Raw genomic sequence first — 141,222 nt, forward strand, 5'->3', positions numbered from 1 at the left:
GGTGTATATGGGAGTGGTTTTCAACCAGTGTGCCGTGGCACCCTGGGGTGCCTTGAATGATGGTCAGGGTTGCTGCAGGCAACACTGGCTTCTGTTCCTTCTCTTCCTCCTCTGATGCCCTCTTGTGTCTCTGCATCTGAAAGGCTTGCACAGCTGTTTGTTGCAGCAGCCCTGGCTACAAGCTCTGCAGGCGAATGGTGCGTCTGGGGCTGATGAGGGGTGTGCTTCCCAGGCCCCTCTGGTGCACTGTAAGGAGGCACTTCTCTTTGGGGTGTGTGGGGGCAGCTCTGAGACCGGGGGGGGGGGCGGCAGCGGTTGTCCAGAGAACTCCTGAGGAGAGGGGAGCGGAAAGGAGGCTGGGGAAAGACTCTGCAATGGTTCAAAAAAGGGTGAGAGGCTGCTGGCTCTGCAGGTGTAACTGGGCTCCTGAGCCCCACGGGGGTGCTGCAGAAAGAATGTCAATCAATCAATCTTTATTACGGTCCAGAGACCCAACAAATCGTTACAAAGCAATGCACAATTCAGACAGCCTACCTCCAGGTTAAACAAGCATTTTGTTCAGACTTAAAAGATAGGGATCATTGGTTCTTGCAACCGCTGATAAAAACTTTGCCACTGCTAATGTTCTAGCGTTTGTCCAGTCTTCCAATAGGAACCTGGCATAGTAAGCCTCTGATTTGCCCGGGAAAGGTACCACAAGCGTAATATCAGTTCAGCCCTGACTTGCTCATATTTCGCACAGTGCAGCAAATTATGTTTTATAGAATTGATGCCTTGAGCACACAAGCAAAGTCTGTCCTGGTAGGGAACTCCTCTCAACCTGCCATTCAACATTGGTTTAGTTTGGCTTTAGTGAATAACCTTTGATAATTTGGTACTGTCAGGTTTTTAATGTAAGGTGTTAACTTAAAAGACATGCCCAAATTGTACTCCTACTGCCAGCGGACTACAGATTGCGTGTGATCGAGATCGCAAGTCACTGTGTGTATTATCCCATAGTCTTTGCTTTAACGTCTTTAGGGCGCCTTCATAACCCAGATAATAAAGTTGGGGGGGGGGCGTGACAGACCAACAGAGGTGGCTTTTCTAGCCATGGTTTGCAGAAAGAATGTAGTCGGTCAAGGGAGCTGTAGACCGAAGGTTGAAAACCTCTAGTGTGTGGTATGAGAAGAATGCCACATACATGTCTGGTTCTTTGGAGAACTTTGTAAATAAAATAATGTATGCCTACCCTCTTAAGTGTCTAAATGCCTTGGCAAAGAGGTGGCACAGTATTTGCACCACACCCTTTAGAAGTGCTGTCAAGACTGGAACAGTACACTGCAGGAATGCCCTCCCACGAGGTCTTTATGCCCTTTTTCTCAGGCATATTTTTATCTGCAGGGATTGCCCACACGGCACGCCAGTGGCACCCACAAAATGTCTTGGTGAACATCCCTCAAAGTTCCACAGTGGGCAAGGAAAGGTTTGCTTTTCCTTCTCAGTGTACACTGACTCTGTCCCACTCCTGAATTGGACACACCATGTTAAATATGTCTGCATTTCAGCGTGTGCCAGGATCGGATGCCCACCTTCCCGTTAAGTTTTGAAGACGGGAGAACAAGCAAAGAGCATCTCCTTGGAAACATTTGTGGTGGTACCTGATGCAAGTTCCCCATTGATAGGACAGCTGATATTTGGAGGTGGACAGTTTGCCCACACCATCGAGCGACTGAAAGCCCAGTTCCATCAGGCACCTCCTATCCTTGGACTGGGTTAAGGTAAAGGTAAAGGTATCCCTGACCATTAGGTCGAGTCGTGGCCGACTCTGGGGTTCCAGCACTCATCTCGCTTTATTGGCCGAGGGAGCCGGCGTACAGATTCCGGGTCATGTGGCCAGCAGGACTAAGCCACTTCTGGCAAACCAGAGCAGTGCACGGAAACACTGATTACCTTCCCGCCGGAGCGGTACCTATTTATCTACATGCACTTTGATGTGCTTTCGAACTGCTAGGTTGGCAGGAGGAGTGACCAAGCAACGGGAGCTCACCTCGTTGCGGGGATTCGAACCGCCAACCTTCTGATCAGCAAGTCCTAGGCTCTGTGGCTGAACCCACAGTGCCACCCGCGTCCCTGAACTGCGTTAACTGGCCATTATGAGAACAAACAGTTTAAGAATTGGTGCAAGAGTATAATTTCCCCCTCTCTTCCTTCCCTATCCCCTTGCATTTTGTGCTTGTGTGGATTGTTGTTATTGTAAGCCTGTGGACAGGGACAGTCTCTTAATGGAGGGATCCACTCTGGGAGCCTTTTTAGCTAAACAGTGGGACACAAATGCTCTTAATACCACCATGATTCCCTGCTCTTGCATGTGGCAGGTGTTTTGTGTTATGCCACATGACCCTCCCCAAATTGCACACACCGCTGCAGGAAACCTTGGGCCATCCAGATGTTGCTGAACTACAACTCCCATAATCCCTGATCACTGGCCACGCTTGCTGGGGTTGATGGGAGCTGTATTTCATTGACATCTGGTTCCCCAACGGTTCCTCGCATTTCCGTTGAGGAGTTGCATCCATTGATCCACCCACTTTATACCACCAATAGCACGTGGTCCTCATAAGGTTCACTGCACCCCTGCCTATAGGACTTGGAAGTTAGTATAGTGGTACCTCAGTTTTCAAACAGCTTAGTTCTTGAACTACTTGGAACCCGAACGCTGCAAACCTGGAAATAGGTGTTCCGGTTTTCAAACTTTTTTTTTTGGAAGCCAAACACGCTCCGTTTTGAGTCCCTACGCTGTTCCGCTTCCTTTCTGAATGTGTTCAGTTTGTAAATTGACACCCCCCCCCGCTAATTGGAGACTTCCTCTTCCTTTCTGAGGGTTCCATTCTGTCAGCTGTTGAGTCCCAAGCACCCACGAAACACGGAGGTGATATCTGTAGCTTATATTTGGTGCTTTTGTTTTCCCCTTTTTCTTCTTTTGCATTTGTGCTTGTGTGGCTTTTTCATTTTCGTGACTGTGGCTTGTGACTTGTTTTTGTGACTGTGTGGAACCCGGTTCAGCTACTGATTGATTGATTGTGTGATTGCTTAAATGGATAAAAGCAGCAAAGGCAAGAAAACCATTAAGAGAACAACTGTAAGGTAAAGGGACCCCTGACCGTTAGGTCCAGTTGCGGACGACTCTGGGGTTGCAGCGCTCATCTCGTTTCACTGGCCGATGGAGCCAGCGTGCATGTGGCCAGCATGACTAAGCCGCTTCTGGCGAACCAGAGCAGTGCACGGAAATGCCATTTACCTTCCCGCCAGAGCGGTACCTATTTATCTACTCGCACTGCGTGCTTTCAAATTGCTAGGTTGGCAGGAGCTGGGACTGAGCAACAGGAGCTCACCCCGTCGCAGGGATTCGAACCGCCGAACTTCTGATCGGCAAGTCCTAGGCTCTGTGGTTTAACCCACAGCGCCACCCAGGTCCCCTAACAACTGTAGAGGTAGTAAAATTCATGTTAAATTTCTGTTTTAGGGGTTGTTTTTAAAAGTCTGGAACGGATTAATCCCTTTTGCATTACTTTCTATGGGAAAGTGCGTCGTGGTTTTGGAACAGACTTCCGGAACGGATTAAGTTTGAGAATCAATGTACCACTGTACCTGAAGAGCCATCTCTTCCCCCTCCTGGTAATTACTCCTCGCATTAATATCAACAATTAACAAGGCCCTTGTGAAATACAAGAAGAAAATTGCAACAGTGGAGGGAATGCTTCTGTTTATTATTTCCCAAAAAAATCAGACAATAAAAGACAAGGTTTTTTTAGTATCAAAATACTTGATATGGTTCCTCATTTTTTCTACACTGGCCGCTTTAAAAAAAAAAAAAAAGACCGCCACACCATGAACACTTTTTCCTCTCTCCTTCCCCTCCTTTTTTTTTACACAAAGGCAAAAATAAACCCCACACACCTTGATAAATCAAGTCTCCAAACAGCAAAGGGCCTTGTGGCGGCTGGTATCCAGTTTTTTTTTTTTGTTTTAAGACAGTACAGTAAGATCCTGCGGCTCAAGAAGGGGAGGGAACCAACCCCTTGCGTCCGGAAGAGCACTAGGATAGAGAGAGAGCTCCTCTCCTCATGCTCACACACCCATACACAGAAGCTACAAAAGCTTTTACTCAAAAAAGCACACAGCAAGCTAAGCCTAGCTGGGGAAGAGAGATTTCTTGGTTACAGGAGACTGGGGAGTAGCCTGCTCTTAGTAACCAGGTGTAAGAAGCTTGAAGGGGGAGAGAAGGCCAAGGCGCTCGAGGAAAAGAGTTAGGTGCATGTTTAGAGAGCGAAATGGATCATGAAACCTGATATATTTTGATATAGTTGTGTTCCCCAAACTAGAAATAGCTATAAAGCACAAGAGAGTGTGTTAAGACTGCACCATTTTGGCAAAACACACACACACACATACACGGACACCTCTGCCAGAAGCAAGGAAGTTCTAGGTACTTCCCCACCCCCATAAAAAAAAATTTTAAAGAGGGATTTCTTTGTACAGAGGCCACGTTTCCGTCCCCCTCAATAAATTTCATGAGGCTTTTTCATTTATCTGGCTCAGGCGGGACATTTGCAACCTTTCCACAGGCTGCAGACCTGTCCCATTCCAACCAAACCCTGCCCCCCCAAAAAAAAACCCAGCAAGAAAAAAATAAAAGCAGGTCAAGGAGGTGAAACCGCAAACCTCTAAAAGCCCACAAGCATGTGAACCATAGGAATTACACTCGATGTTCCTCGCAAGGGGCGTTTTTACTTCCCTGCTCCAAAAGAATTATCCTCTCCCCCCACGACTGCAAAGGAATGTACACCTCACACACACACACACACCCCGAATATTGTGTTGCGTGACGGGTTTTTGTTTCGTGATGCCGCTGGCAACTGCCCAGTCTGATGACCCCATAATCATTGGGGGGGGGGTGCAGAGGGACTGGAGAGAAGATATAGAGGGGAGGTGAATTGGCAGAGGCTTTTGGTTAAGTTGGCAACGAGAGCTGGAAGGTTAACCTTTGAACCTTCAAGGGTTAGAGGTCAACTTTTCTTTCGTTCTTTTTTTAAGACAAGAGCTGGGCCCAACAGGAAGCTGCCCGCTGGACTGGCTAAAAAAAGGCAGTGGGGTGGGTGGGGGAGCCAGGGTGAGGCCGGTGGGCGGGCGGGCGGGCAGGGTCTTTTACATGTCGTTCAGGTCAAGCAGAGTCTGGTCCAACATCCGTTGCGTGCAAAGGTGCTCTTCTTTGGTGCATTTCAGCTTATCTGGAAAGGAAGAGCAGAGATCGTGAGCGGCCGGGTCAGGAGGGAGCGCCTAGAGGGAGCTCGCACCCTCCCAGAAAGGTGCATCCCCCCCCCAGCAACGCAGTGCCCTTCACAGCAAACGCAGCCACGCAAAAGCTTTTGATTCTGTTTGCCCCCCAACCAAGCCGGAACGCTAGGTCTCCCCACCCCATCCACACTCATGCTTCCATTTTATGCTTTCGCCATCCACATGCAGAGGTGCTTGGTTGTCATCCAGCCGGGCCTGCGGATTTTCAGAGCTGTTGTGTGCCCCGTGCCGGAAAAAATGCAGCCAGTTTGACACACCCACCCCACCCAAACTTTGGCTTAAAGGTAAAGGGACTCCTGACCATTAGGTCCAGTCGTGACCAACTCTGAGGTTGCGGTGCTCATCTCGCTTTATTGGCCGAGGGAGCCGGCGTACATGTGGCCAGCATAAATAAGCCGCTTCTGGCGAACCAGAGCAGCACACGGAAACACCGTTTACCTTCCCGCCGGAGCGGTACCTATTTATCTACTTGCACTTTGACGTGCTTTCGAACTGCTAGGTTGGCAGGAGCAGGGACCGAGCAACGGAAGCTCACCCTGTCGCAGGGATTCAAACTGCCGACCTTCTGATCGGCAAGTCCTGCACTCTGTGGTTTAACCCTTAGCGCCACCCGCGGCTTAGCTGCTCGTTTTTGTGACCCCTTTTGATCCAGACTGAGTTAACAGCAGGGAGAACAGGGTATGCCAAAGCCTTGCTGCTTAAATGCTAGGAACGCAAGGAGTCCAACATCTTGTTCTCACAGCAGCCAATCAGATTCCTCCAGGAAGCCTGCAGAGGCTGGGCATGAAGGCAAGGGACCCCCCCTACCTCCCCACGACTGCTGCTTGTAAGAACAGCTCCGCTGGATCAGGCCAAAGGCATTTCTAGCCCATCACCCTCTTCTCACAGTGGCCGACCAGATGCGTCTTCCGGGAGGACCAGAAGCAGGACTCTAGTCTAGTTCAACCACATTTCCACCACCTGCAGTTCCAAGTAAACAGCATTCGGGGGCTTCCTGCCTCTGGCTGTGGTGGGACAGCGCAGGGACTGGAGGTGTAAACTGAACCTCGCTCACCCAGGGTGTAAGCAGGGTGGTGAGGCTATCTCCCAAATGAACATGCAGAGTATCGTCTTGTGTGCCAGCCCCTCCTGAGATTTACAGCACCAAACTTTCAAATGCATCTTGGTAGTGCTGCACCAAGGATGAGCAGCTCAGGGGTTTATTTATTTAAAGCCAAGATGCTCCCAAAATCGGATGGTGAACCCAGTGCTCCACCCTGCGGCTTTTTCCGTACCTGTGCAACTTTGGAATCCTGATCATAACGTGGGCTTTTTTTTTACTTGACGGGAAAATGAGTATTCAACTCACACATAGAGACAGACATATGAAATTCCAACCAAGCTCAAGCAATTGCCTCGTTTGTCATGCCTTGGGCTGCAAAGCTAAAAAAGACCTTTTGGAAACAAGACGCAGCCATGGACGACATGCAGAGGCGACACTGCGGAGCCTCGTGACTTTTTGAAAGCTCCCCCGTGCCCATTTCAAGGAGGAACGTGAATGCTTCCCTAGATACCGCCCCGCCCGCAAGGAAGCCACGACCCCTTTTGCGTAGGGGCAGCGGGATCGAGACGCCGGCAAGCAGAGTGAGTGGCAATGGCGGGCGCGGCATCTCGAAAAACCGAACAACGGGCAGAAGGCAGACCTATCGCCACAGTGCAACCTGTACATGAAAGTGTGCAATTCTGAGATGAGTCAAGTTTAGTTCTGCTCTTCTGGCAGTTTTGGAAGGAGAGTGGGCAGCTGCCGTGCATTCCCAAGCTTCAGAACGGTGGGTTGGGAAGAGCCAAAAGAATAAATAAAGTAGGCGATTGCCTTTTGAGGCTGGCTGCTTGAGTCCCGAGATGGCAGAGGCAGGTGTTCCGTTTGACCACGCATCAAAGGGTTCCCCCTGAACGGTGGAACAGGGTCCCAATCGCTTCCGGCGCGGTTACACCATTCTGGTCACTGTTCCCGTAGCGACAGGGTGCCCCCTTCTGTCCAGGCGTCGCTCCAGAGGTTGATACCTACCCAATCTCCTCCGTGGAACAAAACGTACGTACATACACACACACACACACCTTTTTAAAAAAAATACCTGCCAGACAGCAACATTTATCCAACAAAATAAACAGCACAGGCAGGGAAAGTACACGCCAGGCACGAAACCAAGTGGGCCAGTGGTTTTATTGGTACAAGAAAATGATAACTTTTTGGAAATAACCAAGTCAGCCAATCCATGCAAGAGGGGTCTAAAAGGGAGCAGGGAGAGAAGGAGGAAAGAACGTCGAGCTACAGAAGACCCGCGTCATAGAAAGGGGCGTCAACAGAAGTAGCTACAGGAGCATTGCCTGGTGGGGAGGGAAATCTAGAGCCGCCCCACGCCAAGAAAACGCCCCACTGCTATGCTAGTCTTCTACAGCAGGGCTAGGGAAGCTGTGGGCCTCCAGGTGATGTGGAGCACCCCCAATTCACACCAGCTTCAATCAACGATCTGGGATGTCTTGGGAGCGAGAAGCTTGGAGTCCCAGAGGGCTGCAGATTCCCCAGCCTGCATCTACAGGAAGAAGCTACTACTCTCAACCTTGGGTTCCCGCATGTGGCTGGACTACAAGGCCCATCAACCTCCGCCATGGGCTAAGCTGGCTGTGGATGATGGGTTTTGTAGTCCAAGCTTTGGGGACACCCAAGGCTGATGAACACTCCACCAGGCCTGTGCTAGCAACCTACTGCGCCAAGAAAGGAGGCGGTGAGTAATACCCAGCTTTTGTAGAAAAACAAAAGCTTAGAAAAATAAGTACATTAGGAAGGCTAAGCATCAAGTGCTCCAATTAAACTGCAATAAGTGTCCTAAGTCAGCCAGTCTTTAAAAAGAAAAAAAGGAGGGGAGGGGAAGAGTGTGCGCTCCGGTTTCAAGTCTGCGTCCGGCAGGCTCCCCCCCCCAGCGCCTCGCCAAATAAAGCTGGCTTTAAACAGGATCAGAGGAGAGACCCCCTTCTCAGTCACACAGATCATGCAGGGTTAACTTCAGCTCATTAGCCAGCAGCCGGTTTTTCTCAAGCTGGCTGTATAGACGCTCTGTGCAGAGGCAAGAGGAAGGAGGAGGAAGAGGAGGAGATTAGGAGAAGGAAAAACAAAATGAGAGAGGGAGAGAGAGAAGAGAAAGAGAAGAGGACAAAAAAAAGAAAAAGGAAGGTTAGTTGAGTACCAAAAGATGGGGCACGTCCCCCGCCTCAGTTAATGCCATGCCAACCCAGATGGTTTCAAGCAAAATTAAAAAAAGGGGGTCAGGGAGAGGTTTGCCAGAACAACGCTGGCTGAGGGTGGGGGGAGAGAAATAAATTAAGAAGAGGCTTCATGTTTTAGAACAGCCTAAGAAATGAGAGTGGGATCGGCTCCCAGGATCATAATTTAGTCAGTGCATGCTGCAAAGGAGCAGGAACGGCTCCCCATCGCACACTACTTTAAGGGGGAAAAAAGGAAGTTTCCTGCTTCTGTTTTAAAGAGAGGTGCCTATGGTGCGTGGTCCCATCTCGGAGCAATGTTGGTGCACGTGGGGGTATCGGGCTCAGCAGAAGGGCGGTGAGAGAGGAAGACTGCTGGCAAAGCAATCACAGGCCAAGGGGGAATGAGCGCAAGACATACCGCAGCACGGCAGATACGGCGCTGCCTTTCAGAGCCGGACCAGAACTCCACCTAGCTCAGTATTGCGTACACAGAAGGGGGGGGGAATTGGTGGCCGCCTAGAAGTTGCTGGACTCCCCCCAGCCCCCAGCCAGAATAGCCAATGGTCAGGGATGATGAGAGTTGTAGTTCAACCATGTTCTTGCTCTCCCAGCATGGCCAATGGATGACGGCAAACAACATCCGACGGGCTGCAGACATGTCCTTGTCTGCAAGCAGTAGTGACAGGTCTCCACAAAGGCATCTCTCAGCCCCGCTGCCTCTTTTACCTTGGGATTAAACCAGTTACCTTCTGCATGCAAGCTGCGTCACTCAGCTACGGCCCTGCTCCCAAAGGATAGGCAAAGATGGGTTCTCGGCTGCAGCCACGACCTCCTCCCTTGCACCGACTTACGAGGACCACACGGCAACCTATCCTGTGCCAGCGGCAGGGGGAAGCCATATGGAAGGATGCTTTTTCTACCTGTAGCGGGCAGAATGCCCTCCAAACAGGTAAACAGACTAGCTGAGCACAGCTCCAACTTTATGCAGATCCCGGCTGTGCATGGAAAGGGGCTTTTGTGTGGGTTGAAGCCACAACACCTGCAGCAAGAGCACAGAAACCCTAGAAGTTGGAGATCCCACAATGGTACCCGCCCCCAGTGCTCAGCAAGGCACCCTGCCCCTCGCTACTTATTTTTTTAAAAAATAAATGTGTGTGTGTGGGTCTTTGTTTACCAGTTTTATTTGTTTTGGGTGTCGAGTGCTTTGCATGCTCAGAGGGGTCAGCATTCTGAGCCCTGTCCGTTTTTCATTCTGTGAAATGGGTTGTTTTGTTGTTCCTACATTTCCAAATGTGCCCTCTGGTCCAAAAAGGTCGTGGACCACCTGCCCTAGAGAGTCACTGGTAGTTTTTGGAGGCTTCTGGATTCCAGCTGTTGCAAACAGCGGGTTGGGAAGAGGGTTTCTTGTGCTCAAATCTTGCTTTCAGGCACCTGGTCGGCCCCTATCAGAACAGGATACTGGACTAGAGGAGTCTCTGGCCTGATCCAGCGGGGCTCTTATGTTCCTTGGAGGCTGCCTCACACTGGGCGGGTGCACCACCTGCCCACCTAGCCCAGAACTCTGGCTGGCAGCAGCTCCCCCATGTTCTCAGGCACAGAGATCGTTGACAAGGACGTGCCAGAGAATTAAACCTGCAATGCTTCCTGTGCAAGAAGCCAGAGCCGCTGAGACTCAGCCAGAGCCGCTGCCCTGAGCTCCAGCCATTTGGGGGCCACCCACTCCCTTTCCATATGCAAGCTCCGTGGCCAGGAAGAGGGGGAAACAGCTGGGCGGCCTGAGATAACACCTCTGAAGATGCGATCTGGCAAGCTGAGCGGCATCATGACCAAGCAGCTTTTGGGTATGCTAAACAGCCCCACGCAAATGAAACCCTTAAAAAAAAAAGCACCCACAGGAGGAAGGCCTGATGTCCCCATCTCATAGCTGTCAACTTTCAGATTTGAAAATAAGGGACCAGCAGCCTCACCTGTCCCAGGGACAGTCTACGGGATATCTAACAATCCGGGATAGCAGCGGGAAACGGCGCTGGAATAAGGGAATTTCCCACAAAAAAAGGGACGGTTGACAGCTATGCCCCATCTTCCCCTTGGGCCAGATCCCTTGATGCTGCCCGCCTCGTTCAAAATGCACCAGACTCCCAATCCCCTGGATGCTCCTAGATGCAGAGGGGCAGGTGGGGTTGGGGTTCAGAAAGGACAGGATGGCGGTTGTCCAATCCTGGCATCCAATAAAACATGGGCATGTCTTAAGGTGGGCAGGGGTTGTGGAAGAGGTGGAGCAAGTGAAACTGAGCCAGAAGAGCAGTGTGCTTCTGATGAGCAGCCAGCCCTTTCCAGAGACGCGGGGGATCGAACCTGGGACCTTCAGCATGCAAAGCAGGGGCTCTGGCACAGAGCTGCATCCTTTCCCCAGAGGCACACCTGCTGCAGCACAAACATGGGTTTGTCGCAGCATTTAGCAGCTGCGGTCCTGATGAGAATGTCATGACAACATTACTTGGAGATAGTTGCGCCTTGTTGGATCGGACCAGAGGGGCATCTTATATAGCAGTCCCATTAGGGGGGGGGGACAGCAGCCTGTCTGCCCCGGGTCTCCAGGAAGCCTGCAAGCCAGGCACTGGGTCTCCCCTGGCAACTGGGAGTCAGAGGTATGCAGCCTCTGAACACGCAGACCCAATACAGACAAAATGAAAGAGTCTCTGGCCTGATCCAGCGGGGCTCTTATGTTCCTTGGAGGCTGCCTCACACTGGGCGGGTGCACCACCTGCCCATCTAGCCCAGAACTCTGGCTGGCAGCAGCTCCCCCATGTTCTCAGGCACAGAGATCGTTAACAAGGACGTGCCAGGGAATTAAACCTGCAATGCTTCCTGTGCACTTGGGGGGAACAGCAGCTTGTCTGCCCTGGGTCTCCAGGGAGCCTGCAAGCCAGGCACTGGGTCTCCCCTGGCAACTGGGAGTCAGAGGTATGCAGCCTCTGAACACGCAGACCCAATACAAACAAAATGAAAGGACTTCCCTGCACAATAGTTACAACCCTGGAATTCGCTCCCACAAGAAGGGGTGATGGCCAGCATCTCGGATGCGTTGAAAAGGGGATTAGGCAAATTCATGGGGGGATAAGGCTACTTGTGGGCTTCCCAGAGCAATGCTGAGAAAACAGGATGCTGGCCTACATGCGCCCTTGGCCTGATCCAGCAGAGCTGTACTTATGTTCATGTACTGGTTGCACTGCCTGGAAGTTTTTATTCTTTTTAATGGTTTTAAAAGTATTTGGCCACTGCAAGAACAGGATCCTGGACTATGTGGGCCTTTAGACTGACCCAGAGAGGTTTCCCCAATGTGCATTTAAGAAAAGGTGAATTGTGTAGTAAGACGCCACCGACATCACATTCTCGCAGCGGCGAATTACCAGTTTTGCTTTGCACTGTGTGAAACATTTCCTATTGCGGGGACCCACACTGACTGCTCAGCTTATGAAGCGGGGAGAGAGAAAAGGGCTTAAACCATTTGGCTTGCAGTTTTACGATCCTTTCATCCCCGCCCAAGATCGTTTCCTCCCCAACTCCCCAAATATAAAATGGTGTCGAGGGTGTCGCTGTGTGGACAATGCCAAGCCTCATGCAGCGGTTCTCGTGTGAGTGTGTGTCACACCCTTTGCAAAATGTGTTTAGCGAACCCAGAGTAACCATTCACAGTGCAGCAGCCACAGGACTTTTTTTGTTTCGTGGAAAGGTGGTGCAGAAATCAGACCCGGCCCAGCGTCTAGCGCATCATGTCTATATTACATTCTGCCGACGGTTACACAAATCTGTTTCGTAAAAGCCAGCAGTGTGACAAGTCGCTACAGCAGCACGGTCTCCAGGAGCACACAAACACACACACACACCCCAGAAGTGTCACCCTGCTTGCTTGCAAGCCAGCCAGGCTCCAATTAGCTCTGCGGCCAAGAATCCCGGACCCCGCCCCTGGCTCCCCCGCCCCCGGCTCCCCCACGCCCGGGCAGAGTCCGGCACGTCAGGCGTCACAAAGACTGCTTTGTTTTCCAGACCAAGGGTGCAGCGGAGTGGCCCAGCTGGGGAGGGGGAGAGGCAGCAGTCCGACAGCTCGTGAGGTCACGCACATCCCAGCGTAGGGAAGAGGCTTGTTCCCACGGATGCCCCAAGGTGCCAGTGTAGGATGAGGCGACGTCGCAGGGGGGGAAAGATCAGCTGACAGGAGCAAACGGAGGGAGAGGAAACGAGACCAAAAAAGAAATCCGGAAGGGAAAAAAAGAGAAGAAGCTGCGGGAAGAAGCCACTAAGTGGAGCTTTGGAATCACAGATTTTATCTGCAGGCGAGAGAGAAAGGAAGGAAAGAAGGCCGTTGCAACATGGTGCATGGAAAGAGAGTAAGAGAGAGGGCACGGCACACTTGAGGAACGCATTCCGTGGTTAGGGGAAAGGAAAGGACAGGGAGCAGCGTCCCGTCAAATCCGCAAACCAAGCCCACGCACACACAAGAGGCCCAAAAGCAGACGGTTATATCAAACCAAACTTTTGTTTTTTAAAAAGGGAAGTAAGATGCAAGTGGTTCGCCCTGCAAACACACGCCCAGCCGTTGCCAAGCAACTTCTGGTTAATACGCGCCACGCCTCTGACCTGATACAGCCCCCTGAACACCCCCCCCCACCCAGGATGCAAAGAGGTATCAGGAAGATGGAAGTGGGAAGGGCAAAGGCTCATGCTGTCAGTGAAGCAAGGTAGCCACACACAAATGCTCCTTGCAACCCCTCCCCAACCCAATGCAAAAAATGGGGGGCGTGCGGGTATTTTTTTTGGGGGGGTGTTAATTCATCCACCAAAGCCTCAATATTTTTTATTTATTAAATCAAGCTCTGTCCCTCCTTTCCTCCCAAAGGGGACCAGGGTGTGGAACCCTTCTTCCGGGGCAGCCAGCTGTAGTTACCTGGAAAGAGGAATTGAAAGGCCTTGCCCTTCACGGGGGCAGGAAACAGGGTCCACCCTGATTCGACCAAAAGGCAGATCGAGGGAGGGGGAGGGAGAGGGGTGGAGTGGTTCACTTTGGTAGGGCTTAATGTTCTCCAGTCCAATTTATAGGAAGGCAGATACAACAAAACCCCAATGAGAAGGGAGACTGCCTTTGTGCAGTCTATCCTTGCATGCGCTTTTCCACTGTGGTTTCTATCAAGGGGCTGGAAAGACCTAATATATCCTATTACACAGTCCATCCCTGGCCACTTTTCTGAGTTTCCCTTTGCTCCAGGGCTCCAATGTTAGCTGCAGAGAAAGTGGCGAAGTTTGTAAATATGGATATCTGTTTCAGATCACTTCAATATATATATATATATATATAGATGAAAACCTCTAGCATTAAAACCTGTGTTTTTCTGTCACATCAACATGCATTTTTAAAGGCTATTGTCCATTGTTATAAAATTGCTATTAATCGTTTAAAGGGTCTGTCGATTGCAAATAAAAGTGAGGGTTCGAACGAGCAGCTCAGTAGCAGCTGGTGAACCTGTGGCCTTCCAGATTTGGTGGATTCCTAACTCCTCACTGACCCTGACGATGGGAGCTGGATTCCAAAATTATCTGAGTCACCATGCTGGCTAGACACACTGTGCCAAAAACACACACAGGAGTTGCTGCTTTCACCATGGGAGGCGAGTTATCCTTGCTGTAGTTAAGCAAATTTGCAAATCATGCACACTGCCTTATACGAAGTCAGCTGGCTGGACTGTCTAATTTGGCATAGCCTGTTGCAACTCTAGGGCCAGGCGTGGGGAAGCTTGTGGCGCTACAGATGCCGGCTGGTCCCCCAACTCCACATCAGCCCCAAAAAGCATGGCCAGTGGCGAGGGATGATGGGAGCTGTCATTCAGCAACTCCTGGAGAGCCAGGGTCCCTGGCCTCCTGTCTTGCACACATGTCCCAGACAATCAGGGACCACATAATAATAAATGCACTTACAGAGGCGTGAAGCGAGGAGTGGGGAAGCTGTAGGGCCACGTCAGATGTTGGCCGGACTCGCAACACCCGCCAGCCCGGGCCAGCATGCACAGTGGTCGGCGGTGGCAGGAGTCGCGAGTCCAGCGACATCTGAACAGCCTAACCCAACCGCTGGAGCAGCATTAGTACCGCGCTTGCCACAGCACACAAGGCACGCTGAAGCGGAGGCGAACACAATAGCCCCCACCCCGCGCACCCGACAGGCCCAAGCGCCGGTATTTACATGGAAGTCATGTCATTGAGGGCGTGGTCCAGTTCCTCGCTAATGGCTTTGTACTTCAGTTTCTGGGCATACAGCTCGTCTATTTAAAGAAAAGGGGGGTGAGGAGAAGTGAGGGAAGGCAGGTCGTCCAGGCCGTCAGGAGGAGGAAGAGGAAGAGGAGCCAGTGATGGATTTACAGAGGGAAGGAGGAAAGAGTGAGGTCAGATATACACATAGCAGAGGATGGATCCCCAACGGCGGCCAAGGCGAACGGACAAACCGATCACAGAGAAACCTCTGACAGCTATGGGCCTGTTCCTGCACTAGGAAAACCTAGCCGGAGTAGCTCATGCACAGGTTACTGCAAGACTGGATTACTGCGATGTGCTATACAGTCGTATCTTGGGAGCTGAACGGAATCCGTTCGGGAAGTCCGCTTGACTTCCAAAACGTTCGGAAACCAAAGTGTGGCTTCTGATTGGCTGCAGGAAGTTCCTGCAGCCAATCGGAAGCCCCGCCGGACGTCCGGCTTCCAAAAGAACGTTCGAAAAACAGAACAGTCACTTTGGTGTTTCAATTTGTTTGGGAGCCAAGGCGTTTGAGATCCAAGGTATGAGTGTCTCTCTCTCTCTCTCTCTCTCTCTGTGTGTGTGTGTATAGTGCTTGATCCAGAAGCTGCAGTTAGTGCAAAATCTTTCAGCAAGACTGCTGATGGGAAGCCTTGCTAGCCTATAATACCTGCTGTGCTCAGAGATCCGCACTGGGGGCCAATTTGCTACTGGGCCAAGTTCAAGGTGTTACTATTTAACAGCTTGGGATCTGTGAAAACACCTTTGCCCCCCACACCCAATGCATGTCCACCACTTTGATCTGCGGAATTAGCACTGTTACAGGTGCCAACGAATACCTGTTCCGCATCTGTCAGAAATTGGTATTTTAACGTGGCAGCCCCTACACTTTGGATCTCCCTGCCAATTGATATCAGGCAGGCGCCTACAGTCTACTCTTTTCGGTGCTTGCTAAAAACAATGGTAAGACCTAGATGTAAGAAGCAAGAAATATATATATTTTAAATAAAACAAAAGAACACAATAGTAGGAGATGCATCTTTTGAAGATGGTGGCTTTCTTTGCGGGGAGAAGGCACCAATTAAGGGTTATTAATATGAGCTGCTTCTTCATTTAGAAGTGTCACCAGACTGAAAGTGAGAGAAAGCGAAAACGCTAGCGGCATTACGGTAAATGCAACGGTATAATATATAATAAAGGAAGAATAAGCGGAGAAAGTGATCTAAATGGATGTATAATAATATGCAGGAATGGGGGGAATATTAAAGGAACCAGGGAAGGGGGGGAAAGGGAAGTCGCTGAATGTTTTTATTAAAAGAAAGATATTAACGGTGGAAATGTGTATTTGAAAGTGAATGTGATTTTGGAAATGGTAATAATGAAAATTATTAAAAAAAATATTGAAAAAGCCTTTATGTCAGGAATGGGGAAGCTGTGGGTAAGGTCCTATTTGACAAACTTCCTCAGAAAGTTTGAAACGCTTCCCTGCAAAAGCGTTTCAAGGCCCTGACTGCTGTTTTCAGGGCTGTTTGCAGCCTGCAGCTCTGTTGCAGGGCTGTTTTTCTCTCCAGAGAAGTTACTCTATTCCAAGAAGATAACAGGGTCCAGAGTTATGGGCAGCCTGTCATCAGCTGCTTAGACTGAGTATCCTTCAGCACAACAGTAACAATTTTGTGCTGTGTGGGTTTGTTGTTGTAAATAAAATTATTATTATTATTATTATTATTATTATTATTATTATTATTAATGCCCCACCCATCCAGGTTTCCCCAGCCACTCATATTTTGCAAGGGGAGAAGTGATGCCACAGAAGAGGGGCCACAGCAGAATGCGCCCTGGTTGCCCCATTTTGGGGTCACTGCCCTATGGCATTATGTAGGGTGTAGTGCCATGAGTTGAGATTCCCCAGAAATTGAGCTCTGCCAGAGACGGCTTGCTAATCTTAAGTGAGCAGTCAATAAATACTGGGGAAGTATCACTTATTGAGCTTTTAAGAAAGAACCGACACTGAAACATCCAGTCAACTGCTAGAGTTTCCTGAGTCGCTATTTGGCGTTTCCCGAAAGTTGACTCTTATGGCCTATGGGTCACGCCACAAACTACTGCAATTGCGTCTTGACTTGGGCTTAGAGTGCCAGCTGCATTTCAGTTTCTTTACATCGGGGCCATGAGTTCACAAACAGCTCGACGAACAAAGAAGTGAAAGCATTTTTAAAAAAAAATAGTAAGAGGGGAAAAACACTCTATGATACAGTACTGGATTTAGGGTGGAGCTGCTTCACTGAACAGGATGCAGAGTTGAGAAGGGTGCAAAATAATATTTTTTTAAAAATGGAAAATTTGAAAATAATGTATGGGGCAAGGTGCCAAATTCTGTCCTCACTCGGGGTACCATATTACCAAAGTCCGCCCCTCTGACGATAGGCAAGAACGACAAGGCAAAGCAATACACCTGAGCCATATCTTGCAATTCAGATTTCAAATCTGGGCAGAGGAGTGATTTTACAGACTTTTTGTGAAATGGAACGGGAAAAGAAATGGATACTCTTGGAATTCCGCTGGGGATACAGGCTTGGCTTGCTAAATTATCCCGAGTTAATGGAAGGAACACTTTCCGTCCTTGAAAACACACACCCTGGGACACACACCCCCCCATATCCTTCAGGAAGTCCCTCACATCTTCCATAGAGGCTTGGGGGAAGTCACAGAGGGCTGCAGAGGGGACAGGGGCTAGTCAAGTTCCCTTCCAGTTAACATCCTCAGCTCTTGGGCATTGTCGGCCAATTGGTGTCAAAAGGGGATAGAACTTTTTTTATGTATGCTACAACAGCAGCAAGAATACTTATCGCGAAATATTGGAAGACACAAGATCTACCCACGCTGGAAGAATGGCAGATGAAAGTGATGGACTATATGACATTGGCTGAGATGACAGGCAGAATCCGTGACCAACGAAAGGAGACGGTGGAAGAAGAATGGAGAAAATTTAAAAGCTACCTTAAGGACTATTATAAACTTAATGAATGTTAAAGTGTTGTGGTTTTCAGAGACAAAGGGATACAGTGATATAAGGCCAGAAAATAGAGAAGACTAAGATGACAGAGGTTGGAAGTAACAATTGGGAGTTGCTAAAAATTATGGACATTGGGATGCAGAAAGGGGGGGGAGGGGAAGTCCAAGAAAAGAGGTTTATGAAAATATGGTATGAAACTATACGTGTATGTTTGTCTTTTTAAGTGTTTGTTTGTTATTTAAAAACTTTGTAAAACCAATAAAAATTTTATATAAAAAAAAAACATCCTCAGCTTTTATTTTGTTTTTAAGTTGTGCTTGGGTTGTTTATACAGTGATCCCCTGCTAAATTTGCCCGTTTGCCCTCTGATGAAGAAATGAACAGTCCATAATTTTAATAGTAGGTTTATTGTAGCTGTGAGTGACAGAATAACAACAGGAAAAACCCCAGAAACCCGGAAGACAAAAATTAACTTAAAAGTTACCCTAAATTAACTTTATTCTGTTATTCTGTCTCTCACAGCTACAATAAACCTACCATTTAAAATTAGGGACTGGTCATTTCTTCGTCAGAGGGCAAACGGGCAAATTTCACAGGGGATCAAATACTTCCCCCCCCCTCACTGTATATACTTACAAGCTGCCCAGAAAACTTTGTTTCAGGACAGCACATGAAACATCATTGTAAAATTAAAAGAAACCTAAACACACTCATTTGCATTCGAATCATAAATTCCACATTTGGGAGTTTAAAACACATAAGAACCTATTCTTTTTTTTATAAAAAAAAAAAAGATGTTTCAAATGTTAAGAAAGAGTTGGAAAAGTGGACCACCCTCTGCCAGCCAGATCCAGAACTGGCCTACTGCCCGTGGGCCATGTTTGGCAGGGAGGTGGAGTCACCCAACCGGTCAATCACCTTCAGTCATGTCTTAGAATCAGGAGCGCACAAAAGCACATCCTGGACTCCCTTCCTTTCTAGCAAAGCAAGGGCTACAAAGGAAGAATCCGGCATCCCTTTCCCTGCCGAAAGCGGGGCTTGCAGCAGGATTCGGAAGCAACCTGGGGAAAAAAGCTTGCATTTGCCACCGCTTTTGAAATGCAGATCCTGTTTCCACAGGAACAACTGCAAATGCATTTGACATCTGGTGTGCAGGACTGGGGGGGGGGGTGGCGGAGAGAAATGGCCTCGCAGGTCAAAATAGGGCCCCCGCAGGTTTAGTTTCACCCATGGAGGTTTTTCACCTGCATGCTTTTCCCTGACCAACACCCACTGGGTTTTTTTGAGAGCATAATTGAAATAAAGGAGGGCTCTTTGTTTCTCCCCAAGGTCTAAAGGATGACGCCCCTGGGCAGGAAAGAGCTCTTGGAAACACGGCCGCACCTGTTCCCTCCTAGCAGATTAAACAGTGAGAGTGGGCAGGTGAACACCCTATGGTTCTCCAGAGCTGCAGAGATGGGGCCGGGCCTGTGGCGAACAAACATAGTTCCACTTCCCTTATCAGCAGCCACCGGCACAGAGCCCAGTTAACTTTCGCCTGATCTTTTAACAGTGATTCAGCTACAGGTAATTCCAGGAGACATTTCAGACACAGCTGGTTTTCTGTGAGGGCTTCCAAGGAGTGGAATGGAGGGGGGGGCAACCCTCACCCCACCCCCCAATAAATGCTGTCCAAAGTGCATTGCTTCTAGGTTGGCGGTAGTGGACAACTCCTCCACCAGGGAGGGGAAGGCTAGACAAGGCCCCAGGGGCTTCTAGTTGCTAACCTCTACTGCAGGCATAGGCAAACTCCGGCCCTCCAGATGTTTGGGACTACAATTCCCATCATCCTTAGCTAACAGGACCAGTGGTCAGGGATGATGGGAATTGCAGTCCCAAACATCTGGAGTTTGCCTATGCCTGCTCTACTGCAAGGAGGGCCGCCTAGGTGTTACTTAAGCCGCAGCTCAGCCGCAATCCCTCAAACTGTAAAATCAAGGCAATTCAGAAAGGACTGCTTTTCAAGATAGGAAGTGAGCGATGCATAACTGCCTGACATCCTGGGAGCTTTGCCTTAGGAGACACAGGCCTGTTGCGGAGGAAACCTTTAAATCTCAGCTGGCTTTGGCCCTTTCAGCACAGAGGGTTCGGTCATCTGGTTTGTGAAATGACCCCTGTATTTATTTATTTGTTTGAAAGGTGGTGGTCAATATATAGCATCACCTCTCTTTAAAATCAGAGAGTTTCCTATGGCATTTGCACAAACTGGAGCACAGAAACGCAGGAAAGTTGCCTTACATTGCCAGACCCTTGGGTCCATCTTGCTCAGAGCTGTCTACACGGGCTGGCAGCAGCAGCAGCAGCTCTCCAGGATTTCAGACAGGACTCTCCCCCAGCCCTACCATCTGCATGCAATGCAGAAGCTCTACTACTGAGCTATGGCCTAGAATTAGGACGACTTGCACAGAAAGTGGCTATGAGGGTTTGTATTTGCTTGCTGAAATATGGGCCTTTGGTGTTAACCACGAGAAGGGACCTAGGATGTGGTCAGCACAACTCTCGCGCACAAAAACCGATTTTTAAGCAGCCATTCCCTTTCCGAGCGACAAGCTCAAGGGCAGAGGAGGTGGGAGAGAGAGGAAAGGGCGCCAGGAATGTGATTAGGATTCCCAAGGTTAATCTCAGGAAGAAGTCGTGATTCTTTTTTATGCACAATGCTATTTATCTATCACCTTTCCTCCAAGGAGCTCCAGATGATGTGAAAGCTTCTCCGCCTCCTGCCCCCTTTTATCGTCACAACAACCTTGCAGGGTCGGCCGGGCCAAAAGAGGCAGCAGCTAGCCCAAAGTCACTGCAAGGAACTTTGCTGTTGAGTGGCAATCTGAACCCAGGTCTCCCATGCCCTAGTCCCAACTCTAACTGGCTTTAACACATTCTAAAGCATCTTACCAAACTGGTAAGATAGTGACCCACGTCAATGGTTGATGGGACCATGCAGGAGGTGAGTAGAGCCCTGGGGGGCCAAAAGGGGCCCAAGGTGGAAAAGGGAATTACAAGGTATAATGCAAAAAAATTAATTAGGGACCAAGGGCCTCAGCAATAAAGAGCCCGGGGGCATGTACAGAGTGCAACTCCCTTTGCCAATGAAGAACCTCTGCACTAAAATTCTTACTTTTTTAATATATATTTTATGATTCCTAGTAATGGCGATGGATGATTACTAAGTGATGATTATATACTGATGTTCCTTGACTTCCTTTCATTTACATTCCTAAGGATTTGGAGTCACAGTCGATGGCAATTTTAGAAGCTGGCAAAGGGGGTCAACGAGTCCGTAAGTTTGGAAAAGCCTCGTCTCAAGCTAGGTGCAAAATGCACCAGGAAAGAGACACTTAAGGTCAATTTCATGCATCTACCTTGGAGTGGGGAACAAGGCTTCAAAAACAATGAAGTTGCCAGAATGGAAAAATGGGGGGGGGCAGAGGGGGAACGGTAAATGATGGCTTAAGGTTGCTTGGACTACATCTCCCATCATCCAACCACTGGGACAATGCCAGCTGGGGCTGATGGGAGTTGTAGTCCGACATCATATTGGGGACCCGAGGTTGGAGAATGCTGGGCTTAGGCTCCCTCCGGCCTTCAAGAAGCAGAGACCACTGGAGGGCAAACAAAACAAAAAGCAGGGTCGAATGGGGTCTTTAAATCCCCCTAGCCTCACCCCAAGCAGTTTTCAAAGTCCACACTGCACTGCAGACAGACAGACAGGCCACATAGTCTACTGACACACAACGTATTCTGTTTCTAGGGCTCCTAGACACAGGACCAGAATAATCAGGTACAAAACACCAGACCTGACGTCAAGGTAAAAGAGAGAGAAATAAAGGCAGAGGGTTGCTAACCCTGCTGCTGATACGATGTCACTGTCCTACAACTCCCAACATCCCCTTGACCAGCACCAGCAGGGGCTGATGGGAGTTAAGAATCTGCAACAACCAGTCACCAGGGTAGCGAAATAAAATCACGGCAAGCTATGTGCCGTTATCAAGGAAGAAGCTCCCGTTTAGCTGGATTCTCCCTATCCAACTGCACCACCTACCTTCCAAGTCATCAATGGTCTTCTCCAGCTTGGCTACTGACCGCTCAGCAAACTCGGCACGGGTCTCAGCCTGGGAAAGGGAGAAAGAGTTGCGGTCAGTCAAGAAATGGGAGGTCTGATCTATTCGATCTCCCACCTCCGTTGGTCTGTCCCCTGGCAGGGGGGAGCGGGGTTTACATTACAAGCAGGGCTGCCTATTGATTATGTCCAAACTCTTCCCAATGTGCCATGCCTCCGGGGATACTAGTCAAGTCTATTACAAGGGCAGACAGTGTGGTGTTGTTGGGACTACAATTCCCATCAGCCCCGGCCAGCAAGGCTGATGCCAAGGATGATGGGAGTTGTAGTTCAGCAACATCTTGCCCCATGTTGCCAAGGAGCGGCCCAAGGAAGGACAGCCACCCACCTTGATCCTTCACACAAGGCATAGCTCACCTCCTTGAGTTTGTCGGTCAAGATCTTGATCTCCTCTTCATATTTATCCTCTTTTTGAGAGTACTGCGGGGAGAGAAGACACAACTCAGGGTCCAGACATAGCAAGGCGACTCACTACCAGCACCCCACTGCAAAGGCAAGATCCCACTCTCAACAGTTTTCTTTAAGTTTAATGGAAAACTTAAAGAAACAGACCTTCCCCTGCCATAGAGAGGGCGAAGGCAGAATGGAAACGACAGCCAACGTGGTGCAGTTGTTATAAGAGTGTTGCGTTCATTCTGGGAGAGAAACCAGGTCTTCAATCCCAGCTTGGCCACTAAGCTTACTGGGAGAGCTTGGGTCAGTCTCTGGCTCTCAGCCTGCCCTACCCCACAAGGTTGTTGTGAGGATAAGTAGGGGTAAGGATAAGAAGATGCCTCCAGCTCTTAGACGGAGGGGAGGAGAGCAGTCCTGAGACAGGGTTTTTATTCTACTTCCACTCCCAAGGGCTTCCAGGGACCCACATCTTGCATTTATCGTTAGCCAAGACATGCCTAGATATAATACTAATGCCGAAAGGGTTGTGTTCTTTAAAGCAGAGGTTTTTAACCAAGTCTATTTCTCTTTACGCATGAAACTGCTTTGTTAAATATTAACAAGTATATTTTACAGGAAGCGATTCGTTCGTTCCATTTATAAGAGGTGAGGCTAGAAAAAGCAAGTTGTGCCAGGGCTAAGTGAAAAATTTGTGCGCCCTTCCAGACACTGCTACACTACAATTCCCATCAGGCAGAGGTCCTTCTCGGTAGTGGCACCCACACTGTGGAACGCCCTCCCATCAGATGTGAAGGAAATAAGCAGCTATCTTATCTTTAAAAGACAACTGAAGGCAGCCCTGCTTAGGGAAGTTTTTAATATTTAATGCTGTACTGTTTTTAACATTTGATTGGGAGCCACCCAGAGTGGCTGGGGAAACTTGGCCAGATGGGCGGGGTATAAATAAATTTATTATTATTATTATTATTATTATTATTATTATTATTATTATTTTGATTGATTGAATTTATACACACCGCTCTATACCCGGAGGTCTAAGGGCAGTTCACATAAAAAGATCACAGTATATACATACAGTGGTGCCTCGCAAGACGAATGCCTCGCAAGACGGAAAACTCGCTACACGAAAGAGTTTTCCGTTTTGGAGGTGCTTCGCAAAACGAATTTCCTATGGGCTTGCTTCGCAAGACGACAATGTCTTGCGAGTTCCTGCGGGTTTTTCCCCCTCCCCCCTTTTTCTAAGCCGCTAAGCCGCTTATCAGCTGATCCGATCAGCAGAAAAGCCGCTAAAAGCCGCTAATAGCGCTAATCCGTCAATGGGCTTGCTTCGCAAGACGAAAAAAACGCTAGACGAAGAGAATCACAGAACGGATTCTTTTCGTCTTGCGAGGCACCACTGTAAAATAATAATACACCCCCCCTCCCCAAAAGAAGAGCCACAGGCCTTGATTCCAGAACACAGGGAGTTGCCTTATAGCCAGAACTCTTGCCCCCACCAACCCAGTATCATCTCTACTGAACTGGCAGCAGCTCCCTAGGGTCACCACCCCACCGCCACCTGATCCTTTAACTGGAGGAGCCAAGGATCGAACCCAAGACCCTTCCTGCAAGCAACGCCTTCCACTGATCTGACCCTTCTTTGCCTCCTGGCCCCCGAAGGAGCTGCTCTGCACATCCTGCCCTAGGCTTGGGCAGACGGGTTACTCGGACAAGCCTTTCTCAGGAGGAGCCCCCAGAGACATTTTAATGGGGTGCCTGCTTGCCTTTTGTTCCAGCAGCAAGCATGCAACAGGAATATTGCCAACCACGACTTCCTGCCGCCGTTTGTGAGTGTTTTAGTTTTAGTTTTGTTTTTTCAGGGCTTCAAGCCATTTTAATTTTAAAGTTGTGTCTTTGTACAAAGTTATTTTAAACACCACCATGGAAAAGTGACCGTTGCAGGGACCTTATCCCTGTAGGAGGGACCTTGAGACACTTGATGCAGCTTTGTTTATCTAATATTATTCCAGCAGGAGAGCCGATCACTGCTCTTGAGTCAGAAAAGGAGAGACTCTGCCCTGTTGGATACCTACGTGGCTACAGATGACCATCTGGGTACCCCACAGATCGCTGCCCAGTTTGAACCACCAGCTCTCCCTACGAAGTAAATACAGTGGTACCTCAGGTTACATCCGCTTCAGGTTACAGACTCCGCTAACCCAGAAATAGCGCTTCAGGTTAAGAACTTTGCTTCAGGATGAGAACAGAAATTGTGCTCCGGCGGCAGCAGGAGGTCCCATTAGCTAAAGTGGTGCTTCAGGTTAAGAACAGTTTCAGGTTAAGTACAGACCTCCAGAACGAATTAAGTACTTAACCCGAGGTACCACTGTGTATTATTCCTCACAAGAGATAGCTGGTGTTACTAGCGAATTCAGGAGACTTTGAACTGTAAATGGGCTTATCTTTAAAAGTAAAGAATTGCCATAAAGTGAGTGTTTTAGTTTTTAACTGGCCCCTGCTGGATTAGGCCAATGGCTCATGTACAAGCCCAGATGGTGATCTGTCAGGGATGCTTCAGGTGTGATTGCAGGGGGTTTGACTTAGATGACCCTTGGGGTCCCCCCTTTTCATTCTACGATTCTATATGGGGCCTCTTGACGTCTTCATTGTATACTTTCCAGGTTTCGACTGAGTAAACACGGAAGGATTATTAGGGGGTGGGTGGGAGGCAAAGGCTATTCCTCCGGCCACAGTGGGGAGGAGAATAGCCAGCCCTACCTTCTCAGCCTGAGCCTCAAGGGACTTGAGGTTGTTGGTGACATTCTTCAGCTCCTCTTCCAGCTCCGAACATTTGCTGCAGTGCGTTTGCCGAGGAGGGCGGGGAAGGGAGTAAGAGAGGAAGCCAGAGAGAGAGAGAGAGAGAGAGAGAGAAATAATGGATGGGAAAGGGAGAAAAAGGAGGACAGGAGAGAAAGAGAAGAGAGTGAATCCATGGGTCGAAGAGATTTCAGGAAAGGGGCCTACAGTGGCTCCCCGTCCACGGGAGACAAAAGGTTTTGAGGACCCAGGCACCGGCCAAACACAACACCTTGCAGGCTCTGTAAATCGGGTCATGTAGGAATTCTGTGTGTGTGTGTGTATTATAGGCTTGAAGTCTGGCGGCTGCACTTTGTACCGTCTGAACTGCTCCTGTGTTTTGTTTGCAACATCCGTGCCAGTTTCCAGTTCATATTTGGGCACATTTTAATGGGTTGTCTCTGACCAATACAGTCATACCTCAGGTTCAAGACGCTTCAGGTTGCGCATTTTTGGGTTACGGATGCGCCGAAACCCGGAAGTACCGGAACGGGTTACTTCCGGGGCGCTCGCGCATGAGAGCGCCAAATCACAACCCACGCATGCACAGACACGGCGCTGCGGGTTGCGAACGTGCCTCCCGCATGGATCATGTTCACAACCTGAGCGTCCACTGTAAAGCCTTTTTTTTTAAAAAAAGAGTGGCCAGTCATTGGGACTACAATACTTATCGTCCATGATGTCCAGAAGTCATTGACTGATGATTTGTTAATTATTCTACAACTCTGACATTCTATTGTTGTTATTTTTTGTTTGTCAGCCACTTTGTGACTCGTGTGAGTGAAAATTGGCACAGAAACATAACAAATTATTGAATGGAATGAACTGGCACTATAACACCCATTGTCCACAACCCCCGGGGCCACCTAAGGCCCTTTTCCATGCTCTCACCCCCCCCCCACAGGAGGTCCAGAGGGCGGCAACACAAGAACAGGGACTTTTCAGTGGTGGCTCCCTGTTTGCCGAATGCTCGACTGGCACCATCAACTGAACAGCTTTGGGCACCTTCCAAAATGTTTGTTTTCTACCAGGCCTTTGGCTTTTAACTATCTGTGGATTCCTTGAGCATGTGGGGTACAGTGGTACCTCAGGTTACAGACGCTTCAGGTTACAGACTCCACTAACCTAGAAACAGTACCTCAGGTTAAGAACTTTGCTTCAGGATGAGAACAGAAATCGCACAGCAGCGGCAGCAGGAGGCCCCATTAGCTAAAGTGGTACCTCAGGTTAAAAACCGACCTCCAGAACGAATTAAGTTCTTAACCCGAAGTACCACTGGATTTTAAATCTTGCCTTTAAAAAAGACCCACCATGAATATGTTTTAGATTTTTCTACAGATGGTTTTATGCTGGTTTTCATGCGTTCATTCTAAGATACTTTGAGTTACTTTTTCTTTTTTTAAGCAACTAATAAGTTCCGTAAAAGATTATTACTGACTAATAAGTTCAGTAAATAAAACGTCAGGAGCATTAGCACAACGGGGATTTTTGCATACACACACACACACACAAGCACGACTACACAGCCCGCAAGCTGCAGCGAAAAGCTGCCTGGTATAGGCTCTGGGTCCAGGGTGGAAACCTTGCCTGGAATCCATTAGGCCTCACTGCCATCCTGAAGGAAGCCGCTGTGCCACGGAGCAGGGCCCCAGCAGCCGCAACCTGCTCGGCAGGAAAAGCAAAATGAAACCAGTTGAAGTCAGAGACAGAGAGAAAAAATACAGAGAGAGCAAGCAAAGCGTATTGAGGAAGCGAGAGGAGAAATGCGCTCGAAGGAGCTTTCTTCTTTTCTTTTCTTTTCTTTTCAGGGGGGAAGAAATGGGGAGCAGCACGGGCGTTCGATGGAGCCGGAGGTTGTGGGAGGGGGCGGGCAGGAAGGGTTAGTACCTTTTCTTCAGCCTGAGCAAGGAACTTCAAGTTTTGGTCCATCAACCGGATCTGCTCATCCAAGTCCCGGCAACGGCTGTTTAGAAAGGCAGGACCGCGTCGGCAGGCACAAGTTCGGACGGGGTGTTGGGTTGGGGGGCAAAAGGAGCAGCAACGGAAAGGACACACACACACAAAGCAGAGCCATAAAAAGGGTGGGGGGAGAAGAAAAAAAAAGTCTGTCACAACATGCATGCTTAGCGGGGTAAGGAAAGAGGTTTTACAAAGGGGGAGAGAGAGATGGCACAATTCTACAGGTCTCATGCCAGGCAGGGAATGTTTCCTGAGAAGACCTGTTAGACCAGGCCCAGAAGTGTGATGGTGAAGAGAGGTTATAAAGCGGTAGCCTGGCCACCTCCGCAGACAGCCCTCCGAGCGTCGGTTGAGGTTCCTGCGCATAGCTGTCAACTTTCAGATTTGAAAATAAGGGATCAGCAGCCTCACCTGTCCCAGGGACGGTCTACGGGATATCTAGCAATCTGGGATAACAGCAGAAAGCAGCACTGGAATAAGGGAATTTCCTACAAAACGGCACTGGAATAAGGGAATTTCCCACAGAAAAGGGAAGGTTGTCAGCTATGCTCCTGTGCAAGGAGTGGTTCTGTGTGAGGGGACTGCGAACAAGATAGCTGCCAGCTGAAAAGGGAGGAGGACCACTGGCTCAAACACGGCCAGATGGGTGGGTATAAATATAAATATAAGGCAGGCCCCATAGAAGGGCCCCAAATGGGCCTCTCTTCCCTTCCCACAACAGGGACTGTGCATGCCAAGGGAGTCTGCGAGAGCGCAGGCCAGTTCTTACCAGGCCACAACAGGGGCAAAAACAACTTAAATATCAAAACCTATTGCCCTTAAGGCTGAAGAGAAGCTCAGGTGTAAGAGGGGGAACTGATGATGCTTGGGGTGTCACAAGAGCACCCAAAATAATATTCCGTTGAGTTCCAGACAAGGCTGCATGGAGCCTGCACAGCTGGCAAAATGCAGACATTTTGCACAAGAAAAAAACACACACTACCTTGGTGTGGGGTTTTTTTTTGGGGGGGGGGTTGCATGTGGTTTTGAATTCAGATAGTTTTGCATTTTGCAGTTTTAGGTGGTTGGTTTTGTTTTTTTAAGGTGGGATACACACAGTCCCAACTGAGAGGGGATTACTTCCAGCCAGGAATTGCACAGGAGTTAATGAAAAGCTCACAATGTAGAGCACGTTTTTTTTTGCAGGGGGCAGGGATAGAATTGTAGGCCTCCGGGTGTTGCTGGACTACAACTCCCATCAGCACCCAGCCAGCATGGCCCAATGGCTTGGGATGATGGAAGGCGGAGGAGCCCACTAACATCTGGGCCACAGGGCCCCCCCCAACCTTGATGCAGAAGCCCATTTCAGCTCCGTGGGGAGGCTGTTTCCATGCGTCTCCAGCCCATCTGCTTCTCATGCGCCACAGCTGGAGAAGGGCAATGGGGATGGGCTCAACCATAAAGATGAGGCACTCTCCCAGAGAACATCCTCCCCACCCCTGCTACCAGGAACCACGTGGGGAAGCTGTGTAAGATCTTCTGCATAACTGTAGTCGGTGAAGGAGAGAAAGGAAGACTGGCTGGCGCACAGTGAGAGGGTGGGCCGGGGGTGGCGGTGAGGAAAAGGAGGAGAGGGCTGGTGTGCAGGCCCTGTGCAAGAGATTTACACACAACAAGAGCAAGCGTGCAACACTTAGTGAGTGTAGCCCTGAGTGCATGTCTATATTGCAAAACTAGCGTCAGTTTTTACAGCAACGCCACTGGTAACAGTTCGGCCCAATAAAAGGATCCTGGGAATTCTGGTTCAGCAAAAGGTGCCAGGAATTGGGAGAGGATTCTGGGAGCTGTAGTTTTGTTAAGGGTGCTGAGAGCTGTTAAGAGACACCCCTCCCCAATTCCCCGAGTTACAATTCCCAGAGAGGTTTAGCGTTCAATCCCTCTTCTTCCCAGGGAATTCTGGGAATTGCGAGGGGCAACAACGCTTGGCACCCTTAACCAACTACAGTTCCCAGAATTCTTTGAGGGAAGCCAGGGCTGCTTCAAGAGCTTTAAATGTGTGGTGCAAATGGGGACGTAGAAACACACAGCTTTCCGTGAGAAGAAGCAACGGAAACTGGTTGCAGATACCATCTTACGGCATTAGATGTGCACCCAGTGTGTTTATATTTTAGAGGGGGAAACCTACTGGTGGGAACTTCACCTCACAGAAAGGCAGAGCACAAGTTCTGAAGTAAATGGTTTCCAGTTACCCCAACAACATTCTCTCCGAAGCTAACTTGTGAAGTGGGATATCAGACTCCCAATTAATTTTTTTTAAAGGACCGTGGGACAAAGGAAAACAACATATGGCATTAATTGCGCTTGCAGGGAACATATTTCAGCCGTCTTGCAAAAACGACAGGCCTGCCCTTATCAGGCAGTTGCGGAAGATTCGCTCGTTTTTCGCAAGGGGCAAAACTCTTGTTGGAGGCAGGGAGTATCACAATGTGTGTCCCCCCCCCAAAAAAAATGTGGCCTTGCCAGGACCTAGAAGCATGCTTGGCATTTTTTGCAGGCTGTCTCGTTTCCTCCTCTTAGCCCCCCCCCCACTCCATCCATCACATCAGCACCCCAGATGTGAAGCAGATGAGACGGAGCCCCAGACACACATCTGGAAGACTGCAACAGGGTGGCCCAGCCATGTTCGAATACAATGAATGAACCCCAAATGATCTTAAACAAGTGGACCAGGGGGTGGGCTCATCACAAGTCTTGCCTGTTTCAGAGATATGTGCAGTGGGGGGGGGGGGGGAAGGAACAAGGCCTGTTATTGTGACCCGACACTGGAATGTCCTGCTGCGGGAGATCTGTCTGGCGTTCTGTATTTGCCGCTGAATTTTTGGTGGTTCTGTGCTGATCTTGGGTATGGCGCCTGACATGACTGACACCAAGGTGCTTTTAAATTATTGTTATTCCCTTTTTCAATTTCACTGTGAACCAGAATGTGCATCTCACACCAATATGATGAAATCACCTTTGTCCCACTTTTTCCTAACACGGGCCACAATCGCGCTACACACTGAAAGTGCTACGATACCACTTTGAACACTCAGGGCTTCCCCCAAAGGATTCTGAGAGCTGTCATTTGATAAGGTATACCTGAAGGAGCGTCTCTACCCCCATTGTTCCACCCGGACACTGAGATCCAGCGCCGACGGCCTTCTGGCGGTTCCCTCACTGTGAGAAGCCAAGTTACAGGGAACCAGGCGTAGGGCCTTCTCGGTAGTGGCACCCGCCCTGTGGAACGCCCTCCCATCAGATGTCAAAGAGAAAAACAACTACCTGATGTTTAGAAGACATCTGGAGGCAGCCCTGTTTAGGGATGTTTTTAATGACTGGTGTTTTAATGTATTTTTAATCTCTGTTGGAAGTTGCCCAGAGTGGCTGAGGAAACCCAGCCAGATGGGCAGGGTACAAATAATAAATTATTATTATTATTATAAGGGTGCTAAGAATTCTTAGGAGATCCCTATGGCCCACCCAGAGCTATTATTTCCCAGAGTTCCCTGGGAAGAGGGATTGACTGCTAAACCACTTTGGGAATTGTAGCTCAGGGGAAGGGGGAACTCTCCTAACAGCCCTTCGTACACTTAACATACAATGGTTCCCAGGGTTTTGCAGAGGAAAGCCATGACTGCTAAGGGTCCTGGGAGTTGTTAGGAGAATAACCCCCCTCCCCATTCCCCTCACAGAGCTACAATTTCCAGAGTGGTTAAACAATCAATCCCTCTTCTCAGGGAACTCTGGGAACTGTAAAGGTAAAGGGACCCCTGACCATTAGGTCCAGTCGTGACCGACTCTGGGGTTGCGGCGCTCATCTCGCTTTATTGGCCGAGGAAGCCGGCGTACAGCTTCCGGGTCATGTGGCCAGCATGACTAAGCCGCCTCTGGCGAACCAGAGCAACACACGGAAACGCTGTTTACCTTCCCGCCGGAGTGGTACCTATTTATCTACTTGCACTTTGACGTGCTTTCGAACTGCTAAGTTGGCAGGAGCAGGGATCGAGCAACGGGAGCTCACCCCGTCGCGGGGATTCGAACCACCGACCTTCTGATTGGCAAGTCCTAAGCTCTGTGGTTTAACCCACAGCGCCACCTGCGTCCCATCTGGGAACTGTAGCTCTCCACAAAGAATACAGAGGTCTCCTAACAACTCAGCTCCGGTAATTCTTTTGGAGGAAGCCATGACTGCTTAAAGAGGTATGGGACTGCTTTCAATGTATGGTGTGAATGTGGCCACAATGAAGGCCTAACTCCGTCAACCTACGTACCGCCCTGCAGAGGGACTAACAGATGCTCACCTCTCTACACAGGAAAGAATCTACAGGTGTGTTTTTTAAAAAGCCACTGGTCTGTACACCATATTCCCCTGCCAAAAAACCCAGTTAAGATTTCCCACTAAAAAGAAAGTGAGAATGGGAAAGTGGAGAGCCACAATTCCTTCTAGCCAGCAGAGGCTGCCTCTAACCTTCGCCCCACACTCTGGGCCTTGCCTAACAGGGAGTTTTAAGGTGAGCTCGCTCGTGTTAAAAGCTTCCATGCAGCAGGGTGCCTCATGCAAAGAGAGAGAGAGAGAGAGAGAGAGAGAGAGAAGAAGAAGAAGAAAACACTCACGACTCTGCCAGCTCAGCTCTCTCCTCTGTACGCTCCAGATCACCTTCTATGATGACCAATTTCCGGGCAACCTGGGAGGAAAAGGAGGAAGAAGAAATTATTGTCAATTGGATTTGTTACCTGCCCTTCGCCATGAATTGGTGGATTTCCTCTCCCCAAAGAGGTGCGCCTGGTACCTTCACTGCACAGCTTATCACCGTACACTGAAGTTACGCCTCTGTAAATTGGCCTCTGGCCTATGGACTCACTCTAGCTGTTCTATACAGTTTTTAATGCTGTATTTCATATTACTGCAACCTGCCCTGGGACCTTCTGATGGAGGGCAGCTGACGAACCTAATAGCGTTAACCGTGATCCCAGGGCAGGTTCCCAACCATTTAAAAGCACAAGATTAAAATCATTTATACGTCTCAGGACACCAATACCTCAATGGCCGCCTCTTCCCATATAAACCGACCCACACCCTGCGATTGTTCTTTTGTGCCAGGCCTTTGGTTCTGAATCATTGGTGGTCTCCTTGAGTGAGTGAGATGTCTTAAACATGCTGTCAGGGGTTCAGGAGCAGAGGCACAGGAAAGGGAGGAAACAGAGAGCGAGGGGGAGGAATCAGAAGGAAATATGAGCGAGGACAGCGGCCCGAGATCTCCGAGTCTTTCCAGTGAGTCGGAAGACTCACAGAAAGGAGCGCCAGTGCTCAGAGCAAGGGGGGGACCCAGGGGGACACCCCAGGAAGAAGGGACCAGAGGGGACTCAGAGAGCAGCAGTTGGAAATCGGGGCCAGCTTCCCCAATAGAGGGCAGTAGGGAGGAAGGGTGCCAGGTATCGGGATCCGGCGGCTCGCCGCAGGAGGGAGAGCATGAGTCAGGACTGGCCACACCTCCGTCGGGGAGTGAGGAAACGGTCAAGAGGAAGGTGGAAGGTTGGGCGCGCACGCCAAGTTCAAATACACAGGAAGGCGGCACAGTAAGCAGCCCGGAAAGGGAGCCGGGTCCCAAAGCCCGCCGCAAGGAGGGAGAACGGTCCGGGGGGTCAGTGTCAGAAGAGTCCAGGAAGGAAGAGACCCAGGGGGGCAGAGGGACCCAGAGAAGAAGGGAAAGACGGAAGAGGTGGAGTAAGGCGAGGGTATTAAGTTGGTGTGCAGGAGGCGGAGACTCAGACAGAGCTTCGCCGGTCTAGCTTCTAAGACGTAGAGCTGCACGCTGCGGCTTGAAAATGGAAACTGTAACGCAATAAAGACTTTTATATAGTATTGCCGGCTAGCGTGGTCCTCTGTGAGCTGGGATCTGAGAGCAGCCCTGACACATGCCTTTTTAAAAGTAGGGTTGTCTCATTCACATATATATATATATATATATATATATATATATATATATATACACACACACACACACACACACACACTTCTTTTATGCCATTTTTACTCGATGTGTCTGTTTATATAGTGCTTTTTACATAGTGTTAGTTACTTCATGTTACCTTGCTTAAAAAAAAAGCAATGAATTTAATAAATAATAGCAGTAATTTGAAACCAATAAAAAGAAGGTGGGGAACCCTCCGACCTAGTCAGACCCCCCAGGCTTCCACATTTGGCCCACAAAGCAGTTTCCCCCCCCCCAAACCACCTGCCCCACACATGACATCATAGAGGCAACTCCTCAATTAGGTGGGAGTTATGTTTCGAAGCACTGCATGTTTAAGTGAAACTGAGTATACAGTGGTACCTCTGGTTACAAACTTAATTCATTCTGGAGGTCCGTTCTTAACCTGAAACGATTCTTAACCTGAGGTACCACTTTAGCTAATGGGGGGTCTCCTGCTGCGGCTGACGCACAATTTGTTCTCATCCTGAGGTAAAGTTATTAAACTGATGTACTACTTCGGAGTTAGTGGAGTCTGTAACCTGAAGTGTTTGTAACCCGAGGTACCCCTGTATTTAAAACACCATTGAAAACGCCTGCGCACATACTGAACATACGTAAATAAAATAATACAGTGGTGCCCCGCAAGACGAATGCCTCGCAAGACGGAAAACTCGCTAGACGAAAGAGTTTTCCGTTTTGGAGGTGCTTCGCAAAATGAATCTCCTGTGGGCTTGCTTCGCAAGACGACAATGTCTTGCAAGTTCCTGCTGGATTTTTTCCCCTTTCCCCCCCTTTTTCTAAGCCGCTAAGCTGCTTATCAGTTGATCCGATCAGCAGATAAGCCTCTAAAAGCCTCTAAAGCGCTAATAGCGCTAATCCGCTAATCCGTCAATGGGCTTGCTTCGCAAGACGAAAAAACCGCTAGACGAACAGAATCACAGAACGGATTCTTTTCGTCTTGCGAGGCACCACTGTAATTATTTTTATTTATACCCCGCCCATCTGGCTGGGCTTCCCCAGCCACTCTGGGCGGCTTCCAACAAAATATTAAAATGGCGGGGTTGCCTGCATATGACATCAAATGTGCATCAGGGAATGGCGCAGCCGCAGAAAGCAGGACTGAGCTCCCTGTGTGTCATGAGGGAGGAGTTCAACCCTGCTTGGTCAAGGCGCATCCGCTGTGGCTTCTCACCTCCTCGTACTTCCTGTCAGCCTCCTCAGCGATGTGCTTGGCCTCCTTCAGCTGGATCTCCTGCAGCTCCATCTTCTCTTCATCTTTCAGGGCTCTGTTCTCAATTACCTTCATGCCTCTGAGGGAGAACGGGGGGGAAGAAGGGATCGTCAGCATCCATTCCTCTGCTCTCCCGGTCCGCAGAAAGGCCTTTGGGACACAGGTGGCCTCTCCAAAACAAGAACCTCTCTGGCACACAGAAGGCTAGCAATGCCAGAGAAAGGCCTAACCTTCTACCCAGTTACACACACCAGGGGGTGTGATTCAGTTACCGTATTTTTCGCTCCATAAGGTGCACCGGACCATAAGGTGCACCTAGTTTTTAGAGGGGGAAATCAAGAAAAAAAATCTTCTCCCAGAGCTTCTTGGGGCTGCCGGGGGGAAGCCCGGGTTCCCCCACCCCCAGCCCCAAAGAGCAAAGAAGCCAAGGCTGCATGCGGGATGGATCCCGCTCGCTGTCTTAGCTTCCTCTTTAGCTGCATGCAGCTATGGCAATATCCCCACCTCCCGCAAAAGCCCACAGGAGCAGCGCACCCTTTAAGGAGTACGCGGCTCCTGCGGGCTTTTCTACGAGGAGGGAGAAGGGACTGACTGGCCGCATCAGTCCCTTCTCCCTCCTGGGGAAAAGCCCGCAAGAGCCGCGTGAAGCTTGTGTGCGGTTCTTGGGAGCTTTTCCTGCCTGCCTTCCCCCGCCTTTGCTCCATTAGACACACACACTTACTTTTTAGGAGGGAAAAAGTGCGTCTTATGGAGCGAAAAATACGGTACCACCTGAACATCCACCCACCCACACAGAATTTATACATAGCTTTGCTCAGTGCGAACAAGCTCTAAGGCAGGCATCCCCAAACTCAGCCCTCCAAATGTTTTGGGACTACAATTCCCATCATCCCTGACCACTAGTCCTGTTAGCTAGGGATGATGGGAGTTGTAGTCCCAAAAAACATCTGGAGGGCCAGGTTTGGGAATGCCTGCTCTAAGGAGCCCCTTCCTCTTGCAAATGCACCCACCTACCTTTCACTCTCATCGGCAGCTTTCTCAGCTTCCTCCAACTTCTGCAAGGCTGTCGCAAGGCGCTCCTGTGCCCGGTCCAGCTCCTCTTCCACGAGCTGAATGCGGCGGTTCAAGGATGCTACTTCTGCCTCGGCCTGGAGAGGAAGGGGGAAAACACTGGTGTGGGCACTGGAATACACTGGAACGGACTCGTTTGTTCCCCACCCCATTTAAGCAAACACAAGTTTCTAGCCCTTAAGAATGCTGTGCCGGCTGGAAGCTCATTCAAATCATCTCTGGCTTTCTTAAGATGCAGTGTTTAGCGATGGGGCTTAAGACAAGGGTTGGGAGAACCAATGTCAGCCTGAGGGTTAGTATTTCCTTGAAGGCAAGCTTCCAATAGCAGCAGGCAAGGCCATGTGCAAAAGTGGGCACGGTAGGGATGGAGACCGCTATTTTTTGCACTGCCGTGGTCAGAACTGTCTACATCCAACTCGCAGCATCTCTCCAGGCAGAGAAACATCTCCCCACCCCAATTTCACTTGCAATCCTTTTTAAAAAATAGAATTGTTAATGGAACAAAATAACACAGGCCAAATATATATATATAAAAGGATTTCCAGAAGTGAACATAGAAGTGAACACAGCAGGACAAGTTTCCATACCAAGACTGTGTACAACAGATTGCTATTACATGCTTCCAAGTAGCAGAAATGGGCTTACGTGTTCCTGTACCACATTATAAGAAAAAGACTCCCATTTCTCCATGAATACATTCTCTTGCTGTCTACCTTCTCCAGTTCTAACCAAATGTGTGCGAGCTTAAAACTTGCATTTTATGTCCCAGGTCTTAGTTACCCATTCCCTCATGCATAGTGCTCTAATCTCCCCCCCAAACACACACAGACAGAGAGTGATGTGGTGTTATTAATTCCCTGTCCTCTGTTAGTACAGTTTCTTTAACACATCCAGAAAGTAAAGTAGGCAAAGTTTAGCCTGTTACTAATATAATTTCCCTTGCTGCATGTTCCCAAAATTTTCTGATTTTTTGCATGCGTCCAAAATATATGTCATATTGCAACCTATTATTTATTTTTTTCTATGACAGGTGTGGGGGAACATCTGGCCACCCAGATGCTGCTGGACTATGACTCCCATTGTCCTTGTCCAAAAATCCAGTAGGCTCTTATTTTTGCTGTGAAACAGCTTGCTGTTGCTTAAGGATATCACTGCTCTTGCAGACTGAGAGTCTCAGCGCCACTGACAGTCCCAGAACAGGCAAGCTTTCCGGCAGGAAGTGACTTGCAGCAGAATTTTTCCATAATAGGATATTTTCTGCTGCTCCTTAAAAAGCAAAGACATAATCGTTACCTATTTTTATTAAATCAACAACGAAGCCAGCCCAAGTAGCGATTCCACAAAGTTGTTGCTTGTAACTTTTTTTAAAAAAATGTTTTTATTTTCTGTACCAAACTGCATTACAAAAATAATACTGATTAGGGTATGCATTTAAGCATAAACATAGATTTCTCCCCAAAAAAGAGTATTTCAGGATTCAGATTACATTTCTATTAAAACACAATACATTTCACAAGTAGGATTACTGGTAATAATCTCATATTTAACAAGACACTGGATCTACTATAATATCTAACATTAGTTTTTCCTGTACATTGTTTTCTATAAATGCATCTCTGGGTTATTTGTGGGGCCTGCCTGGTGTTTTTACATGAGTAGAATGTGTGCTTTTATTTAAAATGCATCTCTGGGTTATTTGTGGGGCATAGGAATTCGTGCATATTTTCCCCCCTTCAAAATATAGTCCGGCCCCCCACAAGGTCTGAGGGACAGTGGACCGGCCCCCTGCTGAAAAAGTTTGCTGACCCCTGCAGTATAACCTATAATCAAAACAAATGACTCCATTAATTAGATCCAAATTTCATTTTTCTCAATTCATCTAATCCTTCTTCGGTTCAACTAACACTTCAAGTTGCAGTTAGCTTTCTTTAGTGACTGACGCAAGGAAGAATTAATGTGTACGAGATACACAGTAAGATATAGATTTCCTCAAGGATCACCTACAGACTCAGACGACTTCCACCAGCGGCGAAATTCTGAGTAAGTGTTATAAAATGACCCACATTTCCTGCCTTGGTAGAATACCTTGCCAAATTCAATCACTTACTACTCAGCCAAAACAAATAAAAGGAAGGATACAAATGCACGTATTTGTATTCACGCCTCTATCCCCACCTGTGACTCATCAAGCTGCGACCTGGGAGACCACAGCTCAGCGGCAAAGCTCACTGGGTGTGAACCTGGAAGCCAGTCAATGCCTTTGCAGCCTAGCCTACCTCACAGGGTTGTTGTGGGGTTACATGAGGGGGGAGAAGAGTGCATGCCACCTTGAGCTTCCTTGGAGAGAAAAAGGTGGGATAAAAATGCAATAAGGGAGCCAGCGTGGTATAGTGGTTAAGAGCGGTACAGTGGTGCCTCGCAAGACGAAAAGAATCTGTTCTGTGATTCTTTTCGTCTAGCGGTTTTTTCGTCTTGCGAAGCAAGCCCATTGACGGATTAGAGGATTAGCGCTATTAGCGGCTTTTAGCGGCTTATCAGTTTATTGGATCAGCTGATAAGCGGCTTAGAAAAAGGGGGGGGAAACCCGCAGGAACTCGCAAGACATTTTCGTCTTGCGAAGCAAGCCCATAGGAGATTCGCTTTGCGAAGCACCTCCAAAACGGAAAACTCTTTCGTCTAGTGAGTTTTCTGTCTTGCGAGGCATTCATCTTGCGGGGCACCACTGTAGTCTCGTAATCTGGTGAACCAGGTTCGCGTCTCCGCTCCTCCACATGCAGCTGCTGGGTGACCTTGGGCCAGTCACATTTCTCTGAAGTCTCTCAGCCCCACTCACCTCACAGAGTGTTTGTTGTGGGGGAGGAAGGGAAAGGAGAATGTTAGCCGCTTTGAGACTCCTTAAAGGGAGTGAAAGGCGGGATATCAAATCCAAACTCTTTAATAAGTAAATAGACAGGACATCCCCAGAAAAAAGTTTACTGCTGCCTCTCCATACCCCCCGTAAAAAAAAAAGCCATGTACAGAAGGGTGTTTTTATTTAACGAAATCTGTATACCGCTCGGCTGTGAAACGAACCTCTAAGTACTTTACAAAAAACCCAAAGCAAACGTTTAAATTGCTATTGAGCTGTCCTGCCTTCTTACCGAAGAGCAGACCTGTTGAATTTAATGGGACGAAGCAGACTAAAAGTCTTGTTAATTTACATGGGTGTACTCTTGAGTACAACTTAGTACTTTAAACCTAAGCCCATAATTTCCTCTGAATGAATGCGATGTTTAAACCACACTTTCAGGTTCCCGCCTCTCCCCCAAAACGCCATGCTTCAATCAAACTGCTTTTAGCTCCTGGAAAAAGCAAGTCAATTTGATGCACAGATGTCAACCCAATTTAGAGAGGGGGTTTCCATGGAGGAAAAAAAAATCTCTGTTGAGAGGTCATTTTCAAGCAGGGGGATGTAGCTAGGCAAGGTAACGCTGAGTCCATTTCTGCCTGCCAAGCAGCAGTTAAGAAAGCCACAGTCTTTCTCCATGAAAGAGGCAGCAACCGCAAAACACTGGAAAGCCCCCAAGACACTGGGAAACACGGATTCGCCACCACCCAGATCTCCTTCGTATTTTGGATCCTGTCCCTGCAAGGAGTGTCCGGGTTTAGTTCAGGATGCTGAACTCGATGGGCCCTGAACTAACCAGCTCTTATGCTCCTGACCCAGTTCAGCCTGTTGCCCACACAGTTGCGGTCCCTCCTTCTTTGTGTAGCCTGACCCGCCACCCACCCACCGCAGCCCACCAGAACGGGTCAGCAGCTCCTAGACCAGCCACTGCAAAACGCAGGGTCGGTAGCAGTGGGACGAAAGGAGGAAGCAAGACCCAAAATTATAAGGTAGGAAAAGCTTGGAAAGCACGGTGCTTGCCAGGGTTTAAGAGGACCGGCGAAGAAAGCAGCACACTCCACCCTGGTCAGAAGTCAGCCTCCAGAGAGAGATGGGGAGAGCCACTGACTCACCCTGCCTTGGACACAGCTGCATCAGAGGGAGTGTCACAGCAAAAACCAAAAGCTTCTGGAATATAGTACAGTGGTGCCCCGCAAGACGAATGCCTCGCAAGACGGAAAACCCGCTAGACGAAAGGGCTTTCCGTTTTTCGATGCGCTTCGCAAGACGAATTTCCCTATGGGCTTGCTTCGCAAGACAAAAACGTCTTGCGAGTCTTGCGATTTTTTTCGCTTTCCCCCCTTTTTCTAAGCCGCTAAGCTGCTAATAGCCTTTTAGCCGCTAAGCCTTTAATAGCCGCTAAACCGCTAATAGCGCTAATCCGCTAAGCCACTAATAGGGTTGCTTCGCAAGACGAAAAAACCGCTAGACGAAGAGACTCGCGGAACGGATTATTTTCGTCTTGCGAGGCACCACTGTATATGAAGAGCTTAAAAAAATGTTTAAGTTTAACTTTATGAAAAATACCGAAGCTTTTCTACTAGGGATAACGGACACAGGTATAGCAAGAGAAGATCAGAAAATATTCCTCTATGCCACAGGAGCGGCAAGGATCCGAATTGCTAAAAATTGGAAAAAAGTAATTGTGCCAACCAAAAGGGAATGGCAAGACAAACTGTTAGAGTATATTGAACTGGCTGGATTAGCAGAGGCAATTAGAGATCACACTAGGCAAGAGTTTCAAAAAGCATGGGGGAAATGCAGAGAATACTTCACAAAACAGTGCCCTAAAATACATACTTGGACTTGTTTCGATTAATGTCTGCAGGAGACTTTGTGGATGTTTAAGTTATAATTAGAAAAATCTTAATAATTATTCATAAAGGAAACAGCTTATAAAAAGTAAATAAGGAGGCCAGATACAGGATAAAGGAAGTTTTTAATTTGGTTGTTTGTATTGTTGTATGTTATGCTTATTGTATGTTATGTTCACTTTTAATGAGGGTGGATTTCTGTATTGGGGTTTTTTTTTGTTACCGTATTTTTCGCCCTATAGGACGCACCGTCCCATAAGACGCACCTAGTTTTTTGGGGGGGAAATAAAGGGAAAAAATTATTTCCCCCCCAGGCGCGGGGATGGGGCAGCCCGAGCTTCCCCCGACCCCAGCCCCCAAACAGGCAGCTCTCTGCAAGCCGTGGAAGCCCAGCGGTGGTTCCCACTGCTTGAGGAGAGGTCCGCGAAGCCTGGACGCGCTGAGATCAGCGCGCGCAGGCTTCGGGATGCCGGCAACTCTCCCCAAGCAGCGGGAACGTTCCCGCTGCTTGGGGAGAGATCCGCGAAGCCTGGACGCGCTGAGGTCAGCGCGCGCAGGCTTCGGGATGCCGGCAACTCTCCCGAAGCAGCGGGAACGTTCCCGCTGCTTGGGGAGAGATCCGCGAAGCCTGGACGCGCTGAGGTCAGCGCGCGCAGGCTTCGGGATGCCGGCAACTCTCCCCAAGCAGTGGGAACGTTCCCGCTGCTTGCGGAGAGATCCGCGAAGCCTGGAGAACGAGAGGGGTCTACGCGCACCGACCGCTCTCGCTCTCCAGGCTTCAGCGAAAGCCTGCATTCGCCCCATAAGACGCACCCACATTTCCCCTTCATTTTTGGAGGGGAAAAAGTGCGTCTTATAGGGCGAAAAATACGGTATGTTGTAAATATAACTTCCAAGAAAAAAAACAACCAGAGGGAGTGTCACAGCAAGGGCAATGAGAGGCAAGAAGCCTGGAGGAGCCAGGGCTGGCCAGCATAGACCAGAGGGAGCCAGTATATGTGTGGGCCTCCAAAGGCTGTAGTGTAGACTATGACTCCAAGCATCCCTGACCGCTGGCTATCTGTTGGGGCTGACGGGAGTTGGAGCCCGACAGCCGGGTGCCACACTGGCTGTCCCTGGCATTGCGCTAGATGGGCTCTCTATCAGCCAGCTCCCTCTTCCCGTTCTTTTGCTGTTTGTCCCTGGAGCCTGGAACTCTGGGGCAGACTGCTTCCGGACATGGAAGTTCGAGTCTCAGGAGAGAGAGGTCAAATCAGCCTCTTTCGTGAACTGGCTTAATCCCTCTGCGACAATACAAGATTAACGTCTCGTCACCGCGGTAGGGAGCCCCACAGGGAATGCTGACCCGAGGGACGCACACTGCTGGCTCTCTGCAAGCCTTGCCCAGAATAGATCCCAAGGAGTCGTGCAGAGGTGAGAAGCAAAGGGGAAATGGAAAAAGATTGCCTTCCCCTCCTCTTCCGTTAGCATAGGGGGTCTCCAACCATTTTAGGACCATAGGTGAAGTTGGAGGCTTGCGCAAGTGCCGCTGACGCCCAACACTCACTTTCCTCCCCATTACCTGGATTAGCATCGCCCCATACCCCAAAGGAGGGATGCGGGTGGCGCTGTGGGTTAAACCACAGAGCCCAGGGCTTGCCAATCAGAAGGTCGGCAGTTCGAATCCCCGCGACGGGGTGAGCTCCCGTTGCTCGGTCCCAGCTCCTGCCAACCTAGCAGTTTGAAAGCACCTCAAAGTGCAAGTAGATAAATAGGTACCACTCTGGCGGGAAGGTAAACGGCGTTTCCGTGCGCTGCTCTGGTTCGCCAGAAGTGGCTTAGTCATGCTGGCCACATGACCCGGAAGCTGTATGCTGGCTCCCTCGGCCAGTAAAGCGAGATGAGTGCCGCAACCCCAGAGTCGACCACAACTGGACCTAATAGTCAGGGGTCCCTTTACCTTTACTATACCCCAAAGACAGAAAGAAAGCCCCCACACACAGACACAAGTCACTTATCCAAGGGATCTGGGCAAAGCCTGCTTTTTTCAAGGAACTCGAGTCAAAGTCAGATCTGAGCCTCAAAAAAACAACACAGACCTGAGATAGGAAGTGGGGAAATTATGCCGCTCTTTCCAACTTCCTGCTTCAGCTCTATGTCCTTTTTAGAGGTAACTGTCCACATCGCTTCATGGCCAAGGGGGTAGTGAATGCGTTGGGGCTTTGTAAGCACCCAGCAAAGACCTCAAGGGACGCCGCTGGACAGAAAAAGTCCTTCCACAAATGCAAGGGAGCCCAGGGGAACCCCGCCCGTTCCTCACACAGCTCCATCTCAACAGAAAGCAGAAAGCATCACCCCTTCTTCCAAGCTGCAGGACGACGCATCATGCCATGCCATATGGAGCTTTAAAAAGAACATGCCGCCGCAGCTTACATGACAATCTGTCACCACAGGTGTGACATTAATCCAAGAAAGGCTTGGAATCACCTTTCCAATGGGGTGTAAGTTAGGGTTACCAGACGTCCCCATTTCCCAGGGACAGTCCCTGGATTTGCGAATAAGTCCCCGGACAAATTCCGTCCCTGGATTTCATCTAATGTCCCTGGGAAACGCAGCAGCGGCAGTCCCAGCAGCCCAGAGCAGTTGGCTCTGGCTGGCTTCAGGAGCTACTCGGAAGTCCCCATATGAAGGTAGTGCAGGGGCTCTAAGATGCAGCTTCCGGGCTGCCTCCCCTTCCCTGAGCCTAGCAACTAAGCTGTGAAGGGAGGCTTCATGCTGCCTATCGGAGCAGCCTCCCAACTCCTACTTGTGTGCAAGCAGGATGGGGTGGGGATCTCTCAGCTGTGAAGGGAGGCTTCACACTGCCTATCAGAGCTTGCTTGCAAGCAGGAGGGGGCAGGGATCTCTCTTCCCAGCTGAGGGATCCCCGCCCCCTCCTGCTTGCAAGCAAGTAGGAATGGGATTGGGGCTGCTCCGATGGGAAGGGAGGCATCGCGCTGCCCAAGCCTCACCGCAGCCACCGCTCTCGGCCCTCCTTCTCCGCCTTCCATGCCTGACCCACCGCGCACCGCTTCCCCACCACCACCGAAGAACCAACAACTCAGGGGCTGCCCAGGCTCATGGAGAAATGAGATAGAAGCCACAGAGGAAGGGGAAACGTGGTGGTTGAGGTCAAGGCGGCAGCCGCCCCTCTACCACCACCATCGCTCCAGCATCAAGATCCCAAACGTGTAGTATGTATGTATGTATGTACAGTGGCACCTCTGGATGCAAACGGGATCCGTTCCGGAGCCCCGTTCGCATCCTGAAGTGAATGCAACCCGCGCATGCGCGGGTCGCGATTCGCTGCTTCCGCACATGCACGTGACGTCATTTTGAGAGCCTGCGCGAGCGGCAGAACCCGGAAGTAACGCGCTCCGTTACTTCCGGGTCACCGCGGAGCGTAACCTGAAAATGCTCAACCTGAAGCACATTTAACCCGAGGTATGACTCTATGTATATATTTTAAGTCTCCCCGGATTCAATTGGTCACCTTAGTGTAAGTGTAAGTGTATCAGTGGCAAGGGTTAAAGCAGAGCTTTCCAAACCGTGTGTCACGACACGCTAGTGTTTCAGCTACGGTGTGTTGTGTGAATACCCCTCCCGGGGCTGCAAAGGGGTAGTTTAACCCCCGGTTTTCTAGTAAAACTGAATGACTGTGTCACAAAATGATGAATGTCTAAATAGTGGGTCACCAACATGAAAAGTTTGGAAATCTCCATGTTAAGGCCACCAAGATGGCAGGAGCTTATCTGGGCAGCCGCTGCCTTTCCTGGCTGCTCTGGGGAAAGGGCACAGAAAGCCCTGGTTCGATCCCCAACATCTCCAGGACAGGTAGAGTTGGGAATGTCCTGGGGTATAGTAAAAGTGAGCTAATATAGTCTGACTCAAAACAAGGCAGTTTCCCAAGTTCTTATACGTCTCATCCAAGGGGCGGTGGCGGAACAGGCAAGATGGCCAGGGAGATCCAGCGATGTCGCTGTGGGCTGCAAATTAAGACCGTATCTGCAAGCAAAGGATATCTGGCATTCTTGTTATCTCAGCCAAAATTATCAAAGTTTGCATCGTTGACAACTTATTCCAGAACTTAAGAATTCTAGGCATCTGGCAGCAAGAACGCACATGCCTGACTTTGCAAAAATACATAAACGAAGAGACTCTTTGCTTTTTCTCACTTGCCAGGTCCGTCGGGATTTGGGATGCGGGGCACAAAAGGAAAAGGGGGTCCATTCACCAGCTCAGCCAAGCAAATGTACAGTCTGAAATAGTGGTCCTCATAACTAAACAGGCTGCCACTTATTCAAGTATCACATTTATATCACACCTTTTCTCCAAGAAGATCACAGTTGGATGACCATCTGTTATGAATGCTTTATAGTCGAGATTCCTGAATGGTGGCGGGCAGGCAGGGTTGGACCAGACAGCCCTCAGGGTCCCTTCCAGCCCTACAATTCTATGAAATGCTTTTCTTCCTCCTCATTTTATCCTTGTAACAACCCCGTTGAGGTAGATCAGGCTGCAAGTGAGTGAATGGACCAAGGTCACCCAGAAAGTTTCATGGCCAGGCGGGGATTTGAACCCTGGTCTCTCCCAGCTCCTAACCCATGGGTAGGCAGACTAAGGCCTGGGGGCCGGATGCGGCCCAATCGCCTTCTAAATCCGGTCCGGGAATCAGCGTGTTTTTACATGAGTAGACTGTGTGCTTTTATTTAAAATGCATCTCTGGGTTATTTGTGGGGCATAGGAATTCATTCATTCCCCCCCCAAAAAAGTATAGTCCGGCCCCCCACAAGGTCTGAGGCACAGTGGACTGGCCCCCTGCTGAAAAAGTTTGCTGACCCCTATCCTAACCCCTGCACCACCGCTGGTCCCCCAATGGACCTGAGCCTATGCGCAACGTCACAAGTGCCGTTCTACTGATGCCACAAGCACATAAGAGGAGCCTTGCTGGTTCAGACCATTGTCCCACCTAGTCATAGAATCATAGAATTGTAGAGTTGGAAGGGGCCCGGAAGGGTCATCTAGCCCAAACCCCTTGCCAGCATCCTGTTCTCACCGTGGCCAACCTGCCATCTGTAGGAAGGAAGCCTCCCCAAAACCAGACCTGAGAACAGCAGCGACTTCCCTGCCTGCGATTCCCAGCTACTGGTATTCAGAGGAATGGAAGGAGAACGCGGCCATCATGGCAGCCATGAATTTCATCTAAGCCTCTTTCAAAAGCCGTCCAAGTTGGCAGCGATTGCTACCTCTTGCGCGAGGGAATCCCATAGCATGCTGCAAATAAATGCTTCCTTTTTGTCTGTCCCCAAATCTTCCAGAGTTCGGCTTCTTTGAATGACCTCAAGTTCTAGCGCAGGCAACGACCAATTTACGCACCTTCCCATTGAAACGCAACCATGCGCCAAACCCTAAGTGACTTTAAAAATAGCAAAAAGAGCACAGGGAGGGCAAAAAGGCAATCCTGCGAGCCTTTGCAAGTGCAATCCCAGAAGCCCTTGCACCAACCATTGAGGCCTGTGGAAAGCTGGAGTCTGAGGAAGGGGGTTGAGAGGGGAAGACTCTGTTGGAGTTTGGTGTCTGGTAAGTGCTGCTGGTTTTTTAATGGGGGTTTTCAAGGATTTCCGGAGGTTTAAGAGGGTATTTGCAGGCTTCTCCAACAGTGTTTCAAATACAGTCATACCTCACATTACGTTTGCTTCAGGTTGCACGTTTTTAGGTTGCAACCCGGAAGTACTGGAAAGGGTTACTTCTGGGTATCACTGCTCGCACATGCGCAGACGCACAAAATGACGCCGTGCGCAGACGCAGAAGCGGCGAATCGTGACCCGTGCATGTGGGTTGCATTCTTTTCAGGTTGCGAACGGGCCTCTGGAACGGATCCCGTTCGCAACCAGAGGTACCACTGCATACGCAATTTCGTTTAAATGCACAAGGTCTCAGTACATAACCCCCATATAAATTGGGAGTTGCCTGCATTACTATTTATCTTATTATTTATTAAATTTATTGACAGAGAGGGAGGAAAGCTTCTCTTTTGCATTACCCTACCATGCTCTCCCAGCGCTTCTTCACAAAACTAAAGAGCCCCGTCTCTCTGGCGTCAAGCCCCATGCAACAGGCATCGGGCAGCCACAATCAATGCTGTACTGGCAGCCTTTAGGACCACTCCTTGCGGGCTGGATGGGAAACCTAGGAATTCTCCACGGAGCTCCCCCACTGCCAGCAACTGCGATGTCACTTCCTGCAGACCCGTCCAGGCCCCCTTTCTCAAATGTGCCCCCCCCCCCCCGGATCCCAGGGACAAGAGCCAGACAGAAGATTAAGAAGCTGATGGGAAGAGAAGTGTCCTGGGCAGCCAGGCAGGCGTGGGAACAGGGCCAGGGCTGCCCTGGAGCCAAACAAGAAAGGGGGAGGAGAGCTTAAGGCACTCAAGGAGGCCCAGCGCCAAGAGATCAGGAAAAGCTAACTTCTTCTGCCAAACAAGCCCTTGTCAGCACAAAGGAAAGCAGGCTCATGCCCTGCGGCCTTCTGTTTGCGGAGCCAGGGAGGGGAATGCTTGACTCAATGCCTTGCTCTTCTCCACCCCTCCTCCCGCTGCATCACCATGCAATCCTCATTCCCCCAGGTTATGAACGGACAAGGTGGTCTTGTCCAGTGCCTGAGGGCAAGAGGACCCTTCTCCAATTATCCTCTCCAACCTCCCTTGCATTGTGGAGCATTTTTTTTAAAAGTGTCAAACCTAAAGGTAAAGGGACCCCTGACCATTAGGTCCAGTCGTGACCGACTCTGGTGTTGCAGCGCTCATCTCGCTTTACTGGCCGAGGGAGCCGGCGTACAGCTTCCTGGTCATACAGCCAGCATGACTAAGCCGCTTCTGGCGAACCAGAGCAGCGCATGGAAACGCCGTTTACCTTCCCGCCAGAGTGGTACCTATTTATCTGCTTGCACTCTGACATGCTTTCGAACTGCTAGGTTGGCAGGAGAAGTGACCGAGCAACGGAAGCTCACCCCGTTGCGGGGATTCGAACCACCAACCTTCTGATCAGCAAGTCCTAGGCTGTGTGGTTTAACCCACAGCGCCGCCCGCGTCCCGTGTCAAACCTAGGAGGGATTAAAATCCAAACTCTACTACAAACCTCTCACTGGGGGAGCTGATCTCTCTCAGCCTGGCTTACACCACAGGGCCGCTGTGAAGATAAAATGGCAAGGGAAGACCGTGTACACCGCCCCCAAGCAACTCACAAAAGTAAGGTTATCACTGGAAGACATACGGCGAGAGGGAGACAGCTCTCCGAACACTGCTTGTGGGTCACTCCAGGTCAGCCTTCCCGCAACCTTGTGTTCTCCAAATGATGTTGGAAAAGGCCCATCAGACCCGGCTGAGGGTGAGAGGCGATGGGGAGTTGGGAGTCAAGAAATACCTGGAAGGGATCAAGTTGGGGGATCCATTTACAGCGCAGTGACAGCTAAGCTGTATTGCGCCATGTGTTAGTGGAGGCATTAGGATGGGTGGGGAACCATTTTTGAGACCGAGGGCCACATTCTGTCCTAGGCCACCTTCCAGGGGCCATGTGAACCAGGCCAGAGGCCAACATGGGCAGTGGAACCAAGGCTTTACCTTTCTACAGCTGGCTGGCTTCTACGCACACCCCTTTCTCATTCTCCATCCAGGAAAGGAAGAGGCATTATCAGCACTCAGGGACACATTCCAGGCAGGTAAAAATACTCAAGGACTGTGCATAGTGGAGCTGGCAAGGGGTGTGGCCTGAGAGAGAGTCCTACGGGACAGAGATCTGGAGTAGGGCTGGGCGATATATTCATATATTGTCCAAAACTGCTTTGAAGTCCATATCGTGATATTGGTCACATAGTTTTTGACCTGGCAACATTGCGTGAATCAGGATGTGAGCTATGCAAAAATCACAATGTGGGAAAATCTGCAAAGCCAGCCAACGCCTCTACATAGATCCATCCTTATTTCAGACATTGTTATGTATCAGTGTAATGTTTAGCTGGCAATATATCGTGATGCTGAAAACCAGATATTGCCCAGTCCTAGTCTGGAGGGGAAGATTTGGTCTCCAGGCCCCTAAATTCCCCACCGCCTGCATTCCCTAATAGACCTGAAAGAGAAGCGCCCCCAATTTCAGGAATCGGGGGGGACTCCCTTAGGTAGTCGCCTAGAGATTTTGCAGGAGTGCCCCAAGCGACCATCCAAACAGCCCTTGCCAAGCTTGGATTAGAATGCCTGCTTTGTTTCGGAGCGTTAATTTGCCATCAATCGGATCGCTCCCTATTTTGGAACGGCAGATGGTGTTCTATTTATACACGCCTGGACTCTTGGTACCAAAGTTAAAACTTCTCTTCCCCCGCCCCGCCCCCCAAAATGCAACCCAAACAGCAAAGTCAACGAAAGAAATCCCCCCACCCACAATCCACACAGCAAATTTGCTATATGTTCACTCGGCATATCTGTGCATAGGATTGCTCCTCTCCCCAAGCTTTCATCTTCAGAGTATCCTTAGATGGAGTAGCCTGGAGGAGTTTTGAGAGATTAACATGGCCGGGCTGTGTCCACAAAAACCACAAACGTCACAGACCAAGGAGAGAGAGGGAGAGGGAGAGCAGTGGGAGAGAGGGTGTGCAAACCACATCTCAATCCTAGACGAGGAGACTCCATTTTGGTGCACATAGCTTTGAGCTGAGGTCATGGAGGAACTTAAAGTGGCACAGATGTTCGAACAGGGCCCCACAGTCCGCCCGAGCGCTTCTGTACCAGGGTGCCAGTCACAGACACAGGGCTGTGTCACCCGGGGGCTCTCTTTCGATGCCGCCCTCCTCCCTGGGATCCGCTTTGACTTTCTCACCCTCCACCGCTCAGGCCCTCTTCCACCACATGTCTGCACTGCACTCAGTTTCGCTCACCGCACAAGGCAGAAAGCGAGCTCAGCCTGCCTCTGGGTGCTCAATAGCAGTGTGGTTATCAAACCAAGAAAAAGACTCCCCCTTCCCCACTATCCCCAGCCCCAAAAGGCAAGCGACCAGGACAAGATCCCGAGGTATAAAGAAAGACTTGCCGATTGCCTCTTTGTTGGTGGTCAATTAAAAGGGCCCTCCAGTCACCAAGGATCGCAGTGCACAACATTATTTGGGAAAAGTTTCTTTCAGGTCTTCCTTTATGGACTCTGGAGGATTAGGGTACCCCGGGCTTCACACTCCATGGGAACCTTCAACTCATCTCAACCAGAATGGCCAATTGTCAGGGATGCTGAGGGTCCTCAATCCCATCCTAGACATATGTGGCTGCCATATCATCAGTGTTAGAACTTAAGTTAGCGGCGGCTGTTTTCAGCAATTGAGCTTCTAGCCCTCAGCACCACAGATACATTCTGGGGGGGAAATATTCAAGGAGCAAGTGCTCAGTTCAAGAGGGAGGTTGAATAAAAGCAACTAACACAGCGGTTCTCAACCTGTGGGTCCCCAGTTGTTGTTGGACTACAACTCCCATCATCCCTGAGCTCTGGCCTTGCTAGCTAGGGGTGATGGGAGTTGTAGTTCAACAACATCTGGTGACCCACAGGTTGAGAAAGGCTGCACTAACGGGTTATGGGAGAGGCCTTGCAAAAACTTGATCGTTCAGGAAAGGCAGCCTAGGTTTAATCAGGGCTGCATACACATCAAATGTTTAGGGCACGGGGTGCCTCTGAAGAATCTTGGGAAGTGTAGTTTACTCCTCACAGAGTTGCAATTCCTAGAATCCTGCAAGAACTACAGTTCCCAGGATTCTATGGGAGAAGGCTAGTGTATGGAGTGTATACAGCCTAAGTTGTGGAATTTAGATTGTTTAATAAAAAAGAAAAGTTCAGCATTTGGGCAACAGCCCCAGTTATTGAGTTTCCAGCACACAACATCTGTGCAACACCCTGCGCTTGCTTCAAGCGGCCAGAACGGAGACGCAGGACAATTCTGCCTTGGGGCTCTTCAGATTATTATCACAACAAGCCTGCATGCAGCCACAGGTCAGTGCAATGCCCACGAGCCTCAGTGACGCAGGAGGGGGGGAGAAGGCAGAACTCAGGACCTGATTGCTTGAGAACAGGACTGCCTGCGATCAGATTCAGCAGAGCTTTCAAGTGCCGCAAGACCAGATGCCTCTCTGACGCCCAGCTGAGTCTGAAGGCCAGAAACTCCGAGGAACGACAACGTGGGTGATCTGGGTGGGTCAAAGAAAATTCTTGAGAGCTTCCCACCCACATCGATGTGCTGTCCCCCTCTACTCCACGGTCCCCCCCCAAAAAAATCCATCAGCTTCCATCTGGGATCCACCACGAAGCCGGGTCACCTAGCAGCCCCCTCTGCTCACTCGCCCACCTCAAAGGATTCCTCTTCGTTGGCGGTCAATTAAAAGGGGTGTGCGCAGCGTTATTTGGCAAGCGTTTCTTTGAGATCTTTATCGACACTCTGGAGGATTAGGGAACCCCGTACTTTTCACTCAGAGAAAATATAAAGCAGTATAGAAACGAAAAATAATATTACATTCCATTTAAAAATAAAATGGCGCCAGGGACATTCCTTTGCAGTGCCTGTAACCCAAGTTTAAGGTGCCATTTGGAGATTATCTTATATATCTGAGTTTCTTTTTCCAAGCAATTTCTGCTCTGCATAAAATTCAAAGCATCTGGCTATAAGCACATTTGCAGACCTAAGTTACCGGTTCGCTGTCGCAAGATATGGAGAGAGATGCTGCCTCTCCAAGGAGGGAATCAGGCCAGCTCATGAATGCTTGACAACTTGCCTGCCACGACAGCAAAACAAAACCTCCACAGAAGGAGGAAGTGTACCACTGAATGCTAGGAAGCTATTGGGTCTGTTTGTGGCCTTTCTAAAAGCATGAATGGAAGGCCTGCAACTCAGATATATAAGCTAGGTGCCAAATGGCTCCTTAAACCAGGGTTACAATCACCAAAAACGGAGTGTCTAGTTGCCATTTTGGGGGTAAGATGGCTCTGAAGTCTTGTTTTTCAAATGATGGACTGACTGGGATTGATTCTCAGTTAAACACCTGGCTAGTTCATATGACAACCATAATCTAGGTTAAGAGTTTAGAGAACTTGAAGAAGAAAAGCCCCTTGATCCAGGGACAGTCCACATACATATGGGCCTATTCCGACCTCTTTTTCTTAATGGTGACACGGACCATTCATAACGTAGGGATATTCTTCACAACTGTGAGCAGGGCAGAGGGGTGAAGACAAGCGACAACCATTAGCTATAAGGTTGTTCACTCCTCCTGCTTAGGCTGCACAGAAAAAGCATTTTGGTTCCTGAAATTCATTCTGATTGTGCAAATAAAATATAACTGATAGAATTCTGCAGGATGTGTTGCTAGTCAAGATCCAGTGATCCCCAGGCATGCACCTCCAGATGGGGCGACGTCCGGCGTCATCCTGGTGCCCAGGCATCTTCACTTGGTCACAAGTTGCCGATAGATAGGTGCAAAATGTGCCTAATTTTGAACACTGATGGCCTGGGAACAGAGGATGTGAGACTAGAAGGACCTGTGGCTTTGATTCATCAGGGCTCTTGCCACATTCCGTCAGGGATGCCCCACTCACTCCGCAGCTCTGGAGTGCTATCATCATCAAATTTATTACCTGCCCTTCACCAGGATGCCCCACGGCATTTTACAACAATTAAAAAATCACATTTTTAAAAAGTTAAAAAACTGAATTAAAAGCATAGTACAGTCACAGGAAGGCCCTGAAAACATATCTCAGACATGAGGATAAAGAGGCACGTCTTCAGCATTCACCAAAAGTTGGTTCCACAGTGAAGAGGGAATTCCACAACTTAGGGGCCACTACAGTGAAGCCTCTCTACTGTACCACCACCACCCAATCGTCTGAGGTTCACGGAACCACCAAGAGGGTTCCCTTTGCAGAGCTTAGCATGTGTGGGGGGGTCTGTAGGTAAAAAGGCAGTCTTTCAGATATTTGGGGCCCCAAACACTAATATTGGGCACCTTGAATTGGGCCTGCAAACAGAACTGGCAGCCACAAACAAGGGGAGACTCATAAACAAGGCCGTATCGTACCCCGCGGGAGATTTATGTGCTCTTCTGCCAAACCTTGGCTCTCCCCTGCGGTCGTTTCGCCAAAGTTAGGCATCTCCCAGTGACCAGGCTGCTCTACAACTGGGCTGCTCTCAGCTAGCTTGAAAGGCTGGCTGGTGGGGTGCAAATGGCCAGATAGCTGCCTCCTTCCCCAGACTAGCTGTCTCCCTTGTTCAGATGCCATAAATCTTCACTCTTGGCTACAGACCTGCTGACAAGTTACTTTTCCAGCAAGGCGACTCATCCCAGACCAGGAAGCCAGTGGGAGGTGAGGGGGAAAGAGAAAAAGAGATGGATTATATGCATTTACTACCTAGTTTTTTTGGAGGGTGCCAAGTGGTTTAAAAGCTACCTTTTGGGGGGGGGGATTTCACACTTTTATCCGCTAAGAGGGAAGTCAACTTGAGAACAGAAAGGCCTCTGTGCCAGCTTCAGCAAGTTAAGAACTTGGAGTTAAAAAAACTTATAGGGAGGATTTTTTCTTAAGGGTATTAAAGCCTCGGATGTTAATCCAGACCAGTTAGCTCAGCAATCCTTGCAATGAATTAGCCAGCAAGCCAAGGATCAAGAGTCGATTAACGAGGCATCGCATGGACACAAGCAGATGGTGAGATGGAGATTTTAGGGCGGAAGCTCAGCCTTGGCCAGCCAGGTGCCACCCCCACCCAAAAAATAAGATGTTATGGACTGCAAGTCCTATAAGCCCCAGCTGACACAAGCTGCAGTTACAGCAACTGAAGCAGGAGCTTGAAACTTGAGAGTCCTGTTCCAAACTGGAAGGGGGACTTGCAATTCCAAAACAACAACAGCCCTACCACAGCAGTTTTTAAGGTAGCCCCGGGTGAAAAGCCAAGCACCAGCATCCATTTGCCAGGTATTTGGTTTCTAGCTGGCACCTACCCCACACTCAGAAACACTAAAAATATACAGAAGGGCAGAATATGCCAAATGAGCTCAGCCTCTATTTAAACAATTTTTTTTAGGTTTCTAGTCCCTATGGGCACTTGGAAGAGTTTTCACGAGAGGCTCAGAAAGGCGACTGGAGAAGCGAAGGGCTTCTGAATGTCAACGGGAGCCTCCACCTAACAGCCCAGTTTTTATTTCAAAAGTGGCTACTCGTCCACATCCCAGGAATTTGTCCAAGGCGCCAACGCAAGACTCGAGATGTTTGCTGAGCTTGCTGACGTAGGCTCCATCTGCCCCGGTAAAGTGATGCGATACTGCTTTAAAACGGCCGTGGCTTTGCTCCCAAAATCCTGGGAACCGTAGTTTTAGTGTGCTGAGAGTTGTTCGGGGATCCCCCCCCCCCGCTCACGTCACAGAACTACATTTCCCATAGTCCCTGGGAAGAGGGTTTGGCTGTTAAACCACTCTGGGAATTGCAGCTCTGGGATGGGAATAAGGAGCCTTTCCTAGCAGCTCTTGGCATCCTTAAACGACAAAACTCCCTGCATTCTTTGGGGAAAGCAATGACTGCTCAAAGTGGTATCATCCTGCTTTAAATGTACATTTCGTGTGTGTTTTTTACAATCAAGTGGTATATAGATTTTGCAAAATAAATTAAATGTACAGTGCAGATGGGACCATGTTCTACTACCTTAAAAAATGGACCAAGCCTGAGAACCTCGTGCTACCTTCTTTCTGTTCCAAGGGGCATAAGAATGTGAAGTACATAGGAAGGGGCCCTTCGGAATGAGGCAGGAAGCCCATCTATTCCAGCATCCTGGCTCCCCCAGAGTGGCCTGATTTATTCAGGAAGTCCACAAAGCAGGATATAAAGCCAATAACCCCCCTCCTGCCTTCGTTTCCCAGCAACTGGTATTTGGAGTCATGCTGCCTTTAATCCTGGAAGCAGCAAACATTCATCGTGACTAGTAGCTATTGATAGTCTTTTAAAAAACACAAAAAACCTGATTTTTATTTGCACGTCAATATACACTAGACAGTTATCTCCGAAAAGGGGCTGAGATGTTAATATCACAAATCGGAAATTGATTCTTTTATCAATTCTAATCTGAAAAGCATTTGTGTCACCCAATTTAGGGATATTAAAATATTTAAAATACAACCCAAGCATGGGATAAAGGAGCCACTTCCTGGCAACATAAATACAGTCGATTCCTTTCGGAGATCCTAAACTCTTTCTTGGCGTCTTGAGTTACTAAGTTCCAGCTGTTTATAAACATCTGCATATCCTTCTGTAGCTACAGTCAGCAGAGTTGGTTTTATTATAGACATGGTTGCACGTCCAGCATTACACTCCAAGCAGATCCATTGAAATTGGTGGACGCGACTAACCTGGGTCTGTTCATTTCAATGGCAGCACTTAACAGATCGCCCGATCTCCCATGCCAACAAATGTCCGACCTTGCCAGACTTTCGACATTCTCAAAACGGAGGACATCCTCTTGTCACAAGTGTCAGCTAGAGAGAGATTTCTTCACACTAAGCATACACTGACGGAATTCCATCAGCTACCAAGATTTGTACTTTTTAAACTCAAGGCTCCTTGCCCTCAGTGTTTTGAAGCCAGACCAGCGATGCCTCAGAAGGAGTTTGTTGTTGTTTTTTACAGTAGAGGGATAAAGATTCAGTTCCCTATCTGTTTCCTTATTGCTCCCAGGCAGGCGGAAACTGGGTTCTGCAAAATACATTTGCACTTATCTGAGCTTATAAAAAAAAGGGAAGTGAGCATGCAAGCAAGCAGCAAGAACGAATAAATTCAACGGGGAAGTGGCCAGCATGAAGAAAAATTATTGCCTGTGATAAAGGGGATGGGCAGGCAATTAAGGAGAGTCTCATGCTGCAAGACAGATGCACTTTAGATCCAATACCTAAGCACCCTTGAAGATAATCTGGTGTTAGAAACCAGCTGTGAGCAGTATCTGGTTTCCTGAACAGCAGCCCTGACAAAGAGACAAGGCAGGCCTTGGTACCAGCCAGCACAGCCATTTGCTGCCCTATCAGCCAACAAAAGCAGCCAGCTGTGGCCCAGAGAAAAACCAAGGCTCCCAGGCCTGTGGTGCAAAACTACACAGATCACCCAATGATTTATATCTAGTTCATCCCGACAAGCCAATATCTGTGTCTTTGGGTGAGCTACATTCTCAAGAAAAAGGGGGAGAGGGAAGGAAGGCTCACCAGAAGCTCCCACAGAGCCTTCTTTCGCTCCTCAAGTCAAGTTAAGTTAGGGTCGGGTTTGCAGCCCCTCTGCTCCAAATGAAATATCTAGGGGCCTTTCAATACTCTTTTGCATGCGCAAAAATTCAGGGGCAGACACACTGCTTCCTTTCCAATCGGGACACGTCCAGTGGCTTCCTGCTGAAAACCCTTTTCATGCCACAGCTAAGTTTCCTGCTTGGCAGGGGGTTGGACTCGATGGCCCTTGTGGTCTCTTCCAACTCTATGATTCTAAGACTGGGATAGCTCTGTTGGTATGGCTCATGGGTTCGAGCCTACATTGTGCTAAAGATTCCTGCATTGCAAAGAATTGGATGATCGTCATGATCCGTTCAATTCTAAATTCTAACTGCTCCAGGGATTTTGGAGCGTTGGACTAGACACCCAACTCTACAATTCTATTACTTTTGGGGGGGGAGATTCCCACCTTTTTTCTTGCACCCCTCCAGATGACAAGAACACGGCAACATTGGGGAAGCATTGAATGATTTCCAAGGAGGTTCGGTGTAAATCCACCACTATTGCACTACTGCAGCATCGACGACAAGTTGCACAATACACACACCCCTGAGTGTGAAGGGACCCCCTAGAGAATACTCACCCATTGCAGCCTCCACCCACCATCATGGAGGCAAAGCAGAGATTGCCAGGGGAAGATGACCCCTTGCTTTTGGATTCAAGGGACACAAAGCTGGTGAGCCTTGATATTGTGTTGTAGAAGCACCCCACTCCAGAAAAGCAACCAGATTCTTCAGCCACCTATCATGGCAGCTTTCACCAACCTGACGCTCCTTGACATGTTTTGGACTACAAGTCCCATCAGCCCCAGCGAGCACAACCATGCTGGCCAGGGCAAAGTCCAAAACATCTAGAGGGGCAGCAGGCTGCACCCACTGAACCTAGCAGGGTTTGCATCCAAGCCAGGGGTCAGCAAACTTTTCCAGCAGGGGGCCGGTCCACTGTCCCTCCGACCTTGTGGGGGCCGGACTATATTTTGAAAAAAATAATAATGAACAAATTCCTATACTCCACAAATAACCCAAAGATGCATTTTAAATAAAAGGACACATTCTACTCATGTAAAAACACGCCGATTCCCGGATTGTCCGCAGGCCAGATTTAGAAGGCAACTGGGCCAGATCCAGCCCCCAGGCCTTAGTTTGCCTACCCATGGTCCAAGCAAACTGATGAAAAGAATCGGCCATGGCTCTGGCCATCGCTGCCCATAATGGCTGCTGCTGGGGCTGCTGGGAGTCCACAATGTCTGGAGGGGTGCCAGGCTGGGTGAAGGGCTGAACTACACACCACGGGGGAGTTCTGTGACTGGATCAATCCATGTCAGAGCGGGGGGGGGGGAGCACGGCGCAGGTCTGGATAAGCTATCTCTGCAAGATCCAGTGCACTGTCCAGCTTTTACCAGCGATCACAATTCCCTCCAGCAGGGCGGGCCGTGGGCAAAGCCTGCCTCTCTCCCCACCAGCCTAAACTGCCTCATTTCCTGAGCAGGAAGCAGAAGGGCCACCCCACTGCATCCAGGAGATCCCTCTTGGAGGCGGCTTTCCGGGAAACACCTTTCAAAGGAGTTCTATGGTGGAGAGACCCCTTGGCCTCACTCTCAGAGGCCCTTTATCCAAGACTCATGAAGCCGAAGCACAAAAGGGGAGCAGCCCTGAAGGATTACAGCCCACCCTCCCATATCATGCCATCAGGAAGCCTTGCCCTAGGCCAGCCCTGATATTTCCCCCTGCCTCCCCGCCCCCAAACTGGCTACTGATGTTCTGCCCTGCAGGCAAACTCAGGAATGGGGAAGGAAAGCAAATATTGATACAGAACTTAACAAAGACTATCCCTCGGCATTGCTGTGTAAGCTCTAAGCAACGGCTTGTCTCTTTCCATTCTGTATTTTCATATCCATTTATGGGTAGTGTGAGTTGCTTGATTAAAAAAACCCCGACTTAAAATCAAATGTCTGCATAAACAGGAGGAGGCGTTTAAAGAAGGAAAAAAGACGGGAGGCCTTTTATCTGCCCCACGTGTCCATGGATTGTATTACATGCCAACCCTACTAAGCGTATCAAGTGAATGAATATGACTACCCAGAGCTCATTCTTTCCAATAGGTCTACAGCCCTCTGATAATAATTGAGGGTTTTTTGGGGGGGTGTACTTTCTTGTATTCTATTATTGATAGCTACCTTGAGTAATGCATTTAGGCACTCAAAAAGAAAGATCACACACACACTATGGAAAGTAACACAGACACACCCCAGCATCTACCCAGAATTCCTCACTGGTTTGCACCACACATTATTCCCCACCAAACCTATGCCCCACTAAGGATAGGACTTGCGGTCTCTTCTGGTTCCTATTTGCGGTGGGGGGGGGCATTTCTGAGCCCAAGGGCCACATTCCCACATGGGCAATCTTCCAGGGACCACACCCCAGTAGTGGCCAGGGCAACGGGTCAAAATGGGCAGCTTTGCACACAAAATTCAGAGGTTTCTAAACACACACCTATACATCTTTCTCCAACCAAGCCAACAAGGACAATCACCATTTAAGGATCATCTCAGCTATCTGCCAATCTCCCATTCCCACCACCCTTCTGAGTAATACCCCTCCCCACCTTCTCACAATATAGAAGGATCTGGCAACTTCTGTTTCAGTGTATCTGAAGAAGTGTGCATGCACACGAAAGCTCATACCAAGAACTAACTTAGTTGGTCTTTAAGGTGCTACTGGAAGGAATTTTTTTTATTTTGACCATTTAAGGACACATTTCCAGCAGGGTAAAGCAGCCAGCGAGGGTCAACAGATGAGAGTGGACAGGGGCGTGGCACTGGAGCACCAAGAGGACAGGCCTGAGGTTCCTCATCCATAATCTGCTGCCCATTCAAGGCTCCCAGAATAAGGAAGGAAGGGTGACTTTATGCTCTTGTTTCAAAGTCTCTGCCTTATATAGAACCAGGCGCCTTGCAAGAGCGCTCTGGGGTTTCCCCGCACTCAACGTCTTCCCCAGCCTCTGCTACCTAGTGCTTTTCAACTGGAAACGCCAGGATTCCAACCACATCAGAGCCTGCTGGATCAGGGCCAAAGCCCCATTTAGTTCAGCATCCTGTTCTTGCAGACGCTGCCTAGATGCCTGTGGGGAAACCTGCAGCCAAGACCAGAGCACAAACCCACTCCTGTGGTTTCCAGAAACTGGCATTCAGGTACCACGGAGGAAGAACAAAGCAAGAGCTCTGCTGCCAAGTTGTGGGCCCACCCTTACGCTCAGCAAGGTTGACGCTGGGCACCATTGGCCTCGATTCACCCACAATTCTCTCCTGGAGCTGCTCTGTCCATCTGGCCGAGAGCACTCAACTCCTCCGCTGCAAACCTAGGCATTTTGCAGCCTCTGATCTTCACGCACGATATAATTAAAAGGCACGGGGTTCGCAACAAGATGTAATATCGCAAGCTTTTTAATAAAAGAGCGCTCATTGTTCCTTGCTTGGGAGAATGAGAGGGGGCTGTTGTTGCCACGCCCTGCTTCGGGGCTTCCTAGGATACCTTTGCACTATACATCAGAGCGACAGAGAGGAAGAGAGGGAAGAGTTGCCCTACAGCAAAACAGAACCTCCAGGCGCAGAGGCAGTCTACCCCTGAGTATCAGGCACCAGGAACAAAACAAAAGGAAGGCAGTGGCCTTCTCTGGATTGCCTGGAGGGATCTATCCAGCGTCCATCGCAGGAAACAAGACGCTGGGCAGGACGGAGCCTCGGCCTAACCCAGTATGGTTCTTCTGGAAGAAAGAGGCAGGACAGCTCCATACAGAACCGCCAAGCTCAAAAGCAGTTTATTTCCAAACACCAAAAGGCTGAAAATGAGCAATGTGGGGGGGGGGGGCGGGCGGTTGCCATCACCTTCACCATTCATTTGTGACCTTTCCAGTTGGGACTGTGCTCTGATGAGACACAACAGTCCTTATGTTCTTGAGAAAGACGATGACCAAGAATGTAAACACCATGGCGGTGCCTAGTTAAAACTATGGCGCCCGCTCCCACAGGAGGCAGTGCCGGCCACCAACCCAGACTGCTTTAAAAGAGGATTAGGCACATTCACAGAGGACAGGGCCGTTGATGGCTGCTAAACACAACGGCTATGCTCTGCCTGCACACTTGGAAGGCAATAATGCTTCTGAAAACCACTTGATGGAAACCACAGGAGGGGAGAGTGGCTGTTGTGCTCAGGGGCTGTTTGCGGGCGTCCCACAGGCATCTGGTTGACCACTGAGAAGACAAGATACTGGAGCAGATGGGCCCCTGGCTGGATCCAGCAGGCTGTATGTTCTGATAGTCACAGGCTGCCTAGTGTTCAGGGAGCAGCAAACATGCATCACCTTCCTCCTTGGTAAGGGGCTTCTAGAAGCAGCTAATTAGAGACCAAGAGGGAAGAAGACAGGGGACCATAACACTATATGGATGCTAGACTTTCTACCCAATCCAGTGGGAATCTTATGCTGCACAGCTTACAGCCGCAATGGTTCAATAGGAGCCTCCCACGTTTCAAGGCAGAATACCACCAAGAGATTTTCAAAAACACCAGTCGCTAGGGGGTTAAAAACAAACAAACAGGAAAGGAACTCTTGCCTTCATCAACCCCTCACTTAAGGGCTCCCCAGAGGCAACCTGCAAGGGCCACAGCTGGATGATGGGATCTCTCTGGAGTGGCCCAACAAAAGCGCTTCTCAGGCTTTCGTACGTGTGATGGCTCCATTTTAGTTCCCTGGCAAGACCACTGAGCTACTTCCCTATGTGAGGAAAGACTAAAACATCTGGGGCTTTTAAAGGAGGGGTGTATGGCAGAGGTGCATAAGACTACATACGTGGTGTGGAGAACATGGATAGGGAAGAAAACTAATCCTAGAATCTGGGGAGTGAGTATCAGTCAATGAAGCTGGAGAGATTCAGGACAGCCCAAATGAAAGAGTTCCTCCGCTCAGTAGGAAATCTGCTGCTACAAGATGAAGCGACGCCCACCAACTTGGAAACAAAAATAGATGAGTTCATGAAGAATAAGGCTAGCAATAGCCACTAGCCATACTGACTACGTGCCAGCTCCAGGATCAGACGCAGTAGGCTTGTTCATAAGGCTTTTTGTGGTTCACATGTAGGAGCTTGGGAGCTTCCTGCAAAGCATCTGATGAGGAGCTGCAGCGGCAAGATGGGCGGGCAGGAAGGATGTAGAGTTAAATGGATCCTTGGCCCAATCCAGAACAGATCTTCTTACGAGCAGAGCCATGGCTCAGTGGCAGAGCGTCCGCCTTGCGTGCGTAAGATCCCAGGTTCAATCCCCAACAGGCACCTCCAGGTAAGGTCACAAAAGACTCCCTGCCTGAAATCTGCCGCCCTTCTGTGTAGACAACACTGAGCTAGATGGACCAATGACTCAGTAGGAGGCAGCTTCCAATGTTCCCCAAGCTGAGCACCCATGTGTAGGAGCAGCCTACCCCCAGAGGATGAGGCCCGACAGACAACTGGTACTCAAGCCCAACCTTTACAGGGTCTCCAGCTGCACCACCGTGGGAAACCTGTAACCCAAGCCTGATGCCTTAAAGGTAAAGGTACCCCTGACCATTATGTCCAGTCGTGGCCGACTCTGGGGTTGTGGCGCTCATCTCGCTCTATGGGCTGAGGGAGCCGGTGTACAGCTTCTGGGTCATGTGGCCAGCATGACTAAGTCGCTTCTGGCGAACCAGAGCAGCTCACGGAAATGCCATTTACCTTCCCGCCGGAGTGGTACCTATTTATCTACTTGCGCTTTGACGTGCTTTCGAACTGCTAGGTTGGCAGGAGCAGGGATTGAGCAATGGCGGCAAGCCCTAGGCTCTGTGGTTTAGACCACAGCGCCACCTGTGTCCCTCTTACCTCCAGTAAAGGTAAAGGGACCGCTGACCATTAGGTCCAGTCGTGACCGACTCTGGGGTTGCGGCGCTCATCTCGCTTTACTGGCCGAGGGAGCCAGCGTACAGCTTCCGGGTCATGTGGCCAGCAGGACTAAGCCGCTTCTGGCGAACCAGAGCAGCGCACGGAAACACCGTTTTCCTTACCGCCGGATCGGTACCTATTTATCTACTTGAGCTTTGACGTGCTTTCGAACTGCTAGGTTGGCAGGATCTGGGACCAAGCAAGGGGTGCTCACCCCGTCGCAAGGATTCAAACCGCAGACCTTCTGATCGGCAAGTCCTAGGCTCTGTGGTTTAACCCACAACGCCACCCGCGTCTCTTACTCGAAGAAGAACCATTGATGGAGAAGGACCATGGCTAAATTTCAGTGGGGTCCTCTCTGAGGAGAACTCAGTTGGGCCGAGACGGGCCTCCGAATTCATCCTGCTGGTGGCCTCAAGGGCAGGGCAAGGCTTGAGAGCCACTTTGGCCAAGCGCAAAGGCTTCTGGGAGAGTGGCCAAGCGCAGAGGGTTCTGGGTAGCAGCTGCTGCTCTCCGTGGCCCCGGCCCGCCCGTCCCCCCGGGGCGCCCCCTCGTCCTACCTGCTCCCGGGCGCGGCGCTCGGCCTCCGCCTCCCTCTGCAGCCTCTCGGCTCGCTCGTCGGCCTCGTCGGCGTGCTGCTGCAGCACCTGGATCTTGCGCTTCACCGCCTCGATGGTGGTCGCCCCGGCCATGGCCACAGACTTGCCTGCTTCTCCTGCCCCGGCCCGCCCCTGCTCTCCACTCCGTCCGCGCCGCCGCCGCCGCTCCCGACAGCCCCCGCGCCCCGCCCTGAAATACCCGGGAGGCGGCGCCCCCCCTCCCGCCTTCTCGGTGACGTCACGCGCCCGCCGAGGGCCCCGGATGAAGGCGGGGCCGCCGCCTCCCTCGAGCTCCAGCTGCAGGGTTGCCATGGCAACGGGAGCAGGCCGCCAAGTCAGTCTCGGTTAAAAAAAGAGAGAATAACCTCAGCATCCTCCTCCATTCGCTCCGCCTCACCCACCGCCAGCCCCGCCAACAAAGGGGAAAAGCAGTGGGGGCTCCTCCAGTGGGGCTGGCCCCTTTGCAAGGGAGGGTGGGAGGCCAGAGAACCCTCCCAGCCCCCTTTGTAGGCCTGTTGAAAAACAGTGGGGGTCGCCTGCCCATCCCAGTGAAGCCTGCATGCTGCAGATGCACCTCAAAAGTGTCTAGCTGCCGGATCAGGCCAGCGGTCCATCCTGTCCTCACACTGGCCAGCCCTTATGGAGGCTTGCCGCTGAAATCCATGGGGTTTTGCTTCCAAGGAGAAATAGGGGCCGGAGCAAGTTGGAAGCCCATCTGGGCGGCCCCGCAGGATCCCCCAGCCGTGTCGTAGACCTCAAAGCATCCCTATGATTACCATTCACGAGCTGCAGCAGCCTGGAAAGCCCAGTGGCGTAGCGTGGGTTCTCAGCACCCGGGGCAAGGCAAGTAATTTGCGCCCCCTAACCCGTGGATTTTAGCACTCGAGTCTCTTCCGCGCCCCCCCCCAGATGTTGCGCCAGGTGCAGCAGGCCCCCCTGCACCCCCCACGTTGCGCCACTGCTCCCACCACAAGTCTTCAGGACAGCCTTCCGAAGGCTGGCGCGGGGAGAAGGTCTCTCCGCCCCACCGCCAGCCTTCGGAGGAGGTCCGAGGACAGTGGGGTTCCTGCTTCCTCGAGGAGGGCCGGCCAAACGCGCCCCCCCCAAAATGTTGCGCCCGGGGCGGCCAGCACCCCTGGCACCCCCCACGCTACGCCACTGGGAAAGCCTAAGAACATAAGAAGGGCCTGCTGGGTCCAGCCAGGGACCCACTGAGTCCTGCATCCTGTTCGCAGATTGGCTGAAGAGTTGCTGTGGCAAACCAAAAGCACAAAAGCATTCTCCCCTGCGGCAGTTTGCAGCCACCATGGAGGCAGAGCTGAGCCATTGTGGCTGGTAGCCACTGGCATGGATTTGTCCAATCCCCTTTTAAAGCCGTCCAAGTTGGTAGCCATCACTGCCTCCTGCGAAAGCAAATCCCAGTGCCATTTCAAAAAGCCCCTTCCTTTTATCTGTCCCTAATCTCCCAGCATTTAGCTTCGTTGAACACCCACGAGTTATAGTGTTTAAACGCGAACTGAATTGCATTTATTCCCCATCTCTAACAGGCTTCAGCCCAAACACTCTCCCAAAGCATGATGTGCTAACCATCACACACACACAGTTTTTAAAAAAAGCTTTTTGGCCCTATTAATTCCTCTGACCTTTCCCATCCACTCCTGCATGTTGGCAGATCTGCTACCATAAAAGAGGGAGTGGGGGGGGGGGAGAGTTAGGAGCCTAGGCCTGAAGACTGCAAGGACAACTAGGTACATATATGGGCACAATAGATCCAAACTCAACCTTTGCAAAACAGCATCTGGGGTTTTTACTGGGAGATGAAGCAAGGCTGGGAAACATTCCATTCCAGTGAGGTCTTTCTTCTCACTCACTCACGCACGCATGCACACACATACATCGCCCTCTTACAAGCCTGCTCCCCCTTTCCCTGATCAATGGAAGATCTGAGACTCTAGTTTCCAGATGGCTTTGCTGCCAGTTATGGCTGTGGGTTCACATATTTGACCAAGTGGCATTTGCCTGGTGCGTCAAGGCACCGCGGGAACATCCAGCTCTAATTTCTATGCCGTTTCCCTTAGAACAAGGCGATGCAGCCGCTTTTAGAGCACGCTGTCCGCCCTGCTAGTCAGAAAGAGTTGTGTAGAAGCGCCCTTATCAAACTCTGCAGGCCTTTCCTGGCTGAGAACTAATAAGGAGAGTTTTCGGTTCAGCAGACAAGAACGGCGCATGTGCAAGACTAAAATGAAACACGAAATAACTTAAACAGCCGGGTGACACTCCCGTTTCAAAATCCGGATTCAGTATCTTGAGGGTGGGAATGGAATTGTGAATAAGAACCTGAGAAGGTAAAAAGTTCTGTTGGATCAGACCAAACGTCTGTCTAGGCCTCCAGCCTTGGAATCATAAGAACCTACTGGATTGGGCCAGTGTTCCACATAGTCCATCATCCATCACAATGGCCATCCAGATAGTCTCAATGGGTAACCCACAGGCAAGACCCACACACAGGAGCCAGCCCCCCTCTGACTGGCAGTCAGAAGCCTTACTGCCTCTGAGTGCAGAGGAATGGCACGGCCATCAGAGCTAGCAGCCATTGAAGCAACGTAGGAAGCTATGTTACACTCATTGTAATGCCTAGCAGCAGTTTTCTGGGATCTTCCCCACCCCTACCATGAGATGCTAGAGATTGAACCCGGGGTTTTTGACATGCCACTGAATTATGGTCTTTCCCTCTATAAATAAAGCAAGAGTCCTTATTGTTCCGAGAAAAAGGCTGATTTAAATAGGAGCACACAAAGTGCTAGATGGACTAGTCAAGCCACTGGTACCATCTAACAGATTGAGGCTGAATCCCGACAAGACAGAAACACTGTTTCCAGGGGACAGGGGAGAGACAAGGGGGGGATTCCTTGGTTCTGAATGGGTTAACACTACCCCTAAATGACCAGATGTGCAGCCCAGGAGTACCGTAATTTTGGAGGCGTAGGTCATTTCTGAGTCCAGGGCAGCTGTCTAGCCACTCCATCTGGTACACCGGCAGAGACTGTTTCATCAGAGGTACATGCTCTGGTTATGTTCCACTTGGACTACTGCAATGTGCTCTACATGGGGCTACCTTTGAAGGTGACTTGGCAACTACAAATAATACCCTCCTTCTGTTTCCAACACCTGGTATCCAGAAGCCCACTGCCTCTGACAATGAAGGAGCAAGATTCACCTTCCTTGGAACTTTTTTTTTAAGTTTTAAAGTTTTGAAAAGTTACTAGTCCTTATTGTTCTGTGAAGATATGCTTGGGGAAATGGTGGGTTTGAACCTGAAGAGTCCCAGATGTCAGAGGGCAGCGCTTCATATAGCTCCTTGCAACTTCTTCTCTATACTAGAAAATGGGAGGGGGGTAATTATGCAATAGTAGCTTTGAAAAAAATCAGAATAAGTTATGCAAAACAGATTAAATTGTGCAAATCACATTTGCATAACATACCCAGGGGGCAGAATTCAACTATTGTTGCTGAGCATGCATTAGTGATGCAGAATTTTGATTTCATTTCATTTTCTAAAAGGTCGGCCCATAGCTAACCAAGCCTTCAGGGGTATATGTGTGGGGGGCACATTGCATTCCTTCCTTGAGGTATCTGCCTCTCTCCACCTCCCCCCCCCCCAGCGTCTCAATTTAGCCCTTCAGCCGTAAATCGGCCTGGGGGATGAGCAGCCATCTGGAGTCGGTCTGAGGAAGTCTTGGGAATCTCTCCCGCAAAGCCTTTTTGGCACGTCACTCCTTCCTCCTTCCAGCGGGGTCAGCATACCGATCCTGACTTTGCAATTAGCACCCAAGGAGTGCTGAGCATTCCTTGGCACCGAGGGCGGGCTTCTGAGGTTACTCTCACCCTCCTGGAGCCCCCCTATGGGGCGTCTAAGTGGTTAGGCCGCTCAAGAAACTCGCAGCTAATGTTTCTACTTGGGCCTTCTTCCCATGTGTTGACAGCCGGCCAGTACTGCGCAGCAGATCTCAGAGAACGAAACCCCACCAGCCCAAGCACTCCATATTTCAATTCCTGGGCTGCTTAATGGGATTGAAGGACCTTTTCCTCAGTAACTGTGGAGAAAGGGATGTGTTCTCTGGCCCCCTCTGCTGGGCACATGTGAGGAGGCAGGAACTAGCCGAAACAAGGTGGAGGGGGAATCAATAATCTGAGACCCTTCCATGTCCTGTTCATTGTGCATTCTTGAGTGTTTGTGCTCATGATGCTATCGCAGCAGTCATGCGCGATCCCGCTTTCAAAACTATTTGTCCCCTGCAAGAGTTTTGGTACGGACACACTGCTTTGTTTCCAATGGGTCCCATACCATCGTGCTGAAATCCTCTAAATTTTTATACTGTACCACAAATATTCTGGCTACAGCAAAAGAACCCCCAACCCCAAGATAATGTGGAAGCATCTCAGAACAACTAATAAAGCAGAACAATGTGGAGATTATCCCATACCCTCCAACATTTCTCCGATGAAAATAGGGACATCTTATTCCACAATGATGATGATGATGATAATACTTTTGTTATTTATACTCTGCCCATTCAACTGGGTTGCCCCAGCCACTCTGGGTGGCTTCCAACATATGTAAAAATATTTTTTAAATTAAAAAAAAAAATCCCTATACGGCCTTAAGATGTTTCCTAAAGGCTCAGGGGTTGCATAGCTCCATACCCTCCAACATTTCTCCGATGAAAATAGGGCCATCCTAAGGAAAGGCGGGACATTCTGGGATCAAATAAAAAACTGGGACAGCGTCTGTAAATCTGGGACTGTCCTTGGAAAATGGAGGCACTTGGAGGATCTGTGAGCCAGAATAAATCGGCTACAGATGCACTGCTGTTGCGTCGTCAGTAATGAGCCATGCCATGGGTAGGCAAACTAAGGCCCGGGGGGCGGATGTGGCCCAATCGCCTTCTCAATCCGGCCCGCAGAAGGTCCAGGAATCAGCATGTTTTTACATTAGAATGTGTCCTTTTATTTAAGATGCCTCTCTGAGTTATTTGTGGGGTCTGCCTGGTGTTTTTGCATGAGTAGAATGTGTGCTTTTATTTAAAATGCATCTCTGGGTTACTTGTGGGGCATAGGAATTTGGGACTAGGCCCTGGGAGAGACCAGGGTTTAAATCCCTGCTCAGTCATGAAACTCACTGGGTGACCTTGGGCCAGTAGAAGGGCACCCATGCAGAGATGCAGCCCCGAGGCACAAACTACCCCCTAAAATTTGCCCAGTGCTGCAGCATACACTTTCTCATGCCCCAATCCACTGGCGGCCACCAATTTGAATGGCTTTCAACGAGGATTAGACAAATCCATTGAGAATAGTGAGACTATCAGTGGCCACAAAGCCTGATGGCTATGTTCTGCCTCTAAAGTCAGAGGCAAAATACCGGAAGGGAGACTTGCTCTTGTGCTCAAGTCCTGCTTTTGGGCTTCTCATTGGGGCATCTGACTGGCTGCTGTGAGAACAAGATTCAAGACTAGATGGGCCATTGACCTGTTTCACCAGCCAGGCTCTTTTATGATTAAAGGTAAAGGGACCATTAGGTCCAGTCGTGGCCAACTCTGGGGTTGCAGCGCTCATCTCGCTTTACTGGCCAAGGGAGCCAGCGTACAGCTTCCGGGTCATGTGGCCAGCATGACTACGCCGCTTCTGGCGAACCAGAGCAGCGCATGGAAACGCCGTTTACCTTCCCGCCGGAGCGGTACCTATTGATCTACTTGCACTGGTGTGCTTTCAAACTGCTATGTTGGCAGGAGCAGGGACTGAGCAACGGGAGCTCATCCTGTTGCAGGGATTCGAACCGCCAACCTTCTGATCGGCAAGCCCTAGGCTCTGTGGTTTAACCCATAGCACCACCTGCGTCCCCTTCTTACGTTAGATGTGTCCAAATTTAATTTGGAGAAAGGGCCATCCCTCCACTCTCTAATTCCCTAACTTCTTATAGAGAACATAAAAAGTCACCCTAGTCAAACCATTGGTTCATCTAGCTTAGTACTGTCTCCACTGACTGGTGGTGGCTTTCTGGGGTGTCAGGGCAGGGTCCAATCCTTATCTTTGTATGTTTATAGGAACATAGGTTACCGTGAGGGAGTGCTCTTGCCTTCATGCTACCTTTGAAGGTGACTCGGAAATTAAACTAATCCAGAATGCGGCTGTCAGACTGGTGGCTGGGAGCGGCCACCGGGACTTTATAACAATGGTCCTAAAGGATCTACATTAGCTCCCAGTTTCTGAGCCCAATTCAAGGTGTTGGTGCTGACCTTTAAAGCCCTGAACGGCCTCAGTCCAGTATACCTGAAGGAGCGCCTCCACCCCCTTTGTTCTGCCCGGACGCTGTGATCCAGCGCCAAGAGCCTTCTGGCGGTTCCCTCCCTATGAGAAGTGAGGCTACAGGGAACCAGACAGAGGGCCTTCTCGGTAGTGGCGCCCTTCCTGTGGAACGTCCTCCAATCAGATGTCAAGGAGATAAGCAACTATCTGACTTTTAGAAGACATCTGAAGGCAGTTCTGTTTAGGGAAGTTTTTAATGTTAGATTTTTGGGTGTGTTTTAATGTTTTGTTGGAAGCCGCCAGGAGCGGCAACCCAGTCAGATGAGCAGCGTATATTAGTAGTCCCGTGGGCTACCTGAAAGAATCTGGCCACAGGATGCTGACCAGTGTCACGCTCTAGCAGGATCCTCTTATGTTCCTCCCAGTGCTATTTTTCTAGAAAAAGAGGTGCCGGAGCTCACCACGAACTTCTCCCTTGTTCTCTTAGAATGGCAACGGCACCCACCTGAGAGGTGCCATACCTGAGCTGGGGGGGGGGAAAGCCCTGGTTCTTACTCTGCTCCACCAAGCAGCATCCAGAAAAGGAAGCGATAGGTGGCAGGAGGTGGCAAAAGCTCAAATGTCCGTCAATCCCCCCCACCCATAGGCGATAAATCTGTACAGATAATCCCCTCCGAATGCCAAGTGGCAGCTGCTCCGGGCGCTGACAGCCCTTAGCCGCTTGACGGATGGGGCCAACCTTCACTCGGGGAGAAACTCGACGCCATTGTTTTCCTAGAGACTGCCACCAACAATGCAAGGAATAGGGAGTGTGGGGCAGGCTGGCGGGGGACTGCATAACTTTCCCAGCTCTTCCCCAGCCATTAGCGGGAGAGGGCTGGTTGGGTTTCCACTTATCCCAAAGTCCCGCCTGTCAATCTTGGGGCAGATTTGAGGCAGAACCCTTTCCTAAGTGACTCAGAGTTTCCAGTTGCATCCCGTGCATGAGATAATCCACTTTTAAGGAGAATTTCTCGATGACCTGGGCAAGCAACGTTCTCCGTCCATCTCCCCATTTACAGGAATGGTCTGATGCCAACTCGGGCCATCAGTTCACCCAGCTCAATATTGTCAGCAGCAGGCATGCTGGTTCTCAAGGGCCGCATTCCCCTTATGGGGAACTTTCCAAGGGCCACATGCCGGCAGAGGGCAGGGCCAGAGGCAGAAGTAGGCCGGTTTGTACACATAGTCACACACCCTTCTCTGTCCTCTGTGTGGAAAAGCAGGATCGGAGTTCAAGGACATGCCCCAGCCAGGCAAAAATGCTCAGGACAGGCGGGTGAAACATGGCCAGTGAAGGGCCAGATAGAGAGGCCTGGAGGGTTCCTCACCCCTGGTCTACAAACTGGCACTGGCTGATCGATGGATATGAGTTTGTACAACAGACTCCATATGTTTCAACCAGGCAAAACTCAGAGGTTCATATACGCCTGCATGTCTCTGTCCAACCGGGCAATCAGGAGCGCTACCAGAGTTCAAGGACACGCTCCACCCAGGCCAAAACACTAAGGGAGGCTGCAGAGCTGGGCTCATGAGGGCGCTATGGCCTGGGGAGTTTCCCGAGGGCCAGATGGAGTAGCCTGAAGGGCCACAGATGAGATTCCCCACCCCCTGCTCTAAAAGAAAGCAAAGGAGACTCTCTTTGGCAAACACCTGCCTGCTTGTTCACCTGAATTCTCTCGTTGGTCGCCACAGGCGAGCAGCTGTTGATGATACTAATAGCGTTCCCGGTGTTAGATGGTAAGTTAAGCACTGTGGGCAACAGTGGAGCTGTGTTTGAGTTTTTAAGCATAGAAATTGCTGGGGAAAGACCCAGCTGGGGACAGTTGGTTCTCCGGGTAGCTCCTGGCGTTGTGCAAAAGTCAGCAGCGGTTTGGTGAGCCTAACCGCAACGTTTGCTGGAAAAGATAAGGTTATTTTCAGAACCCGAGTGTTTCCTTTTCCCTCGCTTTCCGCTCCCCACACTTTCTGCCTTTCCTGTCAAGAGGCCGGGAAATGGGGGGGGGGTCATCAATCTCCTTGCCAGCTCATTTCACACCCTGGCACTGTGTGGCTTCCGGGTCGATTTGTCCTCAGGGTGGAGATGGGCAAACCTATCTATTTTGGTTCTTCTCCATTTCTCATTTTGCATATCTTATGTCTGTTTCTCCACATTTCCACGTCAGTTAGCAATTTTTTAAAAAGAAAAACCAGCATTTTAATGCGCATTTCTCTTAAAATATACATTTTTGTGAGCAATTTCCTATAATACAGACAGTTTCTCCAAATCAATTTCCCCCTAACATAATGGACATAAGAAGGGTCTCCCCTGCCCTCCTTTCTTAAGGCCCTTTAGCGTTCATCCCGATTTGGGGCCAGGCATCTCTTCAAAATCAAGAACAGGCAAAGTCGGTGCCCATTGGAGCTGGTACGGTAGAAGTCGGGGAGCCTGACAGTAGGTGGCGCCAGAGCCAATGACAGGCAGAGCCCACTAATTCTAACTTTGCCCCCATCCTTCTCCTCCCTGTGGAGCTCTGGAAGGAGCAACCCTGAGACTAAGAAAAAGGAGAAAAATGTCAGACAGGACCACCTCCCACTCACCCTTGCAAGTAAGAAAGGGGCAGGTGGAGAGGGGCAGGCCAGGGGCAGAGCGAGGTTTATGGGGCAGTGCCCCATTCGCCCCAGTGGCTCAGCCTCTGTTGAAACTATAGCTATCAGCTTACAGATTTGAAAATAAGGGACCAGCAGCCTCGAAAATAAGGGATCAGCTGCCAAAATAAGGGACTTTCAGAGCACAGGTATGTTCAACTTCTGAGCCGCTCCGAGCCAAAGGCAGACGAAGCAGCCAAACGAAGCCTCAAGCGGTGGTTCCCATAGCGCAGCAACCCGGCAAAGGGGATGCAGCAAGGAAAACCGCCGTCACCTCTTTGCTGGGAAGCGCTGAGCAAAGGCGAGTCCCCAGGCAACGCGGCCGATTTGATCGGCACAAGGCATGCAAGCTCCACCCCCCAATCGTTCTTAGACTCCTTATTGGGTGAGCAACGCAGCCAAGCAACACAGTTGGAGCCTCCCTCCTCCCTGGCCGGCAGGGAGGGAGGGAGAGGAGCTGCTTCCTTTGAAACCCGGGAAATTTAAGAGACATCATAAATAAGGGACAGCAGCGGGACATGGCGCTGGGATAAGGGACTTTCCCGCCAAATAAGGGACGGTTGACTGCTATGGTTGAAACAGGGGGCTGCCCTTTGCCCAGCAGGGCCCACAGCCATTCCAGCCACGTGGTTTGGCCCTGCGAAAGTGCTGGGTGAATAAACAGTCTTGCTTAGGGAGCACAAATTCAGAGAGGGGCGTCCCTCCACCCCAGACCCATACATACGTCAGCAGCCTTCTTCTCCGCCAGCTCCAGCTTCTCCTGCGCATCTTTGAGAGCCTCTGAATATTTGTCCAGCTCGTCCTCCGTCCCCTTCAGCTTCTTCTGCATGGCGGCTAATTCATCTTCCAGCTGCAAAAGGAAAGGGGAGGGAGCGTTTACCAGGCGTCCGCAGTCCTTCTTGAGGCCTAGAACCTTGAACGCTGAGGAAGAAGGGTCAAATCTGTCCCGTTTGGTTTCTCGTTTCTCCCCAGAATTAAGTTTATCCGCATTTCCGTGTCGGCCACAACAGCAGAAGCTTCGCTAACTGATTTAGCTGTGATTATTGCATTGCGAGGGGTTGGACAAGATGTCCCTTGGGGGGTCCCTTCCAGCCCTACAGTTCTATGATTCTATGATTTCTGCAGATCAGGACTCCTGTAGAGGCGCAGCAGCCGGCCAGGCCAATTCTTTCTGATCAGCTGGCAACCTTCGGAAGACATCTAAGCTAGATTCAGAGAAAGTGGGTGTAGGATGTGTTTTATTGTGTTTAGGGATGACCTAAGCTGAGTTTTAAAATGGCAAATGTGTACATATCCCAATGCAAGGGTCCTGGGTTGAGTCGGCACTTACTGAGAAGGCTTCTTGCCTGAAGCCCTTGCTCTTTCAACTTTGTGGCAGGTGATTTGCATTCCAGAGTTTGACCCATTTATAGTCTTTGATCTTTTAACCACCAGCCTGTATCCCTGTTGGGATGTTTTGTTTTTTAAAACAACAACAACAGGTGAAGTGATCAGCTCTTCTTAGGAACAACAAGGAAAACCTAGATCAACCTTCCATATCCAGATCCATATTTACCTGGAAATGTCATTCTTTGCTCAACAACACTTAATTATATGAAGAGGATTGTAGGCTTTATAGTACAACTGTATACCTGGAAGGAAGTCTCCGTATGTTAATGTTGCTTACTCCCAGGTAATAAGGCTGCAAGCTTACTGTACTGCAATACTGCTTTGCTTACCAGTTATTTACTTACCTGTTGATTCACCTCATTTCTGCCCCACCTTTCCCTACAAGGAGCTTGAGGGGGCACACGTCGTGCTGCTCCTTATTGGCCAACCCCCACAACAACCCTGCAAAGTAAGTCAGGATGCAAGCGAGTGACTAGGCCCGAGCTCATAACCAGCGTGCTCCACGGCTAATAATAATAATAATAATTTATTATTATTATTATTTATAGTTGTTCTCTTTGACATCTGGTGGGAGGGCGTTCCACAGGGCAGGTGCCACCACCGAGAAGGCCCTCTGCCTGGTTCCCTGTAACTTGGTTTCTTGCAGCGAGGGAACCGCCAGAAGGCCCTCGGCGCTGGACCTCAGTGTCCGGGCAGAACAATGGGGGTGGAGACACTCCTTCAGGTCTACTGGCCAAATGGGGTATTCGAACCCTGGTCTCTCGCAGGTTCCGGTCCGACCCTCTAAACACTACACCACACTTTAAATGTCCAGCACTGTGTTCCTTTCAGAGGGTTCTGCGGCCAAACAGAGTGGAAGGGACTTTATACAATAATTTCCAGTTTCTGCAACTGGTTCGGGTGTTCCTCTCTCCCTCTCTACCCCCGCCTCCCTGCCATAGTTCCTCATCGCCTTACATGGATACCAAGAGAGGCTTCTCAAAGCGCAGATAGAGAGATTCTCCCCATCTCTAAATTCCCTTTGCTCTTCCAGCCTGAATAGACATGAAACATAACTTGATCTCTTCTGCCCTGCCTCCAGGCAAGGTCAAAACAACACGCAATCTCCGGCGTCCTAGACATTCCTCCTCCCGACCAAACCCTTTTCTTCCCCCCCATTTCGTCTTCAGTCTAACCTGGGCATGTAGGAACACAAGTCCGTATTTTAACAGACGTTTGCTCTGGATGGGACTGCCCGATAGCAGAGCCGGCTGCATCGTAAACCGGCTTGAGCAACCTAGTCGCATACGCAGCACACATTGAAAGAGCTCGTATTCTGCTTTAAAGTTCAATGGTTTCCTTCAAAGAATCCTGGGAACCGTAGATGGTAAGGGTCTCCTAATCCCTCTCCGCTCCCTTAACAAATTACAGTTCCCAGGATTCTTGGTGGGGGGGGGGGAGCCACAGCTCGTCAAGTACATAGCTGTCAACTTTCAGATTTGAAAATACAGTGGTACCTCGGGTTACATACCCTTCAGGTTACATACGCTTCAGGTTACAGACTCCGCTAACCCATAAATAGTGCTTCAGGTTAAGAACTTTGCTTCAGGATGAGAACAGAAATCGTGCTCCGGTGGCAGCGGGAGGCCCCATTAGCTAAAGTGGTGCTTCAGGTTAAGAACAGTTTCAGGTTAAGAACAGACCTCCGGAACAAATTAAGTACTTATCCCGAGGTACCGCTGTATTTGTCTTTCTGTATTTTCTAAGCTCAGCACCACGTTATTCCCTTCCCTTCCAAGGGGTTAGCTTGCACACCTTAGAGAATGAAGCCTGGATGAAAATACGTAAAATGACTCAGGGAGATGCAGGGATCTTTTGCCCAATGCAGGTCTCGAACCCACAGAACCCTGAGATTAAGAGCCCCGTGCTCTGCCGACTGAGCTATGAGCTGTGAGAGAGAGATGGTTTCGCAGAGAGAGAGAGAGAGAGAGGGCAGTGGCAGAGTGGAAGGAAAGAACCATTAACTTCAATGGTTCTAACCTGAGCTGGAGTAGTCAGGAATGCAACGCAAAACCTCCACCTACAGTGGCAGTCTACCTTTGCATCCTCGATTCTGAGAACAAGCCCCCTGGAGACGCTGTTGCTCTCATGCCCCGCTTGTGGGCTTTCTGGAGGCTTTTCTGATGTGTGGCAGATGTGTAGGAGAGGGGGCTGCAGGATGCTTTGGTTTGACACACACACACACCCCAGGACTCTCTTCTATTCTGACCCAGCTCCCTGGTGTGTGTGATGGGGAATTTCATGCCTGTCTGGAAACGCAGAATATCATACGCCCATCCTCACATGCCCCCTTTCTCTCCCCTATTGTCAGCTGTCTGGTCACCCTGAAGCCATCCTGATCACGGGGCGGGCAGGCACCAGCCCCAATTCCACCCACCCAGCCCTTCCTTCCTTTGTTTGCCAAGACTTTGTCAAGCGTAAGGAATGTGAAACTGGAACTCTCTGGAGAAAGCAGCCAAGCCGGTCCCAGATTCTTTCTGCCCTCCATCATCCTCACCTTCTTTCTCTGTTCCTATAAACTCATCAAAAACCCACCAACGCAGGTGGGGAGAGGTGAGTGTGAAGGTTTAGTCTGTGCTGGGGGTCAACCACTGCAACTCACTGCCTCTCAGCCTAACCCACCTCGCACAGTTATTGTTAAATGTGGAAGGCAATAACCATTTACACCACCTTGAGGTCCTTGGAGAAACAGGTGGGATATATAAATGCAAGAAATAATCAATCAATCAATCTTTATTACAGTCCAGAGACCCAACAAATCATTACAAATCAATACACAATTCATACAGCCTACCTCCAGGTTAATCAAGTATTTTGTTTAGAATATTTTGTTCTTGCAACCACCGATAAAAACTTCGCCACTGCTAACGTTCTAGCTTTTGTCCGGTCTTCCAGTAGGAACCTGACATAGTGAGCCTCTGATTTTCCCGGGAAAGGTACCAGCAAGGGTAGTATCAGTTGAGCCCTGGCCTGCTCATATTTTGCACAATGCAACAAAATATGGTTTATGGAATCGATGTCGTGAGCACACGAGCAAAGTCTGTCCTGGTAGGGACGCTTAAGGAACGCTTATTTGGCCTATAGAAACGCTGGATTAAACTACTTACCTCCATCTTATTTCAAAATCAAAAAAGAGTATAAAGCCCTTTTGGCCTAAAAAAAAAGGCAGACCGAACAAAATTCCTGGTCCCTGCTATTGAATGCAATAAATACATAATATACGTACGCAGAGGCCTCTTCCTGTACTGCTGAGCGATGAGGACTCCCTGCAACTATTTTCAGTTCAGGAATTTGGCTTTGGGGGTCTTTTCAGTGGACGGTCGGCCAGATCTCTGAGCATACACAGAGTGCATTTCCCCCATGCTGCTGACCAAGTTGTGGGCACACAGTGGCTGATCCATCTGACACCCACAGGGAGGTGAGCTCTGAGTTGTGCTAACTTGAGGGGAAAGGCCCTCTGAACATATGCAGAGTGCAATTCTCTTGCCGGTGGGTAACCACCATGAGAGCCAACCTGGAATTAAGGGAAGGGGACCTCAGGCAAACATTAGATGGACAAGCACTCTGCACATGCTCAGGGGCTCCTCTGCAGAGGTTAGTTCACATGATCCGGGATGGAACTCTGCAATTTAAAAGGAATGCTGGAGGCTTAGTTGTCAATAGGACCTTGTGGTCCAGTCTCAGGCAGAAACTGTAGCCTGTATGTAGACTCAGACTAGACCCATTGATATAAATGGCCATGACCTCACTTAAGACTATTCATTTCCCTGTGGGAGTTGTCTTTTCAACAGAAACCCCAAATTTTTAGGTCCCACTTTCCATTGATCCCATATTTATGAAAACCAAATAAAAAATTGCTGCTTTGAAAATGGTAAAAGTAAAGGTAAAGGTACCCCTGCCCGTACGGGCCAGTCGTGTCCGACTCTAGGGTTGTGCGCCCATCTCACTTAAGAGGCCGGGGGCCAGCGCTGTCCGGAGACACTTCCGGGTCACGTGGCCAGCGTGACGAAGCTGCTCTAGCGAGCCCGCACCAGCGCAGCACACGGAAACGCAGTTACCTTCCCGCCGGAGTGGTACCTATTTATCTACTTGCACTTGGGGGTGCTTTCGAACTGCTAGGTGGGCAGGAGCTGGGACCAAACGACGGGAGCTCACCCCGCTGCGGGGATTTGAACCGCCAACCATGCGGTCGGCAAGTCCTAGGCACTGAGGTTTTACCCACAGTGCCACCCGCGTTTGAAAATGGAGAACAGCCCAATTTTTAATTTTTCAATTTTATTTTTTTGAAGCCGAAGCAAAACTGGTGTTGTTGGATGCCAGGGTCCATCAGCTGCGGTGGCCAACAGTCAGGGATGATGGGATTCGTAGTTCCTCAACATCTGGAGGGCTGCAGGATCCCCACTTGCAAGCCAAGCCCTGTTCCAACCCATCAGGGACCACATGTGAAATGCAGCTCCAGAGATATAAAGCGGGGATGTATCCGTATCACTCCAGATGTTTCTGGACTCCAGTTCCCATCAGCGCCAGACACCATCGAATCACAGAAGTCAGAAGGGACCACAAGGATCATCTAGAGCAGGCATGCCCAAAATTGGCCCGCCAGCTGTTTTGGGACTACAACTCCCACCATCCCTAGCTAACAGGATCAGCGGTCAGGGATGATGGGAATTGTAGTCCCATAACATTTGGAGGGCCGAGTTTGGCCATGCCTGATCTAGAGTGACGGGGGGGGGGAACGGACAGAAACCAGACCGGTTGACTCAAGGGTATCCGTGGCGAGTTAAGGCAGAATTCGAATTCAGGACCCTACCACAAAGCTCCTCCCCGCCCCCCAGCACACACAGCCGAGCCCAGCAGCTGCCCACCTGCTTGCTCCTCTCTTCCGCCTGCTTCTGCTCTGCCTCAGCCTGCTCCGCCCGGTCCAGAGCATTCTCCTTGTCCAGTTTGAGCATCTGCATTTTCTTCTTGATGGCTTCCATGGCGGCAGTTGGTGGAGGGAAGAGCTATCTGTGCAAGTAGGAATGGAGAGCGCGCCGAGAGGACCTGGCTGGCACGAAGCAGACCTGGGGGGGCACCCTGAGCGGACCTCGGCGCTGCCTTCGAAAGCCTGCTCCCTCTCCTCCCTGCCCCTCGGCCCTTTATAGTCGTCCTCCCTGCCAGCTGGCCGGTAGGTGGGGCAGGGGGACCTGTGGCTTTCCAGGGCTTGCTCCAATTGGGTCCAAAATAACACCCCCCCTCCATTGCCCTGGCACTGCCTTGCGGTGGTGGCAGTGCTGGGGAGAAGACCTGGGAGAGGCGTCCTTTTATTTTTTATTTTTTGCTTCGTGATGAGCTGTGGCCATATTTGGCCTCCCTAAGGGAACAGCTGAGTACCACTAATAGAAACCCCCAAAAGTGGCAGAAGAAGGGGAGGGGGTTGAAGGCTGCTTTGTTCCAGCAAAGGAGGACGCCCACCTCCCCGTCACTCACCCACCCTCTTCCCTTATATATATAATTAATTTTTTAACATATCATTTTCAACAGTAATTAAACATACTTTTCCATCTCATTCAATTTTTTTTTGACTTCCATCAATCCTGTCTGAAAATTTTCCAATCTAATCTCTTAGTATGCCTTTCTTATTTTCCCTATTACATTTCAAACTCATAACCAATATCTCTTATCTTTTTCTACTTTGCAACACTTCGTATATTTCTCCTTACAAAACTTCTTGTAGTCCTACTAGCGTAATTTGTTGATTACAGTTGCTCTTCGAGTAATTCATATACCGTATTTTTCGCTCTGTAAGACGCACCAGACCATAAGACGCACCTGGTTTTTGGAGTGGGAAAACAAGGGGGGGGGGGAAATATTCTGAATCCCGGAAGCCAGAACAGCAAGAGGGATTGCTGCGCAGGGAAAGCAGTGATCCTTCTTGCTGTTCTGGCTTCTGGGATAGCTGTGAAGCCTGCATTCGCTCCATAAGACGTACACACATTTCCCCTTACTTTTTAGGAGGGAAAAAGTGCGTCTTACAGAGCGAAAAATACGGTAAACATACTTTTACATCTTATTCAAAAAATTTTGACTTCCATCAATCCTGTCTGAAAATGTTTTCCAATCTAATCTCTTAGTATGCCTTTCTTATTTTCCCTATGACATTTCAAACTCATAACCAATATCTCTATCTTTTTCTACTTTGTAACGCTTCGTATATTTCTCCTTGCAAAACTTCTTGTAGCCCTACTAGCGCAATTTGTCGATTACAGCTGCTCTTCAGGTAATTCATATACTTCTTCCAATCTTCTGTAAATCTCTGGTCCCGCAGGACTGAGACAAAGCCTTCCTTTAGCTTTTCACACAGGTGCCAGCAAAGGCAGGGCGCAGGGTGAGTGCGATAGACGAGGACTGAGCTGTGCCAGACGACCAACCTAGGATGCCTGGGTCCTCTTGTCACTTGTCCCCCGCCGCAAGACAGTGAGGTCAGAAACCAAGGATGGAAGGTTTAAAACACAAGGGAGACCCCCTGGAAGGGACCACCTGAAGGCACAGGAGGCATCAGAACATCGGATGAGTTTTCCTGGATCAAGCCAATGGCCCCACCTGTTCCAGTGTCCTGTTCTTGAAGTCACCAACCAGATGCCCAACAGGAAAGCTGCAGGCAGGATCCAAGCACAAATGCCATGGGTAGGCGAACTAAGGCCTGGGGGCCGGATCCGGCCCAATCGCCTTCTCAATCTGGCCTGCGGACGGTCCTGGAATCAGTGCATTTTTACACGAGTAGAATGTGTCCTTTTATTTAAAACCCACCTCTGGGTTATTTGTGGGGTCTTCCTGGTGTTTTTACATGAGTAGACGGCGTGCTTTTATTTAAAACGCACCTCTAGGTTATATGTGGGGCATAGGAATTCATTCATTATTATTTTTTTCAAAATAGAATCCAGCTTCCCGCAAGGTCTGAGGGACAGTGGACCGGCCCTCTGCTGAAAAAGTCTGCTGACCCTTGACAAACGCCCTTTCCCTTCCTGCGATTTCCAGCAACTGGTATTCACAAAACTATCTCTAAGTTACCAGGATCAGTCCCCATCCCTGGTGAAAAAGAAGAAGCACTGAGCATACTGTTGGTGGGTTTTCGCCAACTCATTTCTAAGAGTGTGTGGTGTGGTACAGCAGTTAGAGAGTTGGACTAGGGCCTGGGGGAGAGCAAGGTTGAAATCCCTCCACCCCCAGAATTGTGGCCATGAATGGTGACATTGGATGTCACCTTGAGCCAGAATCACAGAATCATAGGGTCCACGTGGGTGATCTACTTGAACCCCCCTGCAATGAAGGAATCTTTTGCCCAACGTGGGGCTCAGGACCCTGAGATTTGGGACTCAGCTATACTGCTGCAAATATAACGTTTTAAGTGCATTCTACAAATGTGACAGGGACGCGGGTGACGCTGTGGGCTAAAGCCTCAGCGCCTAGGGCTTGCCGATCGAAAGGTCGGCGGTTCGAATCCCCGCGGCGGGGTGCGCTCCCGCTGCTCGGTCCCAGCGCCTGCCAACCTAGCAGTTCGAAAGCACCCCCGGGGGCAAGTAGATAAATAGGTACCGCTTACCAGCGGGAAGGTAAACGGCGTTCCGTGTGCGGCTCTGGCTCGCCAGAGCAGCGTTGTCACGCTGGCCACGTGACCCGGAAGTGTCTCCGGACAGCGCTGGCCCCCGGCCAATAGATGTGAGATGGGCGCACAAACCCCAGAGTCTGTCAAGACTGGCCCGCTCGGGCAGGGGTACCTTTACCTTTACCTTTACAAATGTGACACTAGATGGCGCTGGTAAGCTAATGGCAAATTCCATATATATTTCAAAACATTTTTTAAAAGCATTTTCACAGCAGGTCTTTTTTTTAAATATGAGCTATCCCCGGTCGCTGCCTCTCAACATCACCTTACTTGTAGGGTTGTTGTGTGGATTAACTGAGGAGGGGAAGAACCGTGTACGCAGTCTTGGAGAAAAAGGCAGGCTAGGAATGCAATAAATAAATAAATAACAGAACAATGTTTGTCCTGTTCATTAAGTTTACTCTTTGCAGGCTACAGCCCAAGCGCTGCAGCTAGATCAATGACTCACACCTGGTGTGATGGCCTGGGATTCCGAGTCTGAGAGTGAACCGGAGGAATCCCAGCTGGCACAGGAGTCCCCGCCTCCAGGGCTGGCTGAACTGGGGCAAGGCCTAGATGCTGAGGAGCCTGCACCTGTGCCAGATCCTCAGGAGCAGGCACCAGGTGAGACCATTCTGGCCCCAGAGGTGCTGGAGGACTCAGTGTCTACAGGTGAGCCTCCCCCGGGGCCCAGTAACCCTTCGGCCTCTCCTGAACTGCAGAGGCTTAGGGCAGAGAGGCGAAGGGAACTGGCTTCTCCCAGGAGGAGTGCTCGCCTTAAGGCCAGGAGAGGCGGGGCTCCTGGGGGCCGGGACCGCCCCCGGCCTTAGAAGAAGATAAAGGTCAGGCAGCCCGGGCCCAGGTTGCGGGAGCAACGTCGTTGTGGAGTCCCTGCTTTTACCCAGACCTAGATCTGCACTTCCAGTGTGCCTGTTCCACGCCCGGCTTCCTGCTTCTACTCTCCTCTACTTCCTGCTTCTACTCTCCCAGACCTAGATCTGCACTCCCAGTGTTCCTGTTCCTCGCCCGGCTGCCCGCTGCTGACCTACCCATGTTCCTGTTCCCCGCCTGGCTTCCTGCTGCTGCCCTACCAGCGTTCCTGCTCCCCTGCCTGGCTCCCTGTTTCGGACCTCTCGTCTCATCTAGTGTTCGTCTACCCTGCTAGTGACTCTGGACTGAACTTCGGCTACGGTATTAGTACCTCCCCCCCCCCCCCCGGGACCAGCACACCTGGCAAAGGTGCTTGAAAGAGCAACGCCAGGAAATCCTGAGGACCAGAAACTTTACTTTTTGGAATTTGGGGGGTGCTTAGTTAGGATGTCATAATCCTCAGGGGCAGTTTCTGGGTCCCTAGAAATGTGGGATTTGATGTGCCTGGTCTCTCTCACACACGCTTGCTTGAATCCTAAGTCGATGTGCCGTCCATTTTTTTCAACGGCTGGAGAGGAGACCATCTCTGAGCATGTGCTGAGTACCGTACCCTAACAGCAGGTGGCCACAGCCATATTCGCACACATCTGGAACTAAGGACATAGTAAAAGCCTGCAGGATTAGGCGAAGGGCCCATCCAGTCCTCCGTCCTGTTCTCACAGGTGGCCCCGGGATGCTTGTAGGCAGAAACTGAGCAAAGAACAACTATTATTCGGTGCAAATTCATGCTAATAAAGACATTTTTGTACTCCCTTTCCTCCTAGTGCAGGCACCCCCAAACTTGGCCATCCAGGTGTTTTTTGGGACTACAACTCCCATCGTCCCTGACCACTGGCTCTGTTAGCTAGGGATGATGGGAGTTGTAGTCCCAAAACATCTCGAGGGCCGAGTTTGGGGATGTCTGTCCTAGTGTATAGAGAAAGTGGATAGCAAGAAGCTTCTTTCTCTCTCCCTCCCTCTCTCTCTCTCTCTCTCTCTCTCAGGACGCTAGAACTCGATAAGCTGAATGCTGGAAGATTCAGGGCAGATGAAAGAAAGTCCTTCTTTGTTAAACTGTGGAACTCACTCCCACTGGAGGCAGAGATGGCCGCCAGCTTGGGAGGCTATAAAAAGAGGACTGGGCAAATTCATGGAGGAAAAGGCTATTGATGATACTAACAATGTTTCTGAATACCAGAAGCCACCGGAGGGGGTTGGATCCTGCTGGCAGGTTTTCCATCTGAGACCAGGATGCTGGGGTAGATAAGCCACTGGTCTGATCCAGCCAGGCTCTTCTCGTGTTCTGATGTAACCTCTGTGTCAGCATGATGTGAGCAGACCAAAACACCGTATTTTTCGTTCTATAAGACGCACCAGACCATAAGGCGCACCTAGTTTTTGGAGGAGGAAAAGAAGAAGAAAAATATTCTGAATCCCAGAAGCCAGAACAGCAAGAGGGATCTGGCTTCTGGGATAGCCTCTTGCTGTCCTGGGTTATGGGATAGCAGCACGCAGCCTCTCCCGGGCAGGGGGATGAAGGCTCTCCCAAGAGCCGCGCTCCATTTAAAGAGCGAGTGTGTGGCCCTTGGGGGCTGTTCCTTCGCTAAGGAAGAGGGAGGAATAGGCAGTGGGTTGGTCAAGTTGTATTGTGAGAGAGTGAGAGGAATTGTTAGGTGGAGTCAGATATAGTTGGAATAATCAGTTTGCAGTTGTTAGAAACGTATAGGACAGCAAAGGAACTACCATATTTTTCGCCCTATAGGACGCACTTTTTCCCCTCCAAAAATGAAGGGGAAATGTGTGTGCGTCCTATGGGGCGAATGCAGGCTTTCGCTGAAGCCTGGAGAGAGTGAGAGGGGTCGGTGCGCACAGACCCCTCTCGCTCTCCAGGCTTCAGGAAGCTCTGCGCAACCCTCGGGAGACCGGCTCCGAGGGTTGTGCAGAGCTGCCTGCAGTCCCCGGCTCAGCACAGCTCTGCGCGGCCATCGGGAGCGGGGCGCTAAGTCCCGCCCCGCTCCGGATGGCGGCGCAGAGCTGCCTGCCGTGCCGGGACTGAAGGAAGATCTATGCCGCCATCCCAAGCGGGGCTCTAAGTCCCGCCCCGCTCCGGATGGCGGTGCAGAGCTGCCTGCAGTCGCGGGATTAGCGCACTTCTCCCCATCGCCAGCCCCACAAGCTCGGGGGACAGCGGGGAGGCAGAGCGTGCCTTCCCACTGTTCCCCGACCTGGTTCTTCCAGCCCCGGGGGGGGAAAAAAAATAATTCCCCCCCCCTTTATTTCCCCCCCAAAAAACTAGGTGCGTCCTATGGGCCGGAGCGTCCTATGGGGCGCAAAATACGGTAAGTTTAAGAAACTGACAAGAAAAATTAACTGAAACCATAAGCTTGTTCTGCATTTTCAAATAAACTTGATTATTTGTTAATGTTAACAACTGTCTGGTCTCCGTGTGTCCCTGTGAGAAATGGGGTGGTGGCAGCGAAGAAAGCAATCACAGTGGTGGCACAGGGTCAATAGACCGTCAAACGTCCGGGGCCCTGTGTGATCGCCACAAAGGAAAAGCCCCAAGCCCCACGCAGCTCTTTAAAGGGAGCGCTGAGCAGAGCCTCCCGCCTGCATTCGCTCCATAAGATGCACACACATTTCCCCTTACTTTTTAGGAGGGGGAAAGTGTGTCTTATAGAGCGAAAAATAAGGTGAATGCTCCATAATCTTGATGTCGTCTGGAGGGGCCCCAATTCCTGCACCCCTAGCCTTGAAGTGGTACAGTCCGCTCAGGACCGTTCCCCTTGCTCACCAGCCTCGTTCTCCTGCCTCTGTCTCTTCACGCTGAGGCTGCAGGCCCGAGCTGGTAAGGTCAGCAGCCAGCAGCGATGTCCCCAGTGCCCAAGCCGCCGCCGCCCACCAGATCTTGTTCCCGGTCTTTTGTCCCACTGATATGCTATCCTCTTTCTTTAAATAGCCCCGGAACAATTCCTCACCGTTCACCGCCCTCTGTGCCCAGCAAGCGAGGCTGCGGGGAGCCGAGCGGCTCCGTCACTTTTTATTCAAGGCTGCCGCTCGCATTCCGTTATTCAATCCCGGCACCGACAGGTGGTAAGATGCCAACCTTTCTTGTGTCCCCAAAATGCCCCCGCTTGCTTAGACAATGCCCCGGCTGCCATGGGTAATAGATGCCCTCTTCAGCCTGCAACATCAACCTCAGCGAGGGGGCAGGCATCATTAAGACAGGCAAACGTGTTGCTATTCTCCAGGGTCAAATCATATTTAAGTTGCTAGCCCTCAGTGTCTCTGAATTAATTTCTTCTTCCTGTTCTACTCCTCCCGTGGGCTCTGGCCACCCGAATTGCTAGGCAGTACTTTACCCATTGCTCCCTTTGAGAAGCCTCGTCCCTCCCAGTACCTCCCCCCTTGCAGTGTAGGCAATCAATTTATTATACCAGGGGCAATCTCTGTTTTCTGATACCCGCTTAAAGGTAAAGGGTAAAGGGACCCCTGACGGTTAGGTCCAGTCGTGGCCGACTCTGGGGTTGCGGCGCTCATCTCGCTTTATTGGCCGAGGGAGCCGGCGTACAGCTTCTGGGTCATGTGGCCAGCATGACTAAGCCGCTTCTGGTGAACCTGAGCAGCGCACAGAAACACCGTTTACCTTCCCGCCGGAGTGGTACCTATTTATCTACTTGCACTTTGACGTGCTTTTGAACTGCTAGGTTGGCAGGAGCAGGGACCGAGCAACGGGAGCTCATCCTGTCGCCGGGATTCGAACCGCCAACCTTCTGATCAGCAAGCCCTAGGCTCTGTGGTTTAACCCACAGCGCCACCCGTGTCCCATACCCGCTTACACACCATCAAAACAAACAAAAACGAGATTTTCGCAAAGTTCACATATGCTGATATGTATCTATAGGTGCAACTTTCAGGAAAAAAATGCAATAATTTCAATAGGAATATAGTGGGAAGATGATGAGCAGGTGACCTCAAGGCAACTTCAAGGCTCTCTCTTTCCTAGGGCTCTGTCTTTTCAAACCACATTTGGATGGCCAGCCCTTTAAACAGAGAACTGTCCTCTGAAACCCCTTCTAAGGGGAACTTACAATCAAATATTGCTGAGTGTTCAGGGTGCCAGCCAGCCAGCAGGCTACTCGATTCCTTCCCTACCCCATTTTCCACAGCGGAACTTGCAATCAAACATTGCAGCGCAGAGTGCATCTATTCAGAGTTCCAATCTGCCAGCCATGCCCTCCTCCGGCCGACTCCATTACATGTCCTCCCTCCCTTAAAAAATAATATTTTTCCTTTTAAAAGACAACGACAAAAAAGATTGTTTCCCCCCCAATTGACCCCCAGAAGAGGATGGGAGCAAAACTTCAATTACTGGGCTCAGCCTGCTAAAGGCTCTGGCGCCACCTGCTGTTGAGCTCCCTGCATTCTGTCCTATCCAACCCAATGGACACCAGGGGGATAATTGCTTAAGCCCAAGGAAAGGGAGAGCAACCAAGAAGCCGAAGGGGAAGACATCAGGATCGCCTGTGTGTCGGTCCAAGCTGCGGCTCCAATGGGTGTCGAAACAACCCTGGCGCTGTAAGAATATGTTTGATATTTAGTTGGTTTCCCAGTAGAACAACCTAATATCAAACATATCAGACAGAAGCAGGGGAGGCGTGGGTCCCTGGCTGAGACGACGGGCCCCTGAACGACGTCACAGGGGTGCGGAGGAGTCTGCAGAAGGAGACAGAAAAAAAAAAACGTGCATCAGAGTCACACCGTGCGGTAATTTCTCTCAGGGTTGTGGGTTTGAGTTGCGCACGTTGGGCAAGAGTGTCCTGCATTTCAGGGGATTGGACCAGATGACCACATGGTCCCTTCCAGCTCTACAAGAGAAAGAAATTCAAGCACATCAAGAAATGCGCTTGCACTCCAGCTCCCATAAGATCCCAGCCAGTCAGGGATGATGGAAGCTGGAGTTCAACAAGACGTTTTCAGGCTCAAAATGCAGAGCTGTCGCCAGACGCCATGACCGATTGAATGGGCATCAAACTGTGGGAGATCACAGAGCAGGTGTGCCCAGATAGGAGTGTCTATTCCACTTCCTGCCCAGGCACTGGGATGAGGACAGGGCTAGAGAGGCAGGTAAAAGGTAAAGGGACCGCTGACCATTAGGTCCAGTTGTGGCCGACTCTGGGGTTGCAGCGTTCATCTCGCTTTACTGGCCGAGGGAGCCGACGTACAGCTTCCGGGTCATGTGGCCAGCATGACTAAGCCGCTTCTGGCGAACCAGAGCAGCGCATGGAAACGCCGTTTACCTTCCCACCAGAGTGGTACCTATTTATCTACTTGCACTTTGCCGTGCTTTCGAACTGCTAGGTTGGCAGGAACAGGGACTGAACAATGGGAGCTCACCCCATCGCGGGGATTCAAACCACTGACCTTCTGATCAGCAAGTCCTAGGCTCTGTGGTTTAACCCACAGCACCATCCGCATCGCTAAGAGAGGCAGGAGGGAAGCCCAGAAGACCAGAAGGATGGTTACAGGGGGCAATGCCTAGGTGGGGATCAATCCTGATCTGGGGGAATCTCACATCCGTCCAAGGGATCCAGAGCACTAGCAAAGAGAAAGAGCCAGTTGGTAGTAGCAGTCCTCCATATTCAACCCCAGGATTTCTTTTCTGTGGCCGGCACTATCAATGTGATTTTATTTATTTTTTTCAGAAGATGCATAGCCCTGCCTACAGTCTCCAGCTAGCAAAGGGAACATAGCAGTGGCAGAGCAGATGCTTAATAATAATAATAATAATAATAATAATAATAATTGTCCACCCTGTCCATCTGAGTGGGTCGCCCCAGCCACTCTGCTTGAGCTCTTGGTATCCCTGTTTAGGGAAGCTTTTAATGCTTAATAGGTTATTCTATTTTAGTATTTTGTTGGAAGCCGCCCAGAGTGGCTGGGGAAACCTAGCCACATGGGCGGGGTATAAATAATAAATTATTATTATTATCCCCATTAGAAAGAATTTTTTTTAAAAAAAGTATTAGAAGCAGGTAATGTGAAGCACCCTTAAGAATGTAAGGAGAGCCTGGTTGCTGGATCAGGCGAAAGGCCCACCCAGTCCAGAATCCTGCTCTTCCAGTGGCCGACCCGGTGTCCAAAGGAAGCTCAAAAGCAGCATCCGGGCTCAGGAGCAACCCTTCCCAGCAACTGGCATTCAGGGGTCCATCACTGCCTCTGACAGTCTCTGCCTGAGACTGACCCTGTGGTTATAAGAGCGACAGCGTGGCATAGTGGTTAGAGCATCAGACTAGGGCTTGGGGGAATTCAAATCCCTGCTTGGCCTATGAAGCCCCCTGGGGCAGTTTCTGCCTCTTAGCCTAACCTACCTTGCAAATACAGATAGGTAGCCGTGTTGGTCTGCCATAGTCAAAATAAAAAAATTCCTTCCAGTAGCACCTTAAAGACCAACTAAGTTAGTTCTTGGAATTTCAGAAATAGACTGGAAAGAGAAGCTGCTGAATTGCAACTCATTACCAAACTTAAAACCATGGAGAGACCTGGTCTGAACAGAGACATTGGATTCTTATCTCATTATACATGACTAAGCCATTTTTCACCCTCTCACACCTTGCCTTTTCTTGTAAGACCTATTGCAGTCGTTAAGAGTCGTCAACAGGCTCATCTCAGCTATCTGCCAGTCTCCCATTCCCACCACCCTTCTGAGTAATACCCCTCCCCACCTTCTCACTATATAGAAGGATCTGGCAACTTCTGTTTCAGTGTATCTGAAGAAGTGTGCATGCACACGAAAGCTCATACCAAGAACTAACTTAGTTGGTCTTTAAGGTGCTACTGGAAGGAATTTTTTTATTTTGACGACCTTTCAAGGTCGTTTAATGAGGATTGAATGAGGAGGGGGAGAACCACCTACATCACCTTGAGCCCCAGAGAGAGAGAGAGAGAGAGAGCTGGGCTATATGAAGGCGGTGGACTCTCCTTTCTTGGAGGTTTTTAAACAGAGGTTGCATGGCCACCTGTCAGTTGCAATTCCTGCACTGCAGGGGGTTGGACTAGATGCCCCCTGGGGGCTCCTGCCCATGCTACAATTCTGCATTTCCTATGAAACGCAATAAGTAAGTACGAAATAAAACAACTGTTTTTAATCCTTCTTTAAAAAAAATTGCAGCAACCTTCCCTGGGACCTGTTGTCGGAGGGCAGGCAAGCCATTAAACGATTTAATAAATAACCACGACAATACCGGCAGCAAGAATAAAAGTGAACTAGCCTGGGAAAATGTTCCGATCCACCAAAATCCGACGCCTGGCGCTCCTCTAGGTTGGAGCCAAGTTAGGGCTTAATGGAGGGATCTCTGCGAACCTTTCCCCTCCCCCTTCAACCGTCTGTCCGCAGAAGATTCAAAAAACCTCCCATAGCTCTCGGAGCCTTACCTGAGCGGATGGATGGGCTGCGCAAAGGATGCTGGCGATCTGACAATTCCCTTGTCCTCAGCCCACTTTATAACCATGTCCTGCTGCCCCCCCCCCCGGGCACAGTGGGATGGGGTGGGGGTCTCCCCATCGAGGGGCTCCAGCCCCACTGCCACACACGTGTCCGTGTTCCCATTAACTACGCCCCAGCCCTCAATGCCCTTGGAGCCAAATTATCCTGATCAATAAAAGTTCGATCTTCTGTCCTCCTCTCTGGCTGGCCTCTGGGCCTTGTCAATTTCACGTCAATATACGTTACTGTTACTGTTTCCCACTCTGGTCCAGGAGAGCCAGGTATCTCTGTTTGTCAGGGGAAAGTCCCTGATTTGGTTTGTTGTTGTTGTTTAGTCGTTTAGTCGTGTCGGACGCTTTGTGACCCCCTGGACCAGAGCACACCAGGCACTCCTGTCTTCCACTGCCTCCCGCAGTTTGGTCAAACTCATGCTGGTAGCTTCGAGAACACTGTCCAACCACCTCGTCCTCTGTCATCCCCTTCTCCTTGTGCCCTCCATCTTTCCCAACATCAGGGTCTTTTCCAGGGAGTCTTCTCTTCTCATGAGGTGGCCAAAGTCTTGGAGCCTCAGCTTCAGGATCTGTCCTTCCAGTGAGCACTCAGGGCTGATTTCCTTAAGAATGGAGAGGTTTGATCTTCTTGCTGTCCATGGGACTCTCCAGAGTCTCCTCCAGCACCATAATTCAAAAGCATCCATTCTTCGGCGATCAGTCTTCTTGATGGTCCAGCTCTGATTTGGTTAGTTTAGGAAGAGTAGGGGGGATGACCGGGACAGAAAGAGATCGCGCACAATATTCAAACAAGGTCACCCACAGAAGCTGAATGGTGGGAGACTCAGGACCAGGGATGCCTGAACCTACCGGTTTCAGCTCCTGTCAGTTTTTTGGGTTTTTCCCAGGCTTGAGTTCAGGTTCTGCAGATTTCCACAGAAGTTTGTGACGATGACAAAAAGTTTCCTTGAAAATTTACCAGCATTTTAGAGCGACTTTCTCTGAATGGACATTCCATGCCCTTTTTAAATGGGGGAGGGGTTGGGGGGGAGTTATTGGGTTGTTATTTTTAATTTATATTTCGTGTTTTTATATTTTGATTTTGTTCTGTGAACCGCCCTGAGACCTCTTATATAGAGCGGTATATAAATCCAATAAATAACTAAATTCTTTTGTATGCAATGTGGCCTAAATATACGTACAGTGGTACCTCGGGTTAAGAACTTAATTCGTGCCGGAGGTCCGTTCTTAACCTGAAACTGTTCTTAACCTTAGGTACCACTTTAGCTAATGGGGCCTCCCACTGCCACTGCCACGTAATTTCTGTTCTCACCCTGAAGCAAAGTTCTTAACCCGAGGTACTATTTCTGGGTTAGCGGAGTCTGTACCCTGAAGCGTCTGTAACCTGAAGTGTCTGTAACCCGAGGTACCACTGTACACCATTTTGCAGTGTTTTCTATTTTCCCTAACGTAATGCTTTGTTTCCGCGGTCATATGCGTTTTTATGCCTCGATACCTTCGGTAAGTACTGTGTTTGGAGGTTTTGGGCGTCCCATGGCAGGGCAGTATCTCAAAGAAAGATGTGCTCTCCCACATTCCCAGCATGTTCACACCCCTCCTGTCCAGTGACGTAGCGTGGGGGGTGCAGGGGGGGCCGGCCGCACCGGGCGCAACATCTGGGGGTTAGGGTTAGGGGGCGCAAATCCACGGGTTAGGGGGCGCAAATTACTTGCCTTGCCCCGGGTGCTGACAACCCACGCTACGGCACTGCTCCTGTCTCAGGAGTTTCTACTCTGGCTTGGTCCACAGAATGGAAGATGGAAAGATCTCCAAAGACATGTTCTATGGCAAGAGTCAGCAGCTGTGGGTTGGACTGTATTTGGGGGGGGGGAGAACAAATTCCTATGCCCCAGAAATAACTCAGAGATACATTTTAAATACAGTGGTACCTCGGGTTAAGAACTTAATTCGTTCTGGGGGTCCGTTCTTAGCCTGAAACTGTTCTTAACCTGAAGCACCACTTTAGCTAATGGGGCCTCTTGCTGCCACCGCGCGATTTCTGTACTCATCCTGAAGCAAAGTTCTTAACCCGAGGTACTGTTTCTGGGTTAGCGGAGTCTATAACCTGAAGTGTCTGTAACCTGAAGTGTCTGTAACCCAAGGTACCATTGTAAAACCACACATTTTACGCACCAGGCAGGCCCCACGAATAACCCAGAGATGCATTTTAAATAAAAGGACACATTCTACTCATGTAAAAACACGCTGATTCCCAGACCGTCCGTGGGCCAGATTGAAAAGGCGATTGGGCCAGATCCGGCCCACGGGCCTTAGGTTGCCCACCCCTGTTCTATGGGGAAATAACTGGTTTCAGGCCTGTTAGCAGACTAACTCTGTTTTACAAAGATGTCCGCCAACGTGACATCAAGGCTGGCAACATCAGCCCTGCTATTTGGGAATCCCCTGCAGACGACCGCAGTTCCTGGAGACAGAGTCCAGTGCCGGATTTACGTATAAGCTAAGCAAGCTATAGCTTAGGGCCCCACACTCTTGGATATAACCATTTTATTGAAAGTTATCATTGTTGTTTCTTCGGCTTGTAAACTGCCTTGTGTAGAGTCATATAGAAAGGCGGTACAGCGGTACCTCGGATTAAGTACAGTGGTACCTCGGGTTACATACGCTTCAGGTTACAGGCTCTGCTAACCCGGAAATATTACCTGAGGTTAAGAACTTTGCTTCAGGATGAGAACAGAAATCTTGCTCCGGCGGCGCGGCGGCAGCAGGAGGCCCCATTAGCTAAAGTGGTGCTTCAGGTTAAGAACAGTTTCAGGTTAAGAACAGACCTCCAGAAAGAATTAAGTACTTAACCCGAGGTACCACTGTACTTAATTCGTTCCGGAGGTCCGTTCTTAACCTGAAACTGTTCTTAACCTGAAGCACCACTTCAGCTAATGGGGCCTCCTGCTGCCGCCACACGATTTCTGTTCTCATCTTGAAGCAAAGTTCTTAACCTGAGGTACTATTTCTGGGTTAGCGGAGTCTGTAACCTGAAGCGTATGTAACCTGAAGCGTATGTAACCCAAGGTACCACTATATACAAATTAAAATTGAAACATAATGTAATGAATCCATCAATTTAGGCAGGTCTGAATGCCCTCAGGTGGCATTCAGCCCTGTGTACAGAACTGCAACTTCTTTTTCCAACCTAGGTGCCAAGAGGCAGGGAACTAACTAATGCAGTGCGTTCTCCAGCCATAATTCGCCCCATTAGTGCACAGCCAATTCCCTTCCCCTCCACTGCTATATTCCACTGATGCATTGATCCGCTTGGCCCATCTGCTGATGGAGAATCCCCTGCGGCCACGACAGAGCATGCTTCGGTGGGTAGTACACGGCCGACCTTGGGAAGGGGGCAGCGGGCTGGGGGAAGGGAGGGTGACAGTGGCTAAATGCAGGGAACATTTCTGTCCCCTCTACAAGTTTGTGGGGCATGTCTGCATTCATGGAGGTTCAGCTTGGAGTGTGGGTACAGTAAAACTCCTGGTCGGTGTAAGTTCCCTGTGGATGAGAAGCTCCAAGGTGTTCCTTTACTTGCCCAAGTTTCAGTTTCCTTGGCCTGAAGGTCAATGGAGACGGCGGTGTCCTTGGGATCAATGGTTATACAGTGGTACCTCAGGTTAAGTACTTAATTCGTTCCGGAGGTCTGTTCTTAACCTGAAACTGTTCTTAAGCTGAAGCACCACTTTAGCTAATGGGGCCTCCTGCTGCTGCCACGCCGCCGGAGCACGATTTCTGTTCTCATCCTGAAGCAAAGTTCTTAACCTGAGGTACTATTTCTGGGTTAGTGGAGTCTGTAACCTGAAGCGTATGTAACCTGAGGCGTCTGTAACCTGAGGTACCACTGTATACACACACACACAACCTGAGCATAGGATGGAGGGTCTGGCACCTCCTCCTCCAGATCCCACTTCTGGCACCAGTGTGGCACACAACTCAATCTTCAAGCAACACGATTCCAGGTGTGTCTGAGATTACCCAGAGTTCAGCTTCCTTGGCATGAAGGTCAATGGAGACGGGGGTGTCCTTGGAATCGATGGTTTTATTTACACACACACACACACACACACACACACACACCCCCTGAGTATAGGATGGAGAGGCTGGCACCTCCTCCTCCAGATCCCACTTCTGACACCAGTGTGGCACACAACCCAATCTCCAAGCAGCATGATTGTGGGTGTGTCTGAGATTACGCAGAGTTCAGCTTCCTTGGCATGAAGGTCAATGGAGACACAGTTTTAGTCACAGATACATACAACCGGAGCAACTGATGTCCCGATGTTAGGGTTACCATACGTCCAGAATTTCCTGGACATAGCCAGGATTCAACCATTGGAAAAAGTACCCGGAAGAAAATCAAAATGTCTGAGAAAATCTGGACGAATGGCAACCCATGTTGGAGGTGTAGATTTGGGTGAATTTCCTTACAAATATGCTCAAAAACTTATTTTTTTGAGTTTTTGCAAAAATAACTCAGCAACATTTGCATCCTATGTCCCCACTACACCTTTTCTCCAAATTAAAAAGCCCCAACATTCTTACTGAACAGATATGTGAACCAAACCACAAAGAAATAAGAAGTTGAGAGGGTACTTTTTACCACTTCCTGTTTCAGCTCGATGTGCTTTCTAAGTCCCAGACTAATTCTACTGGATCCCTCTTTTACCCGGATACTTTGGGAAAGTGTGTACAGCTGCCCTCTCTTTTTCAGGTGGTGGTGGTGGGTTTTGGGGGAGAGGGAGTGAAGGGACTGGAGGGGCTACAGCCCTATCGCTCACTCAAAAATCCAGATGTGTCCCCAAAAGCTAGTGACTCCTGGCATACAGGATTACAGCCTTCTGAACATGCTCAGAGACCCATTCACCTTGCTTAATACACTCCCAAGCAGGTTCTGAGACTTCTCTAGGTGTACCGAGATCAACATACACCTTCCCAAAACCTTATTTGACTGTTTCTTGGGGCCAGCTCTGGCAGGGGCAAGAATTTGGGGTCTGATCTCCAAGCCCGATGGCCTGATTTGGTGCCAATGCTCTGCCTGCTCCTCGTGCGTGGCAGGGCTGATGTGATCCGGGGTGACAGCCTGCGTAATAAGCAAGGGGCCTGCCCCCATTCCGCTCGCCCTTGTCAATATCCAGAACCAGCCCAGGCGCTGATGCGCCCTAGAGCAGAGAAGCATCAAGGTCGCCAGGGTGGGCGATTGGGGAACGGCAGATACAGGGGGCGGGCAGAGCATCTCAGAGGGGAGAGGGGGGTCTGCTCTGAAAGACGTGCCATTTCTAATCAGAACAGGGCAAAATGCCATTGCACACACCCTACCGAAGAGACTCCAGAGTTTGGGTTTCTCGGAATCAAGGTCAATGGAGTTTGCGGTGCCTTGATGACATTTTGTTTTATCTGGACGTATGTACAACCAGAGCGTGTGGCGCTGTGGGTTAAACCACAGAGCCTAGGACTTGCCGATCCGAAGGTCGGCGGTTCGAATCCCCGCGACGGGGTGAGCTCCCGTTGCTCGGTCCCTGCTCCTGCCAACCTAACAGTTCGAAAGCATGTCAAGTGCAAGTAGATAAATAGGTACCACTCCGGCGGGAAGGTAAATGGTGTTTCCGTGCGCTGCTCTGGTTCTCCAGAAGCGGCTTAGTCATGCTGGCCACATGACCCGGAAGCTGTACGCCGGCTCCCTCGGCCAATAAAGCAAGATGAGCGTCGCAGCCCAAGTTGGCCATGACTGGACCTAATGGTCAAGGGTCCCTTCACCTTTGCAACCAGAGCGTAGGACGGTGAGGCTCAGAGCATTAACACTTCAGCAGAGCTTGCCTCCCCCAATAGGTTTCCTAGGAAGCCCCAAACATCACTTTGGGTCCAACTCGGAGCAGACTTTCCTCTGTGTCCCCAGTTTCCAGCACAACTCTGGCTGTTGTTCTTTTACCTTACAAGGTGATGTGGCTTCCAACTAGGCGAGAGAGCTGTCCCCTCTTCCCTAAACTCATTTGTCTCCATGGCAACAGGGCAACCTCTTTGGCCATGCAAATGGTGGTACTTAACTGGCCAGCAAATGCCATTGGCCGGTTTGGTTGGTTTCTTTGTACAGATTCTACCCTCTTGCAAAGGATCACAGGAGTGGAAAGGGACCACAGGTATCATTCAAACTGACCACTCTCCAAATCCCAAACCATGCGAAACCAAACTAGTGGCATCAAAAGTGGCGTTATTTAAGAGGGAAACAAAATATCCCCTTAAACTTTCTTTTTTAAAATAAATAAATTCAAATGCCAAGTATTTCATGAAAAATCCACAAATGAACATGGTGAGCGACTAAATAAAATGAATGAATCAGAAAGTGCAAACATTTATCTCACAAACACACACAGTCCCCGGTAGTACTGGGCACAATGTATGCCAGATTCTACTAATAAAGCAGTTGTGCTCATCTGAAAACCTGAGAACGTTTGTACAGTGGTACGTTGGTTTTTAAACTTACATCTGTTCCGGGAGTCCGTTCGACTCCAGGAACTGTTTGTTTGAAAACCAGGGTGCGGCTTCCAATTGGCTGCAGGAGCTTCCTGAACTCAAGTGGAAGCAGTGCCGGAAGTTCGGCTTTCAAAAACACACACAAACCAGAACATTTACTTCCAGGTTTGTGGCATTCGGGAGTCGATTTGTTCAGGAGCCAAGCCGTTTGATAACCAAGGTATTAGAACCTGGAATTGAGGGCCATCCCTACCATTAGGCAAAGGGACGAGCTGCCTCAGACAGGAGAGGCTGTCACTCTCGTTTTCCCCACCCAGCCGCGTGTCCTTTAATCAAGCCTGCTGCCCTTAGGTGTGATGGAAGACACTGTCCCATTGCCAAACTCTACTCTGGCTGCAAAACGCCTTGGGTTCCGACAAGCAGCGGCTGGTACTCATCACAATTGATGGCACACAGATGAAAAACAGGGGTGCCCCTGTGAACCAACATAGGAAGCTGCCTTGTATGGAGTCGGTAAAGGACCCCTGACCATTTCTGTCCAGTCGTGACCGACTCTGGGGTTGCACTGCTCATCTCGCTTTATTGGCCGAGGGAGCCGGTGTACAGCTTCCAGGTCATGTGGCCAGCATGACTAAGCCGCTTCTGGCGAACCAGAGCAGCGCACAGAAACGCCGTATACCTTCCCGCAGGAATGGTACCTATTTATCTACTTGCTCTTTGCCGTGCTTTTGAACTGCTAGGTTGGCAGGAGCAGGGACTGAGCAATGGGAACTCACCCTGTTGCGGGGATTCGAACCGCCGACCTTCTGATCAGCAAGTCCTAGGCTCTGTGGTTTAACCCGCAGCGCCACCTGCGTCCCATGGAGTGGGTATCATTTGTCTATCCAGTTTAGCATTGTCTGCACTGACTGGCAGGGACTCTCCAGGGTTTCAGGCAGGAGGTACTCCCAGCCCTAACTTGGAGATGTTGAAGATGGTACCTGGGCCCCTCTGCATTCAAGGCCTGTGCTCTGCCACTGAATCTATAGACTTTCCTCTAGGAATAATGTAAGATTCAAGTCTGCACTGTCCAAAATAGACGGCTAGTTTAAAGAGAAACCTAGGAAGCTCTTTTATGTTGAGAAAGACCTGGGATCTGCCCAAGGCAAAGCGCATGTTTTGCCAGAGATCCATTCCAAGACTCCTCCCTTCCCGAGACTCGTGTTGCCTCTTCCACCAGCCTTCTTCAACCTGGGGTTGCCAGCTGCTGCTGCTGAACCACAGCTCCCTTCAAGTAGGCTTGGGATGATGGGAGTTGGGAGTCCAACGGCACTTGGGGGACCGAAGGTTGTGGAGCGCTCTGCCCTGTACGGATGGCTGAAACAAGACCCTCATGGGTTGGCTGTGATAGGGCTGGGAACATCCTCCAGCTGCGTTTCTCAGAGAAAAGTTGCCATCTGCTGGCCACAGAAAGGGCAACAAGCCCTGGTGGTCTGTAGCTGATTGCAACAGGAATGAATTCACACACAGAATCAGTGTTGGGCCGGATCTACATGGTTTCATGGCGCTCTCATGGGGGCATTCAGTTAGCCTTTGTGAGAACACGATGTTAGATGAAATGGGCCTTTGGTCTGATCCTGCAGACTCTTGTTGGCTCAGCATTGTCCAATGCACAGGGCAGGATGTGCAGTGTCTGCCTGACTTTGATGGACTGCCACCAGAAGGAGCGAACTCTGGCACAAGGGTGACCCCCACTTAGATGACCACAGGAAACACGCAGGTAAGGATGGGCAAACATGTCAAATTTGGTTTCTCTTTAGGTTTCTCAGTTTTTCCATTTCTACACATTTCCCCATTTTTCTTAAAAAGTCATGAAGACTGGCATTTATTCCTCCTAAAATACACACATTTCTATATAACTCTGCAAAGCACATTTTCCCCAAATACAACACATTTGTGTATGTTACCATCACTAATAGAGGCATTTTTAAAATAAAATGCACCCTCCCAGTGTATGCAGTTTCGTCTAAATTCCTGGGCCAGAGGACATTTCAAAATTTGGGAGCAGTGTGAATTTTGAAGGAGGGCTTCGTTGAAATGCGATGCAAATTTTCACGGAGTTTTAAATTCAGTTATTGATGTTGAAGAGGAAAGGCCCCTGAGCAAACACATTCAGAACTTCATGAGAGTGGAAATCTGGCCTTTACTCCTGATATAGCAGAGATGGAGGGACGACACCCTCCTTCTAGATGATGTTGGACTCAAACTCCCCTTAGACTCAGACACAGATGATGGGAGTTGGGAGTCTAGCAATATCTGGAGGAAGGCCATAGGTTCCCCACCCCTGAACTGACACATGTCCCAACCAATCACGGGTCACATATTAAAGCAGGGAAGGGGAGCCTGTGGCCCACCATATTGTTGGGACTTCATCTCCCGCCAGCATGGTTGGGGATTATGGGAGTTGTAGTCTAACAGCATGTAGACTGCCACAGGCGCCTTACCCCCCACGATATAGCCCAGAGCAACACAAACCATGTGGGCTTTGGATGACGCAGCTCCAAGATCGGGAGTTTGAAGTCCCAGAGAACAAGGAAGAAAGCGTATGTGCTTGTGTGAGGGCAACAAAGTCTCTTTTTCTCTCCCACCTTCAAATCTCAGAAAGCCATGGGGAAGTCCCTCTCTAGTCCTTAGCTTTCCTGCGCTCTTCTTGCTGGTTTCCTCTCTCCTTGAAGTAGGAACCAGTCAACACTTGTGTCTTTTAAAAGCAGAGGCGGGGAATCTTTTTCAACGGCAATGGGGTGCAGGGGACACAAGGCGTATCCTAGGAGGCGCTTCCAGGTGACTCAAAGTTCCTGGAGACAGAGAAATTGATGGCCCTGGGAGCCTCATCCAAATCAGAACTGCTCTTTTGCAGAGGAGATAACCAGGAGCCCATGGCTGTGCAAGTGTCTGCTTTATTAAAGAGACGTTTTCAGAAACAGACAAGGACAGGCCGGCTCTCTCTCTCGGCTGAAGGGGGCAAGCGAAGCTTGTTGTGCTGAGACCCAGGTTGGTAGGGGGGAATGGGACACTGACATTCCAGCGCATCAACGGCAAGTAGACAAAAAGGAAAACAGGGGCCCTGGCCCGACCCACGGTGGCAAGCAGCCGTTTCGTCACGACAATCCAAAACGGCACTGCAGAAATACAGCGGTCCCAACGTGGCTGTTTTACAACCCAGCTGCCTCTTGCGCTCGTGGCTGTGGACCTTCGCTTCTTCCTCGCTGGCTGGAAGGTAGAGATGGGGAAGATTGCAAGGCAAAGCAATGGGGAAGAATTGAGAGAGGGAAATGATATTGGAAAAGGGGGGAAAGGAGAGAAACAATGTCCCCACGGTGACAGAGGATGGAGGACGAGGCGCCAGAGTTAATAAAATGGCTGAAAGAAGCCACTCTGCTCGTTCTCGGTGCCTTCGGCGGGCAGTAGGGAGAGAGAGGCGTGCCTGGGAGGCTGAGTCTTTTTAAATAAATAAAAGAGGTAACTGAATGATATATTTACAAGACCACACAGGGTGGGAGAGGGAAGGGAAAACTCAAGTCGCTCCCCACCCCAAAGCAGCAACATGCTTCACACAGGACTGTCCGCTGAAACGCCACCTGGCAGCAGCTAATGGCAGCCCAAGTGCGCAGGCAAAATAAAAAAGGCAGGGTGAGAAGAGTCTTCTTGGTCCTGGCAGGCCAACCGACAGCAGGCCAGCGCCACTGAGAAGGGAGAAAGCCCTCGCCCCGTTGTGCATCGAGGGTGAGGATCACAGGGTGCTCTCCAGCGTGTTGTAGTTGTCCTTAAAGCTCTTGAGCTCCAGGAAGTGCTTGGCTCTTTTGCTCTTCTGGCTGGAGGGCAAGTAGGTGACCTGGATGGTGGTTGGGCCGGAAAGGTCAGGCGAGAGGGTCAGGTCCTTGGCTGCGGACTGGTGCTGCCGCTGGCTGCTGCCTCCTCGGGCCTTGACGCTGCGCCGGAAGAGAGGGGGAGAGGGAAATGAGCAGTTGCCGGATTAGAGAGCGGCTGCATAAGCGCTGTATCCGGTGAAGCTCATAGATGCAACTAACTTGGGTTTGTTCATTTCAGGAAGAGGAGATGCCGGGGGCTGAACCCACGGCCTTCCTTTTGCGAGGCAGATGATCTACCGCTGAGCTATGGCTCTTGCAAAGTGTCGCCCGTTTGTGCGAGGGATTTACAGGTCTCCCAGCACACCGCACGGTTCTCCCAGATGGAAGAAGGCGATTATCATAAGCACAACCCCAGCCCCAGGACTTACATTGCCGCCAGCTCATACAGAGCTTCCTGGTACTTGAGGAATTCTGTCTTCCCGAAAGTCTGGGAAACAAACACACAAACACAAAAGTGGGTCAAGAATATCAGGTGGTTTAGCATTGTGGGTCATGCCTGCCCCGGAACATCTCACTCTCTCTCCCACCTATGAAGCATAGAGGCAAAAAGAAGACATAAAGAATTCAGAGTACAACAGCATCAGGCGCACCCCTCAGCCCGTTTCATAGAGAAATGTAGCTTTCTGAGTCCAAGAGAACGGGTGATTGCGGAGTGTTCCAACCCCGTTTAGCTGGGCATTGGAGAAGGGGCAAAAGACAGAGGCAAAAGATGGCCTTATCAGCAGCACACATGTCATGGGGATGGGGAGTCGGGGAATCTTTCACCGTGCAACATACACACACACGTCCCAAACTGAAGGCAAGGAACGTGATCTACAAGGAACATGTGGATTCTGTCAGCTAGGTATTGTGTCTATCAACACTGTTGTCAGAACAAAAAGCTAACCTGGCTGCTACCACAGTCAACACAGATTAAATGTGCATACAAACAGGAATGCCATAAGCAGGCCACCTCTGATCACGCCAAGGAAGTAAACGCCTGCATCAAAAGCAGGTGGCTGAGGATTCCCCCCCCCCCCAATAGCTGCATTCTTTTCTGGTTAACACATGCCAGCAGTGGGTGGGGCCAACGGCAAAAGTGGGTGTGGCAACAAATGTAAAATGTTAGGTAAAGGTAAAGGGACCCCTGACCATTAGGTCCAGTCGTGGCCGACTCTGGGGTTGCGGCGCTCATCTCGCTTTATCGGCCAAGGGAGCCAGCGTACAGCTTCCGGGTCATGTGGCCAGCATGACTAAGCCGCTTCTGGTGAATCAGAACAGCGTGTGGAAACGCCATTTACCTTCCCGTCGGAGCGGTACCTATTTATCTACTTGCACTTTGACGTGCTTTCGAACTGCTAGGTTGGCAGGAGCAGGGACCGAGCAACGGGAGCTCACCATGTTGCGGGGATTCAAACCGCCGACCTTCTGATTGGCAAGTCCTAGGCTCTGTGGTTTAACCCACAGAGCATAGTAGTTACACATAGCACTCTTGATTCACCACCCAGAGAAGGAAGTTCTAGGACACCGGGCAAAAATATCAAACAAGGGCACAAATCAGGCAGCTGGGGGATACGGATGGGAAAGAGGAGGAGAATCCAGAGGGCCAGACCAAGGTTGTATTTGTGTCCCCCCCCCCCCAATGTTCACTACCCCGATCTAAAGGGGAAAGGGGGCAGGGCCCAATTTAAGGCTGTCTGCCACAGGCAGAAAAGGAGAAGCCAATGCTTTCAGTGCTAGTGCATCAGTTTCCCCCAGCCCAACGCCCTCAGGGATTAAAGGAGTTGTGGTTTAACAACGTTCTTGGACTCCCGTCAACCTCAGCAGTCAGCATGGCCAATGGTCAGAGATGATGGGAGCGCAGTCAAGAGTGCTCAAGATGCTTTTCAAGTCCCAGAGTCCCGTTCCACAGCACTCTGGGCAGAGACTACTCACCCCTGTGCCATAACGGGCGCTCTCGTACCCATCCAGGAGTATGTCAATCAAAGTCTTGCGGACGCCTTTGAAGGGGGTGCTGGAGTTCCGAAGGTCCACCAAGTAGGCCCGGAAGTTCTTCCCGATCAGGGATCTGGGGTGCCTGCCTTCAGATGAGAAGGGGATCTCTATGGTGTGTAGGGGGGAACAGAGAGAGTGTGAATACGAGCAGGAACTGCAGCCATATGTTTCCATATACTGACAGCCACCAGGCCAGACAGCTTAACATTTGTTTCCTTACCTGAATCCCTGATGGCATCCAAAGCCTTCATCCTGTACATGTAGTTATAGCAAACTGCAATAAAAAAAGACAGCCCAGAGGCCTGAGTCAGTTTGGCATCTCTGTGAACATTCATGCCCTCTTCTCCTACCCCCTTGGCATGAATTAGGAAACAGTACATGGGCTTCGAGGCGACTCCAGTTGAAGGAGGCGAGTGTCGTCGTGAGACAGCAGCCGGGGCTCATACTTGATGTCCTGAACCCGCGATAGTCGGATGTCAATCTCTTCCTTCAGGCCCTGAGCAGGTAAAGGGGAAGGGTCAGAGGTGAGGGGCACGGCACACACACTCACTCTCTCTCTCTCTCACTCTGCCTGATCTGGAAGGTCTTCAGCAAAAGCAGAGCCAAGAAAAGCCCTTGGCCGGGACCCCAGTGGGAGAACACCAATCAAAATCTTTTTAAATGAAATGGAGTGTCAACACAAGGGGGCTTGTGAAGAAGGCACAGCAGAGACTGTACTTTTTGAGAATACTAAGGAAAAACCATCTTCCGCAGAAACTGCTGCTTGCCTTCTGTCACTGTGCCATTGAGAGCGTGCTCACTTATGGCTTATGTGTGTGGTACGGAAGCTGTACTACCCAGGACAGGATGGGGTTGTGCAGGGTTGTTAAGGCAGCAGAGAGCATTGTTGGCTGCCCACTCTCCACCTTAGAGCAGATTTATGCCACAAGGTGCCATAGGAAGGCACTGGACATAGTAAAAGATCCATCGCATCCTGGTCACTGTCTCTTCGAGCTCTTGCTGTCGGGACCGAGATACAGGACGATGAAGACAAGAACAAGCCGTCTTAAGAACAGCTTCTTCTCCAGAGCGATCTCGGCCCTGAATGGGAAGCCTGGACTTTGAAAGTCATCTAATCTCCCTTGCTGTATTATACTGTATTGTTTAATTAGTGTTTTTATGGAGCAGTCAAGTAATTTCGTTGTCCCCGATGGGGGCAATGACAATAAAGATATTATTATTATTATTATGAATATTGCAACAGCGCTGCCAATCTCCCTTCCTGGGAAAACTCTAAGTGCCAACCAGACATCGGTGATTGCTTTGGGTGAAGTTTGAAGATAGCCACTTCCAGGTAGGAATGCGGAAGATCCAACAGACCAATAGCAAAGCTCGTTCTCTGGGCGTTAACCCATAGGCAGGAAAACAGCACCGTCAGAAAGGGCCTTAGCTCAGTGGGTAGAGCACCACCTGTTTTTCAAGTGGAAGGTCCCAGGTTCAATTTCTGGCACCCCCAGGCAGGGCTGAGAGAGAAAGACTCCCTGCCTGAAGTCCTGGGGAGTTGCTGCCAGTCAGGATAGACAATACTAAGATAAATGGGCCAATGATCTGACTTGGGATAACATACTTTCCTATCTTCCTATTGAGGCAAAAGAGGGAGGGGCTAGTCAGCTTATATTATGCTGTGATAATAAAATGGGGGTAGGGAGAACAATGCTTGTTGACTTGAGCAAAACGATATAGTACAAAGAGATAATAAACAATAATAAATATTGTCATGTCTTCAGAGTTTCCCCCTGCCAGTAGTCATTTCATTTTCTAAACTAAACATTCCTAAACACTTATTAGGGCTGGGCGATATAACAACTTATTGCCCAAAACTGGTCTGAAGTCCATATCGTTATATCAGTTTCATAATTTCTGACCTGGCAGTATATTGCAAATCATTATGAGTGTTTGCTAGGCAAAAAATCACAACGCGGTAAAAGCTGTAAAGCCAGCCAATGCTCCATCCTTATTTCAGACACTGTAATATATCAATATATCGTGCGGTTTAGCTGCTGATGTATCACAATGCTGAAAACCAGATATCACCCAGCCCTAATACAGTACTTATTTTTATTTATACAGCTCAATTCCAGGACCTTATGCTCGCAACCAGAGGTTATAAATCAACCAGGGTCAGGAAGCTTTTTCAGTCAGAGGGCCACATTCCCTTTCAAGAAAAACGAACATCATATTTTAGCTGCAGTTCATTCATTTTCAACCTTGCATTCTTGTTATCAAAAAAGCATGCCTAGACATTCCATTGTTGCGCCTGTAACCTAAGTTTAAGGTGCCATTGAGCTCCTAGCTTTCATATCTCTGTTTCCAATGCTGCTCCTGTGGTTTCCAGCAATCCTCCAAGAATTTGTCTCTTTGAAAGCCATCCAGGTTGGTGACCCTCCCTGCCTCCTGTGGAGCGAGTGCAATTGTGGAACTATGTGCTGCACAAAGCAGCACTTTATTTTATCTGGTCTGAGTCTTGTGTAGGGAGAGAATCCCAAGGGACAAGGAGAGAGGCCAGGAGGGCAGCATACAGCTCCTAGACTCCGAGGTTCCCCAGCCCTTCTAACCCTAAAACAGGGTTGCCTGCCAACAAACCTTTGGTGCGTGCTGCCCAACTGGCACATGGGGGCCACGGCGGGACTTCATGGCGAAGCGCATGATCTGCCTCTTGACAAATATGAAGAGTAGCACAAAGACCTGGAAAAAGGACAGAAAAAAATGCTGAAACAGTATCACAGACCTGAAGCAATCCTGACCCCTTCCCATAATCTGCCCACAGGGATTTACTTCCTCCACGCTTATAAAGTATCGATAGTGAGAATACATTGCACGCAAGCCAGCAAAGCGATGCTGCGGCACAAGAGGCCGATACAATTGTGGGCTGCCGTCAACCTGGGCATCATGCCCAAGACGTGAGAAGGCACCACAGTACTGAGCACTGGAAGAGCTGGTTTCCCTGCAGGGCCTGTTCTAGGCAGTCAAGACCCATTCAAGGAAAAAGAAAGCAAAAATGGAAAGGATTCAGTGAGAGTTTTGAATCTGCAGAAGGATCCCTTTGTGTGGAATGTGAAACTGGAAGAGTTTTGACATTGTAGCTCCAAAAAGCTGGAATTCTGCTGCCCGAAAGAGGCCCACTTCCGTCTTTTTCCGCAGGTGGCATCAACCTAAGAGGGATCTGCAACACGTCCAACCTGCCCCACAGATGAAATGAAAGACATCAAGGTGTCCGTGTAGCGCTGGAGAGGGCTAACAAAGGTCGCTCCAGTGCAGAATCCTAGAGTTGGAAAGAATCCCGAGGGTCATCTAGTTCAACCCGGTGCAATGCGGGAATCTTTTGCCCAACATGGGGCTCGAACCCACGACTCTGAGAATAAAAGTCTCATGCTCTCTAGTAACTGAGTACAAGCTTTCGGGTTGGTATGTGTGAGGGGGAAACTGATGCCGCTGCAGAATTTGTGAAGCTTTCTCAAAACGCCGCGGCTTCTTTGCAGGCTGTTCCGGCTGCTGCTACCTCGCAGGGTTGTCGTGGGGGCAAATCTGGGAGCTCCTACCTCACAGAGTTGTTGTGAGGGGAAATCTGGGACGTGGGTGGCGCTGTGGATTAAACCACAGAGGCTAGGACTTATCGATCAGAAGGTTGGTGGTTCGAATCCCCACGACGGGGTGAGCTCCCGTTGCTCAGTCCCTGCTCCTGCCAACCTAGCAGTTCGAAAGCACGTCAAAGTGCAAGTAGATAAATAGGTACCACTCCAGAGGGAGGGTAAACGGCGTTTCCGTGCACTGCTCTGGTTCGCCAGAAGCGGCTTAGTCCTGCTGGCCACATGACCTGGAAGCTGTACACCGGCTCCCTCGGCCAATAAAGCGAGATGAGCATCGCAACCCCAGAGTTGGCCATGACTGGACCTAATGGTCAGGAGTCCCTTTACCCTTTACCTCGCAGGATTGTCGTGAGGGCAAATCTGGGAGCTCCTACCTCACAGGGGCAAATCTGGGAGCTCCTACCTCGCAGGGGCAAATCTGGGAGCTCCTACCTCGCAGGGGCAAATCTGGGAGCTCCTACCTCGCAGGGGCAAATCTGGGAGCTCCTACCTCGCAGGGGCAAATCTGGGAGCTCCTACCTCGCAGGGGCAAATCTGGGAGCTCCTACCTCGCAGGGGCAAATCTGGGAGCTCCTACCTCGCAGGGGCAAATCTGGGAGCTCCTACCTCGCAGGGGCAAATCTGGGAGCTCCTACCTCACAGGGGCAAATCTGGGAGCTCCTACCTCGCAGGGGCAAATCTGGGAGCTCCTACCTCGCAGGGGCAAATCTGGGAGCTCCTACCTCGCAGGGGCAAATCTGGGAGCTCCTACCTCGCAGGGGCAAATCTGGGAGCTCCTACCTCGCAGGGGCAAATCTGGGAGCTCCTACCTCGCAGGGGCAAATCTGGGAGCTCCTACCTCGCAGGGGCAAATCTGGGAGCTTCTACCTCGCAGGGGCAAATCTGGGAGCTCCTACCTCGCAGGGGCAAATCTGGGAGCTCCTACCTCGCAGGGGCAAATCTGGGAGCTCCTACCTCGCAGGGGCAAATCTGGGAGCTCCTACCTCGCAGGGGCAAATCTGGGAGCTCCTACCTCGCAGGGGCAAATCTGGGAGCTCCTACCTCGCAGGGGCAAATCTGGGAGCTCCTACCTCGCAGGGGCAAATCTGGGAGCTCCTACCTCGCAGGGGCAAATCTGGGAGCTCCTACCTCGCAGGGGCAAATCTGGGAGCTCCTACCTTGCAGGGGCAAATCTGGGAGCTCCTACCTCGCAGGGGCAAATCTGGGAGCTCCTACCTCGCAGGGGCAAATCTGGGAGCTCCTACCTCGCAGGGGCAAATCTGGGAGCTCCTACCTCGCAGGGGCAAATCTGGGAGCTCCTACCTCGCAGGGGCAAATCTGGGAGCTCCTACCTCGCAGGGGCAAATCTGGGAGCTCCTACCTCGCAGGGGCAAATCTGGGAGCTTCTACCTTGCAGGGGCAAATCTGGGAGCTCCTACCTCGCAGGGGCAAATCTGGGAGCTCCTACCTCGCAGGGGCAAATCTGGGAGCTCCTACCTCGCAGGGGCAAATCTGGGAGCTTCTACCTTGCAGGGTTGTTGTGAGGGCGAAACGGGAGAACAGAAGGGCATGAAGGGATAACCGAAATAGCGACGGGGCCAAAGGCGTGAATGGCAAAAAGAGAGACCCGGGGAAAGGAGGGGAGGCGCGTGTTGCCATGGCGACGCTGCGGTCTCCCCCCCCCCTCCACGCGCGCCCTTCACGGGACCCCCCCCCCCAGCGCCTGGCCTCCCCTCCCTCCCTTCAGCGCCCCGAGAGGGACCGCCCTTCCTTCGCCGCTCTTCTCAGCCGCGTTCGCTCCGGCCGCCTTTCCCGCCCGGCGCTTGTCCTCACCAGGCTCCCGTAGGCCATGATCAGCACCACGTTCACCCCGGAGAGCCAGTTGCTGGACTGGGGAGGGGGGGAGGAGGAGGAGGAGGAGGACGAGGAGGAGGTCGAGGACGCCGCCATCCCCGGCCCTGGCGCCTGGCCCGGCCCGGCCGCCCGAAAGGGCCACACAACATGGCGGGCGCCGAAGCCGGCCTGCGCCCCCGTCACGTGACGCGGTCCCTAACACCTCCCCGCTCGACTTCAGACTCTATGGTTTCCGGAGGGCGGGAGAAGAGGCGCGTCGGGTCAGGTGACCGGAAGGAGGCGATAACATACAGGGGAGGAGACATAAAAGAGAGTGTGTGTTGAGGGGGGCGGAATAATAGCAAATGCAGGACTGAGGGAAGCGGGTTTTGGGGAGGGGGCTGGGAATGTGAGGGTCACGTGGCCCGGCTAGTGGGGGAGGTTACAGGGGGCGAGTGAAGAGCTGGGGTTACCCACTGAGTGGAATGTGAACGCCATTTCCGGTTCCCAATGGGACGTCGCCACGTGCAGGACCAACTCAGAGAGAAAGGGATAGGGTCAGTAGGTACACAGGATTTTTGTAACAGAAAGGGAGATCTGTGCGCGAGATAGGGCCCATTCTCTAATTTATGAGGAGGCAATTGGCGGCCCTCCGGTTGTTGTCAGTCTCACATCCAGCCAGGCCAGTGGTCAGGGATGATGGGAATGCTTTTGAATTATGGTGGTGGAGGAGACTCTTGAGAGTCCCATGGACTGCAAGAAGATCCAACCTCTCCATTCTGAAGGAAATCAGCCCTGAGTGCTCACTGGAAGGACAGATCCTGAAGCTGAGGCTCCAATACTTTGGCCACCTCATGAGAAGAGAAGACTCCCTGGAAAAGACTCTGATGTTGGGAAAGATGGAGGGCACAAGGAGAAGGGGATGACAGAGGACGAGATGGTGGGACAGTGTTCTCGAAGCTACCAGCATGAGTTTGACCAAACTGCGGGAGGCAGTGGAAGACAGGAGTGCCTGGCGTGCTCTGGTCCATGGGGTCACGAAGAGTCGGACACGACTAAACAACAACAACAACCCACTGTACTGCTAGTTTCCACCTAACCCATGCCCTAATGTTCAGTCACTTTTATTGTTTTATAATTTATAGAAATATGTAAAGATCACTTAATCAGAAAACTTTCTTAGTTGTGCAGTTAATAAACTAGGAAGAAAACACAAAAGCAGCAAAACTTAAGAAACAAAGGTAGTTAACTAAACTATTCTGCTACGCTACACAAGTTTCCTAGTTGAAGTCCTCTCTCCGCCGCCTCCTCAAAAAAAGGTCTAAAACAACAACAGTTTTATTAACAACAACAACAGTTTTATTATTTGTACCCCGCCCATCTAATTGGGTTGTCTGACACTGAGTTGCACCCAGTGCTTAGTTCTCAAAGCAGACCCATTGGAGTCAATAGACATGACTAGTATAACAATAAATTCAATAAACAAACAGCTTAGGCTCATGAATTTCAATCAGGGTCTACTCTTGAGTAAAACATAGTTCTACGAAACCCGCCGCGTCCAACGAGAACCGGAAGTGGCCGCTGGCGATAACGGCTCCCTATCCTACAGACGCACCTCCCCTTTTTCATTCTTGGCCATGTGAGTTCTGGCAGGGAGGCGTCACGTGGTTCCTTTAAGAAGGCGGGGTCAGGTTGCGAGGGGCGGGGTTAAGAGTGCGAAAGCGCGCCGGGGATAAAGCCGAAGAGCGGGCGGGCGGACTCTTGACGGACAACAGCAAAGGGGGCGTGGCCCGGCCTCCCTCGCCGCCGCCCGTCACGTGACGCGGGCCGAAGCCGCGCCGCGGCCCTCCCTCCAATCCCCGCGCGCGTGCGTCACGTGGTGGGGGCAGAGGGGCGGCCCCGCGGCCGCGTTGGGTTAGTTGTCAGTGTGTGTGGCGGCGGCGGCGGCGGCGGAGGAGGCGGTGGAGACTCAGGTAAAGTTGGCGGCCGCGCCGGGAATTGCGCGCGGGCCCTTTAAGCGCCGGCCCCGCCCCTTCCCCCCCACCCCACCATATCATAATAATAAATTCCTTCTTTAATACATACTTATATATGTATATCTATATTTTGTGAGGGGATTTTTTTTCCTTCCCCTCCCCTGGGCTTCAAAAAAGGAGCTTTCCGTGGAGGGTGAGTAGAAGGGGGAAAGTCCGGCCGGCAGGAATTGTTCCAGGAGGCGGCGGAGCTGCTGGGCCTTCCGAGGGAGGGAGGGGGCGAGGGCGGGGGAAGGGGGCGTGAGGAGGGGAGAGTTCCGGTCCCGAGCGCCACCGCGGCCTAGTCGGCCAGAGCGAAGCCGGGGACTTGCGTAGCGCGCCAGGCTGGGCCAGGGAGGGGCTGAGTCGGGCTGAACCAGGCGGGACCGATCCCCCCCCCCGCTCAAACTTCTTCGAGGTCGATCCTTTCCCCACAACCTCTGGGTAGGTAAACTACCCCCCTTCTTCTTACTATGGTTATTACTCTCATCACTATTTTTAAAACATTCCTCCTTCTCTTCCTCGCCCCACCTTGAGGCCCTCTGGGCTGTTTCCGCTTCCAGAGAGCTCCGTGGACCGGGGAAAAGAGAAAGAGGAGTCTTTCTTTCCAACTCTCCCCCCTCCCCAACCACCACTCTAAATCCTTTACCGCAAACACAACCCCACCCTTGACTGCAAGCTGATCCTTCTTCCCGGACAACCAGGCCTGGGGGGAGCTTCCTGCGATCGAGGCGGGGGAGACTTTTCTTTTCCTCTCTAGAAAGCCGGATCCATTGTTCGTTCCCCCCAAGACCGCTTGTTTCTCTCTCCCCCGCTCCCCACCAGGATGTAAAAAGCTGGTAAATCTGGCTGGTGGCGGTGGCGAACTGTGAGAGTTAGACGACTTCTCTTTTCTGTCCCCACCGCCCGCAGATCTGTAAACATTCCCCAAGTAGCTCTTAAAAACCTGCACGTGGAAACGATTTAAAAATAAAAAAGTCAGGGGAGGAGAGAAAGTTCCTCAGTCTCCTCTTTCTTTCTTCTTTCTTTTTTTTTGGGGGGGGGGAGAGAAACAACAGCTTGTGCCAAGTTTGCAGCAGTGTGAGTAACTCTGAAGCTAGGTTGGGCTCCTTCTAGCTGCAGTCCTTTGGGCGCTGAAGTAAAGAGGTAAACTCCATTGTACAAAGCGGGACTACGGCGGATGATTCTTATCAGTGGCTACAAGTCATCATGGTTATATATTTCGTCCCATATCAAAGGCCTCTGAATGTTGGTTTCCTGAGGACCGGTGCTGCTGTAACTTCAGAAGATGAGTCTCATTCGTGGCTACAAATCATCATAGCTCTATTATGTCCTCCCTTATCAAAGGCCTCTGAATACCAGTTTCCTAAGGGTCAATGCTCTTGTGCTGATGCCCATCTTGTGGGCTTCTCAGAAGTGTTTAGTTGCCACTTTGAGAACAAGATGCCGATGGGCCTTTTTCCAGATCTTGCAAGACTCTTCTCACCTTATTACTTTGTAAGTTTGAGCTGCTAGTGCATCCCTTACTATAAAGTTACCTCATGCAAGTGGTACTTAACTTCTGAATAAGCTGTTAACTGGCTATAAAACTCCCCCCTTTATTATGCTAAATAATTTTCTGGACTGTTCCTTAAACTCCTAGCTGCGTCCTTGGATTTTAAAAATATTTCTGGATACTGCCCTTCCTTTAAAGAATTCAGGATGTTTTACCTTCCTCTATCTAACCCTCACTGTTTTTGCTTGAGGATGAAACAGCATAACTGGCCTTGGTGAACATTGTGACCGAACGGTGTTTCGAATCCAGGTCTCCGAAGCCTGTGTTGCACTGGTGCTGAACTTCCTTATCAAATTACTCTTGCAACTTTGTCTAGGACACTTTGCAAAGACCTCTGGTGCCAGGCAGACAGATGGGGCACTGAAAGAACCAGGATTCCCTTGGTGCCGGAAGCTTTCAATCCAAAGGGTGTGGTGTTTACGAAAAGAGACTTTCAAATACTGCAGAGCTTCTTCTTGTCCTGCCTTTAAAAGCTAACTACCACCATTCTCCTGAGGATTCTTTCACTCAGTGGGGTTTGCGTAATGGTGTTTCTGCTTGTATTGCAGGACAGCTAGCTCATTTTTCCTCAAACCTTGGGAGTTTGTGTTGATCTCCGTCACTTTTTTCTCTTCACTGCCCCCTCCGGCCAGGCCATCTGCTCCAAGTGACCAGTACCATTTCTAGGGCCTCCACTTTCCACATGGCAATTTCAGTTGAGATTTGGTGCCTTTGAGAAAGCTGACTGCCTGCAGCTCCATGGCCAGTCCTTACTTATCATGCTGCTTCTGCCTCCCATCCTTCGAAAAGTCCTCTTTTTGTGCCAGAGAACTTGCATCAGTACAGCACAAACACACGTGGTTCTGCTGTTCTTGCTATTCAGCATCTTCTCTTCTGTTCTTGCTTCTCAGAAAGTGATTCTTAATAATGTACATTTCAATCCTAACCATGCCTACTTTAGGAGTGATGAGGTCAATGAGGCTTGCTCCCAGGTAAGTGGGTTTAAGTTTGCAGCTTCTGTGCTTTTAAAAGGCAGTAGATGGAACAGTTTAATCCTTGGAGCAATCCCTCTATAACTTAGGCAGCTGTTAATTTTTGTCTCACGGGCAAGGAACAGGACCAGTGAGTGACTGCTTTGTTGTTTATTTATTTGTTTCTCCTTTCTGAGGCTTGGGATTTGTGCTAATATTCCTTTTCCCTCCCTTGCTCTTTAGAACAAGTTATTGGACTTCAGCTCCCATCAGCCTCAGCATGCCCAATGGTTGAGGGATGATGGGAACTGCAGTTTAGCAACCTCTGCAGGGCCAAAGGTTCTCCATCCATGCTTTAGGAGTTTAAGGGCTCAGGCATCACACAATGAAAGTCAACACTTTTCCCATTATGTCTCTCCTAAGGCAGTTCTTGTAACTAACCAAAATAATACTCTAAACCTTTTCATATTGAGAAAATAGAGTCCAGCAGATAAGATCCTTTTTAGGTGTTATTACTACCACTACTACTAATGAATAAATCATATTTACAACTAAATATATATATACTGCTGTAGACACAAAACAAGTTTCAGGGTTAAGGTGTATAGCTTTTTGTAAAGTGTGTTTTCATTGTGATCTCCTGTGCAGTCCAGTCCTATGACTCCAAACCACATCTCACTTACTTCAGTGGGGCTAAATCACAGAAAACTGCACCCTTAGGTACAAAAAAATGTTTTGCTAAAGGGAAAGTTGCTTTGGTTTTTGTGTGTACCTGTGTTTTTCCGTCTGTAGCTGTGAAGTTTGCCTGCTCAGGTTGCCAGAAGCCTAAACACCCTGTCAGCATCACTGGCCTTTCCCAGTATCTTTTCTCTCCAGAAAACAATAACCATCTTTCTTGTTGCTTTGTTCTTAGAATCTTGGAGTCCCAGAAGATGCTTTGTGGGACCAGATCTCTTCTTTAACGTGGGGGTATTCATCACTAAAAGGTCTGTCAGACCCATGGCAGCCTTTCCTTCAAACTTACAAAAAGAAGACTGCATATTGCTCTGGGAGACTTTGTTTGGAACACAGAAAGCTACTCAGTCCATTAGTCCAGCTAGCTCAGTATTGCCTCCACACTGGGTAGCAGTAGCTCTCTGTAGTTTCCAACCCTACCTGGGATTAAACCTGGGGTCTTCCGCAGGAAAAGGATGTGAAGCAGGGCTTTGAGGCATCTGAGGAACTTTTTCTTAGTGTAATGATTAAGCATTCAAGCTATGAGCTGAACATCAGCAGTGCTCTTGATTATCTTTGATATTATGGGGTGTCAGATATTTAGGAATAAATTTCCATTGGGAGAGCAACACTGCCTTATCAATTCGTATTGAATAGTAATAATAGGAATTCTAGCACTGACCAATCTTACTAATTATTTTAAAGATAGTTGAAGTAGTGTGGCTGAAAGGCTTTGAGTATTGTATAAATATTGTTTCTAATGTTTAATTATCCTGAGTGAACTGAAACCAACAGCTTTTCATCCTGGCCCAAACTGTGATCTCAGATAATAGTGCCTGTTCTCCTTTAAACCCATCACATCACATCCTTCATCTCACTTTATTTTCTTTAGCTCTCTATATCAGTATTTTCAGGCTTTCCCCTGCACACAACTTATCTGGTCTTTTCTGTGTTATTTCTGAGTTTCTTTTCTCTCTCTCTGCAAAATCTTCTCCAGCTCCAGTTCCGTGGTGTCCAATCTGGTGTGATTACGCTGTTTAACTCTTATTCTTGATGGTGCAGTGATCTGTAGGGACTGAGAAATCTAGTTGGATTCTCTCCAAATTCCCAGCTGTGGGTACTGAGGGCACCTGGATAGACCCCTCTAAGCCCCCAGACCTGTGTGGGAATGAAACTTCTTGTATGGAAGCAATGGACAACTATAGATTTCTGTCATTGACTCGAAGGCCTACACACGTATAAACAGGAAGTTTATTCCACCCACGAGATGGAAGCTGCTGGCGTTGTAATACAGGAAGTGCACTGAGGCTCCTTTTTATGCCAACTCAGGGAGGTGTTTATGGTCAGGACCTGAGCATAAATAGCCCCACAGTGCTTCCCTTGGAAGGCCTTGTAATTTGTAGGGACTGAAAAGGAGTGTAGGGGAAGAGAGCCACCTCAACGTCATCTGAGTATTTTGAAGCTGCATTATACATTAACTAATTGAAGCTGCATTAATTTGTAGGATTCAGCACAGCAGAATTTGATGAAGGCTGCTGCTTTGGATAACTTTAGAAGGGGATGAGACAGATTGATGGAAGAGGGAGAGGCCTATTAGCCATGATGGCTAATTTGGAATCTGTCTGTCTCTGGATCCCTGTTGCTCTCACTTTTCTGTCCTGTTTTTGTGGCCGTCTTGGGACTTATCTGTCTGGTTATGTGGAGTAGGCTGCTGGAATGGATGCTAGACATTTGCTGAGATCCATCAGGGCTGCTCTGACTGGCAGCAGCTCCCCAAGGTCTTGGGCAGTGACGTCGTTCCCAACCTTTTTGGAAAGGTCTAAAAATAAAACTCTGCTATGGCATATTGCATGCGGAACAGGTTCATGCTAATTGTTCTTAATGTTCTCCCATCTTTGTTTTTTAAAAAACAAAATTCAAGTAAAACAGACTCTGAACTACAAAAGCCAGCTTATTTTAACACAAATCATGACTACAGGCTGCTGGGCTTAAGAGTTTTGTCTTCAGCAAGGTTTTCGACTTTGTTGAAGCTGTGAGGATTTGGAGGGGCGCCACTCTGTCCTGAAGCCATCCTGCAGAACAGAGGGTTAAAAGTCTGTGTTCTGTATGCAGAGCTGCTTAGCTCACTGCTGAAAAGCAGTTGTTTAGCTGCAGCCTGACCTCGCTTCACTGAGCTATGGCTTTTCCTCCCAGCAAGGGAAGTTGCCATATCTCGAGCCAGACCATTGGTTCATTTAGCTCAGAATAGTCTGTTCTTGACTGGTAGCAACTCTCCAGGGTCTCGGTCAGAGAGGGGTCTTTACCAAGACATTTTACTGTGCGAGGCAAAGACAGGGTGGTGCAAAACCCTCCCATATGGAGTAGCAGCAGAGTCTTTTGTCTGTCTTAAGGGCACTTAAGGGCAGCAGGCCTCCAAGGCCTTTCCTGCCTGCTGCCTGACTTCCTCTAACAGACAAGCTCAGTGCTAGAAATTAGCCAGGCGCCAGGTGCGTTTTGCGACTGGTGCCGGTCCAATTGCAACCACATGGAGGTCTCTGGGTGCTGGGCTAGCAACTGACATCTCCATCTGGCTGGCCCTTCCAGTTTTCTTAATCAGGTAAGCAGAAGAGCTTATTTGTGGCATTTAGATCCCACCCTTTTCTCCAAGGAGTCCGTGGTTCACCTTCCCCTCCTCAGTTAATCCCTACAATGGCCCTGTGAGGTAGGTTAAGAGGTTGCAACTGACTCAAGGTCACCCAGTGAACTTTATGGCTGAGTGGGGATTGAACCCTGCTCTCCAAAGTACTAGTCCAATACTCTTAACTACTGCAGCACACTGGCTTCCTAGAGTCCTTCTGCTACGGGGCAGCTCTATAAATTAAGTAGGTAAATAAATACGGGGAAAGCAAAATGTCACTTACAAAAGGATCTGAAATATTTTCTTTGAAGATTGAATTTGTTATAATCTGGATTGTTTTATTTGATGTTTTAATGTGTTGTCAAATGTTGCTTTGGCTTTTTTTCTTTAAGATCTAGAACAGTATAGAAATGAAATGAACAGTAATAATAACAAATCTAAACATGCCGTTGTGGTGACCGCAACCTAGGTTTAAGGTGCCATTTGGTGATTAGCTTATATATCTGAGTTTGGTCAGGCTGGCTCTGCCTGCTACCTGGGATCCTTTAAACCAGCCTTTCTCAACCTGTGGGTCCCCAGATGTTGTTGAACTACAACTCCCATCACCCCTAGCTAGCAAGGCCAGAGCTCAGGGATGATGGGAGTTGTATTCCAACAACATCTGGGGAAGGGACCCACAGGTGGAGAACTGCTGCTTGTTTGCTGGGGACTGAACCTAGGACCTTGTGTGTGTGCAAAGCATGTATGTGCTCTGCAGCTTGTCTTGTGTTGAGCAGCAAACAAACTGTTCATGTGGGGCAAGCAGGTCATAATGTTTGGTCCTCAGTTGCCTGTGGCTGTAGTCCATACATGAGATAAGAGTGTACAGGTAGCACGGACCCACCAATGGGAGTTTTTGTCCCTTGTTCCAGACCACTTTGTAACTTTGTCTGCCACTCCTGTGCTCAGTTGCCCCTAGCATGCGCCGCTAAGGATCCCAAGACCCATGTGATCCGCTTGCCCACGACTCCCATCACCTGGGAATAATTGCTGTGTTTTCGTGGTCATTCTGCATGTAGATGCCAGAATTCCCTAAGGAACAGTAGGTAGTTGTTGGAGAAAGCCTATTTTTCAAGCATGCTTTCCTTTCTGGTGGCCCCATAGAACTTTGTTCTTGCATTGGTGTGAGAGAAATGGTTTCCTTCTCTCTCTGTCCTGCTCTCCCGCAATCTCTGTTGGAAGCACAGTACCCCTATTGCATGGATGTGGCCCTTGGGACCCTGCTACTTCTCTGCACCCTGTTCAAGGGCTTTTCCCTGGGTGGAATGTACCATTTAACTGTGGCAATGCTTATAGAATCATAGAATCATAGAGTTGGAAGAGACCACAAGGGCCATCAAGTCCAACCCCCTGCCAAGCAGGAAACACCATCAGAGCACTCCTGACATATGGTTGTCAAGCCTCTGCTTAAAGACCTCCAAAGTAGGAGACTCCACCACACTCCTTGGCAGCAAATTCCACTGTCGAACAGCTCTTACTGTCAGGAAGTTCTTCCTAATGTTTAGGTGGAATCTTCTTTCTTGTAGTTTGGATCCATTGCTCCGTGTCCGCTTCTCTGGAGCAGCAGAAAACAACCTTTCTCCCTCCTCTATGTTATATATATATATATATATATATAAAAGCCCTCCTTTTATATATTTGAACATGGCTATCATATCACCCCTTAACCTCCTCTTCTCCAGGCTAAACATGCCCAGCTCCCTTAGCCGTTCCTCATAAGGCATCGTTTCCAGGCCTTTGACCATTTTGGTTGCCCTCCTCTGGACACGTTCCAGTTTGTCAGTGTCCTTCTTGAACTGTGGTGCCCAGAACTGGACACAGTACTCCAGGTGAGGTCTGACCAGAGCAGAATACAGTGGCACTATTACTTCCCTTGATCTATATGCTATACTCCTATTGATGCAGCCCAGAATTGCATTGGCTTTTTTAGCTGCCGCGTCACACTGTTGGCTCATGTCAAGTTTGTGGTCAACCAAGACTCCTAGATCCTTTTCACATGTACTGCTCTCAAGCCAGGTGTCACCCATCTTGTATTTGTGCCTCTCATTTTTTTTGCCCAAGTGCAATACTTTACATTTCTCCCTGTTAAAATTCATCTTGTTTGTTTTTGCCCAGTTCTCTAATCTGTCAAGGTCGTTTTGAAGTGTGATCCTGTCCTCTGGGGTGTTAGCCACCCCTCCCAGTTTGGTGTCATCTGCAAATTTGATCAGGATGCCCTTGAGCCCATCATCCAAGTCGTTGATAAAGATGTTGAATAAGACCGGGCCCAAGACAGAACCCTGTGGCACCCCACTAGTCACTCTTCTAGGCTTCTTGCCTAGCTGAATATAGAATGGTGTGTAGAGACCTCTGGTTCTTGTGTGGTTGGACTGTCGCCTACTGTCTAACGACTTTGGTCCTCCAGAGGTTGTTAGACTTCGGTTCTCATCAGTCCCAGTCAGCACACCTGTGGTTAAAAAGGTAACGGGACCCCTGACCATTAGGTCCAGTCGCGGACGACTCTGGGGTTACGGCGCTCATCTTGCTTTATTGGCCAAGGGAGCCGGCATACAGCTTCCGGGTCATGTGGCCAGCATGACTAAGCATGTTCTGGCGAACCAGAGCAGCACATGGAAACGCAGTTTACCTTCCCGCCAGAGTGGTACCTATTTATCTACTTGCACTTTGAGGTGCTTTCGAACTGCTAGGTTGGCAGGAGCAGGGACTGAGGAACGAGAGCTCACCCCGTCGCAGGGATTCAAACCACCGACCTTCTGATCGGCAAGTCCTAGGCTCTGTGGTTTAACCCACAGCTCCACCCACGTCCCCACACCTGTGGTTGGGGAATTGTAATTCAGTAGCATCTAGGGGTCAAAACATCTCCCCGTCCCTGATATAATGTTAACAGTTGCATGTGTTACTCTGCCCATATCTTCCTCTGGCCCTGCAAATGTGGCCCCTGGAAGGTTGTCTGTGAGGGAATGTGGCACTTGAACTGCAAAAGTTTCCTCGCCTTCATCCGTACTGCAAGAAAAAAATACCAATATTTAGTTCTGTTGTTTCTGTTCCCCTGCAATCACCTAGTATAAACTCTGGCCATGCTTCAGCCCATGGAGTACCAGGGCCTCTTTACTCTCCCAAATGTTTTTTTAAAAACAGAAGGAAGGGGAAACTGATAAAAAAACTGTCCCCCCACTGGCCACAGTGTCTTGTTAACTCATGGGGGGGGGAATTGTCATTTCTAATAGAACCCATCGTTTAGTTGGATTTCTTTGTATCGGATTTGGTCAGCATTGGCCACTGTGAATAACAGCCTACTAACGAACTTAGGAAGTCAGGTCATTAGCTCATCCAGATCCGTACTGTCTACACTGACAGGCAGCAGCTCTCCAGGGTTTCAGGCAAGGGAGCCTTTTCCCAGCATGACCTGGGGATTGAATCTGGTGCCTCTGAGCTGTGTTCCTCCTCTCAAACTTATTAGGTGTGGGTTTTATGAAATGTATGCTGTCTCTGATTCCTTGCATTTGTAGGCATTCTTGGTTAAATGCGTCGACCAGGGTGCAAATTTCAAGAGTGTTTGTGCCACTGTTTTCAGGCAGGGCTGCGCAGATTTATGCCACTTTATAAAGCTTGGCTTCATTCTTGTTGAAAACTGGTGTGGTCTTGGGGCCAGAATCTGAGGACGAGGAAAGACCCTGCTTCAACCTCTGATCTTGCGAAGACGACTCCCTGGTTACCAGCTCTGAGGGTTGCTGGATGCAGCTCAGCCTGAGAATGTCGCTGCCCTGCTCTGAGATGCCAACTTGTCAAAGTTCCCTTTTTCTTTTCTTTTTTTGTTGCAACACCAACCTGTAACTTTCCATTGGTCATGGAAACTTTCCTTGAGGAGATGGGTTTTATCAAAGGCTTTTTCACCCAAAGCTGAGAACAAGCTTGGAACTCTCCCCTTTGAGAACTGGCGTGAGTCTGAGGGATTTGAGGAGTGGACTCTGCGCCTGGGACATGCGAGTCCTCGCAAGCTGATGGGTTTAAGAAGGCAATTTGTACCAGGATGTGGGGCAGAACTGGGAGAAAGAATACTTGACCCCTTGACTTAAGGCGGGGGTGGCCAACTCCCAAGAGGCTGTGATCTACTCACAGAGTTAAAAACTGGCAGTGACCTGGCAGTTCAGGTCAAAGTTGTTGAGCTTCTTTGGGGGGAGCCAGTGATCTGCCACTGGGTGTGATCTACCGGTAGATCATGATCTACCTGTTGGACATGCCTGACTTAAGGGATCAGGAGTTGGTTCTTCCATGTTAATCACAATAGGGGATGTGTTGGCAAAATGTGGCTGGGAGCATCTGCTTGTTCGTTTCCTTAAAAACACCTTTTCTTCTTCTTCTCTCCACTCCACAGAGTTCTACCTTGTAAATACTGTTATTTGTATATACTGTAAATGATGACATCGGTGGGCACTAACCGAGCCCGGGGAAGCTGGGAGCAGACACAGAACCAGGCACAGCACAAACAGAGGCCACAGGTGAGGGCGGAGCAGGCCAGGGTGTCCATGGAAACCAGTTGGCTTTGGGAGGGGAGGAGTCCTCTTGGCTCCCTCACCTTTTCCTTTTTTTCCGTTGTGACTAAGAGCACGCTGGCCTAACGTCTTTCCTACGAGACAAAGGGAAACTCCTCCGCACCCTTTCGGGCTGCTCTTAGCTTGCATGCTTAGGAGCTGAGGCAAAGTTCTGGCTTTGTGGGCAAATGCAGGAAGAATCGGAAGGAGAAGGCAAGACCCTTCTTACGCTTCTACCTTTTTAAAGAGAAAACAGCGTTCAAACTTTCTTGATACGTGTGGCAGGTGAAAGGACTAATTTCCCGGCCACTGATGCTGATCCTGTTGGGATATCTGGATAAAACATCTGGTTGCCTGGGCAGTGAAAAGCTTTTGAAACCTCCCCCATTGATAAGCCCAACCCGTTGCCTATCATTCATTTTTATTACAGTTTTCAAACGTTTGGGTTTTTTTCAAAGAGGGGAAGAGAGATTGCAAAAGGGGACAATATCTTATCCTTTCTGTTCCAGAACCTCTGCTTTTCCATTAATCTGCATTCCATGGAAGCATGTTGTGCTATTGATATGTATAAGAAATAGAAAATTAATACCAGATTAATAAGAGAGGTGAACATAGAGGATTTGAGCTCTTACGTTGATAACCACAACATGCCTTTATCCTTGTTTAACAGAGATCAGAAAAGACACGATGGGAGAGAATTTAAATAAATCTCATCCCTACTTTAGACTGCACTCTGGATCCTCACCCTTAAATGAGGACTAAAACCTCTCAGTCTTGGTCCCAGTGTGTTAGTCCCAGTGTATTTCTACTCAGCTTCTTAGCCAAAAAGCAGAGCAGCTTACACAAACCAGTCCCTGCTTCTTGGGTTTACAAGGGTTAGTGAGAGAAGAAGCAAGCTCCGGTGCAAATTCTTAAAGTTACAGTTCTGAATAACGTTGTTATATAGTTGTGTCTGTATGAGAAAATTCCCGCCTATCAGCTCTGAGCAGGTGATTAATATCTAAGCCAGTAGGGCAGGGCTTTACACAGCTCTTCCCTCGTAACTTCATAGTGGGAGCTTTGTTGCTTTGCCCTCCTCCCTCACTGATGTCTGTGGCTGCCTGGCCTTGGAAGTACCCAATTCAGATCTGAGGGCAGAGCGAATGGCAGTGTCAAGCTCATTCTTTACTCAGGCAGCTTCCCTGCCCCCGGCCAGACGCCCCACTTACAGGGCTAACTTGTTGTCTTTCTGCCCTGTTTCATTCTAACACTTCCACCTCTGGCCCCTGTCTCCACAGGCCACTGCAGAGCAAATTCGACTTGCACAGATGATATCCGACCACAACGATGCTGACTTTGAGGAGAAAGTGAAACAAGTAAGTTTTTTGGGATGCTGGAGGATGTGAGGAGAGGGGAAGACTCTTTCTCCAAGGAGAGTGTGCCTTTTAACTCCTTGCCCTACCAGCTGTCTTTGATGTCTCCTGGGAGAGAGGAACACGATGGACACACTTATGGCTGCTTTGGATAGCTTGAGGGAGGCACTCGGCTTCAGGGGTTTGAAGTCCCGTGACTGGTGACAGGTCCCAGCCGAGTCGACAGGTGGCCTTATCCTTTGTTGCTTCTCCCTCGGCAGCTGATCGACATCACGGGCAAGAACCAGGATGAGTGTGTCATTGCCTTGCACGACTGCAATGGGGACGTCAACAGAGCCATCAACGTGCTGTTGGAAGGCAACCCGGACACGGTAAATCTGTGGCTTTGCAGGCTCGGTTAGCAGAGTGGCGTTGCGGGTTGCAAAGGCCTTTTTTATTCTCTGTTGGGCAAAGGGAGTAGCATTGGGGAGGGGAGAAGGGTAGCCCATGTATAGACCCCATGTCTCAGAAGACGAGGCAGTTCACAGTCTACTATCTGTGCTAGACTACAATTCCCATCATCCCTCATGACTGGCTGTGTTGACTGCAGCTGATGGGAGTTTGAAAGAGGAGAGAGAGACCCAGGAGAAAAGCCGACAGAGTGAGGCAGATCTGCGGAGGGCAGATGTTGAAAAGTCAGGTCACTCTAAAATCTGTGTAGGATTCTGCGGTTTAAATTAAAGTTAAGTGTGGGTCTAAGGCAGGCAGGGAGAACAGCAGCCCAAGGGGCTTCATGCCCCACTCCAGGCCTCTCAGCTTAGCCCAGGGGTCAGCAAACTTTTTCAGCAGAGGGCTGGTCCACTGTCCCTCAGACCTTGTGGGGGGCCAGAATTTTTTTTTGGGGGGGGAGTCAACAAATTCCTATGCCGCACAAATAAACCAGAGATGCATTTTAAATAAAAGCACATTCTACTTATGTAAAAACACACTGAGTCCTGGACTGTCCGCGGGCTGGATTTAGAAGGCGATTGGGCCGGATCCGGCCCCCGGGCCTTAGTTTGCCTACCCATGGCTTAGCCCTTGGAACACTTCCCAGCCCACACCGCTCCCTAGCCCTGCTTGGCATCCCAAGCATTTGTGGGTGGCTGGAATGTGTCCTTGAGCTCGGATAATGCCTCTCGTCTGTATGGGTGACAGAGAGGGGTGTGCTTGTACATTTATTATGCACCCACTTTTGCCTAACCCTGGCATGTGGCCCTTGGAAGGTTCCCCAGGCGGAAATGCAGCCCTTGGGAAGAAACAGGTTTCCTACCCCCAACCTGAGAAGACTGAGGATGACTCACCTGTTCGTCTGCCCAGGCCCAGATCTTGCGGTTCTCCTCTCCTGACATTCACGGCCCCCTCTGCATACTGCTTCTAGTTGGCAAAATATTCTGCTGCCTTCACTCCAGTGTTGATTCCTTCTATGAATTCTCATTTTAGAAATGTGAAAAAAAATGAAACCTGGTTGATGCAATTATGCTTTCTGTCCCCACCTCCCCCTCTGAAAATGTCCAGAACTGAACTGGAATTTTAACTCTAGTCGATATCTAGCAGGTTTTTCTTTCTTTTTTCCAATGAATTTTTTATTTTCCCAAATAAAACTTTATAAACTTTTAAAAGCAACAACCGGTTCTACAATGGTTCTACAATACCATCTTTGCAACTAATCTAAAATGTACGAACACACCCGGTACACTGTTTTATAGTGGTCAGCACAAGTATATCTGCATCTTTCCTGTTTGAAAAATAATATCTTTTGTAAAGGAGTTTTTTTTTATAAAATGACAGTCACCAACTTCAATGAAACCTGTAGAATGTTTCTTGCATGCATCTGTGAAATTGAACATGTGTTATGTGCATGGAGAGTGGGAATAAATCTTGCCTCTCCCTTTGCAGCACTCCTGGGAGATGGTTGGGAAGAAGAAGGGGGTTTCAGGACAGAAAGACAGCGGGCAGACGGAACCCAGCGAAGAAAGCAAAGAGAACCGAGAGAGGGAGCGGGACTTCAGCCGGCGACGAGGTGGATTGCCAAGAAGGGGCCGAGGGACGAGCCGCGGAAGAGAGTGTACGAGTCGCGACTTTGTGTGGAATAGCTGCCGGTGTGGGGTGGGGCAACGAGATGAGAGGAAAGGTAGCAGATGGTTAAAACCTCACGGCCAGAGATGTGCAGCGTGGGGGCAGTTATAGCTTCCCTGTCTTCCCTGATGTACCTGGCATTGCTGTGCACGGAGCTTGAAAAATAACAGTCACATTTTGAATTCCTGCTCCACACTTCCTTTATTTTTTAATAGTTAGCTCTGCTTGGGCGTCAACAAAGTGTTTCAAACATCCAGGTGTTTTGGGTAATCGGGATCCTTAGGGTTTTTTGTTTTTTTAAAATTGAGACTTGTTTTATACAAATGCCGTTTCACAAGCCAACTGTGAAGATGTGTTTTGCTTGGGTGTTTGTATCTTCTTTAAAACAACAAAAAAGACCACCCAACCCCCTTTACAACATCTGTTTTGCAACCTATGGATTGTATTTTATTTTTCATCTAAAGACCACATATCTCCATTCCTTTAAAAGCAGATGGTTCGTTCTAAAGACCCTCAAGGGAAATTGAGGACGCTGAGTCTGTAAAATTTAGACACGAGCCTATTGCAGGGCAGGGCTAGGAAAACTGGAACGGTGTGGCGTGGGTTGCTTCTCCTGCAGTAGAGGAAGGGGATCATGAGTGGATTGTCACCGCCCATCTCTCCCCTGGCAAGAGGGTGAACTTCCGAGAGGGTGCACCTGGTGGGCAGGGCAAACCCTTGGCAAAGCCAGCTTCTGCCAGCTTCTCTGCAGCTCACACAAGAATCCTTAATTCATTCAGCACAGCACTCAAGCCTTGCCCCCCCCCAATGCACTCAACACACTGGAAACTTACTAGTGTGGTTTTGTGTCTTCCAGTTCGGGGCCAGGAGAATGGACTGGACAGTGGCAAGACAGCCGGACCCACTGGAAGAGGCACAGAGAGAGGGCGACGAGGCCGCGGGCGAGGCAGAGGTGAGAGAGGCGGCTCAGCAGCCTGGATAGCTTTTACAAAGAGGACTGGAAATTACCATGGAGGATACTGCTGCCAGTGGTTATTTGGCACGGTGGCTGTTTTCTCCCCATACTGTCGGAGGCAAGGTGTCTCTTGATAACCAGCTTCTGGGAATCAAGTGTGGAAAGTGAGACTTTCAGGCTTCCCTTGCTTAGCTTGTCCGCTTTGAGAAAGAACAGGATGGATCAGATGCACTTTTTGTAAGACCATAAAATCAGGTGATTGAGTGGTGTATAGAATTAAGTATGGTGTGGAGGAAGTTGATCTAGAGAGGTTTTCCTCTCTTAGCACTAGAATTCAGGCTCATCAAACAAACGTCGGAAGACTCAGGACAGACAAAGAATAAATAAATCCTGATTTAAAGTGCCTTTGAATCCATCCCTCCTGCCGTACGGTGGGCTGCATACCAGTAGACCCTTTCTGGCTCCTTCATAGCTATAAAGGGGGGACAGCGTATGCGACAGCAAGTCTTGGCATCATTGGCCAACTGAGTCCTGCAGCTGTGATAGCTGACTGGCTGCCTCCGGTGATCCAACAAACAAGGTGTTTGATTCCTAATCCTACTGCACCTGAAAGCAGGCAGGGGAAGCTTTTTCAGCCTGGAAGTTTCATTCCCACATAGGGAACCTTCTGGGGGCCACAGTGGCCCTCAACCCTGGCCCTCAACCATGCCTGCTGCAGATGGTCAGAGCCCAATAACTGGAGGGTCGCAGGTTCTCCACATCTAGAATATCCCACGTTCTCCCACCTTCGTTGTGGATTTGAACTCTGGCACTAGTCCAGCTCTCTGTCTCAATTTGGTACCTACAAGATGGGTGGTTGTATCAGTAGGCTCATTTTTGTTTTGCTTTAAAGCAAGGCTGGGGCCCTCTGTCTCCGCCCCCCCCCAAGTTGTTGGGGGGCTGACTTACATCATCCCCGACCAATATCAGCGATGCATGATGGAAGTTGTAGTCCCATCCTTGGTTCAAAGGAGTGAAATTGGTGGGGGAAATAAGAGATGGGTGAAGATAGAAGACACTTTAAAATCTGGTTTAGTTTACCTAGAGGTCCAGTAAGGTTTTAAAGCTGCCTGTTTTTTTTTTTGTTGCAGGTGGATCTGGAAGGCGGGGAGGAAGGTTTTCAGCCCAAGGCATGGGGTAAGCTTCACAGCCTTTGTCTTTATTCTTGGGCGGGGTAGGCAGAGCTAGAGAGTTTATCTGTGACCAGATGACACACATCTGTGGCCTGGATAGAGGGAGGGAAGAGACTAAAGGGTCAAAGCAAGACAGACGTGCCTTTGAGATGTACGCTCAAATTCCCCTTTCCTCACCCACCCTGTCTTCCAGAACTTTCAACCCCGCGGACTATGCCGAGCCCACGAGCACGGAAGAAGGCTACGGGAACAGTAACAGCAATACATGGAACAACACCGGGAGCTTTGAGCCGGACGACGGCACGAGTAAGTGACCTGGGCGCTTTGTGCTGCCGCAGTTTGGGGCCAGAGTTCAGCACCTGTCAGTAAAAAGGCCAACAAGTGGGTCCCCTTCAATACAGCTTGCCTTTCTTCAACATAAAGGGTTGCATTTTATCAAGCCAGCTTGTTGGTCCAGCCATCCCAGTATTGTCTAGGCTGGTTGGCAACAGCACTCTGGGTGTGGCAGGTAGACACTCTCCCCAGAGATCCCTTTATGTCAACACAGCTCAAAGCTGTAGTCCAATAACAGCTGGGAACCCAACTCCCATCATCCCTAGCTAGCAGGACCAGTGGTCAGGGATGATGGGGACTAGCCCAACCACAGCTGGGGACCCAAGTTTGAAAAACACTGTTTTAAATGGAGACTGGGGGTGTGGGGAGAGAACCACCATTCCCAGCACATGACCTGCCATGCTCCTGTGTGATTGAAGTCGCCCAATTCTGCCACCTAGAGCCACTTAATGCCTATCCAGTTGCCCCATCATGCCCTTGTCCTTCAACCCAGCCATTTTACTTGTGCTTGATGCTGTAAAAAAAAAGGCTAGTTTTATTTCTGTTTAAAACTGCTTTGGGTTGCGGCTACAATCCACGTTAAGCGCTTCGGATCCGTTTTCGTATTTTCGATTGCAAAACCTGTGGGGAAAGTTGCATTGGAGTTTGAGGGTGTCCCTGGCAAGTCCTAGTGCAGGTACCCTGCAAGCCTCTGGACTCCCAGCTCCCATCTTCCCTGAGCTTTAGCCACACTGGCTGGGGCTGGTGGGAGCTGGGAGTCTCAGCATCATCTGAGTGCATCCCATCAGCTACTCCTGGTCTTTAGGGTGTGGTGGTTAACCTCCACTGGGCAGGGGTGAGTTGGGTCCGCCAGCCTATGATTTTAACGAAGGTTTCCCAAAGCTTTTGAGAGGGAAGAGAAATAATCTCCACCCACCGCTCCATTGCACACCCTTTCCATCTCTTTCAGCAACAGCATAACTTCAGGGAACTAAAGTTTTAAATGCAGGAAGCTGCCTTCTAATGGCTTAGACCAGAGCTTCCCAAACTTGGGTCTCCAGCTGTTTTTGGACTCCCATCATCCCTAGCTAGCAGGATCAGTGGTCAGGGATGATGGGAATTGTAGCCCCAAAACAGTAGGGAGACCCAAGTTTGGGAAATCCTGGTCCATCTAGCTAGTACTGAGCTACAGGGTTTCAGGCAAAGGGGGGCCTTTTTGCCAGTCCTACCTGGAAATGCCCTTGGGGATTGAACCTTGGATCTTGCCTCTGAGCTCTGGCCTTCCTCCATAGAAGAAGACAACAATGTCTTTCTGCTCGGACAAAAAGACCATTTGAGGTTTTTGAGGGAAGCTTCCCTTACCTGGATGTGCAGTAGAAATGTAGAAGCGGGGAGAGAACTGCAGTGTCTTAACTTTTCTCTTGGAAGTAGATCCCGCCGTTCTTTGTGTGTCCTGAGCTAAGAAAGGGGGACTGTTAAAAGTTGTCGCTGGAAGGGGACGACCCTTTTCATTGGCCCCCAAGGAGGGTTTACTTGTCCACAGTGTCTACAGAACGCACTCCTCATTTCATACTCCCATGATTAGTTTGTAGTATTAAGTATATTTTTTTAATTTTAACAATATCCACAGGTATGGTGGGCGGCAGAGTAGTCTTGGGGTGGGGAAGGGGGTGGCGGCGGCGGCAGCGGCAGAATCGCCTCGCTTTTCTCATTTCTTAGAATACAAAACCGTTTTCACTGTTTTTACCCCGTTCTTTTCTTTTTCTTTTTCTTTTTTTCTGTTTCTTTTCAGGAGTTGATTACATTAGGGGTGAGGGGTCAAATTATCCCCGAAAATTTGACACTGCTCCTGGTACGAGAAATCCAGGTGCACTAATTGCCCGGGATCTCTTTATTTATAAGTTGGAATATATCTGTGGATATGTCATTGTCTCGTTCCTCCCACTCCACAACCCCTGCCCTCCTACATCTCTTTCCATCTTTGTTTGGTTTCATTTAATGAATATGTGTACGTTCTTGCCTGTGCTTTTACTAACACTGACACCCCACCCCACCCCGCCTTCCCCCACACCTCTATGTTTTTAAGGGGAGGCGGGCTTTGGGCTTCCATGTGTTGTGTTTTTCTGTGTTTGGGGCGGGTGGGAGAGATGAGTTTGCTTTCCTGGCTGTTTTGATTGCACCCTCCACCAGCTGTGGCTGCCCCTGTTGTGGTTCCCCTCTCCTGGCTCTTTAAAGCTCTTGCATCTTGAGTCGAAGGCCAAGTTTCCTTGGGACATAAGCTCAGAATGGCCTTGTCAGTTCAGACCAAGGAGTCCATCTATATTTCTGGGTTTTTTCTGGGGGGGGGGGGGAAGCTAGGTGCCTCTGTTGGGCTCTCACAAGTGGGACTGAAGGTGACGGTCCCCTAGTATCTGGCATCCACAGGTACACTGCCTCTAAACACAGAGGTTCCATCTAATTGGCCTTCTGGGGAGCCAGTGATGAGGCAATTTCTGCTGCAACGCCTTCCTCAAGATCTACAGATGGTTCGTTTGCAGTTCCAACTGGTGGGTAGTTAACACTGGTGGGTTCTTACAATCTCCTGGTGGATCGCTGGCCAGTTGTTGGCAGGCGGCTGAGATTTCTTTCAGAGAAAGTTGGGCAAGGCCTTGGTCTGATCCTGTGAGGCCATTTCTTATGTTCGTAAGCAAGAGCGCAGACTTGGGATCACTGAAGACAGGTTAGGGATCACTTGACCATGAAGAGATCCTGAGTTAATCCCCTTCTGCAACTTCTAAAAAACTCACCGATAGCCTGACTTGCGGGTGCAGAGTGGGGGGGGGGAATGGACTATGAAGAGGAAACAGTCCTGCTACACAAGTCGGGTTTGCTAGCCATCCAGGGACCAAGTATGTGCAGACTTCTGCAGATTTGGCGAATGCTGACAGGGTGTTGAATCTAGCGAAGGTCTTGTGTGAGTAAAACCGCTCAAGCTGGCCCAGCGGAATTTCTCATGGCATGCCACCTTGTTCTAATTTTTTTTTGGGGGGGGTTGGAAGAAACCCCAGAGCAGATTGAGGAGGTGGGGGGGACGTGAGTGGCAGGACTCCCAGCTTGCATCATCTCTGGCCCTTGGCCTTGCTGGCTGGAGCTGATGGGAGTTGGGAGGCCCTGGGGGTTACGCACCTGGATTAGACTGAGAGAGAGAAAGTGTGGGACTGCTCCAAGGTCTCTCGACTAAATGCCTGAGAAGCGTGGGTGTGGGTGGGTGTGCTTCAAGTCCCCTGGTCCAACTCCCAGCTGTAGTGCCTTGCAGAGTTTTCTTTTCCCCCCAGTTTCAAGTCTTCATATCTTTTCCCTTGCGCTTTTGGCTAATGGCGCTATGTGGGTTTTTGAAAAAACAAAACACACCTTCAGGAGCCAGCAGAGTGTATGCATGTTTTTAATTGCCCATGGTCAATAAATGAAGATTTCAAGGAACAGGGAAGTGACCTGAACAGCAGCATGGGGGGGGGAGGGGGCTTTTTTATTTAGTAAACGTAACCTTAAAACATGGGAAAGAAATGTATCTTGGCTTCATTCAGCTTTTTCTTAACCATTTACCCAACCTGCCTCTTTGAGATGGTAAAAGACCTGCCTTCGCTTTCATAGGGCTGAAAGCAAATTTTTGCAGGGGGGGGGAGACATCCGAGCCAGTCTCTTGCAGGACGCACGAGCATCGTGTAGTATCGAGTTATTTATACACTGCTTAGACACTGTTGTAATTAAGCAGTTTATAAATCTGTAAGAACACACATGTATGCAGAAACAGAACCTTCCGTTGACTTGACCATTTTTGTACGGATCCTAACCCAGTGGCGGCGATTTTCTGGGAAAATTGGGCTTTTGCAGGACTTTGGGGAGGGGTAGTGGCAGGAGGAGGAATGGGCAGGGTCGAGAGATGCCACGTTTGATTGCAAGAGAGCAGTGGAACTGGGCAGGGGGCATGTAGAATATCAGTAGGGCTGTCCATCACCGTTTGTTCCTAAGGGAAGAGAGTTTCAGGACGGGGTCAAGGAAGACATCTCTTTTCCCCACAGTGATTCCAGGGTCCAGCCTCTTTGCTTTGGGGTTCAGTGGGTGGGGGAGCTTGCATGGTGTGCCCATATTTTCTCCCCCCTCCCCCCACCCCAAGCTTGTGTCTGTCTGGGCGAGGGGCACCAACCTGCTTAGCTGCTTGCAATGCTTCTTGAAAAGCACCCCCTTTTCCCGGGAAGCACCCAGGATCCGCTTGTACCAAACCCCTTCCCTGTTTTGTTCTTTGCCAGGTGCGTGGAGGACGGCGACGGAGGAATGGGGGACCGAGGACTGGAATGAAGATGTAGGTACACCCCAGCTCTTGCATAGCTTCCCTTTCTGTGTGCGCTTTGCCTTCTCTAACTTGGGATCACCCTAACTTCCTGCCTCTCCTTTCCTTCCCCAGCTTTCGGAGACCAAGATCTTCACTGCCTCCAACGTCTCCTCTGTGCCTCTGCCTGCGGAAAATGTGACCATCACGGCTGGACAGAGGTGGTCCATTTGCGCCTGCCACAGTAGCTGGGTTTCAGTTTGGAAATGAGTTTCTTTTTGGTGGCGGAGCTGGGGGGAGAGAGCAGGGGAAGAAAGCAAACAACCATTGCCCTAGCCAGGATGTGGCGGACAGACAGATGTTGCTGGACTCTCCAACTCACTTCAGCCCTGGCCGTACATTGGTGCCCCGCAAGACGAATGCCTCGCAAGACGGAAAACTCGCTAGACGAAAGAGTTTTCCGTTTTGTTCTTCGCAAAACGAATTTCCTATGGGCTTGCTTCGCAAGACGACAATGTCTTGCGAGTTCCTGCTGGTTTTTTCCCCTCCCCCCCTTTTCTAAGCCGCTTATCAGCTGATACGATCAGCAGATAAGCCGCTAAAAGCCGCTAATAATAGCGCTAATCCGCTAATCCGTCAATGGGCTTGCTTCGCAAGACGAAAAAACCGCTAGACGAAGAGAATCACAGAACAGATTCTTTTCGTCTTGCGAGGCACCACTGTACAGTGGTACCTCGGGTTAAGTACTTAATTCGTTCTGGAGGTCCGTTCTTAACCTGAAACTGTTCTTAACCTGAAGCACCACTTTAGCTAATGGGGCCTCTTGCTGCTGCCGTGCCACCAGAGCACAATTTCTGTTCTCATCCTGAAGCAAAGTTCTTAACCCAAGGTACTATTTCTGGGTTAGTGGAGTCTCTAACCTGAAGTGTATGTAACCTGAAGCGTATGTAACCCGAGGTACCACTGTATGACCAGAGGTCAGGCAGGGCTGTGTCAGGCCACCCTGGGAAGAATTCAGAGGCGTGCTATTACAATCCTTCCATCAACGGAAGCAGTTCTGCTTGCCAGATACAACAATCTCACTGCTTCTCTCACTGCCCCATGTACTGTTCTGGGTTTTCTTGCTCCCGTCCCCCAAGCTGACTCCTACCAATTGTTGCTCTGTCTCCTACCAATGCAGTTCTTGAGTCCTCTCCATCTGGCCCTTGGGACTCTTTCACCCCCCCCCCCCAGATTGCACAACATCCAGAGGCACATTCCTCACCAACAGTCCTCCTTTGCGCTCTTCTTGGGAGTTTTTTGTCTGGCTGGAATGTGTCCTTGAGCTCCGATAAAGCTTTTTCTGCTTCCCAGGATGGAGGATAGAAAGAGAGGGGGGCATGTGTAAAAACTAGGCTGCTGCACAGAGGGAAAATTCACATTCCGTGCTCTGTCCACATTTGCCTCTGTGGCCCCCAGAAGGGGCTTCCCTCTGCCTGAAAAAGCAAAAAAAAACACACCCCAAACCCAACACAAAACCCACAACTTTCTCCCTGAGGTGTAAGGTCTTTTGTGCCCTGGTTTCTGTGTGCGTTTGCTTCCCAAGACCATATTGTAGCATAAACTGAACATGAGCAATTTCACCGTGGATGCCAGATCGGAGACTAAAGTAGCCTCCGCCAATGGCTGGGTTAACACGGGCTGGTGGGAAATGTAATCCAAAACATCCATGTTGGCGCAGGCGGCATCAGATGCATCCAGCCACTTCAGCAGCCTGCTGGTATGCCCAAGATCCTCTGCCAACCCTGCCTGATTCTGCACTGCACAGTAATTCTGTGCACAAGCAGATCCCATAGACTTGTAGAGTTGGGAGTTGTAGATCATACGTGACAGGTGGCCATCCAACCTCTGCTAAAAACCTCCAAGGAAGGAGACTCCGCCATCTCCCGAGAGAGAGAGCCCATTCCACTGTCGATCAGTTCTTACTGTCGGAAAGTTCTTCCCGATGTTTAGTTGGAATCTCCTTCCTTGCAACTTGAATCCATTGCTTCAGGTCATACCCTCCGGAGCAGGAGAAAACAATGCTCCATCCTGCTCCATCCTGCATGTGACAGCCCTTGAGATTTTTAAAGAGATAGCTATCATATCTCCTCCCAGTCTCCTCTTTTCCAGGCATACCTAGTTCCTTCAACTGTTCCTCATAAGGCTTGGTTTCCAGGCCCTTCGTCATCTCGATTGCCCTCCTCTGCACACATCCTTCTTAAACTGTGGTGCCCATAACTGAACACAGAACCCCAGGTGTGGTCTGACCAGGGCAGAATAGAGCAGTACTACTACCCTCCTGGATTTGCACACTATACAGTCATACCTCGTGTTATGTCTGCTTCATGTTACGTTCTTTCAGGTTGCGACCCGGAAGTACCCGAAAGGGTTACTTCCGGGTTTCGCCACTTGCGTAGATGCGCAAAATGACATCACATGCCTGCGAGTCGCAATCTGCGCATGCACAGACGCACTGCTGCGGGTTGTGTTCTTTTCATGTTGCGAACGGGCCTCCCAAACGGATCCCATTCGCAAACAGAGGTACCACTGGACTTTTGTTGATGCACCCCAGAATAGCATTGGCTTATTTTGCTGCTGTTAACTCATGCTCAGTTTGTGGTCTACTAGGATCCCTAGACCCTTTTCACGTGTACTACTGGAAACCCAGGTGTGACCCCCATCTTAACATTTATGCAGCTGGTTCCTCCTGCCCCAAGTGCAGAACCTGACATTTGATCCTACCGAAATTCATTTTGTTAGCTTTAGCCGTGGCATGGGGCATCCCTTTTGGTGCAGGAACAGTGGTGGGCTGGCCAGGCCACTCACCCAACCCCTTGCTCACAGTGACGCTTCTGCCTCCTTCCTAGAATCGACCTTGCTGTGCTGCTAGGAAAGACCCCTTCTTCTCTGGAGAACGAGTCGCCCAACCTGGATTCCTCGCAGGCACCTGCCCTCAGCCAGCCGCTGGTGTTCAGCAATTCCAAGCAGGCTCCTATATCCCAGCCCACTTCGGGGAACACCTTCCCGCACCACGGCATGGTAAGGAAAAGGACGAGCCTCTGAACCTTGCGGTCGTCCACGTGTTGTATTTAGAAGAGTTCAGCCTCTTGGTCCCCATCTGGGGCTGCTGTGTTGTTTTGCCCAGCCAAAGCCGCCATGCGCCTGCTTCAGCCGGCCTTCCCTTCCTGCCGTTTCAGGTTGGCATGCTGGGGAAGGGGTTCAGCGACGTTGGCGAGGCCAAAAGCGGCGGCGGAGGCACCACAGTCTCCGCCTCCGCTGCCACCACCACCACCGGCTCGCAGTTCCTGGAGCAGTTCAAGACGGCCCAGGCGTTGGCTCAGCTGGCAGCTCAGCACCCTCAGCCATCCGGGAGCAGCAGCGCGGCCACGTCCTGGGACAGCGGCACCACGAGCCACTCCTCGTCTCTCGTGCAGTACGGTAAGGTGGAAGGGGGCAGCTGAAGGCTGGAGGGGTCTTGTGAATGGGGAGAGTGTTGGAATGCACAGTTCACTGTTACAGCCCTGGCAGGGCTACACAGAATGCCCCCAAATTCTGAATCTGCTTGAGGATCTTTTGTTGCGTTAATAACTGCTTCTCAGTACAGTGGTGCCTTGGTTCTTGAACAACTTAGTTGTCGAACAAATCAGGTCCCGAACACCGCAAACCCAGAAGTAAATCTTCCAGTTTGCGGACATTTTTCAGAACGTCCGACGCGGCTTCCGCATGAGCGCATGAAGCTCCTGCAGCCCATCGGAAGCCGCACCTTGGTTTTTGAACAGTTTTGGGAGTCGAACAGACTCCCGGAACGGATTGCGTTCAAGGTACCACTGTATACCTACCTCCGTATCCGGCCACTTTAGCAGCCAGAATTGAATCTGTGAAGAACACTTACTCATTTTGCATTTATATCCCATCTTTCTTTCTTTTTTCTTTTCTTTTTAAAAAAGCCAGGCAGCGCCCACGGGTCTTAAACCACTGGAAGGGATTAGGGGATCTAAGCAATGCTTTGGTTATATCCCATCTTTCTTTTACCTCCAAGGAGCTGCACGCTGCCCCCCCCCCCGCCCATTTAATCCCCGCAACAACTCTGTGAGGTTGGTGAGGCCGAGAGGCAGTGCCTGGCCCAAGGTCCCAGCCAGCAAGTTTAATGGTTGAGCGGGGATTTGAACCCTTGTTTTCCCAGGTCCTAGTCTGGCGCTCCTAACCACTAAGACACTCTGGCCCTGCACCTCTGGTGGTACGGTTTGTCAGAGCCTTTGAACTGAGCTTAGAGACCAGGGTGGAATTCTTAAAAAAAAGATTAAAAAAATATTTTTTAAGAATATTTTTGCAGAAACTGATTTCAGCGGTCTCCCAGACCAGAAAGCCATTCCATTTTTCATTTGGTGTTTGCACATCTAGGTCCCATTGCCCACGGCATTTTTGTGTACAATAGGTTGCCATATTCTAGTGTAAATTGAGGAAGCTCTACGACAAAACAATTGAAATTTCCCCTGCGCTAGCACTGGTCTGGCTTAGGATCCCATCTGCTGATGATTATCCTAAAGAATCACCTCTTAGCCTTTCTGTTGACTGCGGCCCATATGGAGATAGCCAGGTGTTGGAAAAGCAGTGTTGGGTTGAACATGGATTCTTGGTTTGACAAGAGTCAGCATTGGCTGAGAAACTAACATGCCAGGTGAGAGCGACAAAGGGCAAACACCATCCACATTCCTTTTATAACAGATGGCAAATGTTTATTGAATACATAAATTGTTCAGACTGTGGCAGGAATCTACCTAGCACTCATGGGGGAAATGCAGTGTGATCTCTTAGACTATCAAATGAAACTTTATACCTGGCATGAAAAAAATTGTAATTTCATCAGGACAAATTATTTGTTGTTTACTGTTGTAACAATTGTTTTCTCAAAATTTAGCTTCCGTACCTTGAAAATAAAAACATTATTAAAAATTGAGTATTTGCACGCTTCCCTACAAACCTAGGATTGCTGCCAACTAAAATCATACGCAGAAGAGACCAATATCTCCATTATTATGCAGTGGGTCCGCTTTGAGTAGGATTAGTGTTGCATACAGCAAACAGCCCATAGACATTTCTTCATTTAGCAACAGATTCTGTAACATTATTTCGGGTATCTGTACAATTACGTAATAATTCAGAATTTCTAATGGGTGTATGTAAACATTAAAAAGAAAAACCATACCAAGTATAAGATCAGTTAAAATTCACCATAAAAACTACCTCGAAATGCCTGCTAAAGTATGCTATGAAATTAGTTGTTGTTTTTAAAAAAGCCATTTTTTTGAATAAAAACAAGTATTCCTGGTAAAAGTAATACCCTAAATCAACATGGGTTTAGTGGTCAGATTTGTACTACTTGACAGAGAGCTTTATTTTCTCACTGATTTTTAAATCCTGATTTAAATCTGCACATTCCTCCTGCCTTAGTGTGAGCTGCATACCAGTAGACCCTTTCTGGCTCCCTCATAGCTATAAAGGGGGGACAGCATATGCTATAGCAAATCTTGGCATCATCAGCAAATTCAGTCCTGCATCTGTGGTAGCTGACTGCCTGCCTGTGGTGATCAAACAAACAAGGTTTTTATTCCAAATCCTGCTGTGTCTAAAACCAGGGTTGGGGGAACTTTTCAGCCTGGGGGCTACATGGCCTCATAGGGGGCCACATGCTAATAACAGGTGCAGCCAGAGGTTCATGTGGGTGTGGCAAAGGTCATAGGTTAATACACAGGTGCTTTGTAAGGAGGAGGAACCAGGAGTTTCCTGTCCTGGGCTTGACCATCCTCCTTCCGTCTCCGGCACGCAGATTTGAAGAACCCGTCGGAATCCGCTGTGCACAGCCCGTTTGCCAAGCGCCAGGCCTTCCCGCCCACCTCCGCCATGATGGAAGTGTTCCTGCAGGACAAGCAGCCTGTGGTGACAGCGTCCGTCACGGCCCCGCCGCCTCCGTCGTCCCCCCTGGCCAGCAAAACCAACCCCGTCTCCCAGATGTCTCCGGGCTCCTCGGACAACCAGTCCTCCAGCCCCCAGCCAGCCCAGCAGAAGATGAAGCAGCAGAAGAAGAAAGCGTCCTTGACATCAAAGGTACACAGGGATTTCCCATCCTGCACGGCGCGGGGCTTAGGCTTGAGGCAGCCCCCCCAAAGGGCCCAGTGAACTTGGCAGGTGAGCGGGAAGGGGCCCGTAGCTTAGGAGTGGAGCGTCAGAGGCTATTCTAATGAGCTGGGTGGACCCAGTGGTCTGAATCTGTAGATGGCCTCATCCCAGTGTACCTGAAGGAGTGTCTCCACCCCGTATCATTCTGCCCAGACACAGGTCCAGCGCCGAGGGCCTTCTGGTGGTTCCCTCCCTGCGAGAAGTGAGGGTACTAGGAACCAGGCAGAGGGCCTTCTCGGTAGTGTCTCCCCCCCATGGAACGTCCTCCCATCAGATGTCGAGATAAGCAACTATCTTAGGAGACATCTGAAGGCAGCCCTGTTTCGTTTTTAATGTTTGATGTTTCATCATGTTTTTAATATTCTGTTGGGAGCCACCCAGAGTGGCTGGGGAAGCCCAGCCAGATGGGCGGGGTATAAATAAATGATGATTATTATGATGATGATGATGACTCAAAGATATTGTACTGGGGAAGGGTGGAATCTCAGTTGTAGAGCAGCTGCTTTGGGTGCACAAGGTCTCTGATTCAACCCCCAGCATCTGCATGAGACTCTAAAGTTTCTTAATCTTCCTACATTGCAGGGGGTTGGGGTCCCTTCTAGCTCCTTGATTCTGTTGTTCAAGACCTCGCGTCTGATGGGGGTGGGGGAAATGCACCATCTGCCATCTTAGAAAGGAATGAGAAAAATGGGCAGTGCTGAAAATCATTAGATTATTTGTTATTTTATTGATTAAATTTGTATACCACCCTATCCCCGTATATCTCACAGGGGCTCAGTATGATTAGATTAGGAGGATGCAATTGAATCAAAACCCTAATATATCCATGGGAAAACGGGGGGGGGGTGTTTCTTGCTATACCGTACTACTAAGTAGAACGCTGATAATACAGCCGTTCGTTGCTTTTAGTTCTTTGTACACCCTGTTACTTTTAAAACTAGTTTTTTTGTTGTCGCAGCTTGGAAGCGTGGCACACTTTTAGCAATTAAATGATGATGGTGATAATTTTAAAAATGCAACAACCCTGAGCCTCTAAAGGCGACGTTGAAACCCAGGCACACCCTCTGCCACAGAAGGAAGTGGAAAGCCCTGGCAGCCTCCGCTCTTCAGGGTTTGCCAATTTGAGAGCGGGAACGCCACTTTCAGGTTGCATGTCGGCAGCTCATCAGGCCACCTCTCCTTCCTCAGATTCCCGCTCTGGCAGTGGAGATGCCCGGCTCTGCGGATATCTCGGGGCTCAACTTGCAGTTCGGGGCGTTGCAGTTCGGTTCGGAGCCTGTCCTCTCGGAGTACGAGCCTGCCCCCGCGACAAGCGCCTCCGTCAGCCAGCCTCCAAGCAGCCTGTACACGAGTACTGCAAGGTGAGATGAGCCTGTTGACATTGTATTTGGGGGTAGGGTCTTACCTTAAGTGGGAAACAGCTTGGCAGGTCCCAGGCACAACCCTCAGTGGCGTCTCTATGTTGGGCTGCAAAAAGACCCCTTTAGTGGGGTAAGAGAGATGAAAATAGTGCTCGTAAATTTCACATCTGGCAACCAATGAGCCCCTTTGGTTTCAGATAGTACATGGGTGAAAGGTAAAGGTAAAGTCCAGTCATGGACAACTCTGGGGTTGCACGCTCATCTTGCTCTGTAGGCCAATGGAGCTGGTGTTTGTCTGTGGACAGCTTCCGGGTCATGTGGCCAGCATGACTAAGCTATTTCTGGCGAACCAGAGCAGTGCACGGAAACTCTGTTTACCTTCCTGCCGGAGTGGTACCTATTTATCTACTTGCACTTTGACGTGCTTTTGAACTGCTTAGGTGGGCAGGAGCAGGGACCAAGCAACGGGAGCTCACCCCGTCGCAGGGATTCAAACCGCCGACCTTCTGATCGGCAAGCCCTAGGCTCAGTAGTTTAGACCACAGCGCCACCCGCGTCCCTAGTACATGGGTAGATAAATCTAAAAAACCCAGGACACAAATTTTCATGGCCCTCTAGCATCTATGGTGGCTCTTTTTCCAGGAGCGATGTGCTTAGTGTTAACTCTGGAAGTGTGGACTCAATTCTGACCAAACTAAGCCTCCTTGTGTATGTTTTGCTCTGGTACAGGGGTCAGCAACCTTTTTCTACTGGGGGCCAGTCCACTGTCCCTCAGACTATATTTTGAAGGGGGGGAAATCCCCCCGCCGACTCCCCCCTCCCTTCTCCACAGCACCAGATGAGCCCCAGTGGCTACTTACCTGTGCCTTGCGAGCGGCAGAGCCAGAGGGACGATGAGCAGCACAAAAGGGCTGGCTCAGGAGAGGGGCTGCTTAAAATGGCACTCAGCCAACAGCTCAACAAAGCCCAACCCTCTTCCTCCTCTAGGCAGGGCGGGGAGAAGCCAGGAGGAGGGAGGGAGGAGTCGCCGCGGCGGTTGCGTGTGGGAGGGGAATGGCGCAGCCTGAACGATCAGAACCCCCACACCGATCCATGCGGCGACTCCCAGACCGTCCGCAGGCTGGATCAAGAAGGTAATAGGGCTGGATCCGGGCCCTGGGTCTTCGTTTGCCGACCCATGCTCTAGGAGGCTTAGTTGGTGGAAGCCGCCTCTTGCAAGCCACTGGCAGGAGCCCATTGGCAGTTTGCGTGCTGAAATCTCCTGACCCTTCTTCACCTGCAGCGAGTCTCTGTCCACGATTTCGTCCAATAAGAGCCAGGAGCCGGGTTACCAGAGCGGCACCATGCCTACAGCAACATATACCTCCCAGAACAGCGCTCAGGGACCACTGTACGAGCAGAGATCCACTCAGACCCGGCGGTACCCAAACTCCATTTCCTCCTCGCCCCAAAAAGACTTGACCCAGGCCAAGGTAAGCTTTGTCCCCGAGTGCTCTGTTAAGATGGGGCCTTATTAACAACACAACAGCGATGATGATCAGCATGGCAGCCTGTGGAAAACTCTGTCACCAGAGGTGGTCTCTTTTGGATTAGGATAAAACCCTTCACAGAACGTGAAAATCTCCCATTTTCTGTCTTCTCAGAGGCATCTGGCTGATGGCAAGAGGATGCTGGACTAGAAGGGGTTAGATCCATCAGGGCTCTTCTTCAGGGGAAGAAGACGTTGCTGGGGCTACAACTCCCATCAGGATTGACAGTCAAGGATGATGGGAGTTGTAGTCCAAGCAACATCTGGATGGCTGCAGCTTCCCCACCCCTGGCCTAGAAAGAATATGGGGAATAGTGGATGCCTTTGGGTCTCACATTCAAAGCATCAAGTACCGTATTTTTCGCCCTATAGGACGCACCTTTTCTCCTCCAAAAATGAAGGGGAAATGTGTGTGCGTCCTATGGGGCGAATGCAGGCTTTCGCTGAAGCCTGGAGAGCGAGAGGGGTCGGTGCGCACCGAACCCTCTTGCTCTCCAGGCTTCAGGAGAGCCCTGTCGCCAGCCCCCAAACTCTGGGGACAGCGGGAGAGGCGCGGCGTGCCTTTCCCGCTGTCCCCCGACTTGGCTAGAAGGCTGGCGGGGGGGAGAAGCCTGCTCCTCCCCTCGCCAGCCCCGCGAACTTGGGGGACAGCGGGAGAGGCGCAGCGCGCCTTTCGCACTGTCCCCCGACTTGGCTAGAAGGCTGGCGGGGGGAGAAGCCTGCTCCTCCCTGTCGCCAGCCCCGCAAACTCGGGGGACAGCTGGAGAAGGCTGGTGGAGGGCTTTCCCCTCCTCCAGCCCCGCAAGCTCCCAGAGTGATGCCAAAGCTGCACGCAGCTTCCACATGGCTCTGGGTCCCGTTCTGGGGGCTGGGGGAGGGGGAAGCTCCGCTTTCCCCTCCTCCAGCCCCACAAGCTCCCAGAGAGATGCCAACGCCCGAGCTTCCCCAGCCCCGCGCCTGGGGGGGAATAAATTTTTTCCCTTTATTTCCCCCCCCCCAAAATCTAGGTGCGTCCTATGGGCCGGTGCATCCTATAGGGTGAAAAATACGGTAATTCATAGCTTGACCGCTGTCTATGATGAGCATCGCTACTAGAAACATTTAACGGATCCGAGTCTTTTAAAATAGGGAGGTGTTTGAGAGCAGGGTACTTGGCTGGGGTTGGGGCGATGCTTGATCTGTGCACCTAACGTGTGTTTCTGTATCAACGGCAGCTGACTTCTCTTTCCCTCTCTCTTTCTCTTCTCAGAACGGCTTCAGCTCGGTGCCGCCCACGCAGCTGCAGACCACGCAGACAGCCGAAGGTCAGTGCCTCCCCAGCATGCCTGCGGTTGGGGGGGGGGGGAGAGAAACAAGCTGAGCTTGCAAAGAATTTGTGCAGCAAGCAGTGTTGGCGAACCTGCGGCACACTCTGCTCCCGCTTGCAGGCGCCCCCTAGCAGACATCTGGTTGGCGCCTTTGAGAACAGGGCGCTGGGCTGGGACTTGATGTGTATTGTATCTTGAAAAAAGCACGCCAAGAACTCTGGCCAATATAAGTTTCAGTAGTGGGAGTAGTCCCTACTCGCAAATCAACACTCAATTGTAACAAAAACTAATCCATTCCCAAGTATGCATTCTGATAAGGATTACAAACTCAAACTCATAAGGATATGTATAACACAATAATTTGTTACAGAATTAGAGATCAGAGGTTATGAGTAGAGATATGTTCGTGTTAGTTCATAGTCAGATTCGACCTGAAGGTCTTAGTTTCAATCACTGAGCAGAAGTCAGTTATGGATCAGGAACCAAGACAGGGTCCTGTTTCGATGCATTCACCTTCATCAGCTGGAAGTATCAAGCATTACATGAAAACCCATTAAAATTCTAAATTATCATAAATTAGAAAACAGTCATTGTGTATTGTATCTTGGTTTTTTGCCCTTTTAATGTTGCTTTCTATGCTGCTTCAAATTTTGCAAGGGGAAGTGCGGGAAGAAGTCTTGCTTGGGCGATCTGCCCCTTAACTCTGCGTTCCTCTCGTTATTTCAAACCTGCCCCCTATCTAGGTTCTGCAGGCCCCGCTGTGAAATCGGACTCCCCCTCTGCCCCCAGCATCACGACCCCTCTCAACGACACTGTGTCCGCAGCATCCTTGCTCACCACGGCCACCCAGCACTCTTCGGTGCTCAGTAGCCTGAACCACACGGAGGAGCTCCCCAGCACGGCCACCACGCAACACAGCAGGTAGCAGCAGGGGGGCCTCAGAACTGACCCCAATCCTGCCCCCCAATGGTGTGCTTTCCTTTGAAGTTGAGTCACCTGGTGCCATGGCAGATGTCGGGGTAGGGTGTGAGGAGATGAATGTCTTCTGTTCCCCACCCCTGGAATTGGGCCCAACAGCTGGACTCTGCTTAAAGCAGCTTTCTCAAACTCAGTCATGAGGGCTAGCAACCTCCTTTTGCAGTAAAGTTGAGGATCTGTATTTTGCGCCTAAGGAAACAGCCACTGCATTGCCTGTCGTGTGTTCAGTTTTATTCCATTTTTCTGTCGATTTGATTTAAAAACAAGCTGTTTTTAAAACAGCTACGGAAATGAACTGCCCCCAGATCTTTGGATGAAGGGCAGCATATAAATGTAATAAATTTATTTATTTTTTTTAAAAAAAGGAGGGGGGAACCAATGGAATTGCGCCAAAGCCTCTGTAAAGGTCAAGTTAAATGGAAAAGGCCAGGCGCAGGGCATTGCCAGCCAATTGGCTGTGGGTTGACCAGCGTTCCCTTCCCTCTCTCCCCACAGCACGTTACCCACCCCTCAGAACAGCCTCTCCTCGTCAACCTCTGCTGGCCGCACGTCAACTTCAACTCTCTTGGTGAGTAGAGGGAATGAGAGGGGAGAGTAAGGTTTTGGTGCCGGAGGTGCCTATTAGCGGGCTTGGAGTGCCAGTTCGTGTCTGTCTTCCCAAGACCCAACAGCAATCTGTTTTCCAGGTACCCTTGTCTGGTTCACACGCATGGTATCGCTTCTGCTTTGGCTGCTCCCTCTTTAAGGGCAAGAGCGCATTTATGCACATAGGAGAGCTCCGTTGGTTGAATTTACGTGAGGTTATACTAGAATCCCTCTCTGATTTCCAAGAGGAAGTTGTTGTGCCTCCCTTCG

The 141,222-nt window shown here is 50.0% G+C and overlaps 3 protein-coding genes and 2 long non-coding RNA genes across 32 annotated transcripts in view; 1 reads left to right on the forward strand and 4 right to left on the reverse strand.

Annotated features, from left to right (window-relative positions):
• Positions 1–3,728: 3,728 nt before the first annotated feature.
• On the reverse strand, positions 3,729–77,642 carry TPM3 (tropomyosin 3; the record flags this gene model as incomplete). 16 transcript variants are annotated; one of them, XM_082202477.1, is made up of 11 exons in its annotated part: positions 77,388–77,642; positions 71,819–71,944; positions 35,451–35,584; positions 34,398–34,515; positions 31,845–31,915; positions 27,141–27,216; positions 22,383–22,445; positions 21,948–22,017; positions 14,813–14,891; positions 7,190–8,431; positions 3,729–5,270 (listed from the first exon to the last, which is right to left on the reverse strand). In XM_082202477.1, exons 1-10 carry the CDS (start codon positions 77,499–77,501, stop codon positions 8,410–8,412), a joined length of 873 nt encoding a protein of 290 aa, XP_082058603.1. In that variant the 5' UTR covers positions 77,502–77,642. The 16 variants fall into 16 exon arrangements, with proteins under 16 accessions (XP_082058603.1, XP_082058602.1, XP_082058608.1 ...); XM_082202476.1 differs by lacking the exon at positions 27,141–27,216 and adding an exon at positions 25,176–25,251 and having other exon boundaries at positions 77,388–77,641; XM_082202482.1 differs by lacking the exon at positions 14,813–14,891.
• On the reverse strand, positions 22,452–25,167 carry LOC309520716. Its single transcript, XR_014214332.1, has 3 exons — positions 24,506–25,167; positions 23,834–24,475; positions 22,452–23,501 (listed from the first exon to the last, which is right to left on the reverse strand). It is a non-coding gene; the product is annotated as an uncharacterized lncRNA (long non-coding RNA).
• A 20,340-nt stretch (positions 77,643–97,982) lies between the features above and the next one.
• LOC309520577 (protein C1orf43) lies at positions 97,983–106,552 on the reverse strand. The gene is made up of 7 exons (XM_082202542.1): positions 106,383–106,552; positions 103,567–103,668; positions 101,323–101,440; positions 101,165–101,218; positions 100,885–101,051; positions 99,339–99,397; positions 97,983–99,030 (listed from the first exon to the last, which is right to left on the reverse strand). The coding sequence occupies exons 1-7, from the start codon at positions 106,497–106,499 to the stop codon at positions 98,832–98,834; spliced, it is 816 nt and encodes a 271-aa protein (XP_082058668.1). The 5' UTR covers positions 106,500–106,552; the 3' UTR covers positions 97,983–98,831.
• Positions 106,553–108,235: 1,683 nt separating this feature from the next.
• Positions 108,236–141,222, forward strand: part of UBAP2L (ubiquitin associated protein 2 like) — a 48,643-nt gene continuing 15,656 nt past the window's right edge. For 4 of the 13 annotated variants that reach the window (XM_082202080.1, XM_082202085.1, XM_082202081.1 and 1 more), the window contains exons 1-19: positions 108,236–108,355; positions 118,645–118,768; positions 120,079–120,156; positions 120,414–120,524; positions 122,071–122,239; positions 123,107–123,202; positions 124,336–124,381; positions 124,571–124,683; positions 126,482–126,556; positions 128,976–129,028; positions 129,131–129,216; positions 131,884–132,055; positions 132,214–132,454; positions 134,844–135,121; positions 136,382–136,554; positions 137,837–138,026; positions 139,332–139,386; positions 140,133–140,310; positions 140,863–140,935. In XM_082202080.1, coding sequence (XP_082058206.1) covers positions 118,685–118,768; positions 120,079–120,156; positions 120,414–120,524; positions 122,071–122,239; positions 123,107–123,202; positions 124,336–124,381; positions 124,571–124,683; positions 126,482–126,556; positions 128,976–129,028; positions 129,131–129,216; positions 131,884–132,055; positions 132,214–132,454; positions 134,844–135,121; positions 136,382–136,554; positions 137,837–138,026; positions 139,332–139,386; positions 140,133–140,310; positions 140,863–140,935 — 2,271 coding nt within the window. In that variant the 5' untranslated portion in view covers positions 108,236–108,355; positions 118,645–118,684. Of the gene's footprint in view, positions 108,356–118,644; positions 118,769–120,078; positions 120,157–120,413; positions 120,525–122,070; positions 122,240–123,106; positions 123,203–124,335; positions 124,382–124,570; positions 124,684–126,481; positions 126,557–128,975; positions 129,029–129,130; positions 129,217–131,883; positions 132,056–132,213; positions 132,455–134,843; positions 135,122–136,381; positions 136,555–137,836; positions 138,027–139,331; positions 139,387–140,132; positions 140,314–140,862; positions 140,936–141,222 lie in introns of all 13 variants that reach the window. The other 9 variants (XM_082202076.1, XM_082202077.1, XM_082202078.1 and 6 more) reach the window with 5 other exon arrangements.
• On the reverse strand, positions 127,030–128,969 carry LOC309520798. Its single transcript, XR_014214432.1, has 2 exons — positions 128,277–128,969; positions 127,030–128,189 (listed from the first exon to the last, which is right to left on the reverse strand). It is a non-coding gene; the product is annotated as an uncharacterized lncRNA (long non-coding RNA).

The sequence above is a fragment of the Podarcis vaucheri genome, assembly GCF_965113315.1.
Source record: "Podarcis vaucheri genome assembly, chromosome: 16".
NCBI lineage: Eukaryota > Metazoa > Chordata > Lepidosauria > Squamata > Lacertidae > Podarcis > Podarcis vaucheri.

Bases quoted from the DNA above. Each gene is read 5' to 3' on its own strand.
- LOC309520577 (XM_082202542.1), bottom strand. From the start codon at position 106,499: ATGGCGGCGTCCTCGACCTCCTCCTCGTCCTCCTCCTCCTCCTCCTCC. The intron at 101,052-101,164 runs GTAAGGAAACAA...TACACACCATAG, and splicing joins GGATGCCATCAGGGATTCAG to AGATCCCCTTCTCATCTGAA. The intron at 99,031-99,338 runs GTAAGTCCTGGG...CTTCCGGCGCAG, and splicing joins CTGTATGAGCTGGCGGCAAT to CGTCAAGGCCCGAGGAGGCA.